The sequence below is a fragment of the Ciconia boyciana genome, chromosome 2 (assembly GCF_034638445.1).
Source record: "Ciconia boyciana chromosome 2, ASM3463844v1, whole genome shotgun sequence".
Lineage (NCBI taxonomy): Eukaryota > Metazoa > Chordata > Aves > Ciconiiformes > Ciconiidae > Ciconia > Ciconia boyciana.
The window spans coordinates 110,688,301-110,832,479 of NC_132935.1; the positions used below are offsets into that span (position 1 = coordinate 110,688,301).

The window sequence follows — 144,179 nt, forward strand, 5'->3', positions numbered from 1 at the left end:
GAATAAACTACCAAAAAGGGACAACAAAATGTTTTTCAACACTTAACTGAGGGAAAAAAGAAATCAGAAAATGAATAAGGCTGCAGCAATTACTTTAGTCTTTGCCCATTGTATGAAATGGTACAGAATATAGATATTTGAAGTGTTTGAGTGGTGTGGGCTTTTGAATGTGACATCTTTAACTGCAAAGCCAGTGGCTTTAACTACAAAGTCACTTCACATAGAGCTAAAATATTCAGTGAATGAAGGACCTGCCTTAAAAAGCTTTCTTTTAAAGAACCACCTCTTGTCATAACCTTCACATCACTGAATGCTTCCCTAATAAAGACTTTTTTTTCCTTTTAAGTAATGGCTTTGTGCTACAATATCTGTATGCCTCTCAGATATCCTTACTGTAAAATGGATTACCCCCAATTTATGTCTGCAAAACAGATGCAGGGAGATTGAGCATGTTGCTAGCTGCTCCATGGAAAGCCTGTACAGAATACACTACTGGAATCCAGGTTTCTTAAATCTTGATCCAAATTATTGGATCTGCTGCAGAAGCTTGTCCTTTTCTAGAGCTGCTCTGCATTGTCCTACTTTGTTCCTTTTCACTTTTTGGTAAGGGGGTGGGGAAGAGAATATAATATGGGTTAGAATAGCATTCCATCTGAAAGAAAGAGCATGTGATAAGGTACTCCCAAAAAGGGTCTGTGTGCCACAGAGAAGAGCGAGTGAGATAGGCTTTTAACTTTATAGCTTCTGAAGCTCTATGTGCTCTCATTCAAGCTCAACTTTTCGTTAACATTTTTTTTGATGGGAGCTTTGGCAAATAAAAATAAATACGGAATTCTATCATGGTCAGGCATTTGCAGGACTGTGCTCTGTATTGTTAGTGTGATCAAGTTATTTCATTAATACATGTGCACATCTCCTGAACTCTGGCTTCTATACTTGCATGATTTTATTATTAATTTATATTTCATTAAAATTGATGAGCAGCAGTGATTCCATAAATATAATTGGATTAGTTTCTATGCAAAGTTACAGGACAGCACATTGCAAAATACAGAATGTCCTAAGTCAAACTTCCTGTGCATGAGAATGGCCCTTTATGCTTGTCTACCTATTTGAAATTCTGCCACATTTAAATACGTATACACATACAATTAAATATTCCTTGCAATTTTATATATAAAAAATGTATTTGTACTGCCAGTGGGGGTCTGGCAGGTAGCTAGTTTTGCCCTGCTGTAAATAACTGAGACTATACACATAGCTGTACATAAATTGACTATGTGTAACATAGTATGACATATTGACAATATGTATGTTGCATATACATATACAAATCACAATATATTTATGATTATTTGTATAACTTGGAAAATTGTACTTGATTTTTACCAGATGACAGGCTGGAGTAGACTTGATTGATTTTTAGTTTCTGTAACTATTCCAAGAAGTGGTTAAAAAAACCCAACGCAACAAACAGTAGAAACCCTATTTTTCTAAATGGAGTGACTACCTGGCATTTAAAAATTATTCCATCATTTCGATGGAAGTTTCAACCAAATTAATACTCTTTGATTCACACAAATATTCTGATTAAAACTTAATCACAATTGAAAATTACAAGCGAACTAAAGTGACATTTTATAATAATAATGCGATCTTGGTGATACATTTTCCTACCTAGGCCTGATGACTTGAAAAATCTTTTTATTTACTGTTTAATAGTTCTGGCTCAAGATATGATGTAACTGCTGATTCACTGAACACCCAGTGTTTATGTAATCTATCATTTTGTCAGTGTTGCAACTAATCTCTCTCAGTTCGGGAACTAATGTTGGCCACAAAGTTTTCCAACTCTGGTGGAACTGGCTTAATGTATTAGCAAAGGAGCTGCCTAAGCAGGAAAGAATTCTCTGTCTTGTAGAGAACTAGGGAAGGAAGGAGGAAAAAGCAAAAAAATATTTAAAATAACAAAACCTTTGAACAGAATTCATATGAGGATAAACATTATAGAAATAACAGGACAGGTAGTAAGTATAGCAACTTGAAAAGAAGCTGTGTCAACTGCAGGAAGCAGATCTGCATCCCTCCCAGAAGACTTTGTCTTGGAATGAAAGAAGAACTGGCATGTTAGCTGATGGAGAGTTTTATTTTTACGTACAGTTTTATTTTTAATAGATCTGTGTACTTCTCGTAGTGTTAATTAAAATCAGTAACATTCTGGAATTCAGCATGAAATCTGGTTGTGCTTTTCTGAAAACTGTATGGCCAGTTTTTCTACTCTCTGTTACCGTCAGCCCAGAGGCAAGAAAGTTCATCCTTAAACCGCGGCTTGTAGGAATTTTGCTTTCTGAAAGTCCCTGCGGGACCCAGTGCCTGCACTCTGCTCCATTCCTGGATTCTAAAGAAATGTACTCCTGCTGCAGTGGCTTGGGAATGTCTAACAAGAATGTGTCAGAGAGAATGACATTTGATCAATCATATTTTCAAATGTTTATTTAGAAGAGCAAAAGAGAATTTAAAATGCTAGGTCACACTGATGAATCATCAGGTCAGGTCGTGTGTGAACTTACACAGTGGCCTGTGCCAAGAATAAAATACAGTATCCTTCAACCACAGCTACAGCCTATAAACACAGCTGTACTAACCTCTTGGGGAAATGCAGCTAATCTTAGGATAAGATAGTGAGATATCAAGGTCATGGTCAAGGGTCTTTTTTTCTTGTGAGGGAAGGGACTTCCAGAGGAGATCAAACTAATCAAGGGTTGGACTACTCTCAGGATTTGCTGCGAGGCCCTGTTCTGTGGCAGAGCACTGCTGTCTTATCAGTGTAAAACTGACTAGATTATTTTCTGGACTGAGAAAAATCATTCTTCATGCAGGGATGAGAGAAGGCTTCTGGGAGCTCTAGGGAATTCATTGTAATAGTGTAATTGTATCATGTAAAGTGAGTGTACTGAGTGCTGCAGAAATCCCCAACATAGATGCATGTTGGCATTCACATTATTTTATTTTTTTAATAAATGCTCGATAATAGCATTCTTGAGTTAAAAATGAAAAGAAATGCAGACAAAGAAGAACTGCCCAATCTCCCACTTTAAAATATAGAAGGAGTTAATTTGCACACAGGATTAAAATGAATCCAAAGTTACATTAATTTATTAAGGTAGTGTGATAATATGGTGGGTTGACCTTGGCTAGCTGCCAGGTGCCCACCAAGCCACTCTATCACTCCCCTTCCTCAACAGGAGATACAACAAAAGGCTCATGGGTCAAGATAAGGACAGGGAGATCACTCAGCAATTACTGTAATGGGCAAAACAGACTTGACTTGGGGAAATTAATTTAATTTGTTACCAATTAAACACAGTAGGGTAGTAAGAAATAAGAACAAACCTAAAAACACCTTCCCTCCATCCCTCCCTTCTTCCCAGGCTCAACTTCACTCCCAACTTCTCTACGTCCTCCCTCCAAGCGGTGCAGGGGGATGGGAAATGGGTGTTGCAGTCAGTTCATAACACTTTGTCTCTACCAATCCTTCCTCCTCACACTCTTCCCCTGCTTCAGTGTGGGGTCCCTCCCACGGGAGACAGTCCTTCACAAACTTCTCCAACATGCATCCTTCCTGTGGGCTGCAGTTCTTCACGAACTGCTCCAGCTTGGGCTCTTCATGGGGTCACAGCCTCCTTCAAGAAGCATCCACCTGCTCCAGCGTGGGGTCCTGCATGGGCTGCAGGGTGGATATCTGCTCCCCCATGGACCTCCATGGGCTGCAGGGGGGCAACCTGCGTCACCATGGTCTTCACCACAGGCTGCAGGGAAATCTCTGCTCTGGCGCCTGGAGCACCTCCTCCCCCTCCTTCTTCACTGACCTTGGTGTCTGAATAGTTGTCTCTCTCACATATTCTCACTCGTCTCTCCCAGCTGCTGCTGTTGTGCAGCATTTTTTACCCCTTCTTAAATATGCTATCACAGCATGCTACCACCAGGCTCAGCTTTGGCCTGCAGTGCGTCCGCCTTGGAGCCAGCTGGAACTGGCTCTCTCCGGTTCCATGGGGGCAGCTTCTGGCATCTTCTCACAGAATCCACCCCTGTAGCCCCCCCACTACCAAAACCTTGCCACGTAAACCTAATACAGATAACTCTAAAATGGGCTTTTGTGAATTTATACTACACTTTTACAAAAATTAGTTTGGAAGTTGTAAAAGACAAGCATCTTGAACAACAAACATCAGTTGAAGAACGAAATAAAGAAACTAACCTTTCTTCTCATCCCCACCCTGGCCCCTGGAGGGTGAGCTACCTGGCAGACTGTGAGCTGAAGGATGGAATGGAGGCCAGCGAGGATTAGGTTTGGCAGAACATGCTTGCCCTGAGGTATCCTTGATTTCTTTTTGTGACTCATTTGTCTCTACCAAAACTGGATGATGGCACATTTTCAACAGTATGCATTCAGGACAAGGAACTAAATTCATAAATTTAGTTAAATTAAATTGCTAAATTAAACCTCTAAATCCCTCTCTATTTGAGGACAGGAGGTCTTCAAAGTGTGACCAGAAATTGTGTTGTTAGGTTATTTGATAAAAAGCTCATCTCTGCACACTAAATGTAGCACAGAGCAACAATGGCAAGCAGGGGAATCTCCATCATTATGGAGAACTCAGAGGAACAGATCCGCTGCCCCAATGTCCCTCAGGACTGTCACAAAAGAGAACTGATGCCTATTGTCCAGGTCTGAAACCCACCAGATGAGTGTGGAAAGGCTCTCCACAACAACTTATGGACTGAAATGGGGGGCTACTGCCTATGGGGTATAGGACACATTATGGGATGCAGGGGAATAAATAGCCTAGCCTAGCCTAGCCTAGCCTAGCCTAGCCTAGAATAGAATAGAATAGAATAGAATAGAATAGAATAGAATAGAATAGAATAGTTGAGTTGGAAGGGACCTACAACAATGATCGAGTCCAACTGCCTAACCACTATAGGGCTGACCAAAAGTTCAAGCATGTTATTAAGGGCATTGTCCAAATGCCTCCTAAACACTGACAGGCATGGGGCATTGACCACCTCTCTAGGAAGCCTGTGCTAGTATTTGACCACCCTCTCAGTAAAGAAATGTTTCCTAATATCAAGTCTGAACCTCCCCTGACATTCAGGAAATCTTAAGAAGTCATAAGACTTCTTATGGCATGTTCAGGGGACCAACCAAAGGCAGAGAAAGGGAGGGATCATGGAGAGGAACAAGTGTGGGTAAACAGAGGGCTAAGAGGGCAAAAGGGGTCGCTCATGTGTAAAGAGGTTGATGGTCAGTATGCTTGTCTGGCCATGCCCTGCACCTGGTCATCACCTGCTGTCCTGTCTTCTTCTTAAATTCCATGTCTAACTATTTTCCTGGTTGAGGGGACTCTCTGTTCTGTGTGGATGTGATTGTGTGGAGGTCTAAGTGTCAGCAACTGGAGTCAGACCATGGATTATAAGGCCTGCCTGTCAGCAGTGTCATCAACTGGAAAGGCTGCAGTGAGTAAAAACAAGTGCCAACAACTGCAGTGCGGATCAGGGATTATATGTGTCTGTGGTGCGAGCAATTGGAACAAGCCAGAGTACAAATATCAAGCCAAACTAGGTGGAAAGGAGGTTAAGAGGCTTGGGAACAAGGTGTGTCTCTGGGAGTGAGGCAATTGGAGAAGCTGGCTTCCAAAGGGACCAGGAGGTCTATGCCAACTGATGGAGAGGCTGTAAGATCTGAAGGTCAACTGAGAGACTGTATATGTGTGTGTTTCTGTGCGGGAGGCAACTGAGGAGAACAAGGATCCAGGCTGGATGGACTGCATGTCTAAGCTATTGGGTAATGTGTGCCCAGTTACTGGAGGAATCCACAGTGTGCATGTTTATGTGTTGCTGTGTGCAAGAAAATCTGTACCAGCAGCTGGAGTGGGACTGTGGGGTCTGGGGACTAGTGTGCCCAGGTGTCAGCAACTGGGAAGACCTGGGATTCGCAGCCAGTTACTTGATGGACTGCGTGTCTAAGCCCAGCTCCTGAGAGATCCATAGTGTGTGTGTTTGTGAGTGAGGAGGTCTGTACCAGCAATTGGAGTTGGTTTTCAGGCCTGGGGGGCTCATACATCTAGGGCACAGCAGCAGGGGAGACTGGGGATCCAGGGATAGACTGAGTATCTAAGCTCAGCTACCAGAGGAATCCACATTATATATATGTATATATAATGGACCTTCATCCTGATCAGCCAAAGGGGAACAAGATGAGGCCATTGGTGCTGTCTGTGTTTGTGTGAGTGCTGAGTGTTTCTGTCTGTACTGATCTGTGCAGCTGTCCATGTGTGTATATGCATGTATGTGTTGCAGAAATGTGTTTGTAGGTATCTGCCTACTGGGAATACATGTTTAGTCTCACTACTGATTGGAGGTGGAGGCATGGAGCTGCAGCAGCCTTGCCTCTATCAGACCACAGGATCTGACAAACTCAAGTTTGGAACCATGCTCTGCCCTCCCTGAGACAGAAACAGGAACATCCACCAGGAAAAAAACATGATCAAGGGGATCCTGTATCCTCCCCTCACCAGGCAGAAGGCAGTAACTTAAAGGAAAGGAGTGAAGGGAGGCAAGTCTACACTCGGGGCAGCAGGCAAACCTCCTCCTTGCCTACCTCGCTTTCCCAGGTGTCTCTATACAACAGGTAAGATGCTCTGGATTTGGAAGGTCAGTCAACTGATGACATGGCTGATGGTCCACCTACACCAGAGGTGTTGCCAAGGTCAGAAAGGCCTACCCCCCTTATCATGGCCACCACCACGAGGAAGAAAAGATGGGTTATAGTTGTAGATGACTCCCTTCTGAGGGCAACAGAGGGGCCAGTATGCCAGACATACCCTCCTCTTAGGGAGGTCTGCTGCCTCCCTGGGGCCCAGGTTAAGGACATCATTAGGAAACTTCCTAGCCTGGTACAACCCTCGGACTATTACCCATTATTGCTATTCCATGTGGGTGGTGATGAAGCTGCAACATGTAGTCCAAGGGCAATCAAAAGAGACTTCAGGGTCTTGGGATGGTTGGTAAGGGAATCCAGAGCACAGGTATTTTTTTCCTCCATCCTTCTAGTTGCAGGCAGTGATATTGGAATAAATAGACAGACCTAGTCTATTAATACATGGCTTCGTGACTGGTGTCACTGGCAGAATTTGGGGTTTTTCATTAATGGGATAGTCTACATGGCACTAGGTCTGCTGGCGTCGGATGGGATTCACCTTTCTCAAAGGGGTAAGATGGTCTTTGCTCATGAGCTAGTGGGGCTGATAGAGCTTTAAACTAGACTTGAAGAAGGAAGGGGATAACATGAGGCTTGCCCGTGACAAGCCATGGGATGACATGCCAAGGTTTGAGGGACGGTGTGCTAGAGAGGGCCCTCAGCCTGTTGCTGTGAGACATGCTGGGTACACTGGCGCACACTCGAAGTCTTAAGGAGATGAGCCAGGGGTCCTTGAGGTAATAGGAGCCAACAGGGAAACACCAGTGAAATACCTCAAAGGAATTAAGGTGTGTTCCTCTAAAGAGGTGACACCGCTGACAGCCCAGCTGAAATGCCTCTACACCAATGCATGCAGCATGGGCAACCAAGAGGAGGAGCTGGAAGCCACCGTGCTGCTAGAAAGCTATGACCTAGTTGCTTTTACTGAAACTTGGTGGGATGAGTCCCATGACTGGAGAGCAGCTATTGATGGCTACAGGCTGTTCAGAAGGGACTGGCAAGGAAGGAGGGGCAGAGGGGTTGCCCTCTACGTCAAGAAATGGATAGAGTGTGAAGAGCTGTCTCTGAAGAATAGCCATGAGCAGGCTGAAAGCTTATGGGTAAGAATTGGAGACTGAGGCAACAAAGGGAACCTTGTGGTTGGTGTCTGCTACAGGCCGCCTGATCAAGGGGAGTAGCCTATTAACGAAGCCTTCTCACTCCAGCTACAGGAGTCATCATGCTCGCAGGCTCTCATCCTGCTGGGGGATTTCAACCACCCTGACATCTGCTGGAAAAGTAGCACAGCAAGCTGTAGGCAATCCAGGAAACTCCTGGAGTGCATTGAGGATAACTTCTTAAGCCAGGTAATAGACAGCCCTACCAGAGGGGATACGTTACTGGACCTGTTGGTCACCAACCCAAGTGAGCTAATCAGAGGCGTTAAGACTGGAGGCAGTCTGGGCTCCAGTGATCATGCACTGGTGGAGTTTGCAGTCCTGAGGGATATGGGACAGGCAAAGAGTAAAGTCAGGATCCTGAATTTTAGGAAAGCAAAATTCCAGCTGTTCAAGGAGTTAGTCAATAGGATCTCCCTGGGAAACTGCCCTCAGGGACAAGGCAGCAGAACAGAGCTGGCAGATCTTTAAGGACACTTTCCATAGAGCACAAGAGCTCTCGATCCCCAGGTGTAAGAAAGCAGGTAAGGAAGGCAAGAAACTGGCATGGATGAGTCAAGACCTGCTGGTCAAACTAAAGAGCTAGAAGGAAATGCACAGGCAGTGGAAGCAGGGACAGGTATCCTGGGAAGAGTATAGGGACACTGCCCAGTTGTGTAGGGAGGGGGTCAGGAAGGCCAAGGCACAGCTGGAACTGAACTTGGCAAGGGATGCAAAGAATAATAAGAAGGCCTTCTACAGGTATGTCAGCCAGAAAAGGAAGGTCAAAGAAAGTGTACCCCCCTGATGGGCAACACTGGCAAACTGGTAACAACGGATGAGGAGAAGGCTGAGGTACTCAACAACTTCTTTGCCTCAGTCTTCACTGGCAACCTCTCTTCCCACACCTCTCGAGTGCATGGACTGCAGGGCAGGGACTGGGTGAGCAAAGTCCCTCCCACTGTAAGAGAAGATCAGGTTCGTGACCACCTGAGGAACCTGAACATACATAAGTCTACGGGACCTGACGAGATGTATCCCAGAGTCCTGAGGGAACTGGCTGATGTGGTTGCCAAGCCACTCTCCATGATATTTGAAAAGTCATGGCAGTCAAGTGAAGTCCCTGGTGACTGGAAAAAGGGAAACATTGCACCCATTTTTAAAAAAGGTAGAAAGGAGAACCCTGGGAACTACTGACCTGTCAGCCTTATCTCTGCCTAGGAAGATGATGGAACAGATCCTCCTAGAAGCTATGCTAAGGCACATGGAGGACAGGGAGGTGATTTGAGACAGCCAACATGGCTCCACCAAGGGCAAGTCCTGCCTGACCAACCTAGTGGTCTTCTATGATGGAGTGACTACATCAGTGGACAAGGGAAGAGTTACTGATGTCACCTATCTGGACTTCTGTAAGGCCTTTGACATGGTCCCCACAACATCCTTCTCTCTAAATTGCAGAGATATGGATTTGATGGGTGGACTGTTTGGTGGATAAGGAATTGGTTGGATGGCTGCATCCAGAGAGTAGTAGTCAATAGCTCAATGTCTGGATGGAGATCAGTGACAAGTGGTGTCCCTCAGGGGTCTGTGTTGGAACCAGTACTGTTTAATATCTTCATCAATGACATAGACAGTGGGATCAAGTGCACCCTCAGCAAGTTTGAAGACAACACCAAGCTGAGTGGTGCAGTTGACACACCTGAGGGATGGGATGCCATTCAGAGGGACCTGGACAAGCTGGAGAAGTGGGCCCATGTGAACCTCATGAGGTTCAACAAGGCCAAGTGTAGGGTCCTGCACCTGGGTCAGGGCAACCACTGGTATCAATACAGGCTAGGGGATGAAGGGATTGGGAGCAGTCCTGCAGAGAAGGACTTGGGGATACTGGTGGACGAAAAGCTGGACATGAGCCAGCAATGTGTACTCACGGCCCAGAAAGCCAACTGTATCCTGGGCTGCATCAAAAGAAGCATGGCCAGCAGGTTGAGGGAGGTGATTCTGCCCCTCTACTCCACTCTGGTCAGACCCCACCTGGAGTACTGTGTCCAGCTCTGGAGTCCTCAGCACAGGAAAGACATGGACCTGTTGGAGCGGGTCCAGAGGAGTGCCACGAAAATGACCAGAGGGATGGAACATCTCTCCTATGAAGAAAGGCTGAGAGAGTTGGGGTTGTTCAGCCTGGAGAAGAGAAGGCTCTGAGGAGACCTTATTGTGGCCTTTCAATACTTAAAGAGGCCTTCTAAGAAAGATGGGGACAGACTTTTTAGTAGGACCTGTAGAGATAGGACAAGGGGTAATGGTTTTAAACTAAAAAGAGGTAGATTTAGACTAGATATAAGGAAGAAATTTTTCACTGTGAGGGTGGTGAAACACTGGAACAGGTTGCCCAGAGAGGTGGTAGATGCCCCATCCCTGGAAACATTCAAGGTCAGGTTGGATGGGGCTCTGAGCAACCTGATCTAGTTGAAGATGTCCCTGCTCATTGCAAGGGGGTTGGAATAGATGACCTTTAAATGCCCTTCCTACCCAAACCATTCTGTGATTCTATGAAGTTTACTTCTTCCTCTTTTTTTTTGTTTAAATGAAGCACAAATAAATTGTGAAATTTGTCTGAATTCTATCACAGAATCAAATTTGGGTAATTCTGATTCTGCATGTTTTCTAAGATTGATGGCATGGTTTGTGACAGAAAATTCTATTAAAGAGACAAAAAATTATATTCTAAACTGTGTGGGATGGGGGAAATAATTGAAAATAATTTAGGACCAGCCCCATATTAAACATTAGGAGAATAGCCTCCACTGGGCTATTTACCATACCTTGTTTCATGTTAATCTATATTGTATTCACTTTTGCCTTCAAGATTTGGCTCTGATTTAAAGCTGTACCTGTCTTTATCTGTTTCTCAGCTGTATGGTAGGGACTATTCTTGAGCCTCAAGCCAGCTCAAGCTTCATAAAGGGTAGGTTTCCTGTGTCCGCATGGTGAAGGAAAAAACTTGGAAAAAAATACAACATAATTGTGGCTCGTGCTCTCATGAGAGATCACAAGTGCATTTGCCATAGTCTACCTCAAAACCTTCATCAGTAGTGCAGCCAAACTCAACCCTAATATGAAGGGGCCTTAAAGCATTTGTGACATTCTGGGATGTTCCAATAACTGCCTTAAGATACTGAAATAAGAGTTTATAAACTAGTTTTATAATAGTTTATAAACTATGATTGTGCATCTTAAGGCAAGTATAGGTATATGACTATTTTTGAAAGTTAGCTGTGTATCTATCCTGCATTTGAAAAATTGAGACTCCACTGCACATTAACTGGATCCTTTTGCTTTTCTCCCTCACCTCGCAGGTAGATTGTTTAAACTTCATTTCAGCACAGCAGCTATCCAGTTATGGTCCACCAAGCTCTGCCAGGTCATTGGAGTCTGGTTATAAATTAACGAATGAAGATGCACAACAGTTCATTAGATTTCTGCTGACTCCTGAACTGTCTCTGTGCTCTAAGATTTTGGATGGGATTGCTGCAGATTAGGTTAGTGGTTGCACCTCTCTGCTGTGCCAACCCTAGGCCTGCTCCTAGGCAAGTGGCAAGCTGAGGGAACGCAAGGTTTTATGGAATGCTTACTGCACTGCACAGCCCCATCTTTTACATCATTTTTATTTACTTTATGTTAACAACCACAGCTTAAAGCACAGCCGAGCAGCAATCCGGACCCAAACCTGCCAGAGCCCGGCAGGAGACAGAGGACTGTGGCACCCCTTGGTCTCCGTTTCTCCCCCGGGAAGGGGGAATAGAATGCTCGAGATGGCAGAGGCTGCTGGACCTGGCCTCGACTCCCGCGGCCGCCGGGGCGGGGGGATCACTGGGTCGCCCCGCGTCGCCCCCAGCTACTGGCGAGGGGAGCGGTCAGGGAGCCACCGCCTCCCGGCCCCCTCTCCACCTGCCCCTGCCCCTGCCCCTGCCCCTGCCCCTGCCCCTGCCCCTGCCCCTGCCCACCTGCTGCCGAGCACCGGGCCACAAGCAGGGAGGAGCAGGCGGAGCCGCCGCCGGCCGTAACCAGCCATTTAAGGCAGCAAAGGCAGCAGCTGCCCTGCGCTAATTCATTACCTCAGGCTCCGCGGGGGGCGGGAGCGGCCGCCCGCCCGGCCTATGGGGGCGAGCGGCGGAGGGGCGGGCAGGCGGTGCCGGGCGCTCGCCAATGCCCGGGCCGCGAGGGCGGTGCCTGCCGGAGCCGCCGCGCTGGCTTGACACGGGCTCCCGATAGCGCCGGAGCCCGGGCGAGTGTCAGGTTGGGCTGGCGGGACCTGCCGCCCCCCGAGAGCCGGCGGTGAGTGGGCACCTCTTGCAGGACGGGCGAGACAAGCCCCTCTTTTTTGGGGGTGGGTGGTGCGTGTTTCTTGTCCTCTCCCCGCTCCTTAGCGCCTTGACTGATTGATTTCTATTCGGTTAGCGAAGGCGCAAGGGGAGGGGGCGGGCGCGTTGGCGGAGCAGCCCCGGGCTGGCGGCCCCCGGTGCCGCGGTGCGACCGGCGGCCCGCCCCCACCGCAGGGGCGCGCGGCGCCCTGCCCTGCCGCGCGCTGCCGTTATGCAACGCCCGCGGGGGGCTGCGGGCAGGGCGGCAGCAGCAGCAGCAGCTTTCCTCCGCAGGATTAACCCCTCGCTGTCCCCCCGTTCTTCTGCATCCCTCCTGCTCTCCCGCGAGGGCCCCGGGGAAGGGACCGGCGGGGAGAGGGGCTCGGTGCAGAGCAGGTCTCCTCTGCCTGCCCATCGGGAGGGGTCCCGGCAGCCGCATCTCCCGCCGCCATCAGGGAGGGGACGCGCGGCTGCAACCTGTGCGGGGCGAGGGGGGCTGCTTCCCGGGGGCTGTTTCCCGGCTTCTGGCGGCACTGCAGCAGGTCGATGGATGGGCGATGCTGGTGGCTGGCTGCGGGCGCTAGCACCTGGCTTTGCCTGCGGGCGTCTCCCGGAGGAGCTGGGAGAAAGGTCCAACTTGCGCACACACCAAATGTTCTGCTGTTAGCTGTTATCCGGAGACGACAACAAAGCCTCAGCCGCTGCAGCTGCGTCTTCGTGTTCTTGTGCAGAGCGAGCGCTCCCCTTTTATGGAGATTGATGGGTAAAGACGATTTGCCTTTTTTTTTTTTTAAATGCCCAAGTGTTAGCTGAAGGGGCTTTGTCTCTGAGAACCGCTCCTAAATAGCGTCCTCCATGAAAACCGGCATCAGGTGTGGGAGACTATTTAGGGACTGCGGTGTATAAAGCCAAGTACAGTATTCTAGGGTGAAAAACAGAACGAGACAAAATCCTGTGAATAAATCTGCGACCCAGGCTAGCTAGTTTGAAAACAAATACACCCTCCCCACCTCCCAAATCAGCAGCAGTTGCAAGTATTTCTTCAGTCCTGGGTAAAAGCTCTTGTACCTGGGTGAAACTCTTCCACGGGGAAGTTGGGTGTGTGCTACAAGGTGTGAACACACATGTGAGAAGTGTGTGTCTTAAATGTTGACAGCTTCGAATCTTGCAGTACATACTACTGACAAGCAATTTCCCTATTCATGTTTTGCAGGGTCTATATGAGCAGGTTTGGGGAGGGGGGGAAATTATTTCAGATTTTAGAGGATTGCATAACTGCTTATGTTTATTTGAAAAGAAAAGGAGGGGTGAAACCAACCCCCAGCCTGAAATGAAATACATGATATGAGACTGTTTTCACTGACTTTTACTGATCCTTCACACTGTTTTCTCAACTAGTATGATTAAATAGCATGCTTTAGAAGGTTGGCAAGTGTTAGCATGATAATGAAACATTAAGGTTTGGGGTTTTTTTCCTCTAGGGCTGGGAAAACTTGGGGGAAAAACAGAGATACCTATACGCTTGCATAGTCTCAGGCTTAAAATAGCATCACTGTTTATCGAATATATACAATTTATTTATTTTTAAAATGTTAATGGCCATTTTTTTAATCCTTTAGTGATGAGCCACTTCTTTTTCAAATTATGTTTTTTACAGGCCCTACCCCAACTCAACTCCACCCCTCCCAAAACCAAAATAAAGTGCTGTTTTGAATGCCTTTGTACGTCTCTGGGTCTCACTCATATGCCTTTAAATAGTCCATAATTTGTAACTGCTGAAGTGTATGTCCAGTATTAAATCATGGTACAGTGTAATGCTTAGATGGCATCCATGCAAGGATCAAATTGCAGATAAAGTTCACATAGGAATCTCCTGCAGTGCTTGCACTTGACCCTTGTAAATATAAGAAAAGGTCCTTATAAATGGAAATATACATCCAGCAAGTAGCTGTTTCTGTGCCCGGTTTAAACTGTGGATTGACTATGGTGAAAAATAATGTATTTTTATTTTATTTTTATAGTAGATATATTTATTGCAGTTACTTTCTGTAGGCAGCTGAATGATAGAAGTTATTTTTCTTTCTTGTACCTTGAGCTTAATTTGGGGGGGGGGGGGGGAGGGGAAGGCTCTTTTAAGGAGGGAGACAGGCTGTTATGTCAATTTATGTTAAGATTAGTGTATTCTGATTATAGGCAGAGGCAATTAATTGTATTTAATATATCTCGGAATTCTTTGAGAATAAACCATACACTGTTTAACCTTGATAACTTGCTGTCAGATGATAAGCTAAGATGCAAATTAAAAAAATATTTTAATTAAAAAGATATTTTTCTTGCTTTGCATACTTTGATTATATAAGTCTTCAGTGTGAGAATGTGACTGTATTTGCAAGCCTGTATCACTGTATGAAGAAAAACTTATAACAAGAACAGTCTTTCCTGTGATGTAGTCACTCGATGATGTCATGTCCTTTCTATTTGTACATGCATACTGCTTGCAGCCCTTGCATAAATGAAATGGAGTCTTTTCAGCAAGCAACAAACAGGTTTTTTTTTTCCCCCTCCCTCCAAAAACCATTTTTATGCTCTGCGTAACTGAAATTAAATGCAGCTATATGATTTTCACCCGTAGTTTTTCTCTGCCATACTGGCATGACTGCTATGGGTATAAGTGCTTTTAGGTGTCTCTGCCAGTTAGTTGAAAAGAAATATTTTGCTTGCTGTTTGTATTGCCATAGTGTCTGGGAGCTGTGATCAGGGACCTTAATGAATGTGTTAGGTGCAATATAACCATGGACAAAAACTTGGGCCTGGCCCCCAGAATATTATGATCCAAAATACAGAACAAGACACTGTAAGTGGTACAAAAAAGGGAATGCAGCTGTTGTTAAGAAGGATACATTGGTATATGTGTGTGCATTATCCAGCTATGTATTTTCTCTTTCTCATATGTTAGAGCAAAGGGAATTGTAGAACTTAATGTAAGACTTGCACAGTTCTCTGAAGGAAGTTCTGGTATCAAAGGGCACTCTTGGGACATGTGAATAATGGCTTAGTTTGGGGGGGATTTTAAAATGTATTTAACTTGACTAAATGCTGAAAGTTGAAATAAAATAAAAAAAATCTACATCGACCCAATATGAAACATTTTTATCTTCAGGCTACTTAATTTTTACCATTCTTTAAATTTAAGATCATTTTTAAAAATTTTGAAACAGAGTTTTCGTTTCAAAATCAAAACGTTATACAGGAAAAATCACATTGCTTTGCCTTTTCCCCAATGTTTTCTATAAGCTGTTTTAGCTCTTGCTTCCTCTTATCTCCCTCATGTGCCCAAACCCACAAAAAATATGTAGTAACAAAATACACCTTCAACAGAAAGAAATTTCTTAGTGAATGCATCACCTTGCCCATCCCAAATTGCCCATACATAGAAGTACTGCAAGAATTGCCCATTGTGATGTAGTCTGGTTATTGGAATACTTTGAAATAGTAGTGAAAGTAACTGTATGTTGAGAGGATGTTATTGGTAAAATACCCCAATATAAATATGGTCTTTAAGTACACAGGGCCTGTACATGTGGTACAGGACAGGTATGTATAGCTTGCTCAGGTTTCAGGACACTTTTTCTGACTGGCTGTTTATCTCAAGTGCTGATGGAGCAGAACAGACTGATTTTGTGCTGGTCCTTTTCCTCGGCTCACAGTGGTATGTCCATCAAAACAGATGGGAAATTTTTCTCTGTTGTTAGTTATGTGTAGTGGGTGGACAATTCAGTTTGCTCCTGCTAAGAGGGAGTCTTAACTGTGTCAGGACTCTAAGGTAGATGTGGAGAAGCCTAGGTTCTTACTCTTGTCAGTTGTCTTAAGGTTTCATTTTCTTTTTCTTTTCCTCCTCATCTTTCTCCTGCCTCATAGTGTCCTGAGTGTGTGATATGAACTTACCTTGTTGAGCTCTTGATACCAAGAGCTATAAACCAAGAGTATACAGACGAAAGCTTCAGTGCATTACGTGGCAGATGAAAAGACAAAAATGAATCTGCAGTATGACTGTCTTAAATAATCTTATGAAGTTAATTCTTGCCCAGCTTGGCTAATCTCAAGAATATGCTTGTGTGTCAGTGTTCAAAATTTGGAGCATTCGGCAAAATGAGAAGCTTAAAAAAAATTAAAACCAAGGATGTAACAGTTTTAGTTGAATCTTGGAGGGATGCAGTCCTAGTTCAAACAACTTCATAAATGCACAGTTGAAGAATGGTGTTCTATTGGATCAGTGCTAAGGAAATTCTTGCAGTGGAAATTCAAATGCTAAGAGGTCTTGCTCACAGAAGCGTTCGTCGTTGTTGATGAATCTGCTAATTTTTAAATTAAAACCAAATCTGCATCTGCCTGTCTCGTCCGATTTCACTATCGGAAGGACCAGTACCCAAACAGTTCATCTTACAGGAGCTTATAGATGTGAAAGAACTTATTGATTATTTAGCAAGGGAAGTATTCCCCTCCTATTTTGTACTCAGCTGTGTGGGTAGTTGAAAAAAATCTGTGCTTAAAGGTTAGTTTATTTTTTTTGATTCAGACAAAACTGAAGCAGCAGACTTTAAGAACATGCGGGATCTTCAGACAATCTAATCTGACTCATGTATTAGTTATTTTCAGTTAGTTATCTGAGACCAATAACATACATTTGAGAAAAGTCTGTCTTTCAGAGATGCTTGACTAAGTGTATCTTCTGTATTAAATGAAGTCTAATGTGCAGACGTCAGGATGTGAAGTATTTGCAGCTATTCTTGGAAGTTACCTTTAGTATTTCCAGTGGTTGATTGTCTCTCCCTAAGGAAGTCTTATTTCTAATTTGCATTGGCGTAGCCTGAATTCTCAGCTGTTGAGGTTTTTTATATCTTTGACAGTAAAGAGCCATGTAGTGTGTGATGTAGTTTCTCTACAAAGGTATTTGGATACCTGACTCAAGTGACTTCAATCAACTGACAAATTACATTGGTGGAATTCTTTAAGTCTCTCATGGTAAAACATCTTTTCTCATGATTTTGTAGCTCTTATACTATCTCCAGTTCTTTGATCAGAGGTGATGCTTTGTGATTATTAAATCTTACGGTGCTTTCAAGGCCTGTAAGTCTCCATTAGCTCAATTTTTCTTTGATCTAATTCTATCCCTGTCAATAACATCAACTTAGTTCTCTTGATATTTTTACCTATAGATGGTACACAAAGCCCCCTGTCTTACTGGTATTTGAAGTGATCTCCTTGCTGTACAGTCTCTGATCTCCTTTCATGGAGTGGATCTTCATTACTTTTGCAGAAATGTTTTGAAAGGGTTCTATGGAAGTTCAGATTATTAGTCTGCTCTGGATGGGGGTGGCGAAAGGGGACAGTGTATAGTGTATGAAGAAATGAGGCTAAGCAAACTCTACAATTGTAATGTTACAAGTCAGGGAACCTGTACTCAACTAATCCTAAAGTGATGATAGGCCCAGCATGTTTTTTGGAGCTGTAACTTAATTGTATGACCAACTACTGCGGAGAGTAGCTGTTGTCTTCCAGTCTGTTTGGATCTGTGATTCCCAAGTCTTTTTTGATACACCATGAAAAAATACCTCATCTAAACAGTTGAGGCGCCTCTTTTGTAGTGCTTTAATCAGTGTCGTATTAACTTTCTTCTGTGAAGGCGGTTCTAGACACTGTCTTGTATCCTTGCCTGTGTGTGGAATTGCAGAATACTTGTGTCCAGATTATTTCTTCATCTGCCAATGACAGCAGCCCAGCAGAGCTCAGGATGAATACTTAGTAAGTGGAAACCTCAAATGGGATAGTTGCATAATGGTAAAAAATGCATGATAAGAGTTCACCAGTACATAAATGTGTGGTGGATGCCTGTATTTATGCTTTTGCCTTCTTAGTTGAAACCTTGTGTAAGTGACATGGGGGTATTACAGTATATTGTAGAGCTAGTTAAGAGTTATTTACTTAGATAAAGAGCTTTTGTGTAGTTTTAAGTGTTGTCAGGTGAACATGTGTCTTAAAAAAGTTCTAATAGAACTATTGCTGATAAAGGTGTGTGTGTCTGCGTATAGGTGCTTCATTTATGCATATATAAAGAGGTGATATTTTATGAAGTGGCTCTTTGGAATGGAGGAATCTAATTACTAAGAACTAAACTTAGTTTTGTATATAAGTGATATTGTAGCACTAACTATGTAGGTGGATAGCAATAGTTTCTAGAAATAGAATAGTAACAGCCATTTGTCAGCAGTCAAAATAATCTCCGTCCTTGACAAGGTGTTCTCTAAGGTTGTTCCTTTAATGGCATATGTAACTTTGTCACAGTCTGAAATACTGTTTTGCTAAGGAGAAACACTGGACAACTTGAGTAACCACCTTTTTTGTTACTCTGTGTGTCCTGCTGAAGGTGTTAATGTAGCCATGTGATCTAGCCAGCCTTGCCCTTGTCCATAGTGCTAGATACACATATATTGTTAAGAGAACTCAAGATTCAGTCATGCAGTTCCTCATAAAGCCTGTGAAAGGATTTAATTTTCTTTAAGTAAAGATGGGCTTAAATGTAGATAGAGTTGTGTTAGCTTTGCTTGGTCTGCAGTGTTCTCTGCTCATTTTCCTTCTGTGTTATATGCCAGGGAAAATGCATGGCTCTCATTCACTTGAGCATCACAGGTGGATAAATATGCCCAGAGCAGAACTCAGAAGAGAAATGCCTTACTCTGGTTCCTACTGATAGCTGTGAAGGAAGCTTAAGGGAAGCTTTAACAGCATTGTCTAAAGCATTGCATTTTATTAGGAGGATATTGCATTTCTCCAGCTGTTTATCCTTTCCCTCAGCTTGAATGTTTATGCAAAAATGTGGGAAAAAGATTCCATCTGCTGTACTTTGTCTCTGCTGTTTTTATTTGGCATAAATAATTACAGACAAAAAATAAATGAGAATTCCCTTTAACTGCAATTCTGTAACATTTTTAAAACATGGGGAAGATAGATCAAGTGCTAAAATAAAACAGATGCAGTCAGACAAATTCAAATGCCTTGCACAGTTTGGTAATTTATCAATCCAATTCACTCATAAAAATAGCACTCATGCTTATTGAAAAGTTGCTTTCTTTTTTGCTTGGATTGGCTGGCAGATCTTAAGAAATTTTGGATGGCAACTATTTGTCGTGCAGTGGGTAAGTTTTACCAACAGTGCAGAAACAGATTCTGATAAAAATTACCTTAAGTGCTTGCATGCTTACCAACATTTGATGTGCAGGAAGGATTAGCAGGAGAATGGGAGGTAAAAGCAGGTAACAATTAACATAAAACTACTAGGTTGTGTGCCTGTGGGCACAATTCTTTGTAGTATGCCTATTTTCTAAAAGGCAATGACCTTTTGGGTTTAAGACCATGTAAGAAACAACTTTAGGAAGGCTGGTAGTTTGGCTAAGGCTGAGGAACTGAGAATGTAGGTGTGGAGAGGTTGAGACTGATGCATTTATAAGAGAGTGGTGCAGAAATAGGAAGCTTATTGTGAGGTTAAAACAGAAGTAAAAGTATTAATCTTAACAACATATGGTTCTTCAAATCTTTATGTAATACCAGACTTATCTCAACTTGCTGTCTGTGTTAATTGCATTGCAAGGGGTTCACCATCACTCTTCTTTCCCCCTACTCTATTTCTAGTTCTCAATAAAATTGGTAGATTCCTGGCTACTGTTGTCTTGAGAGTTCATTCAAATGTCTGGTGTGATCACATGCATGAGAGATGCTATCCGACTGAATGTAGAAGCCTGTTTTTCTTGGCCAACTAAATAGATGATGTATAGATGCTTTTGCAGATTAATCTGTTATATTTTCCCCCCTTTGGAAGGTGAGGATGCAAGGAAGATCAGTTGGATGAAATTTGCCCATGAGTTAGGGAATTTTTTGGTCTGAATATCCATTACAAAGAGCAAGAGCGTTGGAAAGCCTGCATACTCATACTTGGCTTAAGGACTATCAAAAATGGAATAGAGTGCTTGAAAGATTTTTTATTTTTTTTTTAAACCTGCTGGTGACATTTTGCAGATGATAGAACATTATCTTTGCTTATAAGTCTAGGGTTTGTGCTGTGGATTACCTACTTGCCCTTCTCGCTTAACAGATCATGGAGACAAAATGTACCACAGAATTGCTGGGTGGCAAGGAGGTTGCAGAAAGACTGGAGAATCTCTGTTTTGGATTATATCTTGGTGGATATTTAGGGTACAGATAGGGTACCCTTTCCACTCTACCTTGTGGCCAACCTCTATGGTGTGACTGGAAGCAAACCAGAACCTTGGACTTTGCGTAGAAACAACAGCAAAAGGAACTGCAGAACAGAAGGAAGTCGATGACAGAATTTGTAGATTTTTGCTGCTTAGTTGTCTGGAGCATATGGTAGAAGGGGTTAAGAACTTAGGGAGGGACCAGGGCTAAGACTGAGAACTTGAGCAGGTATTCCATTTTAGGGCTATTTTATCCAAGTTACTGTCTTTGGGCTCAAGATGAGGAATTTGCACTGCAGCCTCTGCACTGCAGCCTCTAGCTAAAGCTAGAGGGTGACCCTGATGCTCAGTGTAAACATAACTTTGGGGTCTTGTGGAGTTGTTTTGCAAGTTGCAATGGAGCTAGGTGTTGTACATGAGAAGTAAGGTTGTCCTATGCAAAGGCGAGCATTACAGGAAAGAGTAGATAGTAGTCATAGCATTATTGCATTGCAACTGTGCCTTGTGCTATTGAATCTCTTCTCCAAATTCATCAATCTCAGCAGTCTCCTGAACAGATGCTTGATGCTTGAATGCTTTCTGCCTTTAAAAAGTTTGAACTGAAAGTTTTCCTTACTTCACAGGACTTTTGACCTCGTTTTAGCCAATTCTTGGTTGGTAAATATTCTAAAGAACAAATGGTTTTAAAATAAGCTGCCTTTTCTATTAACTGGACTGTATCTGAGGCTGTAGTAAGTATCTACTGTAGTACACTCATTAATTTCTGTGGCAGTCAATGCTGCAAGAAGACTTCCATTAAAAACTGGTTTTGTAATACTTGCTGCAAATGAAAGCAATTCAAGTTATATTGGGACAGAATATTCCTAGCATGCTATAGGCAAGCTAGACAAAGCAGATGAGAAAGTACATGGTATAGCCCAAAAAGCTAGACATTCACACTTTTGATAGTTTCCTGTTGATTTTTTTGGAAAAGCAGTTTTTGGTGTGGAGATTGTAAACTGGGTTAATACATTTGCAGCTAGAGAGACTATATTTATGTTCCTCCATAGAGTCAGAGAACATTGGCTCTTCAGAGCACTCCATACAATCAGGTACCTGCCTTACGTGAGCTAATAATTAAAGCAGTGTAGAGCACAGGTCCCAGGGTCCTCATTATGTTCTGAACTCTGGCAGCAGAACAGACGTGATTCTTTATCCCTCTGCTTTGGTTTTGCTGTCTGTGACATGGCAGCGATGCTAACTTCTGTTACAAATACTAAGTTGTCTGCACTTCCTGAGCAGATTAGCCGTGCATTAGTTCTCACGGGCAGGTCAGGGAAGGTGCCGCAGTGAATTCTGACCGGGTGGGATACACGCATATTCTGCAGAGTTGCATAAGCTGCTGAAATTGTTGGCAAAAATACTCTGGGTTTTAGTAAGTCTTCAGGTCTTCCTTGTTGGTGCTAATAGATGGATTACTTCTAAGAGCAATTCCCCCAAATCTAAATCAAAGCCGTACCAGAATTCCTGCAATATGTTGACGTCTGGAAAGGATGTGGATAAGTGAAAGAGTGTAAACTAATATAAATCTTTCAGTAGAGCAGACAGTTGGTCAGTACTAAGGCTTTGGGCTTATTTATATGTACCTGGTATTCATGCAGCTATAGAGAATCAGCAACTGGAATTCAAGGAAACAATATCTGCTTGTCCACTCATTTTTTGAATAATCCAGATTAATACGTGACTTTATCTAGGGGAGTTCTCCCAGCTGTCTGTCTGCAGATGAGTATGTATTGTAGTCCATGGCTGAAAGGAAGTTTGGTGATATGAGAAGACTTTTTCTAATGGGTTAGGCATGTGCTGAGAACACAGATCTGCACTTTCAGTCTATTTAAGCATGAGTTAGCCATGATCTCAGTCAGTTTGATCCCTAGCTTAATCTCTGTCTGTATAATGTGCTATATTATTTACCTATTGTAGAGTAAGAGAAGGGACAAGAACTGTTTTTTCATGATACTAAACGAGTATTACATGACACAGACTATAGCAGTTTATAACACAACACCTAGTTGTCTAAATATTCTGTGGATTTCTGGAACTCCAGTTTTTTGGGAAGTTGTTCTTTCACAAAGCCTTCTGAACTCTAGCATCTGCTTATACCTCTTTCTTATGTGGCTGCTTTTGGTGATGTGGACCTGCTAGGTTGGAGCCAGCAGTATTTGGAGAGGATGGGATTGGTGGCTAGTCCTGCCTTCCTTCCTGCTGCTGACTCTGGAAATGTAGTATTATCTAACTGTGTGCATATTAGTGTGCATATTAGACTTTTTGAATGGTGATGAAAGGCATTTCTTTGGTTAGCTGTAACTGTTATAGTCGGCATCTACACAGCTCATGCTTTTGAACAATGGCTTAATTTTGTTTTACCGAATTTTGGAATTGGTATTTTAGAGTAGTCTCGTTCTTCTGTCACTTCCACCTATCACCCTGCTGTGGCCCCTCCCCAAATTACTGCTAATCTTTACTTCTAGCAGAAGCTAGCAAGCACCTTCTGATCCCTTTGCCCAGGGGAAAAAAAGAGTAAGGAAGACTCAAAACTGCATTTGATCTTGAATTTTTGGCAAACAGGTTATTCTGTATTTCTCTTTGAGACATCATTTCTTCAACATGGCATGATCTCCTTCCTTATCTCTAATCACTAAAAAAAGTTAAAGGAGCTGACCCCATTAAAAAACTGATTTCATATCCTGTGTTGTGCAATTCTTTACTTTCTGATATAGTATATTAATGAATATATTTATCTTCAGAGTGTGGTGTTTGTAGTGTTAAACAAAATTTTAAGTTGAGGCTAGGTCAGTATTTTCATAAACCAGGTAGCTTCTTTTTAGTAAATTTCATGCTATTACATGGGATTTTAACAAGTAAACTGTAATTATGGTTCAACAAGAAAAGGAGTATCCATGACAATTTTTGGCAACCACAGCACAGCCCTGGTTTTAAGTTATCCTTGACTTTCTGCTTTAAATGGTGAGGATTTCTTTGAAATGAGTCTGCTTTGCATACCGGATTTCACCATTCAAAACTGAAGCCTTTTCTATAGAGTGTATCCTCTTCCCCCCGGCCCAGAACTACTCAAAACACCCCAATACAAAGTTCATTGATGTCCGAGAGAACTAAGTCTCGAAGTGAACTGTCTTTCTCAAGGCCAGATATGATCCTTTAAGCATTTTTCCTATACCAAGTTTATAAACTTTAAATTTGTTAGCAACTGAAAGTAAGTAAAAAATATTTTCAATAGATATAGCTATCATATTGAAGACAGTATAAGACAGTAGTACGAACAAAAAATAATGTAGTAATTTTAAAAATCACAATTCGGAAAATCAGAACCCTTTTAAGTGTGAGTTTCAGCTCATGATTTAAAATCACTAGTTGCTTTTTAAAACACATCTCTGCTGTGCTGTGCAAAGTTGAGTTATGCTTTTGGGTGACATGGGATTAGGCAAAGTTGGCCAGCAAGGCACTGACACTGGCTAAAGAAAGATTTTGTTCAGGAGATACTAAAAAATGTAGGCATGTGGTTATTTTTTCTAATTTCGGATGAGACAGTGGCACAGATGTTTTCTTGCTTATAGCTTGTAAACTGTGCAATTGTTGTATTTTTCAAGTATATTCACACTTTGTATAGCTTCTTGACACAATTGCTAAGAGCAAGAGGGGGCTATCCCCAAAAATCTCTCGGAAGGTTTATTTGGCACAAGATAAAACTGCAAAATTATATGACCTGTATATACCTTACTATAGCAGATCTCCACCTTCTTTTGTCTTGTTACTTGCTTACGGAGGTGACTTTGGTTTTTAATATCCTATACAGACATTAAAATACACACTTCGCTTTTTGCTGATGTGTACTCTCTGCCTGCCTGCCTGCCTGCGTGCCTTTCTCTAGCCAGTTAGTGTTAGCTTGGAAAATTTCTGGTTCTAGCTTCCAGCTCTAGTGGATTTGAAGTGGTGCAAGCTTGGAAGGGACTTCTGCTTTTGGAAGTCAAGCTTCCTTGATGGAGGTAGACCATAGATCTTCATGATCTGATTTTTAATGTAATTCTCTTTTGCATAGATGGTGTCAGCAGTGTTTTTGTTTTCTTATGTTCTCTCACCACTGCTTTGGTAGCAAAAGAATGTGTGTAGCCTGATAAATCAGATAGTTTAGACTGATCTAGACACTATTTTCATAAAAATGTATGCATCTGTAATACTTGTAGTAGCTTACAATGTACTGTGGGTGCTTATTGTTTTGGAATTTCAGTGTTGGGAGACTTTCAGAAAAGTTTATTGAGGTAAATTTGCTGTTCTTTGGAGAGCAGGCAGGGCGCAAAGGAAATAGAAATGGGAATTGGTTACATTTTTAACTTTTTAATGAACTTTAAATTGTCAAACTCTTTTTTTTTCCCCCTCTGTGCTTTTCTTTTTATTTCCTAGGTGCACATATAACTCTCAGGCTACAGTTAGTAAATTCCTGTCATATTAATTTTAATTTAGCATTTTGGTTTGTTGGCCAAAACTTGTGCTGACAGTGTAAACAAAACAGAAGGATACCCAGGCTTAACAAGGTTTTTAAGCATTTACTTGAATGTTTTCAAAATAGACAGTAGTGCTTTGGCCACGCTGTGTTTGCTCAAGTGTAAAGGACAAAGGTCCTTTAGTATAGTTTTTATTAAAAGGTTGTTTCTAATCATGAAGCTTAACAATAACTGCTGCATAGCAGGTAGTTATGGTTAGTTCTGTTGCAGTGTGCAGGAAAGGGTATGTCTTGGTTGTTCAAGTAACAGAGGTTAAGCAATATCGGAAGATGTAGAATTTTAGAATTGTTTCCATTGCTGAGGAGTTTGTATTGAAGTACAGTATAGAAGCCAAAAGAACTTTCTATCTGATGCAGAAATAAAATGTTAACTAGAAATACATACCAATCTTTGCATATGTTAGTCATGTACCATGTACAGCTGTGACTTTAGAAGAATGGACAAGGTAAGTATAGTGGGCTTTCCAGCCCTTACCCAGTATTTGCCAAACTTCTGATACCTGAAGCACCTCCTTATGGTTTAAAATTTGTAGCAGCACCACAGACATGAATCTGCATGTAGCTGTTGGGACAGGCACACAGTGCGCCCTATCCCATTTCAGTGTCTCTTACTTCTGCCAAGCTAAGAGTGGATGAGCAGAAGGCAAAAGCTTCTATGGCATGCTTCTGGCATGTTAGGGGTTTTTTCTTTACAAAGACACCTGAAAATAACTTTTGTGTTCTGTTGCTCAGTTTAAGGTTTCTTTTTAAAGGCAAACCTATCCTACATGAACATAGGGTAATCTGAGAGTTGTTCTCTGCAGTAATGACATCCCTTCTCAGTGCTCCTACATGGAATACGTCATGGATGTATTCATTCCAAATGAATTCCACAGCTACAGTTCTTTGGGCATAAACTTGAGAAATGAACGGTTTTGCTAACAGGAGAGACTTGTCTAAGCATTTCTGAGGCTTCCTTACTTGTTAGCCCTTACATTATATAACATAAGGGTTATAACATTATCATTTTTGCTGCAATTTCAAAATATTTCATTTTTCAATTAAAAAATAATTAAAAGGCCACAGTCCAGAAAATAAAGGGCTGTTTATTTTTCCTTCAGAAATAAAAGTAGGTAGTAATGCCTACAGTGTAAAGGGTATACTTTTATTTAAATCAGTAGAGTGACTGTGGTGATTGCCATTTGAGGAAAAAAAAAAGACACAAATACTAAGTGTTGTCTTGTTGGCTGATGTAATGACAGTGAAATTAGGTTTGTGCCCTATTTTGGAATGTTCTTTCCCTGACACTTTTTTTCTAGATGGGCAGAGTTACATAGTTCTATGTGTAGACTGTTGTTTGATGGTGGAGGGCACTGAGTTCTTGCTAACTTATTCTTACGTTGTGACATAGACTGTAGCCTGTAGCTTAACAGAAAGTAAACTAGTGCAAATTCATGTAATGAGTTTACCCTCCTCTTCTTTGTAGCACGATGGCTGACAATAAAGCAAAGTCGACCAAACCTGTGAATAAGACTCCTCCAAAGTCTCCTTCAGATCCAGCAAAGGACCGAGCAGCAAAACGATTATCCTATGATTCAAACAGCTCTCATGAGGGAGCTATGGCAGGAGAAATAAGTGCTCTGGAAGAGGCCTTTAGAAAATTTGCTATCCATGGTGATACAAGAGCCACAGGAAAAGAAATGCATGGGAAGAACTGGTCAAAGCTATGTAAGGACTGTCATGTGATAGATGGGAAGAACGTGACAATCACAGATGTCGACATTGTCTTCAGTAAAATCAAGTAAGTTCATTTCTGTCATCATTTCCTTGTCTCCCCAACATGTTTTGTAGATATCATCTAAATTTATCTTCTGTTGCTTACAGATGCTGTGAGGCACTGTCTGTCTGTCACAATCGATCTCTTTCTTGTTCCTTTATGAAGCTGTGTTGCTTTGTCTGAAGATACAGCTTTCAGCTTCTGTCCTGCTATCTTAAACTGACTTCAGTGTCACAGGTGTTATGCTGTACAAAGAGGTATGATGTGATCAGGACAAACACAGGCTATTCCAAGAAACAGATGTGTTTTGATGGCAGTAAATGATGTGAATGTTTCCTGAAGGATACCTGAATGAAGTCAGGATGTAGTTTTACATCTTGCCAAAACTCAGCCTCAGAAGACTGAGGCTAAGGTGGGATATGTACTAAAAAGCATTATTCTAACAACAGTCATGATATCCAGCACAACACCTACTCAAGTTTAAAGTTTAGGGCCATGCCAAACTGGTGGTGAATTTGTGATGCAGACCCATGGCTGTGATTAATTGGTTAGGATTATCTCAGTGGTCCTAGTTTATTCTTGTGAACAGACTGGAGCTTTAGTGAAACTTTCCCCTCAAATTGAAAACCTAGGCAGGCTTGATCCAGAAGTTCATCAAATCCAAGGGATTGAACATTCAACTGTTCTGGCATATTCTGTATGAAGCCCCAAATAATTTTTTTTGTTCTCGCTTTATGTGTAGAATTGGATCATTTTCACCTTCCCCCTCTCCCTGGTATCTGATCTGATAGCCTTGCCTTTTCTGCTTTTTGTTACCATAGTAACTGTTTAAATTTTCTCACACCTCATTGTGTTGAGGGACATGCTTTAAGGAAAGTCTCTTAACTGTAGTTGTGGCTTGTAGGAACATTTATTTGGCTTGTGCGCTCAACTACTGTGGTGTAATGCTGGGGGAGGACATGCAAACTGAGTTACACTACAAGGGTACGTGGGAAAACTTGCTACAAGCACTCACCCTTTACAGTGCATCAAAGCATAGAAAGGCAGTGAAGAAAAGGCCCTTGATCTTGAAAGGTTGTCCAGTGTCACATGCACAGTTAGAATGACATTACTTATTTGATTTCTTTCTTTCTTTGTTTCTTTTCTCCTCAGGGATCTTATCTAGGCAATTGAAAAAGCTATATATGCACACTCCAACCCTCTTATTCTTGTATGAGTCCACTTTCTCTTTGAGTCCCTACTTGTATTTTTGGAAGTTGTGTTGCCACAGTAAGGTATACTATCAGTGAACTAGCTTATTTGAAATTGATGTTTAGGCTGTAGGGTTGTTTGTTTCTTTCTTGATCTGTGATAGATAATGCTGGCATTTATTTTCAAATTTTTTGCTTTTATTGACTTAAAAATTTCTCTGTATCTATCATCACAGGAAATAATAAATCGTAGCGCTACTTTCTCATGTCAGTATCTGGGCACGTTAGTGATAGGAGAACCCCATGATACATACAGTTGTGCAACATTAGCAGATATAAAGAAGTATCCGTTTTGGTGCCTACTGGCATAGAAGGAATCCAGTCCTGTTCTGCAGAAATGAATTGTGAGGTGGTGGGGACCTGAGGCTCAAGGGGAATATCAGCATATCCCCTCGTGGTTGTTTAGCGGTCTCAGCTCAGCTTGGGGGTTCTTGTCTCTGCCTCTGTGGGGAGGTGCCTGTTCAGCGGTTTCTCAGACCTTTTTCCCTGTGACTGCTGTGAAGTGTTGTCATTTCTCTTGGAAGAAGCATGCCATTTTTTCCTCTATCTAGTATTTAATAGTTTAGAAGATAACTGCATCAAATGCAAAAGCATTTTTATCTTAATTGTTTGTTAATTACTTGCTCATTACTCACCTGTACATGTACATATAACATGTATTTTATATATTCTTCTTTTTTAAAATTATTTTATTTTTAAATTAATACTGCTTAAATGGCAGATGGGGAAACTTACAATAGCTGAGATTTGCTATCTTTATTAGGAAGGTCTGTTTTTTCATGTGCGTGCTTTCAGTAGGTATACTTCCTACTTCCAGTAGGTATTTTCTTAAGTGTTGGGGTTTTTTTTCTTACATTTTTATTCTTGAGAGCATATGTGAGGATTCTTTTTAGTCTAGATCACATTTATTTCACATATAATATTTTAAGCTTTAACAAGGGAAGATTTAATGGCTGTAGTTACTCAAGTGTTAGTAATATGCTGTAACTTTAGGAGGCTTATGCATAGGCTGAGTATAGAGGGTTTCTTGAGCATGTTGAGACAACTGCTTTTCCTTGCTTTCTCTTTTGCTTCACATTTGACACTAAGCTAAGGGATAGTGATAGATTTGGTGATGCATCAAAGCAGGCATACTCACAAAATAAACTCTTACTCATTTCCATTTTACAAGCAGCTTTTTCCCAGCAGAGCACTAAGATTTTTTGACAACCCAAGTTTTTCCCCATCTGTGTTGAATGAAAAACATTAAGCACTATAAAAGAATCTCCAGCTCCCCAGAAAGTGCACAGTACTGCTTCTGTGCCTCAGTAAGGGTTATGCTTATGGGTATCAGAAGGCTCTGTACTTCACTGTTGCTTTTAGGTTCTTCAGCTAGACTGCATCTCACAAGATGGACTTTGGCCTGGGATTCTTATGGTCAGCCATAGTGGTTCAGTGAGATGGGGCTGGTGGATCTTGGCAGTTACAGTCTGGCCAGGGAACACACCCAAAGATAAGAAGAGGTATTTGTCATACTCGACTACAGTTGCCATCTAGCATTGTGGTAGAACTTCCAAACAGGTTTTCTGTTGGGTCTATTACTGGGAAGCCACTGTGTTTAGCAGGGTTTGTTTTCTAGCCAGCTGTACTTCTAGTTTATGACAATGGCACATGTTGTTCAAACACTAGAAAATAATCAATCTAGCAGAATTGTTCTTTGGATTTATGAATTACTATGTCTATGTATAAAGCCTATGTTTGTTATCTTGCTAACTTTCCCAGGCTTCATTTATTGTTCTGCTACAGATACTGGCAAAATAGGTAGGAACTATGCGTTACTGATAGTCAGGGTAGAGTAACAGGGAAATTAGTAACAGATATGTTTACCTAAGAGCTACTGAAAGATAGTGTTTTATTCTCTGATTGGTAACTTTCTCTGCTGCAGGAAAGATTTTATCAGTTCAATCCTGCGAAGTAATGAACATTTTTGTAGATTCAACACCCCCCTCCCCACCTCCACCAAACCAGGTGAACAAAACTTCTGAAAGTTTTAAATAGTCTGTGATACTTCTTCAAAGCTGGGTCTATGTGTCTGTCTTTCAGAGATTAGTTCATTTAAGGTCAAGTTTATGTTGTTATAAAGGTTGAGGAAATTCTGATGAACCTTTGTTACAAATAATAAAATAAGTGTAGCATGCTCTTTTCCTTCTGCATGAGGATGTCAGGTCAAACTGAAGTGTAATTTGTCTATTTATCTTGCATAAAAGGTCCACTGAAGGCCTTCAAGTAAGCACAACATTTGTATGTACTTTAGGATAAGAAGGAGGAATGGTCTAGTGCAAAGAATGCACAGTAGCAGACATGAAAAAAGAATTGCTAGAATTGCTAGAATTTTTTTGGTAAGAAAATATGTAAATTGGGTGATCTTCCCCCTTTCCCCCCCAGGTATTTTTGTTTAACAATAATTTGTAGGTTCTAAGGGTCTCACAAATCCTTCCAATTTGGTGGATTGTAATATAAGCTGTTGTGTGTTAAAAATTGATTTAATAGATGTCTCTTTCTGCCTTTTTTTCTCTTCTATTTTAAAAACTTTCTATTGTCAGCTCATAAAATACAAGAAATTAAATAGCAATGAATTTTGCAATGGAATTACTTGAAATGAAAAGCCAAAAGCCACTTGTGAGAGTAGCCACATGTATGAATATTTATAAGTTGCATGCCTAGAGATCAGAGGAAAACCACCTACATTTATGCCAAATATTTGAATTGCATTAATACAGTTGCGATAGACTGCCATTTCTATAATTTTTTTTAAAGTTATAAATACATACAATAAAGACCTCTCATACGATATTGTTATCTTTCTATGTGTGTTGCACCTGGAAAAGCAAGAGAAATTGTGAAGAGTGAAATTTTACAATATCTTATGGGATGAAATCTATTAAAAATGCAGCAAAACCAACAAAAGTGTACATAACTGTAAATGCAATTATTCCTTACTCTATTTTATAATTTCACACTCAAAACTTGAGATGTTGGACTCTCTTCTTCATGTGTTCATCGGACTGCATACAACAGTAACACTATGGTTGCAGGGTAAATTTTCATTTCAAAGCTAGCTCCTTGCTTAAAGTTACGTAAAAATCTCTTTTGCTAATTGGTATCAGGATAGCTTTTTCTCTTTAAATGGCAAAAGTAAAGCAACGCCTTCTCTGAAAAACCTGCTCATATCATTGTTAAAAAAGAAGCTTGAAAATACTTTGTAGGAAGTATTTTTTTTAACTTGTCCCTAAATTCACTGCCATACTTGAAGACAAGGATAAGTCACAATCATATTCTATGAGAAGGAGAGTTTTCATAAATTACTGTATGTGAAATTTTCATGACAGGACCAAAAGTAGTATTTCACCAATCTTGTAATGATAATAATTTCAATTTCCCTGTAGCTTAGCCTTCTGCTAAAATGTAGGGTTTTAGTATAAATATCTTAGTAATATTAGATCATTCGACGCATTCACTTTTCACATAGTATCTGAACCTTATACAGACATCTTTCTTTTATATTTTGCAAATTAAGAGTGATAATGCAATCTGGTCTACTTAATTTAGAGACATACAACTTGCAGACATGTAATAACATTTGAAAATGGATGGTTTTCCTGAGAATGGGAATTTCATGGGTGTCTTTTTAGTAGCTGAAACAATTGCCTGCCTTCTTGGAACTTTCCTCATTAACTGACTGTTTCTTTTATGTTACTCTTCCAGAGTTGCAAAAGTTTGTAGGCTGTGTGCCTTGTATTGTGCTTGCAGAGTGCAAATATGGGTTTAGTGAATCTTGTTGCCTTGGAGAAAGCAAGCTCATTGGTGACACAGGAGAAGGGCGCAGAAGTGTTCTGCATTTGGTATGAAAAGCAACATGTGGCTGCATTCTTCTTAATCCAGCAAGACAGTGAGACACAACAGTCTAAGAACTTCAGGGTTTTTGTATTAAGGAAAGTGGAATACCTAAGAAGAATAGATGTTACTGATCTCTGACCAGCATTCTGGCATGTTGCCTTAGGAATTTAAATTTCTTTGTTTATTGGGGTCAACAACTGCTCTGGAAAATTTGATATGTTAGCTATGCCATACATATACTCCACTTGTTGTATGTAGTTAATATGGTAATAGTAATAGCCCTGATATAAATACCTTTGCTCTTATTTTAGAAATGTTACCACTCAGCACTGCAAGAATATGGTTTAAGCACTGCCATAAAACTGCTAATTATATGACATTATTAGATAGAAAAATAAAAATATTTCTGTTTACACTGGCATGTTACTATGGTTGCAGGCAGGCCTGGGTGACGTCACGCCTTGGATCCATTGTGAGCATTTATTTAGGTAGTTGTCTCCATGGAAACATTTGTTTGTTTTGATGTTACTATGTGTTAAATTTTAAACAAATTTTTGTGGTTCTATACTGGATTGTTATTGAAGACTAGTTAATCTACAGAAGCTTTGTAAATATACCTTACTCCCCGCCCTCTAAAATATTTTTGGTAAAAGATCAAGTGAAAACATAATTGGCCTCTCAAATTCCATTAATAGTTTCTTATGTTGCTTTGACATGTTTTCTTGTTGCTGAGGAAGCCATGTGTTCTAAAGGCCAGAAAACTCTCCTCCATCTTTTTGAGAAAGGAAGGTTTTGTTCCCATGGAGAATCTTCACAACACACTTTATTGTGCCCTGACTTTTGAGCAGTCCCACCCATACTCTATCCTTAGTACATCTTGCACAGTCAGCTGTTTAGCCTAGTTCCCACAGTCTGGATCAGTCAGGTCTCTACAAGAGTGCTTCCACCTGAGACCAGCTGGGTCTTAATTCAGCAGTAGTTCACCATTGCTGCAAGACTGTGGAAGAATTAAAATGGATAATTTTTGCTCTAAGCAGCTGGCAAGATAACTCTTGGCAAGAATGAGTACATGCTTTCCCCGTTTGTCATCTATAATATAATTGTTGTCTTTTCTTTGTATTGAACAATTATGATACTTCTTGCTTTCTTAATATATTTGAAAGGAGTAGGACTTTGACACCTACACTCATTCAAAACAAATATCTCTCCATGAGGTTTCTCTGAAGTAATTTGTATTTAACAGATATTTTACTGAAGCCTCAATTTTTTTTTTAATATGTAAATAGGTATGAAGTGGTCTTTATACAGAAATGAAGCACATAATAGTTGTAAGTTGTGTTTTACTTCCCTACTGGAGAGATTCTTTTAATAGTGACATAGAATCTGATTTGTGTAATCCTACTTTATGGATGAAGTAGGCATAACAGTTAACTTGTGTACTTTAATATGTCTGCATTAGGAAACAAGTTTTAAGTGGATATAGAATGGTATGCAGAGCATAATCTGTGCTAGTAAATCTCTCCCTTCCAGGCAAATTGTGAAGTAGTACAGTTATAGATAGAAATGTAGGTAAGTTACAACAGAAATTGTTCTTTACCACATCATCCATACTTCATTTTAATTGAAATTAAGATCCAATTTGCTTTCTTGTCCAAGAAGCCAAATGTAATGTTGCCTTTTGCACTTTATCCTTGAAAGGCTTTTTATTTAAAAAAACAAACGAACTCTTCTCCCCCTTCTGCCAAGAGGCATAAATTCTAAAAGTAAAACAGTGATCACTTATGAGAAGAAAAATGGATTTAGATTCACTTGCTGTTATGCAGGCTTGTTTTGTGCATGTAAAATGGGTAAGTTCTTTACCCCTAATGATGTATGCTGATTATGATTTTAAAAACACCTTTTTGTGTGAGTAGACATCACATGAAAACCTATAGATACAGTGGTGAGTGATTAATTTCCCAGCTGATATGGAATGCTACATGATATCATACACACTATAGCAGCTTGCTTGTATTTCCTACGCTTTGTGGTGTATGCCACTTGTGGACTACAAGGACTTCTACAGGTTTAGAGTAGAAGTAGGGCTCTGGTATGAGATCTTATCTTGTGGGTTTTTAGAGGTTTTTTGCCCGCCCCCCCCCCCTTTTTTTTGTTTTTTTGCAAGTCAGACTAATTTCATCATATTGCACCATCATTTAAAATTAGCTGGTTTTCTAAATGAAAAACAGGTATGTGAAATCTGTGTTGGTTACAAAATTACCTCATTTTCCTGATTAAAAAGCAGCAAGTATTTTCTAGACTGTTAAACATCAATGTACACTTTGTCTCTTGTTTTCCATGGATTGAAGTAGAAGATGATTAAGATGAAGCAGCCTTGGCTGCAGCAACCAGGTGACTGTAAAGTTTAAGATCCTGAGAGCAGTGCACAAAATGAACAACAGAATTACAAACCTGGACTTCAGAAGGGCAGATTTTGGCCTGTTGAGTTTCCCACAGGAAACTGCCCCGGAGGGCAGAGGGGCCCAAAAGAGCTGGTTGATCTTCAAGACAGCTTCCTCAGGGCACAAGAACGGTCCGTTCCCATGTGCAGGAAGTCGAGCAAGCATGGCAACAGGCCAGCATGGGTGAACATGGAGCTTCTGACGGAGCTCAAACACAAAAAGGAAGTACACAGGAGGTGGAAGCCGGGAGAGGCTATGTGGGAGGAATATAACCCATGCATGAAGGAACGGAGTGAAGAAAGCCAAAGTTCAGCTGGAGTTGAGACTAGCAAGGGAGGTGAAGGACAACATGAGAGGTTTCTGTAAGTACACTGGTGGCAAAAGTGTTGGCCGACTGCTTGGTGTGGCAGGGGACCTAGTGACAAGGGACGTGGAAAAGGCAGAGATACCTAATGCCTTTTTTTGCGTCCCTTTTCAACTGGTACGGCTTGCTCTCAAGGTTCCCAGATCCCTGAGCCTGCTAGCAGAGTCTGTGGCCGTGAAGCAGTACCCACAGTAAAGGAAGACAGAGTTAAGAATGACTTGAGCCAATTAGACATACACGAGTCCATGGGACCAGGTAGGATGCATCCAAGGGTGCTGAAGGAGCTGGGCAATGTCATTGCAAAGCTGCTCCCTATCATCTTCAAACAGCCGTGGCAGCTGGGGAAGGTTCCCAGTGGCTGGAAGAAGGCAAACATCACACACATCCTCAAGAAGGGCAAGGAGGAGGATCCAGGTAGCTACAGGCCAGTCAGCATAACCTCAGTCCCTGTGGAGACTGTGAAGCAAATCGTCTTGGAAGCCCTTTCTCAACACACAAAGGACAAGAAGGTGATTTGAGCAGCCAGCGTGGATTTGCCAAGGGCAAGTCATGCCTGATTGACCTCATTGCTTTCTATGACGAAATGACTGGCACTGTGCGCAAAGGGGTGTCGTATACCTTGATTATGGCAAGGCCTTGTCCCCAGTCGCATCATCACCAAATTGGTGAGGTATGGGCTGGAGAGTGGGCCCGACAGTCTAGGAAGCAGCTCTAGAGGTCGTGGTGGACAACCAGTTGAACATCGTGAGTCAGCAGCAGTCCTTGCAGTGAGTGAGTCGTGGCGGCAAGGAAGGGTAGCCGCATCCTGGGCTGCATGAGTAAATGTGTAGCCAGCAGGTCTGGGGGAGTGATCCTTCCCTTCTGTTTTGCGCTAGTGAGACTGTATCTGGAGTGCTGTGCCCAGTCTGGGGCTCCCCTGTGCAAGAGAGAGAGTGATACACTGGAACAAGCCCAGTGCAGGGCCACCAAGGTGGTCAGGGGGCTGATTATGGTATACGATGACTGTGGCAGGAAAAAATATAAGTGTTTCTTTACGTTCCTGTGTAGACAATAGAAATTAACTTGCCGTTCTGAAGTTAGAGCAGAAATAGGAACAAAGAGTGTGTGCATGTGTGTATGTTGTTTGACTCCTAAAATAAGGACACAAGCTAGAAATCATCCATCTCGTAAAGAAGATTAATAATGTAAAATAATTACAACATAGATGTTGTAATTAAGCTATATTTAATCTGCCTATGTGTGTAAAGCTCCTAAAGGAATTAAGATGTGGTCTGCTTAGGATGTGATGCTGGTAAATGGAAGCATGCTGCCTTTTGATGCAGTTTTTCATCTTCCTTCAACTTTAAAAAAACAAACAAACAAACAAACAAACCAAAAGCCAAAACAAAACAATGGGTTGACTTGGGAGACCCCACTTCTTGTGTTCTTCCCATCATCTAGAAGCTTGAGAGGACTATTTTACAACTGAATCGGAACAAATGTCATTAAAGACTGGTTGTAACATTAAGTTGAAGAGGGATTCACCAACACCTCAGCTTAAAAAAAAAAAAAAGTGGGTCTGTACTATCTTCCCTATTTTGTTTCGTCTTCACCACCAATAGGAATGTAAAATTCTTCCTCAGAGAAGTGTTGGCCTGTTGTTTTAAATCCCTTTTGTGGAAGGCCGTGTTAATCAGGCTGCTAGATCCCATGATTTGTAGTTGCTTGGAGTCTTGAAATGCTTGGGAGCTGGAGTCTGGGGCTAATATTACAGAGGAGGAAAAGAAAGGGTCACTTGTAAATGCTAAGTGTGCAACACCTCATCTGCCCCTTAAGGCTGGGCACTACATAGTCTTATCTTGATGGAGTTAGATCTGGGCCAGGCAGGTTTAACTTATTAATTTGAAATTGTTCCTGGAAGTGATGTCACATACAAGGCACCTTTTGGTCTAGCTCTAGCTGGACTACTCGTTGGTGAGAAGTTTTAGGTGCTATATAAAGAGTTAGGACCTGCAGTGTTAAAACACCCAAGTGGTGTTACTGGAAACCACGCCTGTGAAAGTCCTCACCCTGATTAATTAAAATGGTGTTGCTTACTACTTTCTGGCTTTATTGAAGTGGAGTTGCTTATCGTTTTCTTTTGTGTGTGAGTGTGTGTATATCTGTGTGCGCGCTAAACCGAAGAAGCATGAACGAAATCCAAATTTTTCCTTGAAGCTTCATCTCTGTTCCTGACTTTCTGCAGGGTTTTTTAATGCATACGCATGTATTCCCATGAATTAAAAACAACAACAAAAAGATCATTTTGGTATGGAGTCCTGGTATAATCTCCCCAAAAGGGAAAAGTTTCCCTTTGAGAATTTTTTGTCCCATTTCATAGCCAGTTTTAGGTTCTCATTCTGTACAAAGGTTCTGGATGTTACCAGCAAATAAATAATTTTAAAAGCCTTGCTAAGTCTGCTAACGTTGGTGCTGATTCTGAAGGCTCCCAGAACATTTTAATTACATAAACAAATCTCTATGGCAACATTTTCTAGGAAGAAATGCTGCTAGATACTAAAGTTTTATGGTTGAAGGAGCAAATACAGAAAGTCATTCAGTTTCAGTGAGGAATTGAGGAAGGATGATTACAGTTGACAGAGTGTAGCTAGGAAGACCATGGCTAAAACGTATACCCTTCTGGTAAGGAGTAATATTAGCCCCTTGCTTACTGCCCATGACTAGCATTTTCAGCAGTGCGAGCACTCCCAGCATGCTGCTGTTTTTCTACGCAGAAGTACTGAGTGACTGGTTATTTTGAAGAGCAGCACGGTATCCTGAATAGCCAGCACCAAATTTTGCAGCATCAGAGTGTTAATATCGTTGATTTAATTTAGCACGCGAGTTGATAAAAGATGATTGTATTTTAAAAAAAAAAAAAAAGGTGGTGGTGGGAGTAATGCTCGCAGTCTGCCATTTTGTTGGTAATGTTTGCCTCCAATACTTCGTTTGTCCGCTGGTTACTAAAAAGACACAATACCTAAGGCAGGAAGGGAATGTTTCTGTACTATCTGGACATTCATAGTTCAGGCAAAAAAACCCCCAGAAAACCGTAGTGCAGTGTTTTGCATCAAGCCAGTAAGTTTCTGCTTAAGCTGTGGAACAGCTTTAAATGAAACCTGGATCTTTGTCAGTGATGGCAAGCAGTGGAAAATATCTTTGGGCAAGTTGTTTCAGTGGAGACAGGAGTTAATGGTAAAAGCCATTGCACTTCATGTCTGTTTTGAATGTATGCTATTCCTGAAGTCCAGTAGCTTTTCTTGCTGCGTTGACTTCCCAGTAATTGGTTCTGGAGATCCTTTTTGGGAATGGTGCCATGTTCTGTGCAAAGCCGCACGGCGCACAGCTAACAAGACAAGAGCTTGCCACGGACTGTGCTAGCTGCAGAAATGGAAGCAATGCAGCTGCAACCGTGTGGTGCTGCACTGATCTGATTGTCCAGCCTGTTGCATTGCACTGGGTGAATGTTCCAGCTTTCTTGGCATTAGCTTGGTGTTTTAAACTGCGTGCTTTGTAAAAAGGATGGTAATGAGTGCTGACAGAAAACGAAGAACACGAGCTTAGCAGCACAGAATTGTCTTCCTTCTTCTTTGCCTCAACTTTGTTCTGGAAGGAAGAGTCCTGAAAGTGTGGGGAATCTTTTAGTCTTACACTGTTACCCTATTTTCATGATTGTGGCACAAGCTTCATAGGATGCTTAGAAAAGCAAAAAGCTTTCTGGAGTGCTCCTTTGCAGACATAAAATTACAAGACTCAAAGAAGAGGATAAGCTACCATCATCTGGTGAGAAGGTGTTAGTGCTCTAGACCTGTTCATCTCTTTGTCTCTGCTGATACAGCAGAGCATTGTACCACTCTAGTGGCATTTGTGATCATGGGCACCAGCAGCTGCAGAACAGTGGTGATCTTTGGCACGAGGCTGTGACTCTCATGACACATGACAGCACTTGTTTCATTGCCCAGATGTCTTGGGTCTTTATTCTATGCCCTTCAGTTGCAAATACTGTTTAAAAAAAAGAAAGTAAGCTAATGAGAGGAGCAGTTGTTGTGCTGTCAATGGCTGTATTTTTTAATGCTATGTAAAAGATGCAACTAATAGCTTGTATATCATCATAAAAGTGTGTACAAGGATAAGTTGTTTTTCTTTCAGCTAACAACAGATATACAGTGATACTGTAACATGATAGCAGTTCATTACACCACAACTGAAAAATCAGTATGAGAAAACAAGATAGGTCTGTGCTTATTGTTTGGAATCTCACTCAGTTATACAAGATCTCCAGATATACTCATTATAATTCCCAGTGCAGTACCAATTAACCCTGGCTTTATCTGCTTCATGATATTTGAGGTGTTTGTTACTCAGTGTGGGGTAGTGTTTGTTAAATTTCTGAATGGAACTGACAGTGCTGAGAATGGAGAGTTTATCTTACCCAGAGCAATACAAGAGGCTACTGATGAGAGGATCATAAAGGAGAAGTAGGCAGCTCTTACTCATCATCATGTCCAGTCTGTGTTTCACAAAAAGGTGCTGGGTGTTCACTTCTGCAAGAATGAGGCTCTGTGGTATGGGATAGATGAAAAATGGTACTGTACTGTTTACCAACCTGTCCAATCACTTCCCCGTGTATAGCAGCTACTACTGCTGCACGCCAAGCTAGTTTGTGGCACTAGGGAAACATAGTGAATCCTATTTTGATACTCCTTATGCTCAGTCCTCCTGTGTCTCAGTTTGAAACAGGAAGTAAACTTTCTTCCAAAATTAAGCTATTTCCATTTCCTTCCTGTGATGGACGCCATATGGAAACAGATGCCTGAGGCACTTGTAATCCAAGTGGAGGTCGGTGTGCTCTTGTGGGTAAAATAGCACGTGTCATACTATTCGCATTTGGCATGGTGTCAATGGAACCTGTGAACAGGTTTGCAAGCAGTATGCATTGATTAGTGTTTACAGCTCTACAAGAGGGTGTCTAGAGAAAAGGTTTTAAGTGGGTTTTTTGGGGGGTGGGGGTTGGGTGTTTTGGTTTTGTGGGTTTGTTGGTTTTGGGTTTTTTTTAGCAAAAGAAATGAACAGGTGAGTTGGTATTCTTAAAAGAGTCTACAGATAGACAAAGGAAGAAAAAGGGAGTAATTTGGCATTTATAGTGTCTTGCATTTTTTATCTGAAGTGCTTTGTAAGTTGAGAGAGGTTTCAAATATAAGAAAACAATAGGAGAAGGTACTGAAAGATAGCTATGATGAAATAAAATGTATACCCCATATGGTAGCTGATAGCCACCCTATTAGGTGATATTCTTGTGTATATCCAAAAATAAAGAATTTTTATACTTTTCAAGCATTGTATTGGAAATTAGGTGTCAGATGCAAATGGTGGTGAACTGTCTGTGATTTGAGTTTAGGACTTTTTTTATGCTAATAATTAAAGAGAATGAGTGCTGTGAATGCAAATCTGAAAGTAATGACTATAATCCGATTAAATGTTTTTTTTCTCTTAGTAAGTCCTGGTACTGGTTTAAAATGAACAGTGAAGAGTATTCAGTTTAGTAATTCCTTGAGAGGACGAATACATTTGCAATGTCTTCCAGCAGCTCATCCTTTATTAAGATAGCACAAATAGCATGATTGGTTTTCTAAGCTTTTATAGTAAAAACAAATAGAAATTATTTCCTTACTTTTACAGAAAAGCTGGAACTGTGTTTTCGTCTTCCAGACAGGTTGCTTTTCTTTCATTACTTCACCTCAGGTGAGAGTAATGGGAGAGCTTTACATTATGCTGAAGTGGATGGCATAGCTGGGAAAGCTGTTGAACTAAAATGCACAGAACTAGCTTCATCTTTTTTTCAAGACAACAGACTGTGGCCTATTGGGTCTCCTCTAGCCAGATGAAGAAATGTATAGAAAGGATACTGTGCAGTCAGTTAAAGCTGTTTGGTTTTCTTCCTGCTGTACTAATAAGATGAACTCTGCTTGCTGATTTAACAGTCTGGTTTTGAGTTTGACCTGCAAATCCAGCTGACTGCAACTTGAATCAACATTGGCCATTTTTAACAGTTTGTCTGATTTTAATAATTCCTTTTCTGATTTAGTCCTGTGTTCTGTGACCAACAATACAGTATCTCATGCATGCTTGGGAGATTGTTCCTTTTATTCCCCTTTTAGATGCTACAACTGTCACCCAGCCATTGGTTCCTTAAGTTCTAGTTCTACGTCTTTAAGTACTAATCTGTGAAAGGCATAGCCCAGATGGACAGTGAAGGGACAGTCACCTGAGGTAAACAGTAAAGGTACATAAGACCTATCAGACTTAAGGGCTAGCATAGAGAATTGGATTTCTTTAATGTTAGGGACACTGACTTCATGTTATCTACCATGACATTTGTACTCTTTGGAAGTGTTTCAACTCCATTTGTCAAAGCCTTTAAATAAAGAAGATGACAAGATGTACTTTCTGGAGACAGTTATCCAAACAACTTATGCCAAGTGTTGATTAGTTTCCTATATGTGCTTGCTGCAAGTGTAATCTCTTAGTCTTGGAAGAAGTAATTTGCTGAACAGCACAGCTTCTCCAACATACATGGTGATTTTTAAAGGAGTTATAGTATTGACTAACCCCTCAACAGTGTTGTTGAGTTAATTGTCATATGCTGTTGTTTAAGAAAATGAAGCACATAAAGTGTGCCTGATTTGCACATACTCTGAAGAATTCTGGCCAGCATTTCTGCTTGTCATCTTCATTGAGCTTCATCTGAAAATCTGTGAGGCTTTCTGAAGCTTTGAAGAGTGAGAGGATCTGACTTCTGATGCCTCTGAAGGGGTGGACATCCTACCTCTGTAGCAGGGTAGAAAGGCACAAAGACATACTAGTTTTTGTAGCTGTGGTCTCACAGGGCTTTGACCTATGTAGGTGTAGGATAAGGTGTTTAGCAGTGCATAAAGCTTGCTTTGGTTATGTTCTACCCTATCATACTTTGTTTAGTAATTGAAGCAGAGCATTGGGCTGAACCGGTTGTTGTTGAGCTCCTCCTGGTTTTGCTGTCTTTACTGTGAGAAGTTAACTATAAATACATGCATCAAGTACTTAAGCTAGTTTTAAATTAACTACTTGTATAAACATACCTAATAGAGATGTTTTGTGATTAAAAATGACTATCATTTAACCCTGCAAAGGTGTTTGTCCATTGCTTGTTATGGCGCGTTTCCACAGTAGACCTGCACAGGCTGGTATATGCTGTGCCGCACATAGAGCTTAACAGTGTATACATAGATAGCATTGTCTTAATCTATTGTTTTTATGTCATCCTGTTTTCCTGCAAGAGTCAGTTTGCAGTTTTGCTTTATAGGCTATGAGGATATACTTGACTTGCTTATGAACGACATGCTTATGAACTACTACTATCTACCCTACAGCAGTGCTAGTGGAGTGTGAGAGACCAGATGTTGAATTAGCTCCCATGGAAATTCTTCAGTGGTCTTCATTCAGAAGATTTTATCTTGCAAATAAATGGGTATATAAGAATCTGGTAGGTAAGACAGTCTTCTGACATATGCACTGGAATAAGAGCACAGAATTCTAATTCTAATTGCACCATTAACTGGCCACAATTTAGGAAACTTACCCTCCTGTACCAAACATTGCAGGAATGGATATTACTACATTGAGTATCCTTCTTGCACCAAAATACCATATTATCAGCAAATGACAGTTTGAAACAATACTTTACTTTCTTGCTTCAGCCAAATCAGTGGCTTTGAAGAAAATGTCAGCTTCAGAATTGAGATAGTAATTCAGGAAAAAAAAGATGTGAAGCCTTGTTTTCTGAATGTAAGTAACTAAGAGCTGCTAGATATTGCTAATGTAAGAATGTAATAATTCCTGTTTGGAAATGAAACAAAGTGCCCTTTGTACAAAGCAACAGTCAAGAGAGCAGCACATATTTAGCAGTTCGTATTCAAAAGCTGGAGAGTTGTGACCTGACAGAGAACAAAAAAGAGATGCATCAAAAGGGGTTTTGTATTCCTCTTCAAGAAGGTTTCTGATTTGGTTTGGTATGGCTTGTTATGTTGTGAGGGTGGTGTGTGTGTTTTGGTTTTGGGGGTTTTTTTGTTTTGTTTTTTTGAAGGAAAACCCTCTAAGGTATTTAGAGCTTATTATATGCTCTGAACTATTCAGTGGTATCTGATCACAGCAACGTTGTTCAACTGGACTTGTCTGAGGACAGCTTCAATTTCATCCTGGCATGCAAGGGGGTCCTGTGCCCTGATAGATTTTGCAGCAGTTGTAAGAGATGGGCTAAATTTGGCAGAAATTTCCTCTAATAGTTCAGCAACTCTAGCTGCTTCCTTAGTTCAGTCACTGAAGTTATGTTAGACATCTCCAAAATTGTTGGAATCTTTCCCAGCACTGGCTTGATACCTTCCTTCAGTAGCTGTTGGTCTAAGTAAGTCACAGATTTCCAAAATAATGTACACTTGTTCTTTCATAGTCTCCTATCCGCTTTCACAATTCATTCCAATATCTTGGAGGCTTCCCAATTGTTCCTTGTCATTTTGGTTCGTGATGATGATGTCCACAAGATAGAAAACTATGTGGGTAAACCTCCATTTATTGTAAACTTTTGGATCTTTTAAATACAGCTAGTGCTTTGAATTGAGATGTGTGATGTAAATGAGATAATATCTGTATTGGTGTTAACTGTCATAATTGTCTTCATTTCTTTTGGATTGGTTTCAGAAGCACATGAGTCAGCACTGCGAAGACTGATAAACAAACCTTTAACTGAGGGGAGGAGATAGATTCCCATAGAGAATTTGGTCACTGTCCGTTTATAGCTTTCACAAAGTGCCAAAACATCATTGGCATGGACTGTTCTGCAGATTCTGTGGTACAACTGAGATTCCCATTAGTAAAATATGTTTTCCTCTTTGGACACAGAAAGAGGATCAATCTCACTCACCCCGAGGAGGACTGCCTCAAAATCAAAGTGGCTTATTTCTGAAGCTGGATGTAGCTTTATTGTAACTACTTGTTTGGCAGACTTTCTCTGTTAGAGTTATTTTAGGATTTTTAACTTTAGCTTTGGATTTTTATCAAGAAATGGATAGAACTCTGTGGTTTGCAAACCCTCTGTTTTTTTCTCTTCAATCTCTGCTTTGCCTACATCGAATTGTTTAGGTCTCAGAGCTCAAGGGTCTGCACTTATTGCTTGCAAGGTATATTGCACTTCCTGCAGATGTTCCATGTTATGATTAGTAGGGGAATCTTCATTCAGATTGATGGTTGCCTTGTCAATTACTACAACTTTGTGTTGGGATGGGAAGTGCATAGCGATGGCTCTTGAGGTATACAAAATAAGTAAGTAGGCAGATGTGTTAGCTATTTTTTCCTAGGCTGTGCAAAGGTACATATCTCCACAAGATATGGTAAGGAGAAATGATAGAGGCATAGCAGAGGAACTTATTAAAGAATAATCTCTGAATTGGCAATAGCACACATTTGGAATTGTCTTTAGACTTGTGGATCTGTAGAAGAAATAAGGTGCCACCTTTCTCATATGCAAGAGTTACATAGCTTTTGCTGCTGTATAATTTAGCCTGAAGACTTCCAATCTGCATTGACAGCTACCCCTAGCCCTAATTCTCTTTCTGTAGGAAAGAGAAATTTGCTACCGGAGAAATTAATAAGGAGGGAAGCAGTCCAGAACTGGTACTTGACTAGAAGGCATGGATAACAGAAAAGCAAGTATTTACCTCTCAATTTATGTATTTCACTATGGCACACATGAGCAATAATGTTTTGAGACCAGCTACAAGTGTTAGCATAATGTGAGCCTTTTCAGCTTCTACATGAAAAGTCTTGCACTTTTCAGTAGTTAGAAAATGCTCATTGCTCTGTATGTTCTCGTGGGTGTTATTTCAGTGCCTGTTCTGCAAAAGAACAGTAAGATTTTTCTGGAAATGACATTGATGCTTGGGTGAGCAGATAGAATTAGCTTCTGTAATAGATACATGCATCGTTGCTTTATGGTAATGTTGCAACAGAGCTTTTTCCGAGAATGTAGGATATGTATGAAGTCAGACCACTCAAAGCCAAATTAGCTTCTTTGGATCCATACAAAAAATTAAAGCACTGTGCTTAAATAAGGATCCTGTTGACATGACAATTGTCTTACATGTATTCTTTGGTCTGAATGGAAGCAGCCTTCGTTTATGGTTATTTATGGTTTTGGTTTGCTGGGTTTTTTGGTTTCTTGTCACCTGATTGCAGCATCAGCTCCCTGAAAAATGTTGGCCTGTTTGTTTTTCTTGAGCTGTTCTTCACTATGTTTCAGTTTCAGGTTAACTTGAAAGCATTTTATTATGTGCCATGAGAAGAATTCAATGTGTTTGGTGTTCCCCTGTTCATTCGCTGTGGTAAGGACATATCAAAGCTATTGCGAAAGGTAAACGGGGCAAAACTGTGCTCTTGATGTAGAACTTGTCTTCTGACATTCTCTTGAACGCCCCACCTTAGAGAATTAATTTTCAACATGATTTCTGAGCGGGTTACAATTTTGCATATGTGGTTTTCAAAAATATCGTGTTCACCAATTAAAACTCTGTGTTGCTTAAAAACTTTCATTTACATGCATGGTGTTCTAGGTGACTTGTATATAATCTGAGCCAGAAAGCATGATGTCTACCAAATAAGAACAAGAGAAAATTTAGAGATATTTCTGAAAACCTGGAGTACTTTCAGCTATTAGTTTGTTTTGTCACGTGAAGACGATTTAAGAAAAGCAAGACTGAATATTTAAAAAAAAAATTCTTACAATACTTGTTTAAGTTCAGCTTACTTCCTAATTTTTCATATCGGCAAGAATTAGCTTGGACTCATAGATTTTCTGTTTTGTTTCCTGTCTCCTGGTTCCCCTCCCCCCCAACATTTTTTTCTGAATGATAGGAAAATACTTTTTCCACAAATTTTTGTGTGCATTCAGTTTTTGAGTGAACTAACTAGCTTTGTACCTGGTTGAAGTAACTTGATGTTTCTGCAAGTTTGGAGCTGATTGAACAATGCTGTACCCAAAGCAAGAACATGATTTAAAGTGTTGAAATGTCAATTGTATACATCTCAAATCTGTGCAATTTTTTTTCTCTGTGTGTGCTTTTTTTACTTGTGGGCAAAGATTAGGGGGAATATTTTGCACATCAAACAGCTATGGGATTCCTGTTTTCCTTTTTGAAATAGTACAGTTCTCTTTAGGTGGATATATCTTCACATATTCTCCTACTCTCATTGTAAACTGTTTGAGAGACTGTTTTGGCCACAGTCTGCCTGTTTTTCTGTCTTGCTTTTTGTTTTGTAAAATGGGAATGACTGCTGGCAATGCAGACAATTGCATTAGTAAATTTAAGTCTCTAACTGCTGTTTCAGAAGACATGAAGAATAAGAGGGATATGAGGAGCAGGACATTGTTGTGAAAGTTGGAGTTTTAACACAGATTTAAATCCCACATACAAGGAACACAGATTGCTATTGGGAAGATTGGAGACTGCATATTTAGAACTTCCTGTCCAATTTTCCTTTTCATGTGGGAAGGCAATCTTCAGAAGGGGAGGCACGTGCAGTTTCTTCATTATTTCGGTTATACGTCTTGTTTTGCTTGAAAGAGAAATTGTGGTATTTCTACTGTGTGCATACCTGCAGTCTGGAGTCTCCTTTCTTGAAGGCTGTGATTTGGTCCTTGGCCGTTGGTTATGACCAGCAGATGTCTTGTGGGTTTCTCTGCATGTGACCTCTGGATATGGACTGCCATTGTAGTTAGTTTTTCTTTTTTCACTTGGTGTGTCATTCTTGATTTCACACCTTTCTATCTCCATCCATGGTCAATGATTCCCATAGACTCAGCTTGTGCTCTCAGTTAACACCAGCTGTCTATTTTTAATACTGCCACCTTCTCATATTGCCAGCAGAAAATGTTAGCAGATATGCATACATCTGTGTTTTCTCCCTGTCTTCAGGATCACTAAAACAACCCCTCCCACATACACACAAACTTTTTTACTTACATCAATATATCTGACCTCTCAGGAAAGTTCACTATCATTGAGCTGTCACTGGGTTCAGAAGTTCCTTTCAGGCTTATATGTGATTTGCCATGGAAAAAATTCAAACCCTGTGAAATCCTTTGAAAAAAAGGAATGTTGCTGTTGTAAAATCATCTGTCAGTTATATTTTCTTATTATGACAGTCTGATAAAAATCTGTTGGTTTTCAATTCTGTGTTATTAAACTCTAAAGGAAAGTCCCACCTTGGATTAGATTAGACTTACGCTCTGGCTTTCATAGAAGCATTTTTGGAAGCAACGAGCTGCTATCACAGTCCCCAAATACATCAAGCCATGTCACTTAATGTTTAAATTATGTTTCAGAAATAGCTATGCAAAGACATGTCTTATGTATAGTATTAGATGGTATTATACTCTTCTCTCAAAAAAACCCTAAACCAGTCTGTAAGTGGAAATATTTACTTGGAGGGTAGGGGGGAATGTCCTGGAGCTGCAGGGGAGCTGGGTACCTCAGCTATCAGCTAGTGCTTTCTAAATTTCTTGGCCACGAAATATGAGTAAACTTGCTGTGTCTTGGCAGTATGGTCATTAACAAACAGCTGCAGTGCCTGAATAATAGAGTAAATATGCTCTATGTGAATTAAAGGTTGCTTTTTCCATCCCTTTCCCTTCATTTTTCTTGTCTTTGGTCAGTGACTTTTTTTTTTCATACTGAACAGTGTAACTTCTGAATTAGGATGGCAATTTTGTCAGAGGCCTCACTGGAACAGAGTATTCCAGACATCTTTCCCTATAGAAACAAGCAATAAAATGTTCACGCTGCACTTGTAGTTTTACTTGAGCTTCATAGTGATTTAAAAACATGTCCCTGCAATACACACCCTTTGCCTTGCTACCATCTTGCATTGTTCTTTTCATGCCGCTCTGATGTGGATTGGCCCAACGTAGGTGAAATGGCCGTTTTGGTAGCTATAAAGATCCTGCCTGGGAATTAAAAAAACTTCATTAATATTAGACATTGTAAAGATATGGAGCTAGGCTTTTTGCTGAAACATCACAAGATCCCAGGAGGAAAACAAGAAAGAAATTCTAGGAAAGTTAGCAGCACATAAAAGTGGTTTGGTTTTTTTTAAATGTAGTTTTAAGGAAAAACTGAGAGGAGAAAAACTTTTGGATTATATGTTGCTAGAAAGAAGCTTGGATCCTCACTGTTGCTGCATAATAATGAGTTGGATTCAGTTATTATTCTGTTCCTTTTGCAATAGTTTACTTTCAAGGTCAAATTCAGTTCTTAATGAAAGCATAATTTAAGCTCTAATATCTTGAGACTTAATGAGTTAAGAACTTAATATGTCAGGTCCTATTTAATAATGCCACTGTTTTTTGACCTCTTGTAGTTGTGTTTGAATTTTGTCTGAATAGAGTAAGATGTTGTGTCATATAATCATACAATATCTAGTCCTTAGTGAGATACTGAGCTTTTCTGTTCTGAGTCTCCTTAATAAAAATAGCACTGTCTTATGTAACTGATTTTTACTGTGGAGATTTCATTTTTCTTTCCTCTATCAAATGCCACATTCTGTTCTTGGTTAACTGGTCCCATCAAAAGAGGTAACTTGTCTTCCCTGAATGTCAACACAGTCAAAACATAGATACTGCATGTGGGGAGAAAGCAGTAGGGAAGATTACTGGCTATCAAAAGCCTGAGGGGACTAGGTGCTAACACAAAAGTCCATTGGGTTACCTCTCTTTTCCTGTCTCTGATTGTCATGTATTTATACAAATTCAGGTTAATAATATAACAGAAGTCCTGAAAAATAGCTAATAATCTGAAAGCTGTCCTTGAGACTCTTTTTCTTTTCATACTTATGAACAATTTTGTATAGTTTCTATGCATTAACTGCTTGGGATCAAATGCATTCACTTTTGCTTAGAGGACGTTTGGCCATGCAGCATTGGCCTTGCCCGCGGTCATGGCTTGTGACAGTATTCTAGCTTCCTTTCAACAGTGTTTGTGTTGGACATTGTTTCATTGTATGTAGGCTGGTCTCCTTTTTAACCAAATATTTTCACACTGCTGGGGAGAGTGAATCAAAATAAACCTAGCTGCTGTGGGGTTTTTTTGGGACATGAATGAGATGTGTCAGCTCATATGGGATTGCTGGTGAGCTCTAGAAGGATGCCTTATCTGTGTTTCCTACTTTTCTTTCCCTGGGTTATCAAGCACCTGTGTTCATGTGCACCTCTTTAACTGGCAGAGAAATTACAGGTGATGTTCGTTCTTCGCCCTGTCCTCTCAGCTGTAATGCCTTTGCCATAAGCCTCTGCACTTCAACAGCAGAAAGAGCTTTTGAAACTGCAGTGACTGTGTCAGCTTCTTCAGCCCTCTGAAAGATAAAATGCTAAGTATTATTATAAGAAAATAGCTTCTTATCACTAGCTTGTGTAGTAAGCACAGCCTGCAGAAGACAGATGAAATGATTAGCTATTGAGAACTGTCAGTAAATCTTCAGCTATCCTTAACTGCTTTCATTTATTGGTATGAGGCTGACTTAATGAACACTATGACATCATCTTCTTGGATTTTCATATTTTGGATGGGCCTAGCAGTGTCCCTGGCAGCTGTGAACTGTGTTAGGTTGTTACACTGTGGTTAACAATTTCTGCTTCCTTCCCCTATGATCTCTGTGTGTGTGCCCAGCCTAGTCCATATCCTTAAGCTGACAAGAACCATAGAGAATGGCAAATAAATTGAGCCCTCTGGAGAAGAAACCAGTGTATCTGCAGAAGCCTGATTCTGAGGCACTGTCTTCCTGCTTCAGCGCTAGTTTGTCCCCTGCCATTTGGGTCTAAGACCTGTCTGCAGCCTCTCTTTTTTTTGCTGTCCATTTCTTACATCTTTCTGTACTTTGGCGAACTTCCCTGCGGCTGTCACTCACCCCTCCCATGTCCTTTAATGTCTAACTTCCACCTGAGTTGCGCTGACAAATAGTGCCAGTCCTTCATGCACCTGAAGGGTAGATTTCTGTGTTACTGAATGACATGCTCTGTAAGATGCATGTCATTTATTGGATTATTTCACAGAAGTAGGCAGCATTCTAAGGATAAAAGCAATATTCTTGTGATAAAATTACTATCTTTTATCCATTGTGTGTGTACAGTTATTACATTCTTTGTGTACAGTCCAGGGGATTGACAGCCAGAACATCTCTCTTCTTTGTATGATACCAGTTAAAAAGGAAAAGTGGAAGTCCTCCCAGACTACTTGGTAGTGCACGTTTCTATCTCTTTTCAAACTCGAGTACATGCCTGTCATAAGAAATGAATTTGCAAACTGCTTCGGTGTAAATTGGGGCATGTGCTTTCTTCAGGCTTCACAGAGTTTTCCAAATACTTCCTTTGCAGCTTTTTATCAGTAGCTAACCATTACATGGATCTTTATTCCTAAATATCCAGGTATAACATTATTTTTGTTCTCTTAAACTGAAAAAAAAACCAACCCCAAACAAACCCCAAACGAGTCGATTCTGCTACTCTTTTAAGCTAATTTCTTCTCTTCCTCTAAGCCCTATATAACCATCAGACCTACTTTCTGCTTGAACTTTTTCTTTTCCTCATCTCCCTTAAATCCCAGTAATCTCTTTAACCCCTTTAAATCATTCTGGGAGTTGCTTTCCTTTGGAGGCTTTTACCTACTACATGTTTTTGCCAAGTCATTTTCTTTCTCTAGTTCCCCTCTTCATTCCCTTCCCAGTACTATTTTATCTGATAGGCTCATAGCTTTTGGGTCTGCCTTTTTTTTTTTTTTAACATCAGATTTTATTTTAATGGAAATGAATTTTGACTGTGAGTGAAGCACATAGGAAGAAAGTGCTACAAAAATAAAGCCAAGAGGAGAAAAAGGTTAACTTCAAATATAGGAGAAGAGAGTTTTCATGAGAGAAGCCTAAAATATTTATGTTAAAATAAAGTCTGATAAAGATATCAACTGCTGGTTTAGTGAGCTGCTGAAGTCCTCTTCCTTCAGATTTTCAAAGCATGGTGGTTCACAAGCTGTCACAGTTTCAGATACTTAGAATGAACTAGGTGCAGTCTGCTTTACCCTTGCTCAGTAATGAGACAAAAAGCACCTGGAGGAAAACTGGCACTTCCAGGTTCAGTTCCTGAGTGAATGATGTGTGTTCTTCTGCCCTTGCTGCCCACTCCCTGAGTCCAGAGAGGTTTCTGCAAGTCGTGACTATTGCTGTGATACAGAGAGAGCATTTTGCACTGCATTTTGCATTGTACCTCTCTTCTTGCTTTGCTCTCCTGGAAACTGATGATGGCATTGCCTTGTGATTGTGGGGTATATGAAGCCATACAGTCCAACTCCTTATGTCTGACTTGGCCAAGATGCTAGAAGTTATGTTTATAGAGTAATTGTGAAGGTCATCTGGATATCCTTTGTTAGTCCTAATCAAGGGAATCCACTTCTGGTAAATAGCCATGCACTCAAAGGTGCCTGCATTCCAGAAGTGACCACTACCATAGCTGAAGATGTCTGTTGTATCTTCTTCCTAGGATCATTTTTCTGAGGATATTTTCTGGAAAGATATCTTCTGGAAGGACATCTTCTTTCCTAACAATTCACCAATTTACTTCTGCTTGCATCAACATCCAGATGTCTAATTTCAGTATCCCAGTTCTACCAATTAATGGGGCAGAAGTCTCTGATGCAAGGTGATACGTCAAGTTTTGCTTTTTTGAATTGGTTCTTTTATAACCACCTTTCTTTAGAGCTATTAGATAGTGCAGCACAAAGAATCTGATCAAACTGTATTACAGTGTCTTTCCTTCCCTGCCTTTCAGCTATATTTGTCAAATTTTTACACAAGTCTCTGCTTTGGGTTAGTCACACTTTGTTCTGTTTTATCCAAGAAACTGCATTCTCTTTTTGTTTGTAAGTTTTTTGCATTGTATAGCTAAATTTTGTAATTTCATTCTTGACTGATACATAGCAAGAAACAGATCTTCACAGGATATGTTAAATACTCCATTAGATTGCAAGGTTCTAGCAGCCTGGTTAGCCTACCTAGGGTTCTAGCTTTAGTTTGGGAGTTTTTTTGGCTGTGAATTGTGGGGCTGATGGCCAGTAAAAATGCTGGGCTGTGTAGCCCAAAGAGAGCAGAAAGTGAAAATTGTAAACTACAAAAGGAAAAAAATAAACTACCAGTCCCGTAGCATAATCTGGCTCCGGGTTAAACAGATTAGCCTTGGATTTTGTGCTGGTAACATTATAGCAGAGATTCTTGGAAAAAAGAATACATCTGTTAGATGAGTGATATATTTTGCAGAGACCTGTACAAACCTTTTTTGCTTCAAGGAATTTGTCTGTAGTACATTTTTACTGTCAACGTGTACAGTACAAGTACCACTAACCATTACTATTAATGTACATTATGTTTATATGCTACATCAAGAAGGCTTGGTGTGTTATCACAAGTAACAAGAAAAGAATAAATGTCAGTTCTACTTAACGAACAGGAGTGAATGCTTTGGGAAATACCACAGTAATAATCATAAAGTTGCTGCTGTAAAGTGGTAAATTAGAAAAATATATTTGCATGAAAATCAGGGGCTTTCAGCTGTAGTGAGTTTTTAGTATGGCAGATTGCTCTTGGGGAAAAAAGTAAAAAATTCTGGACAAGTTGAGCAAGTTCTATCTATTATTTCTCTTAACTTAAAAAAAAAAAAATGAAACATGTTTTAGAGGAAACGCTTCATATTTCCCTTTGTTTGTTGGTTAAGATAAAGTAGAAGCAGCTAAAGTTTGAAGTCTGGTCTAAATGCCATTAGGAAATATGCCTTTGTTAGGGTTTAGGGTAAAAGTCTGACTTATGGTCTGTTCTTAATGTTATCATGACACCTTTATATGATTAATTTGAATAATTTAAATTATTAATTTGATAATTCAGGACTGTTTCTTAGTATTTGGTAAACAGTTACATACATGGATGTGGGAGCAGTAGTGGCAAATCAGAAATTGCCTGATTAAATTTATTGTGCCAGTAAGTCAGAACTGTGACAAATAAGCCACTCGGGCACTCTATTGCCAGCACAATCTTTCATTCTGTCTTCTGAAGGAATGAGACTGCCTTGGGAAGGGAATAAATATAGGGAGTACCCAAAATCCTGTTTGTTCTGATTTACAAGAGAGAATGCTGTTGAGTTCTGCTTGACTGCTTGGTCGACTGAGAGACCCAAGTCCATGGTGAATTAAGACTAAATAAACCTTACAAACAAAACTCCTTGTACAAGAGCTTATGCAAAAACATTTGTTGGGCTCCCACCTCTACTTATGCTGTCAGAGCCTTGTCAGACTTTCTATACTCCTTAGACCTTTGTGGGTAGATGACAACTTCCATGGCAAAACAGTCCTGATTAGTGTATCCTGCTGTAATCCTCTGGCATGCTAGCAAGAATAGAAGCTTCTCTGAGTATTTTTACATCTTCTTTCCCCTCTTCATTCTAAGAAAATTGAAAGGAAAAGTGACCTTTTGGGATGGGAGTATGGGATTACTTTTGGTAGTTCAGAGATGATGACAGAAAACTACTAAGTTGGAGACTTTGCTGTATTAACACTGAACTGTAATAGTGCTATGGAGATAAAGATTTCTAATATTGGTCAAGGATTTTCTGTATTGGGTATGTGGAGTGTATTTGTATAGCTTTTCTTCTCTTTTCAGCTAAAATTATAGACAACTGTTAATCCAAATAGGATTCAAGTCCAGACAACATAGAAGTATTAATTTGCAACAGTACGCTTTGGGCCAATGTAGATTGTTCTTTTACACTTTACGTTCACTATGCTGATGTCCAGGCTCAGAACTGATGCTTTTACGTATTTGAACTTGGGCTCCCAAGAGCAGACTGAGGAATGCAAGCTTTAGTTCAGAATCTCCCCATTTGTAGTCGTTACATGTGGAGAGATCCATCAAGGAAGGGGAAGTGAGGGGATGCTTCCTAAAATTCTTCTGATTATGTTTAGTCTGTTCCCAAAGGTAGGCATAGATACAAGCAACTTTCATGAGTGTACCATGAATACACTGTTTCCTCCACCGAAGGATGATGCATTAGAGGAATTCTGTCTGTTGTAAGAAGCAGAGCTTAAAATAGAATGGCATGTAAGAATGTATCCTTCCTAAACATAAAGGTTTCTTGTGTCATAATAAAGTACAGGGCTTTAAAAGAGGGACATTAATAATATAAATTTTTATATTTTGTTCTTTTCATTGAGGTGACCAACCTTATGACGTCTGTTTTTGTAAAAGCCTTCCCCCCCCTCCCCCATTGTTACTATTTTCCATTTTGTCTCATTTTCTGGTGAGATAGTTTTAATTTGCATTTCCAGTGTCTGATTGAGTTGTGTTTCTGTAGCTGTTCACACATTCCTTCTATTCTATTCAACCTTTTTTTCTTTTTTTTTTTCCCTTCCCCTGACACCCCCCCCCCCCCCCCCTTCCTTTTTTAATGTGCAGTATTTTACCTTCTTTCTAGGTCTCTCTTAACTCTCTGGAGTGCTAAACCTAAGAGAAGAGTGTTAACAGCTGAGAGATCGCCCTTGGCGTACTTAATTGTAGACAAGTTATTTGAACTTGTAACACTTGGAAAATGAAAGTTAATGTATTTGTTTTGTTATTCCCATGGAAACGAGATATTTATAATGAGCTTCTAAAAACAAGTTACAAATATACACAAAGAAGCTGATTCTTTGTAGCAATTGCTTAATAGAAAGAAACTGATTTGGGGTTTTTTAGTTGGCTTTTTTTAGTTTAACTTCATGACCTCTGAAAAGCTAGTGTCAGGAAGGGGCTTCCTGAGTGTGAACAGGGCATTAAAAAAGGTGGAAATAAACTGAGGGTATGACTGCCTTATGTGTCATGCAGTGTTCATAGTATTATAATTTTTCATAGAATCACAGAATAGTTTGGGTTGGAAGGGACCTTTAAAGGTCATCTATTCCAACCCCCCTGCAATGAGCAGGGACATCTTCACCTAGATCAGGTTGCTCAAAGCCCCATCCAACCTGACCTTGAATGTTTCCAGGGATGGGGCATCTACCACCTCTCTGGGCAACCTGTTCCAGTGTTTCACCACCCTCATCATAAAAAAAAATTTCTTCCTTATATCTAGTCTAAATCTACATTCTTTTAGTTTAAAACCATTACCCCTTGTCCTATTGCTACAGGCCCTACTAAAAAGTCTGTCCCCATCTTTCTTAGAAGGCCTCTTTAAGTATTGAAAGGCCACAATAAGGTCTCCCTGGAGCCTTCTCTTCTCCAGGCTGAACAACCCCAACTCTCTCAGCCTTTCCTCATAGGAGAGGTGTTCCATCCCTCTGATGATCATTTTTGTGGCCCTCCTCTGGACCTGCTCCAACAGGCCCATGTCTTTCCTGTGCTGAGGACTCCAGAGCTCGATGCAGTACTCCAGGTGGGGTCTCACCAGAGCAGAGGGGCAGAATTACTTCCCTCAACCTGCTGACCATGCTTCTTTTGATGCAGCCCAGGATACAGTTGGCTTTCTGGGCTGTGAGCACACATTGCCAGCTCATGTCCACTTTTTCATCCATTAGTACCCCCAAGTCCTTCTCTGCAGGGCATTTTTGTGGACCTGGAGGGGCCTTAGCCTGTGGCTTAAGAGTGTGTAAATCAAGAGCTATGTAGATTCATTGAGAGACTTTGCCTCTGTCATTTCTACCTACTCAGTCTGTTTTCTCCTCTGCATTCAACCCATGACTGTACAGATAGAAGAGGGGATAGGAGCATGCTGTCCTGCTGAGTAACAGTGATGACAGCAGCTGCTCAGAGCTCTTTGAGGCCTGCCTCTAGAGACAGGAGGGGTTGTAGCATTGCTACTTGATAATTTAGATGCTATGGCACATGGCATACATGTACTGCACATGGCATACCAAAAGTGCCAGAACATGTTGTGAGTTAATCAAGAGTTATGTTCTTAGGGTTTTCCACAAGACTTGGTGTACCTTGCAACTGTAGAATTTTTTAATTAATTATGATGTTTTTCAAATGGGTTTGATAATATTGTAATAGATGGGAGTGGGAGAGAGAATGTTTCTGGAGTGTAGAAAAAGATAACAAATTTCAAAATTAAAGCAGCTTGCTTTAGGAAACTTTTACGTGGGATATAGTTCCAAAAATTCGTTTACTCCCAATCCCATTTTTAGTGTCACTTCAATTAATGTTTTTTGCTGGTAAAGAATATCTGCCACAATGCACATTTCTTTTTCTTTTGGGTCCAGCAGCAATACTACATTGCTCATATATGTATCCAATTTGTGGTTACACCTTAAGCTGGAGGGAAAAAACCTCATTTCCTTTCCCCATGTTAGTGTGACAGGGAAAAGACCAAATGTGAGAGATAGGAATGGCTATGTCTTAGACCAGAAGGAGATGTTTGTTCCTCTTGGCACCCTTATGTATGTATTTTTCCTTTTAATACAAAACAAAAAGTTGTGCTCTTCTATTTGATAAGTACAGAACCAAAAATTCTACATGTGTTAATAAAAATAAAAGGAGTCAACATGAACTTCAACAATTTTTGCTGAAAGTGGTCATTCTCTTTCCCATTGTGATGATCCTGACTTGATGATCCAAGCTAAACTGTAGCAGTCCTGATTGGAGACTGCCAGGTAACCTATGTGCTACAGAAAACTGCATTTGAAAGGTCTGTATGTTAGACTTGGCTGTGAGTCTGTAGTGAGCAAGGGCCTTAGTGTGGTGTTATGCTGAAGCTTTGCAGTGATTGCCAGTGCCGTCTTTCTAAATGAGGGGGAAAAAAAAAAAAAATGAAGTCCTGACCTTTTGAGCTAGTTAAAAGTTCTTGGACATGTTTCATCAGAAGAGGGATGTTAATCCTATTAATGAGAATCCTGGATAAATTCCAAGTAGTTAATTGCAGTTTATTCCATGTGTCTTTCTAATTAATGAAATACTGGATTATATTCTTCATTTCCACTGTCATGATGTTCTTTTACTAGCTAATTCCATGAGATACTCCAGCATACGCTTCACCTAAAGCAGATAAATAGTTGCAAACTGCAAAGTTTGGTCAAAAAAACAGGTGAAGTTTATTTCTGGCTAAAATAGGGAGTGTGAGGGATGTAAGGATTTGCTACATGTTGGGCTGTGTTGGAAATAGAGGATACTAGGAATGAACAGTATGTAAAGGGTTGCGTTAATGTTGAGTTTTGTTGTGAATAACCAATTTCTCCTTGTTTTAAAAGCCTGGGATAACATTTCATTTTGTGTTTAATTGAAGTAGGAGTCACTTCCTAACTGTTGGTGTCTAAAACTGAGAAATCTCACTTCCCCCTTTGCTACCCAGTGGAGGCACCCTCCAACTGAGGGGCATTTGACCTCTGAAGGTATCTGAGAGAAGACCAAAGTCAATGATAGATAGATGAATTGCTCTTCACAGTGGCTTTTTGTGATGCTTGAATTAAAATTAGATTTTATAGGTTTTTTAGCCTGAGACTTCTGTTGCCAGTGCACACTTTCTCTATCCTTGCATCTATCATTTATTCCTGTATAAACAGCTGTCACTGTTGAAAGGACTGGTCTGGGTTGTGTGGTGTTTTGGGTTTTTTGTTTTTTTTGGTTTGGTTTTTTTTCTGATTTGCTTGAAATGCTCTCTAAATTGGTATAAAAAGAAATGTTTAAGTGGCAAACAAAACTTGTGTAGTAGCATGTTTCCCAGCAACATGGACTCTCAAATATTTCTTTGACTTTGAGGGTTTCATAATGTTGTAAGCAACTGGAAACATCTTCTGCTATTAAAGATGGTACTATTTAAGGTTACATCAGCATAAGTATAAGAACATCTTTTTGAAAATTTATCTATTTGATCTGTTAAATTTTAGCTTAAAATGTATGGCTTAATTTTGGTGTGTAAATTCTTGTTCTAAAGATCAGGGAATCTGTAATTTAATAATACAGGAAAAGGTGTGTTTTGTGTGTGATATAATTAATAGAAAAGAAAAATTTTATTTTTTTTAATGGTGAATAATCTCACTAATGCTGTGGCCTCATACCTGAATTTTAAAATGAGGAACACTAAAGATAGTTTCATATTAGGGAAAAGAAAGGAACACAGTGTGTACTCCACTACATTATCTCCTGCCTAAACTGAATATTTTAAAATGCTAGAAAACAGACTTGTATTAATCCCCTTTTGGTTAAATGCATCTCTGTAGTGAATGTTGAGTTTCTTTGTAAGAGTTTTATCAATTGAACCCTTTGGCCTGATGGGTGTGAAAGACCTGCAGGAGTGACTGTATAAACAGATGTTTATAAAGTGTGAATTTGCCACTCTACTTGTCAGATTTTGCACTGTATACTGCTATAACAAAATCTTCTCCACTAAAAGTAAACCTAAGCAAGTAATTTACTGGTGTGGAAATATGGGCTTCCTATTAGTGTAAACAACAGCAAGTCTTCAGCTCTGAATTTCTGGGGGGTTTTATGAGTTTATCAAACGGCTATATTGTGTTTTCCATGAACCTGTGAATGTTTTATGAAGGTGGTGGTCTAAGAAGGGAAACAGGTATTGAATTTAAATGCATTACTTTAAAATTTGTCAGTCTTTCATAAAGGAGGAATTTCAAGTTTTTAAATGCTTTTCAATAGTTTGCTTTACACAACAGCATTATTCTTCATTTACTTGTGAATACATGAATAGTGACCTATGAATAATACGTGATAACTAGTTATTCAAAGAGAAATAAAAATATTAAATAACAAAACTCACCTAAGATGCTTCAGTTCTTGTCTTTTAAGCATGCAGGCTTTACTAGTGATCAACCAAATTATTTGATTTGTTGAGCTGCAAGCATTCTGACAGCAGGCCAGGTCCCTTTATTTCCTCTTTATTTCTGAACGTTCATCAAGGGAATTTTCTAAAGCGCTATCCTACTGATGTACTTAAAAAAGAAAATTATGTTCCTGGGATATATTTTATTTGACACCATAAATGGGCTGCATGGGTCTTCCTGTTCTGTTGCAGTTTTCTGTTGTTCACTGTGGTAAACTGAAACCATTCTGTTATTCTTGGAATGCTTGTTGTGCTCTCTTGTAATTTCTTTCCATTTCTGTGTGTTTCAACAGGGGAAAGTCTTCCAGAACTATCACTTTTGAGCAGTTTAAGGAAGCTCTTCAAGAACTCTCCAAGAAGCGATTTAAAGACAAGAGTGATGAAGAAGCAGTTCAAGAAATATATAAACTAATTGAAGGAAAAGCCCCGATTATATCTGGAGTAACGGTATGTTACTGATCTAATGGATGCATTGTTCTAGCTGTCCTTTGTTCTACTGCAGTGTTCTTATATTCACCTGCTTCCCTTTACAATCCACAAATCCAAGCATTGTGCCTCTGTGGGCCTGAAGGCAACAACCGTGCTGAGCTGAGTGGGAGCAAAGATTATGCAACAGCTGAGTATTGCACTATTGTGTATTCTTGTGTGGCACTGTCATTGCTTCTGCTAGGAATTGTAGTACCACCTACCAGCACAGTCAGGAAAATTCAAGGAGAGCTCTTGTGTGTGGTTAGAACATAGAAACGTTCATGAAGAGTGGTGTATCCAAATCAAAAAGAGTAGAAGGGAATAAAATTTAGAACCTCGTTAAACTGTTCTAAGATATTGTGTGAAATACCAAAAAGACTAAAGCAAAGACATCTTAAAAAACATTTAATACACCATGTGAATCCCAGAACACTGGAAAGCTAGGAATAATTATCATGTGGTCTGGTCTCTGTTTTTTGTTTGTTCCAAGTCTGTCAGAACTATAATGTTCTTTCTCTTTCTTTTTCTTTCTTTTTTTAAATATTGGCATTAAGCTTTATATATGAAAAGGAAGTTATAAAGCCTTGTGTACATAAGTTTGGTTGTCCTTTTAAATGCTCAGGTTAGGCAAGCTTTTACCCTGTAGTTTAGGAGATACTGGAGTGTTTACCATCAGCTTGAATAGTCCTGTCAATTTAGTTCATCTGCTTAGAATTTGTGATCCTGCTGAATTTTGGCTGTAGAGTTGTGATTGAAAATCTAATTGTAAATAATCCTTCCAGAAATTGGTTCTGCACAAATGAACAGTGGAAATGTCAAATGGAGAGATCTCTTTTGAGTTGTACCATTTGTCAGATTTTTACAAGATTTTATTTTTACTCTTGTACTCTCATTTGAAACAAGTGGTAGTGTTGATACAGACTTAAAATAATGAAACTTTCTTTTTGTCCTTAACTCATTTTAGTGAGTTTGAATAACTTGCGCATCTATCCGGGGATTCTCCCTTTGAATTGTGCACATTCTTGTAGGCCTCACTCCTGATTCCATTTTCAGCATTTCAGCAGTCAGATATTGAAATGATCAATGGCTGCTAATAAGGGGACAGCCTCTTTCTGCATGGGTGACAGGGTGATGAGAGAGCTTTGCAGATGCAGGGTAGTATGTAGGTGCTGCAGAGGTATATGAACGTGCCAGCAGCAGGGGCAGAGGAATGGATTGCGAATAATATGAGCCAGCAGTGTGGGGCTTGCCTGTACTCCTATTGTACGTGCAGTCCTGGGGAGAATTGGAGAAGTGAAGAAATAATGGGAGAGTGAGGGGATCACAATATTCTCTCCTGCTTGCTGCCAAAGTAAGGAGCAGGAGGCAGAGCTTAAAGGGAGGGAGATTGCAGGCTGGGGAAAAACCCCAAATTTTGTATTTGTTTTTTCATGCTAATTTAGTTCCCAGGTGGTAAAAATCACCCAAACACTTGGATATTAAAGGCATTAAAATAAGTAAATACATGGCCACTCTCCCCCCCAGCAACCTGTGAATGCAGATATGAAAACTATATACAAGCATCCTAATGCTTTGTTTACTTTGGGAAGTCAATGTCCTAGAAATTTTAAGCTGGACTGCTTTCTATATGATTAGAGTTATATGAAGCTTTTCTTAAACTGTTCTAGGATAACTCAGTCATGCAATGTAGTGAGTGCCCTGATCTGTATAGCTCTGCTGTAGGTCATGTAGATTTGGTTCAGGTTTCAGCCAGAAAACTTTAATGTGACTACTGACACATTAATCTAAACATATTAGGGAGGGAGTTAAATGCATGATTAAGTGAAGCTTGTGGATAAGTATACTTCAGCAGCATTTGGAGATTTTTGTGTCTTAACTTCTTATGTTTTGTGCTCTCTGTTTGGGGGGGGCAGGCCAGGGCAATATGTCTGTACTGAATGACAGCCTGGGGAAACCACTGCTTCAACAGGATGGTTGGAAAGTTTACTTTCACATGAGACAATGAAGATTTTAGTGTATGTTATGATAGAATTTTTTTTCTTCTTCTTCTGTTTATTTTTTCTTCTCCTTCAGAATGTTGTAGAATTAGGAAAATCCCTGCTTGTAGTTTATGTGGTTGAGAAGGCTCAGCAGCCAGACATTGAAACTGAGTGAAATTTTGGGCTGCTTTCTAATCTGCAACAGAAGGTGTATGGTTGGCTTGGTCACACAGGAAGAAAAACAACAGGCAAGTGATAGGGGTTAATTAAGCCATAGCTTTATTAGCTCATTTGGTAGTGATCTGGCAATAAAATATACAGTACAGGTCATATATCTTTGACAGTTTACAATCAGACATGTAAATGATGTCTAGGGCCTTTTGGTTGCCCTCACTCCTACACAAAGGCTACAAGAGCGAGACTGAGGTTCGTTCTCTTCCTGTACAAAAAGCTGTGTGCTGTAACTATGTTGAATGCATTTCTATGCTTCCTGTGGAACAGATATGTGCTTTGGTCATTGCTGGCTCTTAAAATGAAACCATTTGAATCTCAGTGTATATTCAACAGGGTCCCTGAAATAGAAATGTAGAATAACTTCAATTAGAAGGGACCTGTGATGATTTCATTCAACCTTCTGCTCACAGGAGGGCTAACTTCAAAGCTAGATTAGGTTGCTCAGGGCCCAGTCCAGTCAAATTTGCTGTGAGGGTGGTGTGGGTGGCAGAACAGTACAGCAGTGACAGCACTTTAAAAGCTAGGTAATGGGTGCTCAGGGTGATGGTGATGTGGGCAGGATTGTATTCTCACAAAAAGGGACCTGTTGGGGAAAGAGCAAGGAAGCCAGAGTGCAGCCCACAGAGCGCAGCAGATGAGATGTAGCAGTTGTTGCAGCAGGAATGCAAAGAGGCTCAGAAATTCCACTCAAGACTATGTGGGTCTGCTTGAAGACTGTACAATGGTGGTCTCAACATGCTACAGGACATACTGTCCAGCACATGGACATCCATTAAGATGCATTAGTAGTCCACAGGACTACCATTAACACATCAGAGTCCTTGGCTCCAGAGGGAGGAGCCCTCTGTACAGGTCCTGTGCTGCAGAGTGCTCCTGCCTCTCCCTGGAGTTCAGGGCAGTGGTGGCCTCTCTTGTGGGAGATGGGCTGTGGTCAAGGCCCTGAGGTTCCAGATTAAGGGGGAAGATGACATTTTTGTGGAAAAATTTATTTGTGGAAATAAATTTGTGGAAAACCCAAATTTATTTATTTCCACATTTATTTGTGGAAAACCCAAGCTACACAAGGTGAGGAAGGAGTGACAGCTGGAGACCAAGTGGACGGAGACTATCAAGATAGAGAAGGCTGGAAGTGTGTGACTTCTGGCAACAAGAAGAAGTCGCAGATCTGTTCCACCTACAGATCTCCACTTTCAGAATAGGTATAGTACTCTGGGCACTGGTGAGGATCGACAAGACCCATCAGAGTCAGCTGAGCCTGAACTGAGTGTCCACACAAAAGGTGAAAAAATGAGTGATAGTGTCACCCAACGCTACCTGACACTATGGGGATAGGCAGGTTCTTTTTAAGGATCCTTGGTAGAGTGAGAACTGGCCACAGGTTTGTAGTTATAATTAGAGCTTTATTATTATAAAAATATTTTAGTAATCAGCGTAGCTTATTGTTACACAGAATTTCTAGCAATTAGGATAGCTTTCCTATTACCTAATATTGCAGTTACCTATACATTTCAGTCACCTGGACCCTCTGCAGATCAGGCCAAATTCTTAATAATCAGTGTGCAATAGAATAACCATAATCTGGACTCTGACTTTTAAAAGTACGAGTCACTCAATCCTCAGAACAACAACAACGATGGAGGGGGTGTCACGATACTCTAGCCCACAGTGAGGGTGCTCCTTCTTTCCTCTTTTATCATGGTGTGAGCGTCCCCTGTATCACACCAGGAAGCACAAAAGCCTTAGCAGTCTGTCTGCTGTTGGATCAGCTTGAAAAACCTTTTGGATAAGCTGATGTATTTATACCTCTCAGTTTGGGGGTTTGGTCTATACAATTTCCATAAGTTAGTGGATTCTGAACAGGTTGCCAGACAATCAGTATGCAAGAATTTTGGCTGCAGGAGACAGCAAGCTGCAGGTGATAATGGCTGCATAATGATCTTTATCTCTTCCTGTCCATTGTGTCCTGCCTACGTGTTGCCCTTGCTTTGACCTGCTCCTGGCGCTGCTCACAGCATACATCAGGCCTTATCATGAGCTGTGTGTTAGCTAAAATCTGAGCGAGAGTCAAGTGAGCAGTCACAGGAGGCACCCCTGACCACCAAGGGATCATGGCTTTTGTCATCCAGAATATCTCATGTGCTGTTATGCTTCCCTGTTCCATAACGGGTGTCACCATACCCTTGCAACAGTGCTGTACTAGGTGTCAGAAGCAATGGGTACCAGTCACAGACAGTTACTGGAGATTCCTCTTGTGAACAATCGAGGCATTCTGACTCCACCTGATGTCTCAAGAGTTTTGTTGTTTGGTAGGTGCCAGGGTCTGGGATTGTTGCAGATGCACTGCCAAGATTTGTCCAGCCTTCTACCATGGACCTCTTCCTCCTCTTCCTTGAGGGTACCAACAGTACTGCTCCAGAGGTAACCAGGAGCATATCAGGACAGACTACAGAAGTCTGGGGGTGAGATGGAAGGGCATGGAGCTCTGGTCTTGCCTTTCCAATCCTTACAGGGAGAAGGGAAGCTTGGGTAGGAGTGGACTATGCCTGGCTGTATGGCTTGTGTTGCAGACAGGGCTTTGGCTTCTGTAACCAGAGGAATGAGGGCTACTAAGCAGGGATGGAATAAATCTAACAAAGTGGAGCAAGAGTGTCTTTGTAAACTAGGCTTGTTAATCTACTGAGGAGAGTGTTAAACTGGGCGTGGAAGGTTACCATAACCTGAAGAGGAAGGGTCATAAGGGGCAGAGCAGATGTGTCTAGGTGACAAGCTTGACAAGAGAGGCTCTCACCCTTCTGTAAATGCAGCAGGACTGGGGACCCATCTCAAATGCCTGTACACAAAAGCACATAGCATGGGGAACAAGCAGGACAAATTAGTTGCAGAGCTATGACCTCACTGGGATTATGCAGGTGTGGTGGGACAGCTCTCCTGACTAAAGTGCTGCAATGGATGGATAGAGGCTTTTCAGGAAATACAGTGGGGAAAATGAGGAAGAGGGATTGTGGTCTATGTAAAGGCTTAGCTTGACTGCATCTAAGCTTTGCCTTGGGGCAGGTGATGAGCAAGTAGAGAACTTGCAGGTAAGGAGCAGAGTACAGACCAGCATAGATGATGTAGTAGGAATCTACTACAGGCCTCCTGATGAAGAAGAGGAGATAAAACCTTTAAGCATCTGGAAAAAACCTTGTAATCCCAGCCCTTGGTACTCAAGCTAAAATGACTGGAAGTAAGCGATCCATAAGACTTCTAAAATGAATTAAAAAAAATTCTTAAGGTGGATGATCAATGATTTGAGGAGATACTCTGGACCTATTATTCACAATCAAAAGGAAGAACTGGTTAAAGATCTAAGAGCTGTGAGACAGCCTTGGCTGCAGCAATCAGGTGACTGTAAAGTTTAAGATCCTGAGAGCAGTGCACAAAATGAACAACAGAATTACAAACCTGGACTTCAGAAGGGCAGATCTTGGCCTGTTGAGTTTCCTACAGGAAACTGCCCCGGAGGGCAGAGGGGCCCAAAAGAGCTGGTTGATCTTCAAGACAGCTTCCTCAGGGCACAAGAACGGTCCGTTCCCATGTGCAGGAAGTCGAGCAAGCATGGCAACAGGCCAGCATGGGTGAACATGGAGCTTCTGACGGAGCTCAAACACAAAAAGGAAGTACGCAGGAGGTGGAAGCCGGGAGAGGCTATGTGGGAGGAATATAACCCATGCATGAAGGAACGGAGTGAAGAAAGCCAAAGTTCAGCTGGAGTTGAGACTAGCAAGGGAGGTGAAGGACAACATGAGAGGTTTCTGTAAGTACACTGGTGGCAAAAGTGTTGGCCGACTGCTTGGTGTGGCAGGGGACCTAGTGACAAGGGACGTGGAAAAGGCAGAGATACCTAATGCCTTTTTTTGCGTCCCTTTTCAACTGGTACGGCTTGCTCTCAAGGTTCCCAGATCCCTGAGCCTGCTAGCAGAGTCTGTGGCCGTGAAGCAGTACCCACAGTAAAGGAAGACAGAGTTAAGAATGACTTGAGCCAATTAGACATACACGAGTCCATGGGACCAGGTAGGATGCATCCAAGGGTGCTGAAGGAGCTGGGCAATGTCATTGCAAAGCTGCTCCCTATCATCTTCAAACAGCCGTGGCAGCTGGGGAAGGTTCCCAGTGGCTGGAAGAAGGCAAACATCACACACATCCTCAAGAAGGGCAAGGAGGAGGATCCAGGTAGCTACAGGCCAGTCAGCATAACCTCAGTCCCTGTGGAGACTGTGAAGCAAATCGTCTTGGAAGCCCTTTCTCAACACACAAAGGACAAGAAGGTGATTTGAGCAGCCAGCGTGGATTTGCCAAGGGCAAGTCATGCCTGATTGACCTCATTGCTTTCTATGACGAAATGACTGGCACTGTGCGCAAAGGGGTGTAGTATACCTTGATTATGGCAAGGCCTTGTCCCCAGTCGCATCATCACCAAATTGGTGAGGTATGGGCTGGAGAGTGGGCCCGACAGTCTAGGAAGCAGCTCTGGAGGTCGTGGTGGACAACCAGTTGAACATCGTGAGTCAGCAGCAGTCCTTGCAGTGAGTGAGTCGTGGCGGCAAGGAAGGGTAGCCGCATCCTGGGCTGCATGAGTAAATGTGTAGCCAGCAGGTCTGGGGGAGTGATCCTTCCCTTCTGTTTTGCGCTAGTGAGACTGTATCTGGAGTGCTGTGCCCAGTCTGGGGCTCCCCTGTGCAAGAGAGAGAGTGATACACTGGAACAAGCCCAGTGCAGGGCCACCAAGGTGGTCAGGGGGCTGATTATGGTATACGATGACTGTGGCAGGAAAAAATATAAGTGTTTCTTTACGTTCCTGTGTAGACGATAGAAATTAACTTGCCGTTCTGAAGTTAGAGCAGAAATAGGAACAAAGAGTGTGTGCATGTGTGTATGTTGTTTGACTCCTAAAATAAGGACACAAGCTAGAAATCATCCATCTCGTAAAGAAGATTAATAATGTAAAATAATTACAACATAGATGTTGTAATTAAGCTATATTTAATCTGCCTATGTGTGTAAAGCTCCTAAAAGAATTAAGATGTGGTCTGCTTAGGATGTGATGCTGGTAAATGGAAGCATGCTGCCTTTTGATGCAGTTTTTCATCTTCCTTCAACTTTAAAACCAAACAAACAAACAAACCAAAAGCCAAAACAAAACAATGGGTTGACTTGGGAGACCCCACTTCTTGTGTTCTTCCCATCATCTAGAAGCTTGAGAGGACTATTTTACAACTGAATCGGAACAAATGTCATTAAAGACTGGTTGTAACATTAAGTTGAAGAAGGATTCACCAACACCTCAGCTTAAAAAAAAAAAAAAGTGGGTCTGTACTATCTTCCCTATTTTGTTTCGTCTTCACCACCAATAGGAATGTAAAATTCTTCCTCAGAGAAGTGTTGGCCTGTTGTTTTAAATCCCTTTTGTGGAAGGCCGTGTTAATCAGGCTGCTAGATCCCATGATTTGTAGTTGCTTGGAGTCTTGAAATGCTTGGGAGCTGGAGTCTGGGGCTAATATTACAGAGGAGGAAAAGAAAGGGTCACTTGTAAATGCTAAGTGTGCAACACCTCATCTGCCCCTTAAGGCTGGGCACTACATAGTCTTATCTTGATGGAGTTAGATCTGGGTCAGGCAGGTTTAACTTATTAATTTGAAATTGTTCCTGGAAGTGATGTCACATACAAGGCACCTTTTGGTCTAGCTCTAGCTGGACTACTCGTTGGTGAGAAGTTTTAGGTGCTATATATAGAGTTAGGACCTGCAGTGTTAAAACACCCAAGTGGCGTTACTGGAAACCACGCCTGTGAAAGTCCTCACCCTGATTAATTAAAATGGTGTTGCTTACTACTTTCTGGCTTTATTGAAGTGGAGTTGCTTATCGTTTTCTTTTGTGTGTGAGTGTGTGTATATCTGTGTGCGCGCTAAACCGAAGAAGCATGAACGAAATCCAAATTTTTCCTTGAAGCTTCATCTCTGTTCCTGACTTTCTGCAGGGTTTTTTAATGCATACGCATGTATTCCCATGAATTAAAAACAACAACAAAAAGATCATTTTGGTATGGAGTCCTGGTATAATCTCCCCAAAAGGGAAAAGTTTCCCTTTGAGAATTTTTTGTCCCATTTCATAGCCAGTTTTAGGTTCTCATTCTGTACAAAGGTTCTGGATGTTACCAGCAAATAAATAATTTTAAAAGCCTTGCTAAGTCTGCTAACGTTGGTGCTGATTCTGAAGGCTCCCAGAACATTTTAATTACATAAACAAATCTCTATGGCAACATTTTCTAGGAAGAAATGCTGCTAGATACTAAAGTTTTATGGTTGAAGGAGCAAATACAGAAAGTCATTCAGTTTCAGTGAGGAATTGAGGAAGGATGATTACAGTTGACAGAGTGTAGCTAGGAAGACCATGGCTAAAACGTATACCCTTCTGGTAAGGAGTAATATTAGCCCCTTGCTTACTGCCCATGACTAGCATTTTCAGCAGTGCGAGCACTCCCAGCATGCTGCTGTTTTTCTACGCAGAAGTACTGAGTGACTGGTTATTTTGAAGAGCAGCACGGTATCCTGAATAGCCAGCACCAAATTTTGCAGCATCAGAGTGTTAATATCGTTGATTTAATTTAGCACGCGAGTTGATAAAAGATGATTGTATTTTAAAAAAAAAAAAAAAAGGTGGTGGTGGGAGTAATGCTCGCAGTCTGCCATTTTGTTGGTAATGTTTGCCTCCAATACTTCGTTTGTCCGCTGGTTACTAAAAAGACACAATACCTAAGGCAGGAAGGGAATGTTTCTGTACTATCTGGACATTCATAGTTCAGGCAAAAAAACCCCCAGAAAACCGTAGTGCAGTGTTTTGCATCAAGCCAGTAAGTTTCTGCTTAAGCTGTGGAACAGCTTTAAATGAAACCTGGATCTTTGTCAGTGATGGCAAGCAGTGGAAAATATCTTTGGGCAAGTTGTTTCAGTGGAGACAGGAGTTAATGGTAAAAGCCATTGCACTTCATGTCTGTTTTGAATGTATGCTATTCCTGAAGTCCAGTAGCTTTTCTTGCTGCGTTGACTTCCCAGTAATTGGTTCTGGAGATCCTTTTTGGGAATGGTGCCATGTTCTGTGCAAAGCCGCACGGCGCACAGCTAACAAGACAAGAGCTTGCCATGGACTGTGCTAGCTGCAGAAATGGAAGCAATGCAGCTGCAACCGTGTGGTGCTGCACTGATCTGATTGTCCAGCCTGTTGCATTGCACCGGGTGAATGTTCCAGCTTTCTTGGCATTAGCTTGGTGTTTTAAACTGCGTGCTTTGTAAAAAGGATGGTAATGAGTGCTGACAGAAAACGAAGAACACGAGCTTAGCAGCACAGAATTGTCTTCCTTCTTCTTTGCCTCAACTTTGTTCTGGAAGGAAGAGTCCTGAAAGTGTGGGGAATCTTTTAGTCTTACACTGTTACCCTATTTTCATGATTGTGGCACAAGCTTCACAGGATGCTTCCAAGCCTTTGACACAAAAGTTGAGATAGGTGTCCTGTTGTGAGTCCATAAAATTCATGCCGACTTAACTGCATTGATGTATTTTTCTCTGCCGCAAACAGGCCAAGCCAGTGCAACAGGATGGCTTTCAGTGGATGTATTTTTCTTGAGCAAACTGCTATATTCTTCTGCAGTAATGTTGACTGAATGTATGTTCTTGATTTCTGTGCTCTCATTTCCTTTTTACTGTAATTCCTTTCAGTTTCATAAGGATTGATAGTACATTTCTGAATCTTATTGTAATTCTCAAAACTGATGAAATTGAATGTTCTACTTGCTCTGTAAACTGCTCTTACATTGAGCTGTTATCTTGAGGTAGAAGGCAAAATCTGCCCGAGTTTGCAGAGGTGTCTTTCATAAGACAGGAGGAAGGACGCATGTGGCACTGTTGTTAAGGGTTTCAGGCTTTAAAAAGACTCTATAGCTTTCACTTCCTGTCTTTGGTATGAGGGCTGTTTCAGACAGACAGAAGTTGGAACATGAGTAATTTAGATGAGATGTTGGATTTTTTGTTTTGGGTTGTTTGGGTTTTTTTTACCCTGGGTGTGGTCAAGTTGCCCAGAGAGGCTGTGGAACCTCCATCTTTGGAGGTGTTCAGGACTTGCCTGGAGAAGTTTCTGAGAATCAGCATTACATAGAAGTTTCTGAGAATCAGCTCAACTCAAGCTGTTGCTGTAGGGGCTGGATGAGCAGGCAGTGTGGTGGATTGAAAACTGGCTGAATGGCTGAGTCCCAAGGGTGGTGATCAGTGACACAAAGTCTAGTTGGAGGCCAGTAACTAGTGATGTACCTCAGAGCAGGCATACTTGCTCCAGTCCTGTTTAACATCTTCATTAGTGATCTGCACAATGGGGCAGAGTGTTCCCTCAGCAAGTTTTCTGATGACACAAAGCTGGGAGGAGTGGCTGATAGGTCATACAGATGCTGCCATCCAGAGGGACCTGGAGGGGCTGGAGAATGAGCTGATGGGAACCTCGTGAAGTTCAGTGAAGGAAAGTGCAAAGTCTTGCACCTGGCAAGGAACAACCCCATGCATCAGTATATGCTGGGGGCCATGCAGCTGGAAAGCAGCTTGGCAGAAAAGGACCTGGGGATCCTGGTGGACACCAAGTTGAACATGAGCCAGCAATGTGCCCTTGCTGCATGGAAGGCTACTGGTATCCTGGGCCATGTTAGGCAAAGTATTGCCAAGCGGACCAAGGGAGGTGCTCCTTCCCCTCTGCTCAGCACTGGTGAGGTCACATCTGGAGTGCTGTGTTCAGCTCTGGGCTCCCCAGTAGAAGATTGATATGGAGCTGCTGGAGAGAGTCCAGTGAAGAGCCATGAAGATGATTAAGGGACTGGAGCATCTCTCCTATCAGAAAAGGCTGAGAGAGCTGGTGCTGTTTAGCCTGGAGAAGGGAAGGCTCAAGTGGGAATCTCATCCATGTATATAAATACCTGAAGGTATTTATACCTGAAGGTATTTATATAATATATATTTATTTAAATATATATATTTATTTAATATATATTTATTATTATTTATATAATAATATTATATTATATAAGATATATTTTTATATATTATAATATATATTTATATATAATTTTTATATAAATTATTTATATATTTATTTATATATTATATATAATAATATAGGTATTTAGGTATTTATATAATATAGGTATTTATATAATATATATAATATAGGTATTTATAATATAGGTATTTTTATATATATAAAATACCTATAGGTATTTTTATATATATATAAATACCTATATATAAATAATATAGGTATTTATATAATATATATTTATATAAATACCTGAAGGTATTTATATAAGGTGCAAAGAGGATGGAGCCAGGCTCTTTTCAGTAGGGCCCAGTGATAGGACAAAAGGCAATGGGCACAAACTGAAATATGTGAGGTTCCGTCTGGACATCTGGAAACACTTTTTCACTGTGAGGGTGACCAAGCAATGTCACAGGTTGCCCAGAAGGGTTGTGGAGTCTCCATCCCTGGAGATACTCAAACGCCATCTGGACATGATCCTGGGCAACTGGCTCTAGGTGAGAGGGTGGGGGTTTGGAGCAGATGACCTCCAGAAGACTCTTCCAACCTCAACACTTCTATGATTTTGTGATATTATATAGTACCACTAGCTGCTTCTGATTGAGGAGTCCAAGACAGATGTGAAGTCCTTGCGTGTTCTACTCTGCATTTACAAAGGCTTTTTTGAAAGAAAGCACCTTAGCAGGATGCTTAGATTGCACCTGGCCCTTCTGTGTAATGTTCACATGACCTTAAAGAGGAAGTAGTATTTTCTTTTTAATGGATACACATTCATAATGAGAAACATAAAAGGAGAAATGGGGTGTTCTGCATAGCCTTATGGTGGCATCTTATTATCTCTGATCTTTTATATGGATGGAGCAGTTCACGGACTAAGCATATTGTACAAGGAATTTAAATTGCTTGAATTTTGTACTGTTAGAAACAAAGCGAGCCTCCTATTTCATAGAAATTGCACCATCAGGAAACCAACAGGGATAGCCATCTTTCAGTTGTAATATTCTGTCACCTGTGGGAAGGGGTGCATCAGTGACTTCATGTGCAACTTAGGAAATGGCTGCAGTTCTTACTCAGTTAAAAACAATTTGGAAAAAAAATGTTTGCCTTGCAGCTACTGCCTTTATGTTCATTTCACATATTGTGACTCCTGTGATGCAGAATGCCTTCTGATCCATCCTGGGCTGAAAGAACGCAGGATGTGGGATCACTGTTGTTAGGCTTTGGATTTGTGATGTTTGTTGTGCTGGGGCTTTAGGTTTTGTTTAACTGTTTTTCAGGACAAAAAGATTTAAAAAAAAATACAATCTGTGGTGTTAATTTACCTTTACTTAGAATGTTGATGTTTCTTTCTCCCTGCACATACACATATCAACTTTCAGTTAATAGATATGAAAGGCAAAGATCTGAACCCTTGTTCCAAGTTGTCTGCTAACTAAGTGTGATTTATTTTTTTTTTTTTTTAGATATGTCAAAGGGGGTGCTGAACCATAGAGCTTCCTCCCCCCCCCCCCCCCCATTTGCTGTATTGCTGTTGCACTGGGAACACACTTGGCTCTAGCAGATGAAAAATGAGTTATAAAAGAACATTTTCATGTTGGTCCTAGCACAAGTCTTCACTGGAGAATGTAACAGTGTTATGAAAGAGACAGCAGGAGGAAGTAGTGGATGTGAAATCTGTAGACAGATGACTGGTAAATTCCAAGTGGAGAAGTATCAAGGGAAATTAGTGGGGAAAAACAAGCAAACAAACAAAACCCAAAAACCCTACTCAGTGCAAGATCCTACAGAAGGTGAAGGTAAAATTTATTTACAGAGTCTCTAGTAAGCTGATTCTCATTCACATGTATCTATTTTACAATAGATTTCATTCACTCACACTCTGACAGTCAAGCACAAAGATGTGTGTGTCAAATTGGTCACATTTTGGCACACAAATTGCATCCCCTCTGTATGTGGGACACAGAGGACAAGGGATGCTCACTACTGAGACAACACTATGTCTCCTGGATTCTTCATGATTGACAATGACAAACAAGGTTTTGCATTGATGTTTCATAACCTTTAAGAGTCAATAGCTGTTACAGACTGGTCCTTTGCTTCAGGATCTCAGTTCAGCCTCTGTAAATTGTAGGCCAAGCTGTTGCCTATCCTCCGTTTTCTGTGTTAGTTTGAAATGTGTCACTGTTTTCCCAGTAGACTAACAGGAAAAGGAAAGGCTCATATGGCATGCTGCAACCTTGTTGCTACCATCTTGTTGTTAGGATGCACCTTTTTTTTTTTTTTTAAGTCATCTGTGTTGTGGTCTTATCAGAGTGCAGGCTGTCTTGATATAAACAACACATTCCTCAAGTTTACCACTGGGAATGATGCCCCGGGAGTAGTTACTTGGGAATGTCCTTTGTTATTGACACAGGCCATTCTATTAATCCTTGTTTTACTGTTTCTTCTTGTGTGTTAATATACGTGCATTTCCTTTCATATTGCGCTCATACAAGTCTTAGTATGTCTGTTACAATTATGTTACTGTACCAAAATTCTTATTATTTTTATTGTAATTTGGGTATTGAGGCAAATTTCATCCTGATCATGCCACCCCTTTGAAACAGAGGAGCAGAAGCTGTAGTCCTCCTTTTTCCAAATAGTGATTAAACTTACCATTACAAATTCTCAGAATAGCAGTCTGTCCTGAGAATGAATTTGGTAAAGGGAAAGGCAGTCAACTAGAGTTTCTGAGACTTCTCTCTGCGTGTGAGAATGCAGAGTATATGGACATTTAGAGAAAACTGATTTTCTGTAAAATAGTGGTGATGAAATACAAGGAAAGTAAATACGTGTTAAGTTTAATTAACTTTATACTGAATATTGCCCCTGTCTTGCATTTGGAGTATTTCCATGTTTACAGTACAAACAGCTTTTCTCACTGGTAGCATCCTGTGGCTTTTAGCAATAGTGTTACATAAGTAAACACAGAGCAAAGTTTAGTCCTTTGATTATATGATAAGCTTTCTTACATCATCTATAGCAGCTTCTTCTGGTGTTAGGGACAATAAAAGATACTTTGGCAAGTATCATGCCCTAGCTTTTTCCTTGCTGGCTTACATGGGGAGAGTCACAGATGGGATCTTCATTTTCTTAGTAAGTTTGTTAAGAACACAAGTGTGCTAATAGTTAAGAAAATGCCTTTAGTAAGAAGCTTCATATGTTCTTTTGGAGGGAGAATGATCTAGTAATAACTTAAATAAGTGTAAGAAACTTCCCCACATGTATTCTGTCCTACAGTCAGCCTTTATTAGTATGCTCCTGCAGTTGTTATGACCTGTGGGAGTTTTAAAATGAAATGGGGAGCCTGTGTATTTATAAGAGTTAGGTGAGACACATGTACTGCCCACTACTATAAATGCTTTGTAGTTCAAAATGGTGGTTAGTGGAAGACTTTGTTCCGTCAAGCAGTCTGACAGTTTGTCTTCAAGTAGTGGCTGGGTTCTTGCTTGTGAACACTGCATGACAGGAAACACTACACCATATAAAAGCTTATTCCTACTGGTTTGTGCCAGAATTTTTCTTCAAGGTACAAGCCCCCATATTTCCCTTCACTTACTTGTGAATCACTGTTTTGTTTGGTAAGACTTAAAATAGCACAGAATTCCTAGTGCCTGTGCCCCAGGTGAAGCTAACAGGTTATGCGCTCTTACAGAAGTGTGTGTCTTTGTTTTCCCCAAATTGTCAGAGTAATTTCCAGTGGCCAGACAATCCTTTGGTTCTGTTGTATGACTGTGTGTACAACCTGTTCAATTTATGAGTAACCCTGAGGAACAGAAAGAATAAATTCTCAGCTGGGCACCAGGCTGGGAGTTTTCACTTTGCTGCTTTTGATGTCTCAGCTTATACATTTTTATTGCATTTTCATTTTATCTAGCTGGGCTGCTAACACAATTACTGATCACAGGGTGTATTTTTTTTAATTAGCTCTACTGTGAATACAGGTTTCTTGGTTATAAGGTGCTAAGCAGGCCGATGTGGACAAGAAAACTCTATTAAGAAGCAATACTTCTTCCTAAGTATTGTCTTCATTTCTGTTTTTCAATATAGAAAAATAACCACTTCTGCAAATAGTACTCTGAGTCTGCAAGGCAAAAGTCCCTAAAGGTCATTCAGCAATGCTATTTTGAGAAATGAATGCTCCAGTGGTCATCTTCTTTCAGATAGTGACAGAACTCACACCTCCACACCACCTTTCCCCTCAGGGCCTTATGTGAAAGTAACGCTGCAGAAGTAACAGTGTTGTATTGTATGTGTGTCGTGGTTTAGCCCCAGCCAGCAACTAAGCACCACGCAGCCGCTCGCTCACTCCCCCCTGGTGGGATGGGGGAGAGAATCGGAAGAGCAAAAGTAAGAAAACTCGAGGGTTGAGATAAAGACAGTTTAATAGGGAAAGCAAAAGCCGCGCACGCAAGCAAAGCAAAGCAAGGAACTCCTTCACTACTTCCCATGGGCAGGCAGGTGTTCAGCCATCTCCAGGACAGCAGGGCTCCATCACGCGTAATGGTTACTTGGGAAGACAAACGCCATCACTCCAAATGTCCCCCCTTCCTTCTTCTTCCCCAGCTTTATATACTGAGCATGACGTCATGTGGTATGGAATAGCCCTTTGGTCAGTTTGGGTCAACTATCCTGGCTGTGTCCCCTCCCAGCTTCTTGTGCACCTGGCAGAGCACGGGAAGCTGAAAAGTCCTTGACTGGTGCAGCAACAACTAAAACATCTCTGTATTATCAACACTGTTTTCAGCACAAATCCAAAACATAGCCCCATACCAGCTACTATAAAGAAAATTAACTCTATCTCAGCTGAAACCAGGACAATGTGTCACGTGTTGGGTATGTTTGGAGGGAGAAAAGCGGAAGTTTACAACCTGAGATTCTCATTAAGTAGTTATGTATGTGGACAAATTCCCTCAAAACAGCTTTTTTGTAAATGGTGTGGAGGATGTGTGGCTTCCATGGTGTACAAGTTATAGCATTCATTCCCGGTCTAGCTGAATCCAAGTATCCTGTTCCTCTTGGTACAGATTCAAGCATCTTTTCCAAGTCTCTGATTTTTTTAATGTTCAGCATTAAAAGATATTTGACATATGTTGTCCTATGGAAGAACTATGTGTTACTTCAAAGACCTGTTTGTTAGGTCTCATTAATGAGCATTTACTTGGGCTGAGGATGGGTAGAGGGGGAATGAGGTTTTTGATGAAAGGTAAGTTTCCCAGAGCATTTACGTCACTGCAATGAAGCCCATGCCACTTTTGTCTCTAAAATGCACCCTAACAGGGTGGCACACATAAAGATACCCAAATTTTAACATCTTTGTTCATCTTAGCTCCATTTCCACTACTACACAAAAATGTTGTGTGTTTCCCCTTCTCCTTTAGTGCCCTTTCTCTTCTGATTTTAAAATGTAAACTTAAGGATCAAAGAGACTGCTCCCAGTCCAAGCACACAGGTTAGCATGCTCCTATATTGTTCTGGGAAATATCTTTCTCTTTCTGTTTGCGTAGTCAAATTTTCTTTGTCTCAATGACAGCAAAACTTTGATTTTAAAGATTTTAAACTAAGATTTTTAAGCACTTCCACTCAGTGGAAGCAATGTAGAGGAAAGTCTTTGCTCAATGCGATTTCGTAGACTGCTAATTTGCCAACATTGAAAATAACTTTCAATCCTTCTAGTTCATTACTTCTCTCATGAATCCCAGAGTTTAGAATAAATTTGTCTCTTGAAGCAATGAATTCTAGCTGTATTGGTTTGCTTTTTCTGTATTGGTGGAGCCAGGCTTTTATGCCTGGATGTTGACGTAATGGATTTTGAACATGGCTGTTCCCTATGACTTCTTCATATCTTTGGTGCTTAGAACTTGATTATTAATCAGAAGTATCTCATATTGAAAGTCTCTTCCAAAAGTTTTTGACATAACTTGCACTATTTTGTTCTTGGCCATATGATTATTGTCATTGTATGTAATGGCAAGAAGCAAATATTTTTTTGTATCCTTTTGCTGGAAGCAAGTAGATATTTACATAGCTTCCGTCATTAGCAAAGATTTAAATGTCGATAGCATGTATAAATATCTGTATTAAGAATACTTGATTTCTGATGTGGTTTTTTGTTTCTTTTCTTTCTTCTAATAGAAAGCCATTTCATCTCCAACTGTATCACGCCTTACAGATACATCAAAATTCACGGGTTCTCACAAAGAGAGGTTTGATCCCAGTGGGAAAGGAAAAGGCAAAGCTGGCCGAGAAGATCTGGTGGATGCTTCAGGATATGTATCTGGCTATAAGCATGCAGGCACATACGATCATAAAGTACAAGGAAGCAAGTAAGGCTGAGGGTTTACAACACAGAGGGAGAAAGAGAGGGGGAAAGAGAATATATTTGTAAGAATGATGTAGATGAATCCCACATGTTTTGGTTATTGTGAATGCTAAGACTATGTTGTCAAGAAGTTGTTTTCAGGAACTGGAACTGATTTCAACATCTGCTGAGCTACTTGCAGCACAACGCCACTTCATTACATTCCTCGTGTATATTGGCAAAACTAAATATATTGGTACAAAAAATACATCATTTTGTTGAGCTTTAGACAAAAAAAATAAAGTCAAGAGCAGTTATACCACACTTTTGTCAATTCAAGCAAAAGATCTCAAACATTCCTAAATATCCAGTTGCCCTGAGGATGTTGAAGAGAACCTCTTGAAAAGAGGGTCTTTCATAGCAGTCTTTCTGAATAATATCCCATTATTTATGCAGTTTGATTTGACTACTGTTTTGGGGCTTTTTAAAAATGTCTTATATGGGATCTAGCACTTTCCTTAAAACATTCAACAATATACTATTGGGGAGTAAGTGGTTGTAATATACAAGGTGCTAGCCTGTAAATGTCATACACCACTCATGAAAAACTGAAAAAAATCTATTTCTAGGACAATATAGGTTCTAAAGTATTTTATGCCAACAGAAAGAGGTAGAAAATACCAGCCCTTACTTTCCTCCTGTCTATACTTTGTGCTTGTTACTGTGTGTACTGTAGCATGGTTCTGACTGGCTGGATTTGGATGGAGCTATTGTACTAACCTGAGAGGTGAGGAGCAAGACATTACTAAGAAAGTCTATTAAAGCTTTTTGCAGTCTGTTTTCAAGTTTGCACTGCCTCACATTTGAAATGAAGGGGGCATTAAGCTCTAAAATATTGATTATGACTAAACACTGCCAGTCAGGTTGCTATTAAGTGAATGTTGTTATGCACATACATTGGCACATATTCCCTTTAAGCTATAACACATGTAAGGAAAGCTTACTGCCCCTTGGAAAAAGGACATTTACAATTAATATCCATGTAATTATGTGCAATTTGCCCACAAAAATATACTATTATAACTGGGCTACATTTTATGTTAGATTTGTTTGAAGCCAAGGGATTTGATTCTCTGTTCACTTTTGCTGCCTAATTTGGGAGTAATAGTATTGATGGGAATGGCTTTCCACTGCTATAAAACAAGAACCAGTTCCGCAGGCTTAAGGTACAGGCAGCTGAGTGTGACCTGCCTGGGGCCCAGAATGCCAAAACAGCTTAATAGGAATAAAAATAACTAATTTCTTATGTTGGTTAAAAAGGAGAGAAAAGGCTGGCCCAATTTTCCGCAAGAGCTGAACAAATACCCTAATGTATTACTCTGCTTCTCTAAAATCATAAAAGATAAGATTTTCAGTATTCAAAACCAGCTGATAGCAGTTCTGCTTTGCTTTCTTTCAAAAAAAGCTCATGCACTGATTTTCATGTTCTACTCTGAATAAAGGTTAATAAATTTATTGCTCTCCCCCCACACATATCAGCATCCCCCTCAGAGTACATAAAATTTAGCGAGCAGTGTGTGCTGTCATGTGCCATGCAGGTCAACAGTCTGTATTTGGCCAATGCCTGGAAACAGAGCACTGGTTTTCAGCCCTTAAACTGTTCATGTTTTGTTTTTCTGACATTGAATGGTAGTCTTTCTTGTAACTTTGCCTCTAATTACTCTCTGAGCCCATACATCAGCCTGAAACCAGAACAACAATAGCAAACAAAGGCAAAGACTTCTTGTGGACTTGGAGACAACAATAGCAAACAAAGGCAAAGACTCCTTGTGGACTTGGAGATTTTTTTTGTTTGTTTATAATTTATTTTGAGTTTTGTTTTGAAGAGGGAGGGAAGTTTGCCAAAACTCAGCACATCTTCTTGTAAAGATTTAAATGGCTTTTCCTATGGTTGGCTCTGGTTACCTGGGAAGATTTTTGATGTATTTAAGGATGCTCAGGATGAGAAGCATCCAGCTTTGTGAAGCCTTCCCAAGAGTTATCCATTGTTCTTGAAGAAAAATTTCCACGGAATGAAGGATTATCCACTCCTATGTTGCACTGGTGACCTGTCACACTCTGAGGCAGAAAATAGCATACTGTGATACCAACAACGGCTAAATTATTCCAGCATGGTAGTGAACTGTCTAAATGTAGAGAACCTTCTTCTACGTCACTGGTGCCTGTGCACCTGAAGAAGGCTCCAGGATAGTCCTGGATTTTATGAATAAAAAGGCTAAGCCTCTAACCCTTGATAAATGCTTCAGCTAAGTTACAGGCAAAACCAGTGTCCCTGTTCTTCCCATTGACTTTAAGACTTGACTCATAACTCACTGGTAACTGAAAAGATCTGGACCCAGCCAGAATGAAGGGTGAAGTCCAGTCTACTGTAGAGCCCTTTCAGCACACTGTTGATCTGGCTGTGTGTTGCTAGCTAGCTGCCTTGTCTGGCACATCAAGTGATACTTAACCTGAGGTGCACAAATGACAGGCTTTCTCAAGTACCCAGATACTGAGTGTCAGTAATGCCAGACTTGCTACACAGGAGGAGTGATTGGTTAGGAAGGTTTTAAGGTATAATTAGGTTTTAAGTTGCTAGTTCACAATATGAGAGAGATCAGCACACTCGTGAGATAGAAGGCATGCAAAGGAATTGAGAATGCGGACAGATCCAAGCTGCCACTGACTAGAGATTGAGCTACTCTGTTTGCTTAGAAGAGGCTGATGGAACTAGCTGGGGTTCTGCCAGAGTTTACTTTGCATTACTTGTACATTATAAAATCCCTGCCATAAACCAAAGCACTTTGTATGGACCTGATGCAAAGTTCTTTGAAATACTTTCAATGGCATAGTAAGCTTTGTATCAGAACCTGAGAAGATGCTTCAGATAGCACTCTTTTATTTTGAGGAACACACTTCTTTGTTTCTTCTTCATTTCTACAGTTGGATAGTTTTAAAACTCAAACAGATGCATGAAAAGAAGTCATTCTGATATGACAGTGACAAAGGGAAGTTGTGGCTGTGAAGATAGTACTTTGGAAAGATTTTTTCCTTTTACTACACTTGCTGTGGAAGATAAGGGCTATGAATAAAAGCACCATATGCAGCTGTGTATTAGGGGTTCAGCCACCTACTTAAGCTTTTACTTTTCCACTAATATCTGTAGGAAATTAAAAGCCTAAATACTAGCTTGAATGTTAGCAATAATTTCCAGGCCTGCTTGGGAATGGGGCAAAGTACATTTTCTTGTTCATCTGCCATTCCCTCAACTCTCAGGACAGCAAGTACAGCTGGTACCTCAGAGATGAGGGGAAGGGATAGCTCAGGAGGTGCAGGAGGTGACCCTTTTTCAACCCTTGAAGTGTTGTAGAGCATATGCTCTTCCTGTGCACCATACTCCAGACTAAATGTCATGTCTGAAGTAAGGACATAGGTACCTAAATTAAGGTTTACACTCATCTCCTTTTTTTGGGTTTCTCAACTCATTCCATCTAACTTTCCTGTCTGATTTTCAGCATCTTATACTATGCAGCACTCTTCTATGTGACATCTTCTATAAAACCCTGTTGTTTCTAATTATCTTTGATTTCATTACTGCTGAACATGCTACCAAAAATAATGTGATCAGAAAGTTCAGGTAGCTTTTAGCAATAACTGCCATAAAGAACAAACTCAAATTACACTGTTTGTTTAAAATTAAACCCTTAAATACTATGGCAGTACACAATCTTACCTGTGTCTCCACTGAGGCTTAACCTGACCATCAAAGCCTTTGCAAGACTGAGGACAAGAAATAAAAATCCTCACTGAGGCAAAAGAATAGTCCTTACAAATAATTTTCTAAATATAACCTCATTTTTAAATAAAATATGCAGAAGTCAAATGGGTTTTCTTATTAGTACTTGCTTACTAATTCCCTCTAGTTACTCCATGTGCTTTAGTTACTTGTTGAGAGTTTTGCAACAATCTTATCAATATGGAAATATCAGAAACAAAAATTATTTCCTGCTTTTTGTGGCTATCAAAGCTATCATAATAGTGTTACTGAGAAGCAGACATTAAAAAACATACATTGTTTCAACAGTCCTACGTGAACAGTTGTCATTAATTGTAATCAAATATTTGGAATCACAAAGGAAATGTTGAACATTGGACAGTGGCCAGGATCTAGCCACTTTTTTTTTTTAAACCTACAATATTTCTTCTCTTTTTGACTTTAGGGAAGGGAAAGGGAGATTTCAAAACTACTCGCATGTCACAACTTGTGTTTTTCATCAGCATAGAGATTGTCCTTCAAAGATATTTTGGATTGAAGTATGATATTTTCCATGTATTTTACTGACCTTATCTAAATTAAAAATTCCTCTGATGACTTTTTGGCATTATAGAAAGCTTTGTTCATGAATTACCATTTCAGTCACCCATATTTTCCCTCTATTGACTCAATTAATAGTTTTTTTATGGTAGCTGGAATTAGGCAGAACTAAAAGGCAAATAACTGCTATGGGTTTGGCTTGCAAGTGATAGGTATCCCAGCCATCTGTAACCACCTGTAGACAAAATCCTTGTGTATCTTTCTCCAAAAGAAAAACTTTAAAGTTGTAATTGATAGCTTTTTTCCTTAAGGCTCATCATGGTTATAAAATAAATTTTAATTCTTTGTGCCTCTGCATGTATGATATTCAGAACATAACCCTGCCTTTCAGTGATGCATGTATTCTGGGGGCATGTGCCTGTCATCCATGAATGAGAATTCTCTGTTTGCACTGGCCAAGAAACAAACCTTTTACCTTCATGATAGAGCAAATGTAATGTGTTGCACTAGTATGTGTCCTCTTAACGGACTGTTAGCCTTGCGTGTGCCAAAATAACTACACTTTTGTGTAAATTGTTTGTAGTGTGAATATTATCTTCTTGGCTCGTCTATTAGTTGGTAATAAGTAATACAGAAGACTTGTACAGGTTTGTGTGTGTGTACATATACTCTTTGGATCTAGCTAAGTAATTAAACCATATATATATGTCGATCCAAACCTTAAATCTTATGAGGGCCGAACTCTAGTCCTGCAGCCAATGCTGTTCAGCTTGGCCAGTTGGTGACACTGCCATTCTCCCTCCATAGGTGGGTAAAGATCTAAGGAGGCTTTTATGTTTTTACATGTCTACCTTGTTCCTATTTCTGGGGGAAATCACTCTTCAGTGATCCTAACATAGACTTGGTGTGAGAAGAAGAGTTTCTCTGTAGTGAGGAAGTAGGAGAGAGTCAGGGTGAAAGCAAGATTTCCTCTGGGTGCCCTCAAAAGACCATTTAAAATTATGCCCTGCATGGGCCCTATATTTTCCTTTGCCCCAACTTTGTGAAGCAAGTTGACACTCACTATGTATACACACAGTTGTTCATCATCAGTTAGTAAGTACAAAGTCATGCTATATTGAGGTGGGAACAGGAAACAGGACTGTCATACAATGCCTATGGACTTGAGTCTTGCATAGATCTTTATAAAATTAAGTACGTGAAGCATAATGACAGATCTCAAATTTGTGTGAAATTCTCACAGTCTGGAGTGCCTCAACTTGATACATGCGTACCTCCTGTATTTGGAGTGTTTGCCCATAAAATAGCATTTAGACATTCAGTTACTCATTTTGTGCACCCAAGTGCCCATTTGGCTTGCCTAATATCAGCTGGAAATGATGGACTGGGATGTTCTTTTTAAGTCTTCAGAATCCTAAAATTAGTGAGAGACCTTTAGTTGCATTCATGCTTACTCATTAAACTCAAAAACAATGCTTTGAAACATGTCCCAGCTAAGAATGGTGCTTCGGGAAGCTAAAGAATATTGCAGATAGAACCTTCACATCTTAATTGTCTAAGTAATTTGTTTTTGCAGGGAGAAATAACTGTAATATATTTGGTATCTTTTAATGTTTTTCAGTATATTACCTTGACTATATTGCTTCAAAATCCATATGGAGAAGGTGGATTTCAAACCCAGTTTAAGATATAACTCTTTACTTTGTTGTCAGAAAATGTTTGAATTGGCTTGTTTCATTCAAACTAATTGATCATCCACTCTAGGTAGACTTTGGCAAGAGCAAGCCTGATAATAAATAAAAGGGAAGAAACCCCAGCCTATTTGCTGGGTATTCTTGGCAGACATTTGCAATACTGGTAGTCTGAAATGATTTTTTAAAAATAAATTCTCTTTCATAATCATGCACACACACATGTGCATGCACACATGCACTACTTTGGGGCATATATATACACGAGTGGCAAGACTACAGAAGAGGCTTTTTGTTTTGGTTTGTTTTTTTTTTAATACCTTACATTTGGAAATTGACATTGAAATGCCCAACGGACTAACCTGATTGGGAAAAATGTTAAGCACCTCCCGTATTCCACTACAGGTAAACAGCCAATGAATTAATTTTCAAATATAGTTATACAGCATCTCTTTGTGTGAGTTACTGTAAAGCTTATGGCACTGTACGAAGTGAGTTTTGTTGTAAGCATTTGTAAAGGTCTTAAAGGTAACGCTCATGATAATTTACCCTTACCTTCAGTTATCTTTATGCAAGATTTTTCTATTACTTCGCACATTTATCAGAACAGATCACAAACGTGAATAAAGTAACATTCAAATTAATTAAAAATGTAGCCCTAAAATACACTCATACTTCATCCATCTTTACATTTTGATCAGGAGCTATATTATGGATGACCAACAAAATAAGAAAAAAGATGGCAATCTGTATCCCCACAATGGTGAATTATTTTAAGCTCCAGTTTACATCAGATGAGTTTCTGTATGCTTGCATTTGCTCAAATGCTATTTTTAAACAAAGTAATTAAATAATGTGAAATAATGCAGCCTGGGCTCTGTTAAATAGAGTTATATTAATGCAACTGAAATGCTGTATGTCTGTAATATTCATGCTAAATATACACTAGCTCTTTACAAAGGCTTTGTGTAAGGTCAGTTAACCTACAAACTCTGATGTCCTGTATAAAGTCCTGTCGGCAAACTACTTTTGTTAGCACTGTAGTGTATGAAAGGCCAAGCTCATAGACAAAACCAAGTTATAGGATGCAACAAAAGTGTGTTTGTGTTTTATCTTTGTGCTGGGTTCAGAATATATCAGCTTTGGCAAACTATTGCAGCAGGGAAAATGTTTTGTATAATGCTTGTAATACAAAGTAATTTGTCTTTACATTCTGTAAAGCAGAGAAATGGTAAATGTTAGATAAGTATATTGAAGTTTATTCTTAGCAAAGTTTTATGTTTCACAGATTTAAATATTGCAGGAGAAATATATATTTATACAGAAGTATAATTTTTGAATGTTGAGGTTGGTTTTCTTCAGTCATGAACCATTTATTTATCCACATCATGCTTTATTCCTTTGCTAGCTTGTTTATCTGTCCATGCTGTTACAGCATCCATTCCTAATTTGGTTTAGATGTTTTGATTCTTTATTTGCACAAATCTGGATGTGCATGCTCTCAGGACCTGATGATAAAGTGTAGAGGCAAACCTGTTTTGTCTTTGATTACCTAGAGCACTAATAAAAATTTAATTGTTAAATAGTTGTGATATGGAGATAGGTCTTGACATAGTCTTCCTTGGAGCACTGTACAGCATGATAAAAATCTTCAGTGAATCTTACTATTTCTTGTTCTTATTTTCATTTGTCTTTCATCTTGGTCCAGAAAACCAGGAAGCTGCTGTGTGCTAATAATTACCTGCAATATTTATAATTGCAGGCATTGCAAACATTAACATTCAGCTGTACTAGCCTACTGTGTTCACTGTGAAATTTTCAACACAGTAAAAATTTTACATGATCACTTAACCTTACAAGTTTACTTTTTTTCTCACTAATTTAACGCGGAACCTTTTTTTTTTCATTATTACAAATGAACAGCTTGAGCATAGCATTTCTTAATCTTAATTGTAATAGATAACGTAAAGCAAAGATTTTTAACCACTTGATGAAGGGGGCCTGGCACCATCCAGTGCAAAGCACACTGGGCAAAATCTTATCCCCACTGCAGTCAGTGCCAAAATTCTAACTGGTGTTAGCAAAAATGGAACCACCATTACCAAGGGGTTAATATGCTTAGTAATCGTGACAAGAGGTTATGGGGGAGCACAACAGCAATTCTCTATTTCCATATCTTTGTTTCTGTTAATTTAAAACTACTACTATTAAATCTTTAAAATAAGTAAAAGAAACTTGAAGGGGGATCATATACTACTAGTTTGTACTAGGTTTTTTCAGGAAAAGGAAACAAATATATATATATATATGCAATATATTTTTACACTGTTTATTAATGCTAGAAAGTATTAAATGTATCACTTTATCAGTGTGAATGTTAAAGTAATGATAATGTTATGGATGTTTTAAACCTTTTAAAGTTGTCTTGTTAAATTCTAAACCCACATTAACAATGGAAAAGCTACTTTGTGTACAACATTATTGTTGATGTTTTAGGGAAAAAGTTCAAGTACAGCAGTTGTTTGATTAGCACTGTAAAAGCTTGGCTTGAAAAGTTGTAGTGAAATTCATATTGTAAACACCATTTTTTAAAGCATAGCTTCTCATAAAGTACGTTACTGCTGTTGACTGACTGTATAAAATTGTATCTTTAGTTGGTAAAGTGATCAATAAATGTGTTACTACATCAGTTCCTGGATTTGTTGAAGTAAATGGTATTTGCCAAAAAACTTCATTACCAACAGTTATTTTACAGTTTAGATGTTAAGCAAATTGCTAATGAATGTATAAATTACATCAAAATACTCTCTGAACAACCAGCTCTCTGCTTCTGAGCAGAATATATTTCTTCTTTACCATTTATTTTCCTAGTTTTAATAATGAGTAAAGCTGACCATTAACATTTTGAGAACCCTAGTATGATCCTTGAATAGCCATTATGATAGTGATCCACCAAATGAGATCTGTCAGGGATTAAACAATTTCTTCTTAACTAGCTACTTAATATAGATTGGTCCTCAGTCTCATAAGCCTGAGTAACTTCTCTCACCTTCTTTGAGTGGTGTTGAAAATGTTTTACTTGCAAGGAAAGTCATTGCTACATGGAACATTGTTTTAAGGACGTTACATTCAAAAGCAAATATGGACCTTTTATTCATAAATAACAATATTCTTCAGCTTCCCAGTAGCAATAATACCATGATTTTTCAAGAAACAGAAGACTGAAGTTATTTAATTAAACTCAGAACATCATAATAACATAATGAATAATGTGACAATAACCCAGGCACAGTGCTGCTCTAGAAATGTAGAGGTACTAGATTAGCAACTACAAGGAAACATAACTAAACAGCTTAAAGCGACACTGTCTCTTCTCCAGTTGTTCTCAGACTGGAAGTGGTGGTCTCTGTGCTCACACACTAGACAACCTTCTTTAGAAATGCCTTTTAAGTGAAATCTAATACAGCGGTTTCCTGAGATAGCTTTTCTTCCTGCATAGAGACCATATACTGTTTGTAGTATGACTGCCAGATAAAGCTCCATTTATCTCTGAGCATGTATGGTTACTGAAACTAAAAAACCTAATGAAGCAGAACCTTTAGGGATTACTAAAGGAAAAATCAAGATTTTTTTTTCCATTCAAAAAGCCCTTAAGGAAGGGGAGATAGTACCCTTCTGCCCTATGAGAATATAAGACACTAAGATCTGTATTTTCAAAAGAGTTGAGGATTTTTTATTATTTTCCTATGGAGCCTTTAGAAATGCCCACTCAACCCTACATGCCACTTATGCATCATGACTTCAAAATAAAAAAATAAAAAAACATCTGCCAGGATGTGTTCTCTTTACTCCAGGAATACAATTATTTGGACTAGCTTTTCTCTATGTGCAGCTACTGTTGCAATAACTACACACAGATTGTACATGTAGAGATAGTCCTAATGAGGTGGGACTGACAGAGTGCCACCTAACCCTCGCTGGCTTTCTGTTCCAAGCTTTCAGAACTGACCACTCACATCAGCATCAGTTAGGTCTCCTGCTCTCATGTCCATATGCCAAATGCAGGTTAATCTCTCCCGGTTCAACTGGGTGTTCTACCACAGCCAGGACTGCATGGAGAAAGGCGGGGGGAAAAATAGGCAAAAAAAAAGAGCTACCTCTGCCAAATCTGAGTCTTCAGGGGACTCATAAAACCTGGTCTTCTAGTTAGCCTTTTTTCATTTCCTCAGCTTCCTATTTAACTCACTGCACTGCTACACTAATAATGTAAACTAACCCAGGCTCATTGAAATTTACTGCTCTGGTTCACATTCCAACCAGAAGTTCATTCCAGGTCTACATCGCTTTATTTCCAAAACTCTGAACTCAAGAGATTACACAACCATCCATGGGTCACTTAAGGGCTCAAGGGCTGCAGGGGTTTTCAGGAATAAATGCAGGAATATAAGGAGTGGCAGGGATAGTAGGAAAGAATAGTCAACTGGGGCTGCTGGAATGAATCATACAGATCTTGCTTCCAGCTAGCACAAGAGTGTCTTCTGTCTTCAAGTCAGGTAAGCTAGTCAACTGGAGCATCAGTTTTACACCCTCACTGAAATAACAAAAAACTGTTACCATCTGTTATATCATTACTGTAGCAACAAGACAATTTTTTCTGTAACAATCCCTGATACTAGATGATACTATAGAAAATAAAATATAGGTTTTAATCCCATTTTTACTTGAGTTCTGTGAACACTGTAATACCAAGAGAATTTTGCCTGCGGAACAGAAATTGACTAGCATGGAATGTTTTCTCCAAGTCAGCCAGCTGAATAGCTTTTGTACCTGGGATCATCTAATTAAGTGCTTTTATAGTAGTGGATAAGACTACACTCTTCATCCAAGGCAGTTTTGTTTGTAGCCAAGAAAGAATTCCAGTTGAGGAACTGAGGGTTTGACTGAGGGTCATGCAGAAAAATAAGAATTTGCTATTACTGCAATTATGAAATGACAACAACAACAACAACAAAAAGGCAGGGGCTGGGAATTCTACACACAGTGTGATGGAACATGAATAAACTCCGGATATCTAGACTGACATTTATTTTTAAACAAAAGACCATTTGATGCCAATATATATTTGACCAGTGAATCCCTTATTAAGAAAATGCCATGTATTCAACCTGAAAGCTAATTCAGCAAAGTAGTGCCATTAGTAGAGCTTGTGGGTCTTTTGAACTCATCCATTCAAAAATACATACGGTATATTATGCTGATGTATTTGTTTGGGATCATTTGAAAGCAGCTTAGTGGTTGTAGTATTTCTACAGGTCCACACAGAGCTGTTAGTGAAATTTCATGCATTACCCTTATCTTTTATTGTTCTGATTTTTTTAAACAAAAGATTAAAAAACCCCATCTACTTGACATTTAAATACAATCTCTCAATTTAAAAATGAACAATTAAACTTCAGATACTACAGCTGTTTTTAAACAAGCAGGATTTAGAAAATAATTCAGCATCAAATCTGTTTGAACTGCTACTTTTACTGTTGCATCAATAATTTAGCTAGGCTTCTTAAGTTCGCTGGCTCAAGATGGATTCATGCCCTTAACCATCCCTCTACTCCTGAAGACAAATTGGATCATTTTTTTTTCTGCTGATAATAGGGTTGGGCAGGTAGGGGAAATGAAGCAACTTCAGTAAAGGCATTCTTTATTATCTGAAGTAAACTCTGCACTATGCCTTTTAATTGTCTATTTTACTCATCCTGTTAATCTTGTTTCCTTCTGTCTCTGCTTTATTTTACTCAGACTAAGAAAGCTGAGGGAGGAAAAAAAAAAAGAGAAGAGCACTTGAAAATTAGTGTTCTGGTCAACATTTTACAAATACTTCAATTTTACTCACATTTTTTCTTGCCCATTTTTTGTCTATTGTGAAATGGCCTCAACTTGGATTTGAAACATACATAACATTAATATAGAATATTCACTTCAGTCGCCACTGAAATGGATTACCTATTGGACAGCACTTGAATACTGAAAACAACCAAGTGCAGGCAGGATTGTTCTGGTAGCTGTAATTGACAGTTATTTAAGTTAGTATTTGAAGATAGAGCTGTTAGCTGCAGTGACAGTAAACTGGCAGGATGCCAGTTTATCGTAAACTGAGAAAGAAAATTGTCCTCTTTTTCATTCACCATTTAGAATGGCTAAAGCAGCAGGGTCAGTGCTGCCAGGAAAAAGAAGGGCAGTTTCTAAGGTTTCAAAGTAAGTAGTGATCATGTTTCATACTGTCTATGGCTGTAGCCATTGTCCAGCAACTCTATCATTTGTCCTGTGATTAAAAAGCTCGTCCCCACAAACATGAAGGAGCACAGAGGCACGATGGCAGCTGGGGGAACCCAAATAACTCAGAGAGAAGGGGGCCCTGTCACAGCTCTTTCTGGGGCTGTCACAGAAGAGCCATCAGCCCCACTGTCCAGGTGTGAAACACATTGAGATGAGTCAATGGCTCTCCAGAGCACCTTACAGATCAAGGCAGGTTACTACCTATGCAGGCATGAGCAATTAGGGATTGTACAACATTATGGGAGGATATATATGGAAGGAACCAAAGGCAGGGATGTACGTGGTCTGGGGAGGAATAAGCACAGGAAAAGAGAGGGATAAGGGGCTGGTTGCTGGTCTGAACAGTTTTTCGGCAATGCCCTGGACCTCATAAGTGCTAGCTGGCCTGTCTTATTGAATCTCATTTCTAACTATTTTCTTGGATGAGGGGATTCTCTGTTCTGTGTACATATGTGCATATGGAGGTCTAATTGCCAGCAACTGAAGTCAGACCATGGGTCACAATAGGCAATGGTACCTGAGATGCCAGTGACTAAGAGTGAGTGAGACTCTATGTGCCAGCAACTAGAGTGGGGACTATAGGTAATAGGAATCCATGTGCCTGTGGTGCCAGCAACAGGATCAAGTGAGGGAATGTATACCACCATGGGACTGCTAGCAAATATCAAGCTGAACCTAGCCAGCAAGTAGGTGAAGGGGCTTTAGCATCAGTTACCAAAGCAGCCATAAGACAGAGCCAGATATGTGTATGTCTCTGAGACAACTGGAAGAGCATACTGGAGGGACCAGGCAGTCCAGGCCAACTACCTGGGAGACGACAAGGTCTGAAGGTGTGTGTCACTATGCAGGAGGCAACTGGAGATGATAGAATCCAGGGGTCAGTTACTGAGCTGGCTGTACATCTAAGCCCAGTTACTCAAGGGATCCACAGTGTGTGCTGGTATGCACAAGGGTGGGGGAGGAACTGTACCAGCAGGTGAAGTATAGCTGTGGTCTTCACAGGCTTGCATGTCCAGGTGCCAGCAGCAGGGGAAAAGATGGATCCAGGTGCTAGCTGTTGGATAGACTGTCTGGAGGGAACCACACTGAATGTATGCATGTTTCCTACTAACAGCCCTTCACCCTGATCAGCCAGAGACAGGCTGTCGGTACTGGTTTTGGTTTTGTTGGTGGTGCTGGTTTTGTTTTTGTAAGTGCTGAGTGTTTCTGGCTGTCTTGATCAACACTACCCTCATGAAACAAGTTTGCCTTCTTTTCAATGTTACTAACATCCGTTGTTGCCCATATTGTTGTGAAAAAGTTGATTCATTGTGTTTCTTAACTGATAACAGCTCCAGTTAAATTGCTCAGCTTGAGTCTTGTGGCATGTACATGTCTGCTGATTCTTGGTAGAAATTAAAGTTCTGTAAATTAAAAAAATTCAGTCAATCAATTTTGTTCATTTCCCCAGCTAAAGTAAATGATTTGTTTTAAGGTTTCCTTTCAGTAGTATTTTGCTGGTTTTAGTCTATTTTAGTACTACTCATTTGAACTTTTACTTCATTAAAGGAACATTTCTTATAAAGTACTTAGTGGCAAAAATTCTTGTAGTCATACATTGATATCTATCCAATTAGAGTAGGTTCCACATGTTGAAGTCACTGGACCAGATGCAGTATAAAATATAAAAAATATAAATATAAAAATTATAAATATATATTATATTTAAATTTAAATATTATATCTTCAACTATAATTATATGTATAATATAACTATATATATAAAAAATAGTAAAAACTGGTATAAAATGTTTCCCATTATTTGAAATTCTGGCTCTGCTCCAAGGCACTGTCACCAGCATGAATTGATATTCTGTGTTAATTCTGAGATTCTGTTTCAGCTAATTGCCATGAGACAGACATCCTGAAGGATGTAATCTTCTTTTACTAAAGTATATCTTGTCTGCCTTAAAGGAGCACCACAGCATTTTGTCCCATGTACAATCTATGCTCTTTATTCTCATTATCTCATCAACCTCATAAACAGCACTTGACGGTGGCTTTCATGCTGAGCTGTGTCTCATTCTGTTCTTCTCAGTTTCTTGTCTATCTTCTCTTGGACCATAGCTTGATCTCATTTAAACATTACTGAGATAATTTTAGAACAAGTGGTGTTTCTAATTCTTTTTAGAAGTAATATGAGATTATTGTCTTTTAAAATTTCATTTTAGCCCAACTTTTTACTTCTCTGCAGATCCACTAGAAGGCAGACCATATAACAACTCTTATTTTAATTACTGAATAAGTAGCTATTTTTCCCAGATATTTTACACAAACTAGAAAGCCATAAATTATAAATGAACAGAAAAGCAGACAAGCTCCTAAAACAAACAGGCCCAAGCTCATCTCTTTCAAAACACAGCTATGTTAACATGATCCCAAACAACAGAGTTCACCTTAAGCCTGCCTAGCAAATGAGATGCAGCCAACAGTACATCCACTTCTCCCTGCCCTCCTTGTGTCCCTCTTCCCACTAAACTGGCTTAAACTATCACCACTTTTATAAATTGCTAGTTCATCAGACAAATTTCCTGGTTCATGAAAAAGAACTTGAGTCTTAATCATAGACGCAAAGGTATATTGTCAGTTTGCTTGGATACATGTACACCTTGCTACACCTAAAAGGTGGCAACTTACTACAGCAAAACCAAAAAAAAACCCCCAAAAACCAGCATTTAACAGATTATTTTGGTCAAACGCTCAGTGAAAAATTCTGTACTAGAAGAAAATGTTTATGTTACATATGTATTTTATTAGCAACATAATGTGAAAGCTTATTTGCACTCACAAATAAAAAAAAACCACCCAAGCAAATGGAACCAAAATGAAACAAAAACAACACCTCGCACCACCCCACCACCACCACCCAAAACCCCACATGGTGGTGTTACCACCATAACTTTCTAGCTGGGAAAACTTCAATCCCAAAAGGATATTTATTAGGATATTAACTTTTCATCTGGTCTGGACAAAACCAGCAGCATACATGTAGTTCCCAATCCAATCTATAGGTAATTTGTTGCCTTCAACATTGTAGATTACTACAACATTATTCAGGAACACAAGAACCAAAAAGTAAGCCAAAGCTAAATTGACTAGTAGCACAAAGAACGATGTTATCTCGCATTACCTGATCCATTTATGGTCTGTAGGCCTGGAGAACTAATAGATTAGATTTAGTCCTCAAAAGAGTCCTCCTTTATTATACTTATGATCTAGATCTGGTCCTAGAAGATAAATACTTCCTCTGGTATTTCTACGTTTACATTTGGAATGTTAAGAGCTTCTGTTTTCATGTGACAGCTTGAACTCTTTTGTGCTGCTAAAGTAGGTCATATGCTTTTGCTCCTTTTTCTTCTTTAACCACCACTTGTCTGCCTTCTAGGAAGGCAGCCTAAAAACTTGCCTTTGATGGCCACTGTGTCTGCAATTGCATTTGCCATCAGTTTCATGCACACTCAGATCTTTTTATTAAAAATACAGTAGTTTCACAAATGTCCTTTGGCATTGGCTTGAGTATTACAGAGCTTAATATATTTCAGATTTAATTCGCTGACACCATTGCATCCAAATCTCATTAAATGAAGCTCTACATATAGTTAATCTAGTTATCATGATTGCATCAACCTGAAGGGTATACAAAGAATTTTTAGTTCCTGTAGAAAATCTAGACCTCTTTCTCCCTCCTTAATGGAGGCATGAAGGGGAACGGCACATGTTAGAAGAGAAGCATTTGGTTTCAGACACGCATCTGAAAAGTAATCTTTTCCTCATTACAGTATTTGGAACAAGAGTTTCATCTTGGAAGTCATAATCCAGAGCCTTCAGGATAGGCTAATAAAGGAGTAAATGTACAACAGTTTTTGACATTTTGAAGAGTTCTTCCTTCTACTATTGCATGAAGGAAATTGTTCTGTCTTTTCAGAAAGGTCAGCCATTGTCATCCTGAATGTCTATGTTTCCTCCTTCACTTTCCTTTTGTTCTTAGTTCATGGGGCAATCAGAAGTAGGGAGTCTTTAAGGGCCTTTTCACTCTTTTACAACTAGAAGGAAAATGCAAAGTAAAATTCACAGGCAGGCCTGGATCCTTATTTAGGACCAGGTTTTACAGAGAATTTTAAACTGATTTTATTGTTATTTACCTTAGAAATTGGGATGAGATCTAAAGGGTGTTTTTCCACTACTTGCATAATGAATTGCACAAAGAAGTTCAGGGAGCTATCCCAGTTATTGCCAAGAATCTTTGTAATGCAGGTGGTATCCCCTCTGTTGGATTTCATGGGCAGCAGCAGAATTACTGGTTTTTTAGAGAAGTATTAAGTACTGGACATACTAAACTGTGCAGCCTCTTTTCTGGCACAGCAGAGATTGTTAGGCCATATGGATTAGTGACACAACTGCCTGCAGAATCTTTTGCTATTTGTCTTGCTCCTCCCTACAAAGGGAGTATTGAAGAAACAGCAAAGGAGCTTGAACTTTGGACATAAATTAGCCTCAGATCTGCAGAGTACTTATGAGAACGTGACACCCTTCTAAATGCTACATGAGCATCACAGATATCAGTAGGTACCTATCAAAGCCTGTAGCCATCTTACACCACCCTTGCCATTAAAAGTTGAACAAATTGTTGTTACTCCTGCAGGAGATGCTGACTACGAGCCTTTACAGTGAAATAAGCCTGGAATTCCTTCTGGTTTCACAAGTGGCTAGAGAAGAGTATGAGCAGGGGGTAACAGCCTTTAAAAGGAGAGATAGAAAGTGATGTCGGTGATGTCAGATAGTAAGTAGTATCTTGCAGTACTGTATACTACACAGATGCAGAAGAACTGTATGGCTAAAACCACAGTTTTGAGAGGCAGATTCCTGTAGCATTTTGAGAAGCTAAGTTACTGACAGAAACTGAGAGGCAAGAATTGGCCTGGCTTAAAGTAGATTCTGTGTAATTACCATCAATGAGAGAGAAGGTTAGATGCATTCTCTGGAGCTTTGGTAAAGCCTCATCCAAAGCTATTACAACATAAAGCTGTGATCTTTAATGACTTCGATGGGCCATTCATTCAATTATCACATTTTTGCTCCTGGTGAGACTACAGCAGATGTCAAAAGCTAAATGCTATATTCCTATTGTGCTTTACTCCTGGATTGGTAAATATATATATACTTACAGAAAATTGAGATTAGTTTGAATGGAATAAATAAGGGGTAGGAGGACAACAACCAAAACAAAAATAGGCAAAGTAGTGAAAACTTCAGAGAAAAGGGGAGCAGAAAAAGCTAGTCACAGCGAAGTTAGAGAAGGCACACAAGAAGCAGCCTGAGGACTATGCATTTGATAGAGAGACCATCTGTACGTGCCTGAAGTTAACCTTTTGATGGAATAAAGTGAGATGTGTCAATAAGAACTTACGAACTTGTCACAAAGTGTCTGTTAGTGGTTTGAATCATCATAAAGTTGCTGAAAGGCTAGAAAGCCTTAAGAGACTTAAGAGCTTGTCTATAACATACAAAACACACTGGTTTTTCTGAAAAGACAGAACTCCTGCAACACAAGACTTGGCTAATTTGCAACTACTGCTGAATGCATCAGTGAAAAAAGAAATGTGTAAACAAGTACAGAGTTAAGGGGTTTGTTTTTTTTTAAATCACAAGGACAGATGTGCTGGCACCTGGGAGAATGGTATTCACTTTATCAAATGAGCTGCTCAGTCCTGTGAGAGCTGTTACAAAATGTCAGTGGAAGCTTTCCATACACACACTACCAGGTTATCACTGCCTTTTATGTAGGTAATCAGAGCACTTAAAGGATTTTACTTTGATTAAACCAGCTTTCTTTTCAAATCTGAAAAACCGACTTTATACTTGTTTTTTGGAGTACATCCATACTCCTTCACAACTTCAACAAGCCAGTCAGCAGCATCAGACACCTCCTGTCCACATGTTGCTTGGCAGCCCACCTGCTTGGCCTGGCCTGGCCTCCGTCCCTGCTGCAGGACCCAGTCTCCACCCCCAGTGGCAGCCCCAATATCCTCATCTGCTACTTCTAAACAAAAATATGGGGGAGGGCAGCAGGTGGAGGAGAGGTTTATGCACATGCACAGGTTTCCTCTACTGCAGGATGTATTTCTACTGAGCAGTACAATACTGTCCCCTTTAACCACTGCTTTCAAAATAAATGCCTATGTCTGGACCATTCACACCTCAATGAGGACATAAATTTTGTGTTATTGACAGGCATACACAGCACCTGATTAGCTATACTGTTGCAGCACACAGCCCAATTTCAGTTGTCCTGTTGACCGTCACCAGATGGATAAAAAAGGAGAATGTATTTCCAGCAGAAATATAAAGCATAGCAAGAATTTGCACTTGTTTGTTTGTTTTGTAAAACACTTGATCTACAATCTCCTTGCCAGAAGTCTTTGTTAGGAAACCCCTCCAAGCATCACTTCACATGAGTTAAGAAGTACGTACCTTCCATGGAAAAATCCCATTTCTTTAGGTTTGATTTATCGCAGAACTACAGGAACTACACTTGGCCTTAAAATACTGACTACTTTACACAGCTTTAAATCTAGAAACAATGCTACATTAAACAAGGTTGTTGTCTCCTCTGATTGTTATGGCTTCTTATATTCCAGCCTTCTGGCCTAAGGCAGAGGCCATGAAGCAGAACAGGAAGTTTCTGCCCCCCTGTCCCCTCTTCTTATCCGACCTACCCAAGCAGAGGACAGTTTCACCATGGGCAAACCGACAGCAGAACACCTGCAGAGACAGGTGCTGAGTAAGATCCCAACTAGCCAAGAAAAGCCCTGCAATGAACTCATTGACCCAAGTTGTGGCAGGGTTGTAAGAAAGTTATGGAGGAAGCAAACTTTCTGTTTCAAAGCTGAAACTCTGAAAAATCTGACTGATGAATCAGTTGTTGGAGATCCTTATTTTTAAAACCTCTGAAACGGTGCCAAGTGCATCTCTGGGTCTCCAGCCACAGTCCCAAAATGCAGTCTGCTGCCCCCTTCTAACAGCTGGCATGCCTAAATGCCTGCCCCAGCGTCCAGTGCCAGCAGACTATTCTTCCCCAGAATCCCACCCATGCTTCCTTGTATGTTATCACCTATTTAATGAATAAAGCAGAGAAAAATGTTGGTAACAACACTGATAGCACATCTTTCTGAATGCTGATTGTGCATTCTTGTACTTTTTAAAGTCAACAGGTTCCCCTTTGCTAAAAATCTGTCCTCTTCCTCCCCAAAGCCGCTTTGCCCCACTCTCTTACCTCAATATTTCCGAATTCTCATATGAAATCCCTGCCTGTCTCTAATCATTCTGCCACCTACCTACTTACTGAGAGACAGAATAAATTGGTTTTCGCAACATTAGGCACATTTTTAGCCAGAGCAAACAAGTATGCCTTTTGTCCCCTAGTCATCCTAACACTGCAGGGGTCTTGTCAGCAAGGTGAATACATACTGAGAGAGGCAGAGCAACACACAGCTTCATAGTACTGAATAGAGCTGGAAGAGAAAGCAAGTCACCGCCGTGTCACAATACTGGACAAACTTAAATTTTTCAAACAGTCAAACATCACTGCTTAGAAGAAAAAATATGCTTCTTATTTTTCTGTTTCATTTATGCTTTGTACTTAAAGTGTACCTGTGACTGCCATGTTTTTAGAGGCTCCTCAAGTTTATCACAGTGTTGAAGCCATTCCTTTAAGCTAATATTTTCATTTGTTACCTGTTGATGATTTTACAGTTCTAAAAAAAAAATAGATAATCTCCTACAATATTCAAACATCCATTTTCTGGATTAATCCTAAAGGAATTCTTGGAATTTCATGCCAAAAGATTCCATAACATTTTTCTTGATCATAACCAAGTAATTCGTAATTTTCCACCAACTATGTAACTGTACAGCTACAGAGTATTTTAGTTAAATTCCAATACAGTGAAACATATTCTTATCTTCAGTCTTCTGGCAGTATTCATTGTCAATCAAATGCACTTTCTATTTTAAAGCTGTTTACTGATTGCAGCTATGTTGTTAGAATGGACAGCTGCCATTTACTGAAAATCTTGTCATTAATGAAGCGATGCATCTGAAAACTATTTTGCTTAGTTCGTAAAATGCTTCAAGGCCCTATGGACTGAAATCTATATAATTTCTTTTAATCAGTTTCATAAACTGTCTTCTGATTTGGAGGCACAGGCTTGACTAGAACGATACACACACCATATATCACATACACAAAGAGTACTATATCACATCACATTTGCATCTAGATGTGAGGATGCTAACTTATTGCACACCTTTGTTTTCCAAAAAAGTCAAAGTCTTGTCTAAGGGGGAGGCTAGATTATATGACATTACAGTTTATATTTCTTCAACAACTTCTCCAAAAGTTCAGTCTTTTCAAAGGTAAAAAGTAGTTAGATTTTTGAAAAATACTTGCTATTCCACTACTGTTTTTTCCAAACATTTAAAACCATTAACCACACTCCAAAAACCTGAGTCTTCCTGAAGGAAAAAGTGTCATCAGAATTTCCATTCAGACAGTTTATTAGTCGGACTCCACTGAAGTCTTCCACCATGTGAAAACAATTGTAACACTATTTCATAGGAAAAAACAAATTGATGTATCCTATTCTTTAATTCGAAAGCCAACTAGAGTAAAAGTATCCAAAGTACAACACTTACTAGTTTTGTTGGAAAATACTGATACAAGACAGCAAATTCACATTTTTTTCTATATCCAAAATTAAGAGATTAAAAAATGAGTGTGATTCTCATCACTGATGTTTAGAATGACATTAGGAGCAGTGTACACAACTGCTTAAGACATCTTTCAAGTCACAAGTTTATATTTGAGTTAGCAAACAGTGTTTAGTTAAATATTAAGTGGTATTTCCAAGTCCTTTACTTTATAACAACATTTGTTCAATTTTTTAAAATTTTTGTATCCACGACAAAAGGATAAACCAGATTTTTCTGAGAACAACACAAGAATGAAAGCAGATTGATTGGATACTAAACAGACTCCTTGAGTTTACACAAGAGTTCCCCTCGTACACATTTATTAGCAAGTTCGTCTCTTGTTTCCAGCATATGATGAGGTGTATTAGACATTAACATTATAGAATAATGCCTCAACAATTGGTATGCTTTTTCTATGATCCTAGCTTGACTCCAGAATATAGACAGGGATGAAACTATCATGGCAAGATGTACTGTTTTGGCAGAGATTCCAGGCTTTCCCCATTCTGATGACCCAATGACACTTATGAGAAAAACAGGTAAGTGGATACATGCAGTCAGGTAAACTAAACTTATTGCCTGTTTTACCAGTTACCTAGATCACCAGGCTAAAAAAGCACAGTATGATACACAGCTTAGTTTTTAACACAATTTATTCCTAAATTTACAGTCAGCAGACTTGTGTTTTATCATTCTATTACCCTCATTGGTCCTAAGCAAATCTAAATTACTTCTGTACAAAACTTCACTAAATAAGCAAGCATCAGCTAAAAGCTATCTTATTCAAATATGCTTACTTGGGCGAGAGGTCACAGTCAACAGTTAAATACTATCACCTTTTGACTGCTGTCTACACTTAAAATGGGAATGAAAGTATCACAATCTAGCCACCATATATGAATTACACCTACCATAAAATGTTGTTTGAGATTTGCTTCAGATAATACTACTGAAGAAGCATCTTTAAAACTCACCTTTAAGCTGTAAATATCTGGGGTTTCTTCCATATTTAAAAGACCAGTGTTCTCTTACAGAAATTGATCCAGCTGCTATTTCAAAGCAGTCTGAGGATATTTAAAAACAAATTAAGGAAAAAAATTAAAGTTAGTGCATGTTTTCAACCGAGTTCAGCATCACCACTGAATCACAGAACTACACCATGTAACTAAACATGATCATTTTCTTCTTCATCTGCAGTTGTGTGAGTGATTTTATATCACACATACACACACACACACACTCTTAAAGATCACTGCTTCCTTGTTTGATGTTTTGCAGTAGTGATGTAAACCCAGTGAGCTTCAGCAGCCATTATAGGGAATTGCATGTATTTTCATTAATTAAATATTAAGTGGTATTTCCAACTACTTTCACTTTATAAAAACATTTGTTCAAATTTGTATTTAATTTATAATATTTAAATATTACAGTTTTAATTAAGAATATAGAAATAATAAATATAAATAATAAATCATATATTAATTATATATTATTAACTGCAAATATGTATATTAAATATAAACAATTAATTATAACATAATAAAAATTGTTTTTATATTTACCCAGCAGAGAAGAGCTTCTTGTCAGCATATCCATATTTTCACTTATGGAATTGACTACTACCAGTCTACCTAGTTCAGAAGTCCAGAAGACTTACTTTTACAGCTCACAAATTAAGGAACAAGAGAAGACAGAGACTTGGTTTTTAATGCAGAATATGACACTATTGCTCCTGATATTTTAATCTCTCAATCAGCTCAGAGTGTTTCGATGTTAGCACTGTTAAAATAGCCAACAGAAAAAACACTTCCTATCTCTACTCCAAAATATCATGTGTAAACTCTAACTGAAGCCCTTGACTGAACAGAGAACACAAACTGTTTAACCTCAACAAAGTCAATTTCATCTTGGGTTATCATAAAGATATTTTCTCCTGCCTTTATTTTTACCCTTGCCTTATCAGCGAGAGCGTCCATTTTCATAAAGCATTAACTACAATTAGCTTGCAATACGACTAGCAGGGCTATTTCTTTGTTTAAAAAAAACACTATACACATTTAACTGAATGCATGTCTGTTCATAGCCTTTGTAATTTACATGGCTGAAACAAATGTACCTAAACAGCATCATGATAAATGATGACTACAGAATCAAGACAGGTGCAAGAGATTGCTGTTTTGATTGCTGTTTTGAAATGACCACAAAGATAGGAAGGGGAAAGAAAGATGTTTTTTATGCTTGATCACCAACCAGAAGTCAGCAAAATAAGAATTCCAAGTTCACACCTTATGATAATTTACTTAAAGCAAAACAATACTTGTTATTCTTGATGCCTACCTGATGTCAGAAGGGAATGAGCAGAGCAGAGGAAATTGTTCAATTGTTCTTCAGCAGAAGGTAAAATTCAGTATTGCCAAAGTTGAATAATTAGATTATAGAAAGATTTAGAAAAACAGAAGTCTTATCATGTCTTAGCGAGAAATGCAGAGTAGAAACAGGATGGTAAGCAAGCAGAATCCACATGTTTGAAGGAGACATGAGAAGCTTTTATATCATTAGCAAAAATTAGGACGTAAGGCGCAGTAATCAGAATGAGAAGCCAGTGAGCGTGAGGTTACTCAGATGACTGAAGGGCAAAATGAATGACTTCAGAGAAACCGCAGTTCCAGGAACCACCTTTTTCCTTTCTGATCCTCAGAAAAAAAAGAAAGGGCAAATTCTTCTAATGCTCAGTGCAAAGAAGGCTGAAAAAAGGTTCTGAGGAGGCTGATGAATATAGAGTTGTCAGCCCAGCAACCTTGAGTCATCATCTCCTCTTTTGAAACCTGAGGACAAACTGGTCTCTGAAAACCCTGAAAAAGAACATTCTTCACAGAACCCATGTTCACAGCTAGCTCTAGATTCTGCCAGAGAGACAATGATGGCAAAAGTATATGGTGTACAAAGATTGAACCTCATGAGTGATGTGAAAAGTGCTAACAGTCCTGAAGCTTTATAAATGCATCCAACTGAATGCAACTACACCCTACAGCAAATTTTATAAGCTAAATCTTCCAGTTAGTACTGCTCAATTCTGACATCAGGTCATTAATTTTCAGGCTATGCTGTTGCTTTTGCTCTGACAAGTGGATTTGTAAAGGTTTTTCCCCCCTCTGAGACCAGGTAATTAATTTCTTGATGAGCTTTTCAGAATCTTTCTATTGATCTGCTTTTGGATTTTTTTCACATTACAGAAAACGGGTCCTGCCTTACCTGTAAATTAAAAAAAAAAAAAAAAAATCAAGGTTGGCTAGTTAAACACACATTTTCTACATTTCCTGATAATGCAAAACTTTGCCTCAGCTGCAGTGTGTCGGTGACTTCCATGAACTTCAGTGACATTAGTTGCATGACTCAGGATTGTAGTAGAATTTAGTAATATAAACCTACCTGGATAAAAAGGCAACTATTTCTTGTAGATTTAGTAACTGTAGCTTAATTTGAAACATCATCATTTGAAAGAAAGTACTAAAGCTGCCAGTTTTAACAATAACACTGCCTCCTGTGTGAAACATTTTTTCAGATCTCCAAACTTATTTCTTAATCCACAGCCCAGAGACAACTGATTATCCACACATCAAAGATTTGTGAATGCAGCACATGATCTGAATGACTAATAGACTAACCAAAATGAGTTAAATGCTTTGGTTCAGACACAGCTTTGCTGCAAGCCCGATGTAAGGGACACTACAATGTTAAGCTGTTTCATTAGCTTTTCAGAAGAGACCTGTTGACTAGCATGAATAATCTGAACCAGGCTTATCATCTCCAACTCTACATAACTTCTCTTCCGAGTTGTCCTAGCTGTGTTAGCTGGCACACAGCAGAGGAACAAAAAAAGGGGTACAGGAGCTAAGGCAGCCAAGAGCCTTTGCCCTACGCTACCGGCGGGGCACTGCCACACCTATGACCAGTGAAGCAGTCTTACTTGCTACACCTCACATTACAAATAGCCCTACTCAGCAGTGTAAGCAGAAGCCTCACACCCCCTCACACTTCTGACAATGGCTTTCCTGGGCTACAGTTAGGCTTTAAGCTAAAAATTAGAACTAGCCCGCTTAACGAAACTGTATCATTTTGCCTGCTCCAAAATCATCAAGGCAACACAGCAGATTCACTTTCTGAGTTCACTTCCTGTGGATTTAATTAAGGTTGTGGGTTAGTTATTATTTTTTAAAAACTTTATGTAAATTTTATTATGCAAATATGTAAATATTCTTTACATAACTACTTCTGTACTTATATTGGAATGCTGATTTTCATACCACAGAAAAAAGTTTATATACCAGCAGCTATTAAAAAATTAAATTGCACTGTATTAGCTCACAGACTTGCAGAATACACAACATCCACTAGGACAGGAAGACTTGAAGTCCATTTCAATGAAAATCCCTCAAAATATCAACAGAGTACACTATTTATATGTAAAATTCTTAAAAAGAAATTTCTCACCACAGTAAAATTATTTACTACCATGGCAGTATTTATCCACTATGTCCAGAAGAGGCTTCATAGGTGTTGCTTCATATACATGTTTATTGACTGCCAGAGCTTTTGCCTTATGATTTTCCTGAAAGTAACTGGAGGAAAAAAAAAGAAAACTTTCAATTCAAGGTGGTGTTTTTTTAAACTGGAATAATCTCTTATTTGCGAAGTGTGATATGGAACAAAAATGGATACAATCAGGTAGTTTTGCCAAAAATCCTTTACACGGTATATGCATTAAAAAGCCCTAAAACAGGTATTCAACAGTTTGTTCCGTAGTTCTAACTTTTTTCTGAAAAAATGTTTATTTTCTTCAAGATGAGAATGCCTATGTTTGGCTATGGTATTAAGTAGAGTTCTAGCTTGTTTGGGAAAACCCCAAGCGCCACTTTCTTGGCCATTCTTAAGTCAAAGGATTTTACTATGGAAAAGTCTGGATGCATTTACTTTTACTAAAGCTCTTGAAAAATTTCCTTTACAAACTTCCATTCTTCAGTTTTTAAATAGTTTTTACAAAACTGTAGTATCTTGGACTAAAACAGAGCCTTAAGTAGAAGCTTTTTGCATAGCTTCTCTATTACTTCTCTAGCTCTTCCACTTTATAAAGTTTAACTTTTCCTGTAATGAAGTACCTACTAACATTACTACAAACCTGCCCAACCCAAAGATGAAACAAAGAATTAACACAGTTCCATCTCTGATTTCATTAAAAGACAAACTGGGATCACAAATAATGCTAATGCACATATGTGTAAAACAAATTGCTACTGTACTGTCCCATAGAAGCCAAAGATCCTTCTGGCAAAAGTTATTCCAATGAACAGGACAAGATGGTGGCTCTTTCCATATAGGACTGGCATACCATCACCACAGTCTTCTGACTGCTTACCAAATGAATGAAAATATTACAGAGTCCTAAGCCTGGCATTGCAGAGAACAGGGTTCTCAGAAGTTCTTATTTTTGCAAGCCAAAATGGTACTGAGTGACAGAACTGTATTAATTTCTGAAAAGCAATCTAAGAAAATATAATTGTCATTAAAGGTCCATTTTAACATTTGAGATATATAATGCACAATAATCAGCTCTCTTTTCTAGTGCTTACCTGCCTGCCAGTTTTGTTCTTTGTTCTTCATGTACAGTTTCCAGAGAGGTGACAAATAATTTTTGTTTAGGGATTGATACTCCAGCATTAGGTTGTTAATTATTTTTCTGCAAAACTATGAAGTTTTTGTTTCTCAGGAGGTCAGTTTGTTTCATTGTGCAATTTTCTATTGCTGGGCAATTCAGATGCTGAGAGTGTGTTAGAACTCTCCTGAGCTTGTATGTGCTCCTCTGAAGAAGTGGATAATTCATATATTTCTAGTGAGTCTGAAAAAGAAAAAAAATACACAGTCATGTCAACAGAATACCCTCATTTTAAAATTACTTTCAAGAATAAAATCTTTATTGATTTTTTTACTATGAAAATCCACTTAGTTTTTGAAACTAGGTCTGGAGATGATAAAAACAATTCCAGACTCGTTCTCAGGTATCTTTTTTTTTTTTATTTTGAGTATTCTTTCAGTAAAATTGCTTGCTTTAGAGTACTTTATATATTCCTCACAACTGCAAACAGTGCCATCAGCGTGTATACAAGTTACTAAATGTGAAAGGATCTTTGCTTAAGGAAAAATAATGCATATATGAACTACTGGAATAATTTGTAATACACATTGCCTGTAGTAAATAGAACTGAGACACAAATTTCAATTTACAGAACTGAAAAGCCAATAACTAAACCTGATTGTATGCATGATGCTTAGCAAGGGGGAGACAGAATATCAAGACTTAGCTTCAACTGTGTAAAACACCTTCACTGCCAAGTCTTAGTGAGTTCTTTTCACATGGTTTCATGCAAACAGTATTTAAGACTTTTGGAAGTACCGTCCTTCCTGATTGTCTAAATTGGTGAAGGCTAAATTAAACTAGATTGCCACTAATGGTTATTGATGCCATATGTTAAAGTAAGAAAGCTTTATGATGTTGCTAAACACAACTGGAAGTTAAACAGAAAGGTATGAATTAGGACATATTTTGTTACTAGACAAAGTAACTGGGGTGTGAGTTATCTTTTTGGAAACAAGCAAATATTGCATTTCATGGGCCTGTGAAAGGCTGAATCTTTGAGGGGTATTAAAAGAATCCACTAGGTGGTGCACAAGGCATAGAGGAGACAGGCAACGGTCTGGCGACGTAACTCCCACTTAGAAATTGTTTTCAATTAAAAAAAAAGTCATCACAAATAATTAAAAGAAATCCCCAAATCTAAGGTTAAAATTACTGATGACAAACCTCAGTGAAAAGTCCAGGGTACAAGCAAATTTCACCTCACTTTGGCAATGCAAGTTCACTTCTATGCACATTCACTGACTACATCTGGAGGAAAAAAGAATCTTTCTGCTAAATAGACAAAGATTTTTCTCCTAGAGCCGACACTATATGTTGTTGCTAGAGAAGAGAAGGGAGAGTGTGAACTACCAAATATCTAATGTGTGACACTGGGCTGAAAACCAAAGGTCACATCCATTTCTCCTATCACACAGGAGGGAGGAAGGAAGCACAGGGGCTTGTGCATCAGTTCTGTGTCGTTTCTAATGCGAGATGTGTGTCCATTATCTCTCTGAGGATTGTGCGGTAGAAGAGATTTAGCAATCTTAACAGAACTGTGAATCAATATTCAGCAGCCTGTGTGACACCTTATACCTGTAGATTTATTATACATTTTTATTTATGCAGCCAACACCCAGTATTACCTCAAGATCCTCTTTTGTGCAGCCCATGTGCATCTCTTCCTCCACAACACTACCTCCAGTTATTAGCCAAACTACCTAGTGTTTACCTAAGCCATTACCTCCCTGCACTCCTGAAGTACTCTCATGCACACTACCTGCTAAGCAAGAGGCACTTTTTGGCCAGTCTGCAATGCAACTTAGAGCCAGCCAGAACAGGTATACAAAATTACTAAAGACTGCAGTCTTTAGTAAAGACTTTTTTTCAGTAAAGACACCAATTAGAAAGCTCAAACATTCCTTCTACTTGAAGACTGAATTTGATTTCCATTTCATTACAGAGATTAGATATTTCTCAGAGATACTGATGGTCACAGAATAATAAACAAAGTAGAAACCAACCATAAACAGCCATAGACATATACTTCTTACACAGAAGATACGGTAATAATTTGCACCATGGTAATCAACACCTTGAACAAAGCAAGCAAAAGAATTAAAGTGCTAAAATTGATACCTGGATGGGTTGTAAAGTTAGCCTGGACAGTAATTTTATCATAAGCTTCAGCTTAATCTTGACATTTTAGATTTGGGTCTTTTTCAGACAAATCCTTAGTCTTACTTTCTGAAAATGTAACTTTGCTACTTCTTTTTCAAGTCCTTGTTTACTGTTGAGATGTTTAGCTGGTGAAACATTAGACAAATATTTGTACTATAGCAAAGAAAAAAAAGAAATTTAGGTTTGCTATCAAATAACTACAGATAATTTAATATATGGATATACACTAGAATATGCAAGAGAAAAGAATGCTAATGGATCACTTAGACAATCCTCATTTTTCAAGCATGACACAATAAATAGTGGTATTTTTTGAATAGAACTGAAATATAGCTTTTCAAAGTTGAGCCACTGACCAGGTACTCCACACTTATTGATTGATTTGGATTATAAGAAAACTAGGTGATAACAGATTGATAATTTTCTAATTTTGTGCTACACTGTATTTTTGCTTTTTTCTATAGATTGCCAACACAGTATGCTGCATTATTTTCTTATAGCATGTAGTGTTAGCACTACTGCTGTTAAAATTGCTTTAAGTTGATTCAGAGCATAAGTCCACTGAACTAATGGTTGCCTGCAAAATGCTAATATAATCTTCAGCAATTTCCACTACACTGAAATTTCATACTCTAGGCATAGGGATTTAATGCAAAATTCCAAACAAGTTCCAAATATAGGTGATTAAATATAATGCAAATGTCTCATGCCGTCTGTTTTTTTTGTAAAGCACCAAGAGATAATTCTTATAAGGTATTTCATATATCATTCTACTTGCTTGAAGTTAAACACGTGCATTCTTTAAGGAATCAAGACCCTAGTATTTATACTTGCATAGGAAGTGTTATGAGAGTTAATTTTTTCCTAGCATTAGCTGAGCTTCCTATTACAAAGGTATCCAGGTATATCTAACAAATTGTATTCAGAAACATGCTTGTTAAAATGGTTTCTAATGATTCTTCTCTCATTTTTCCCCTTTTCTTTTTCCAAAGGAAAATTATAAAATTCTGAAGATGCCAGCATTTTTGCAGTATTCTGTCTTAGACACTGTAACTATCAAGACATGTGTTTAGTAGGCTAGGCTGTATACCCTTTTGCTGATGAAGTGATACAAAATGCTAGGAAATAAATTCTCTAAGAAAATTTTTTCAAGATCACAGATATTTTCAATGTCATCTTTGATATTTATCATGGACTAATAAGAACCTTTAAGTGCTCTTGTGACCTCTTCTCTCAAACTTTTGCTTTGAAATGTAACTCCAAAAGCCAAATGTACTCCAAAGTCAGTATATGAACTTACTCTGTCTCTGCCCAAAAAATCATAGACAGCAGCAGAATCTTCATGGAAGTCTGTCACCTCTTGCATGAAACCTCAGCCTCCCTCCTTACAGAGATATGATGACTCCAAGTATCAGGAAAAAATCGTAAGGATTGCTAAAAATTCAGGACCCAGTCATCTTGAACTTACAGTTAGCTGGTAAAGCAGATATAGAAGAAGGCCATGCTATGCCAACTGTGAAGCACTTCCTGCACTAGTCTGCTTTTCCATGCAATGCTGTTTCATTTATTAGCAATGGAAATGTCAGTCCTACTACCTAAAATGTTAAAAAAAGAGCTGGTGGTAGAAGCACTTTGATCCCAAATACTATGAAGCTGCTGACCTTCAAGCAATACAAAAAAACCCCCTATACGTGTTTGACAAGTAAAAGGAAGGTTCAACTGGAAAGAGGTATTTGAAAGAAGTATCTGTTTTGGTTTTTAGTTTTGGCAAAGCAGATAGTGTCAGGCTGCTCAGTTGAATTGTACCTTAAGTTACAAGAAACTTGCAAAAGCCATGAGAGAGATGTCATCAATTCAGCAGAGCCCAGCTTTGTAAATTGTAGCTACCATTAGCAGTGGGAAGAAATTTTATGACTACAGATCAAAAATAAAAACAAAGCATGAAGGAAAGAGATAAGAAAGGTGTAGACAAGGCCAAACTAATAACGCGAGGCAAGATTATTCCAACAATAGCACAGTTGTAACCTGAAATGCTCTCAGTTTTGAGCAAATACCAGGCTGACGAGAGAACAAAGGTGAATATCCCAGAAAGAAGTTCCAACATTTAAGATCATTTCGTCTATAACCAAAAGAAAGGTATTTCTATAAGCCTATACCTATATAGGTGCAGGGTTTTTTCATGAAATCGCTGGTACCAAAACAGCTATGGGTACGAAACAGCTAATGGCAATACAAGCTTACTTATTTATTACCATGTTGCTTCCATACTTGAGACATGGGTCCTATCTCAGACTGCTTGTTCTTTAATATTTATGCCACCAATTTTGCAGATACCAAGGAAACAACATTTGAAAATTTAAAAACATAAAAATAAATTGACTACAAGTACCAAACATGCATGTCTTTCTTAAAATTATGTCTCCAACAACTGTATAATCAGCAGCTGCCTTAATCACTTGAAAGTAAAATTACACAAATCCCAAACTTAGCTCACATGTTAACCCAGATGCAGAACTTTAAGATCTGCATGAATCTGAGTCTCACAAAAGCCAGAGAAATGATACTATCTTCCCCTTATCCACAACTTTATTTACCAAGCTTTTGGGTTTTTTCCTGAAGATTTCACAAAACATATCGATCTAAGCTGATCTAATTGTATTTCACCTTCCCGAGTGCAAAGTGCGGGTTACACAGGGTAGAATTAACAGGAAAGACTGCTGATCTCCATCAGATCAGTAAGACTTTTGCTAGCAAGCTGATGACCGCATTACTAGAGCTCGTTCCCCTTTTCCCTGCAAGTGTCTCTCGCTAGAATGCAGCAGCCAGAACACTGCTCTCTTAAAGCACAGAAGAATCCTGCCATAACCAAAGCGGGGGGCAAGGCAGTTGCAGCAGCAATGAGAAAGCAATGGTGTCCTCGGAACCTGAAATACCAGCAAATTCCTGTACTTCCTACTACTTCTACTGGGTCTAAATCCAACTTGTATCAAAACAAAAATTCAAAGGGAAATCAGCAACAGCAGTTTCCTGTCTGATATGTAAGACTAGGCCTAAGTTTGCATCATGGCTATCCTTCAGATTCTAATAAAAACTTAGAGGAGAATATTAAAATATCTATATCAGTACTTTTGCTGCAGAGCCTTTCTGGTTTTGGTTACTTCACAGGATTTTTCCAAGCTTCTAGCAAAGGGCATGTCACAGGACAGTGTAAGCTTTGTTCACTGGATTGCAGTAGGATATTCTTGCAGTTATGGCAGGTACAATTTAGTTTTAATTAGAGGTCTGTCAGAAATTTCTTTGAGTGTTCTTGGTCTATTCACCTCCTCTGTGTTCCAACTTCCATTTTATAAAATGGGGAGGTCAATAATTGTTCTCTCCTACTTATTGTCTATGTCATTTTTCACCGCAGTTCTGCACGTGACTCCACTAATCCACATTACAACTTCAGAATAGGGTTTAAATGAAAGGCAATAATGTATTAGAAAAATTTCCAACACCATTTTGACAGGAAAATCAAATTTAAAATACTAAGTTGTATGTAACTAGCTTGTATCTTAATCAGAATCATAAAATAACTTGGGCTGTAAGGGACCTCTGCATGTCCTCCATTGTCCAACCTTGTGCTCAAATGAGCTCTAACTTCAACGTCAAAGATGTACAGTGTTCTGTTCAGTCATATTTTGGAAGTCCTCCCTGGGTGTTTGACCAGCAGAAAAAATATTTCCCTTCCATCCAGCTGGGATTGTCTTTGTTGCCATGGAAATGCTAGCTGCCTCTTGTCCTTTTACTGTGTATACTTGTGAAAAGTCTGGTTTCATCTTCTCTATATGCCCCCATTAAGTAGTGGAAGACAACAATTAGATTCTCCTCCTGCTCCCCTTCCCCCAACTCTTCTCCAAGGTAAATAAAACCAGATGTCTCATCCTATTCCTTGTATGTTAAATGTTCCAGCCCCGTACCATCTTAGAGGTCCTCCTCTGGACTCTCTCCAGTTTTATGACGTCTCTTTTACTGGCAAACCCCAAAGTGGAATACAGTGTTCCAGATGGTGCCTCATAAGTGTTGAGTAGAGGGGAATAATTGCTTCTCTCAATCTGCTCTTATTAATGAAGTCCAACATGGATTGCACTCATGTTCAGCTCATTATCCAGCAAGAGCCCAAATTTTCTGCAGAGCTGGTACCTAACCAGTCAGATCCTGTACCTGTTGCAGAGGGTTATTCTACCCAAGGTATAGGACTTTGCATTTGTCTTTGCTGAACTTAATGATGTCAGCCAACTCCTCAAGCTTGGTAAGGTCCCTTTCCAGCAGCAAACCAAGTGCAGTTTGTTCTTTGCTACACATTTGTAAATACCAAATTCCTTGTTATCTAGAAATCATCTTGTTGCTTTGGGATGAGACTAGGAAAAGTAATGTAAGTTTACCCAGAATACATTTATTCAGAATAACTTGTTCCATTAACTCACCTTTTTGAAGATATCTATAGAATCACATGAGCCAGTGAAAAAGCAGCTATAACTGAAGGTGAAAGCCCTAAACATAAATCTATGGATCTGCTTTAGCCACCTAAGTTTGAACATGCTGAGGAATTTAAGTAAATGTGCACTAAATGACAGTGGTCTTAAACATTTTTTTCTTGGTCCACAATTTTCTGACTGCTTGTCCAGAAAAACAAGATCTTAAGAGGAGCAAGAACAGACATCTTAGGGTCTCTATGGATTCTCCACGTGAGCAAGTTCTACATACAACACATGCTGAAGAGTAATTTCAGCTGAATAGAAACTAGACAACAGATCTTATTGTTGGAAGGCTTACATCGCTAAACTTTCTATACGCTCCCCATAGCTTTAAAGAATGGAGGCTGATGAAAGTATTTCAGACAGTCACAGGACTGGTAGAAAGGAAACACAAAGTCTTTATTTTATTTACAAGTAATTCACTGTGAGAGATCTTTAAAAATGTAAGACTAAAAACCTGATGACTTAACCATCTTCACAATTAAAATCAGATGGCTAAAATAAGTCTACTAATTTAGACCTATTAATGGCAGGATAGTCCACCTGAGAACAGCTCTGAAAGCTGCAACTACGTGCTAGGTAAGAAGGAGACAATGAAGCACTGCTAAACTGAAAAACACTGGGCAAGTTAACAATTGCATTATGCCTGTGTTTATGTGACCATACGTATAAAAAAAGATAAAGTTATAAAAATAGATTTTACAGAAATATGTAAAGAAAAAATACTAAAATTACTATAACTGTAATTGCTATAACCTAGTTCTCTATCTTGATATAACAAAACAATAGTACCAAAGCTGACATTCAAAATGTAACATAAAATTGTTTTTATTGCCAGAGGGGTGCTTAAAGGCACAATATATAGTTACATAAATACAAAGCAGAACACAATGGAAATTTAAATGCAACTGAACTACACTCAAAATAGGTATTTCAAAACAGCAAAACCATTCTGAATACATCAGAAACCCTTTCTCCCCTATGTTAACCACTGGTATTCCATTCCCAAAATGCTTACAAACCCATTCCAGGTTTAGAAACAAGCTAGCAGCAACATAGCATGCTGGTGTTGAAAATTAATATTTTAATGAGTTCACAAATTATAAACAAATGTCAAGAGACTACCTCGAGACATGTGATGCCAACAGAAAAGGTGTCACCAAAAGTAAATTAATGGACAAGAAACTGACAAGACTTATTAGACATATCTGAGGTCATATATATGCTGCTGAGTGTACTACAAGACAGCTATTTTTAAATCAGATGTGATGTACCAGAAACACTCTAGCCACTGAAGCATGAAGCTGTATGTAAACCAGTTCACCACACTGAGCAGCAGTACTATAGTTGGGTGTAATTATCTTTCCAAAATGCTTGAGAAAAATTCAATTGGTGAGTGAAGTTTTGTAGATTTTCTAAGTGTTTCCAGACTTCACTATGAATTTTTCTGAACTCACATAACCATACTATTCACTTTTGAATGAAGCTCTAACTTCCGTGACAGCATTTCAATATCACTGTTTCAGTTAATGTATTTGTACCTTTTAATTTCATTTATTTCATTCTGTTGCTGAGGAAGACTTAATTTAAATGCGTGATCTGTAGTAAAATGCAACAAAGATGCATTTCATTCACTATCACTGACAGGACAAATGATCGAATATAAAGTTTCCAAAAAGAAATTGATTACCCTAGGATTTTCATAAGTATTTAAGTCAGGAAGTTAGAGCAACACCACTAAATCTTTATCATTATTGAAATAAAAGAAAGTGTATCAATCTAATGTGATGTGTCAATACTGAGGTAGGTAAGAAATGTTAATGGAAAAAATAAGTGCACTCAAGATAGCATTGTAGGACATGAAATCCATACTAACACAGCAACTGTACACAAAATCTTGACAAATCTTGTAAATCAAACCATTCTACAGAGGAAAGGAGATTTTTTTTTTTAACTCAGATGTCAGGAAAAGGTTACTTCTTGACTGTTATTTTTAAAAAATCCATTATATTACATCAGTTGCTGAAATTAATCTCCCATTAATAGCACATGTTAGAGCTATAAAGGAAGCAATAGGAACAAACTTGCTGACTTTATGTTAATGATACTTTTAGATTGCCTAGGAATACAAAGGGAGGGTAACAAATATAGAACTTTGGCAACAGTTAGGCATGTAGGAAATTTAGGCTGGCATTGTACAATGAGAATTTTTGGCAACAGAATCAGTGGCCAAAAGTGAGGGCTAAGCATTGGGACTTCATATGGAAATTGGAAAGCTTCTGAATACTTCATTTGAGCATGACTATTCTTTAACTTAGTCTTACACCTGAAACAATGTGATTTTATTCATACAAAGGTAAACATGCAAATTATTATTCATCAAAAGGTAAACTCTTGAAATTTGGTAGGAGGGAAAAATTGAACAAATAGCCTTGGCATGCAAAATATAGTACAGAAATAACTCTAAGAAAGTCACAGAAAACATAGGAAGGCCTCACAGTTAACATCCACTTAAAAATATACACCTTGCTATAGTGTTTAGTTAGTTAGTAGTACTAGTTCTACTAGTAACTACTAATAGAAGTAGCTATCTTCACTTTCTGTGGCCTTTGATATCAATGACAAAGCAATAAACTACAATATGGATGGCAGATCAAAGTTCACAAAGCAATAATAAGCAATTTGTTATGTAGATCCACAGAAAAGAAAAAACAGCACAGCTTCCCAGAGGAAACAGAATCTAGTTTTCTTCCCTTGTGTTACTGTGAGCACGAGATAAGCCTATTATGAAGACATTTCAAAGGAACAAATGCAAACAAAAAGGAAATAAGCTATCTTATCAAAACATTTGTGTACACAGTTAACCTGTAAATGAGGTGTGTGCATACCTGTGAATTTAATCAAGTCATATCCTCACAGGACAGTAACGTAAAAGCTTAAGTGCAGAATACAGTATTGTTTTGTATTCCCTGAGTTTTACCTTGATCCCTACTTCAAAACAACTTTATTCTGAACTAATTTTGTATTTCCAAAATACAGTCCAAACTGATAGAATTAATGGAGTCTGATGTTTTACAGAAACTGGTGTTGTCTCCCCAAAACATGAACAGGATTTATGCCAAAGCTGAACACACTTATAATCTAACCCTGAAAGTCCCCATTCTTGCAACTTCAAGGTCATCTATTGATGAATTTTTTTGAACAATCTCATTTTATTCAAAAGTGGTGGCAAGTACTTGAAATAATTAGATTAAGGGATTTTGTTGCTTGCTTTCTTCAGCTTCATTATTTATTTTTCTGCTACAGTAAACTAACAAGCCACAACACTGACTAACATACTCCTTAATACACATCATGCTGGTGATTTTACTGGAAAGGCTTCCCTATAAAGATGTGGCCTTGAAGTCATTTCCTGTCATAAATGGAACAGCAACTGAGGACATGGGGCTTGTCTAGTTTGGAGAGAAGGAGGCCGAGGGGCGACCTCCCTGGTCTCTACAGCTTCCTGAGGAGGGGACGTGGAGAGGGAGGTGCTGATCTCTCCACCCTGGGATCCAGTGCCAGGACACGTGGGAGTGGGTCAAAGCTGCGTCCGTCAGGGGGAGTCAGACTTGACATGAGGAAGCATTTCTTTACTGAGAGGGTGGTCAAACACTGGAATAGGCTTCCTAGAGAGGTGGTCGATGCCCCATGCCTGTCGGTGTTAAAGAGGCATTTGGACAATGCCCCTAACAACATGCTTTGACTTTTGGTCAGCCCCGAAGTTGTCAGGCAGTTGGACTAGACGATTGTAGTAGGTCCCTCAACTATTCTGTTCTATTCATGCCTATTGAACTATGGCTCTGACAGTCATACTCTGCCTGTTATGGTGCCTAAGGCAAGCATGGGCACATACTACAGCAACTATGGCCACTAAAGTTACACTAGGACTATTTAATTTACTAGTACAGATGCAAGCTGTATAAATTCAAGACACAGTCTCAAGGCCACATGACAGTATGTAGCACAGCAGTGAATTAAACATCCATTCCCCACATCCTAAACAGGATGGATGGACAGTGCCTATCCAAAAGAAATGCATTCTACAGCATTTTAAAAAACAAAAAAGGAGATCAGAAATGTTACTGACAGTTCACTTAGACTTTACTAGGAATCTGTCATGGGTGGGTGGTGAAAGTATTTTACCCCAAACATCAAAAAAAAGAAGACAGAAGAGCCCCAAACATACAGATCAAAAAAAACTGTAGTCTGCTATTTAAGTAGAGGATAAAAAATTAACAATGTTGTGATTGCATTACAAAGGTTACATCATGACACATATAAAAAGTGTAAAACACATGGACAGAGTCTCTACACAAGATTTTTAAGCAAACTCCCAACCCTAAGGCCACTTTCCTTAAAATTGCCTGTCCTATAAAAACAAGGAAATGCATTTATGCAGTAAACATGTATTGTTTACTTACTTACATAATTGTCTAAGGCTTGGAAGCATGAGCACTATGAAAAGGCAATAATCAGATTTTTTTACATGCCAATTCAAATGCAGGTCCAAACTTTGGAGTGCAGTAAGCTATGAAGTCTAAACACTTCTGATAGATATGAAATGTGGTTGTAGTAGAGACTGAGTTTTGCTAAAGAACATAGATGCTGAATACCATCTTAATATATAGAAAACAGAGTTAACATTTGTACATAACTTCAATAAACCAGGAAGCTAGAAACCGAAAGTTTTTGCTGCATGGCATGAGCCAGTAGCATCTTCTAGGTAAAATGAATGCTAATATTGTCCATGTTCTGATGGACACACTGAGTTAAACCTCCTCCTACAAAACCTATAAACAAAATCTGAAGTTATATAACACCTACTAGGCTGTTTCAAAAGACAGGACCAACATGCTCAATCTCCCTTCCATACAAGGTTTAGGTCTTCACGTAAAATGGCTTGGGGGTGGGGGAAGGGTGTTATTTCTTTAGGGGAGAGGAGAAAGTGTGAGAAGAGAAACAGGCATGACTGGATATCTGTTGTCCATATAAAGGTATTTGGTGAACAAAGCTTGCCTTTACATACTTTCCAAACCAAGAATATTTTACTTTAGATGACCATAAAATTAAAAGAGAAGGAAGACTGAATTATAAACTCAGTCCTCTTTTAATATTGTCATTAATCAACCTGAGACTGTAGCATCATGAGATGACCTGATCTAACAGCTCACAGACCCGGAAATGGAGGGAGCTGACAGGACTTTCCCCCCTATTTTTCACTCTCCATGCTTCCAATCAGAAGTTGTCAATGCACATATTTTTACCATGCACAAACTTTTGTGTTCTCTGGATTCCTCTGTGAGCTCATGCAACATGTCAAGTCCAGAAAACAAGTCTACCAGGAAAAAGAAGACTGTCTTCTCTGCTAGGTTAATGAACTGAACTGACTCACAGAATTGTCTGATGAGTGCTAGAAGAATGTGCAAGACTATGTGGCCAGGCGCCATGGATGAGGGAGAGAGGACCTGAGGTATGCGAAGGGAACAGAGAAGGAAGATACAGGAACAAAATTTCTCCCTTGCTGCGGAAGCAAGCCATTCATTTCACTCTGTTTTCCTTGGAAATAACCTGATTGTTACAAACTAGGAAAAAATAGCTATTTTATTTTTGTATTACCATTGCAAAAAGCTATAAAAAGTGGAATGAAAATTAGCAAACTTCCTTTTAATTACAGAAAGACATCTCAGGGTACAGGCTGACAACCAGCTTTTGAAGCAGCATGTGAAACCTAAGTGCTTGCTATTTCTCCTTTGCCACTTCCAGTCACTTGTTCAAGTTCGCGCACCACTCTCTACATTGTACCTCTTCATTATGTCAGGTGTTACATCACTACAGTAAACCAAACTGGAAAGCTGATCCAGTTGAAAGACAACCACCTGGGGTATTTTTTTAGTGTTCTAATTATCTTTTTTTTTTTAGATTTATTTCAGCATTCAGCCATACAAAGGTCTGTTTTAGTGCTTGTGGTAAGCCACAAGAAGCCACAAATACATTTATTTCAGCAACGCTACTGCTCCACATCAATTCACAGACTTAACTGCTATCTCACCTGAGTCAGAAAAACTTCCCAAGTAATAATTGCTGAATATACTGATGCCATTTTTCAATAAAAATACTGAAGTAACTCAGATGACTCCGAAACACAAGCAACTACTTAAGATCCCCATGATAAGCACCTGGGATCCCCATGATGCTGCTGAGATTTCTGTGATTTGCTATGTCTGAGTTTTTGTGAAATCATAGTCGCTGGTAAAGAGAAGTTCCTCCAAGTGTTGTCAATTCAACATGCAGAGGCAATATGTTTTCTGCATACTCACCCACTAGTGCAATATAATCTTTGTGAAAGACAAACTTTGAAGTTTGAAATACTTATCCAAGCTTTACATCTACTTCACTCAAACTACTGCCAAAGGTTTGCTTGCTATGGCTGCTCATTTTGAAATAGACTAAATCCATACATGTTTTCTAAAGCGTACTTTGAATAGCTACAGGAAAATAAGCTTTAGCTGCTGATGATCAAGTGCAGAAGTAAAGTTACCACCTCAGCATGAAACCTACCATTTCTTGCCCATCTCTTAGGACATGTCTCGGGAGTCAGCACCTTAGTTACAACTTCGATGATATGTTGGAACTGGAATTAGGCACTGAGACTCCCTCAATTCACAAATGCTGATTTTCAATTTTATTGGAAATTACCTGCATATTATGCAAATTAAATCACTATCAACTTGTGTACAGGGAGAACACACCTCAGCTATACAGACTTGTGTATCATCTTCCTTAGGAAAGAAGCTATGGAACAACAAAAACTCAGTTTCAAAATATATGACGATTTTGACCACAAACAACCTTTTAGATTTGTCTCATGAGCCTGCAATAATCAACAAAATATTTTTTTTTTTTTTTTTTAATTTAAAGGTAATCTATGAAAGAGAAAATGGGTTGTGCATTCTCTAATAGCATTGGGCCTATCTCTGCTGAACTCTATGACATTATTTCTGGTACTTAAGGTACTTAATACAGTGCAGAGGCATCCAAGGCAAGATAGCCAGGAAACAAGAAACAAAGTATGAATTTCTAAGTTGGGAACTCCTACTCTCTCTCTCTCTGTGTATCCACCACTCCCTATACCCCTCCCATGATTTAACTCACCATGTAATATCTTCTTTTGTGAAGTTTTATAACCCTTAGTTTCCATATCTAGGAATGCCCTTGGGGTAAGAAAGTACCTTGGGGTCTTTGAGCATTACATCCTTTTTAAAAACTTCAGGTTTTCAGGCATTGGATTACAAAAACCACTTTGCATTTCATGTTACTCAAAGTTGAAGAAACAATTAAATAGAACATATTTAAACACTGAACTATGTCAATGGCACATCTAAATTAAGTTAGTTCTTATCAGGACTAGTACTGAATACAAGCCAAATTTCTGCTGTCCTTCAGATCCAAGTTAAGAATGTCAGTAATTTCAAACAGCTTTAGGAAAAACAAATTGTCATGAACGAGAAAACTACATTTGTCAGACAATACACTGTCAAATACCAGCCACAGATTTTTGTCCAAGAAGGGGAAAAACCCTCTCTTCTCAATCACATAGGTATGAAAAGCTTAAAAAACTCAGAAACCTGTCCAGGTCTACTTAACAATTCTTCTGGACCTGTCTAGATGATTTCTATTTAGGTTCTCACATTAGATGTGAGCTAATAAAGCTAATAAACTGCATTTTAGCTTGAGTTTACCATTACATAGTTATGCAATAGTTAGGTTAACATAGTATTGGTTAACAACTTCTTTATCTAAAAGCACTAGGCAAGAGGAACAGACATTCCTTTGTCTTTTTTTCTTTAATCTCTCAGCATCCACAATCTACGAACAGAGGAAAAGGGTTACAAATGTCAGCTCAGCCAAAACAGAAAGGATAACAGCTGCTGGGGCTTCATTATTACCTGGGAACAGATGAAAAAGGGATGGGAAACAATGGAAATTCTTATGCAGGAATTCCAGGCCTTTTGGCTTACTTAAGGGAGAAAGATAAGACAGCCTGAGGGGTTTTTTTCCACAGCCTAAGGTTAAGAAACTTTAAGTCCTGCTCCTCCCATATCCACCTTCCTTCCAACTATGTCCTCCTGTTGCTTTATTCTGCATTGACTCTGGCAGTGATTTAATCAACTTTCATGGAATAATGGACAACAAAACCAGAATTATGCAATAGCTTTTTGCTGGGTTAGCAAGTTGAATTGCTATACTGAATGAGCTGATGAATGCCAGAGATGGTGTGAAGTAGGAAGATACAGCACTGGAAGTGATGAAAAGAGAAGAAGAGCAGTGAGGAAAGATGAAAATGAAGACAAGACACCCACATACACCAACTATCTATTAATGAATCTTAAACATATTAAGAAAACACATATTTAAGAGGCTGTCTCTCTCTTGCAGTACCTCTACATAATATACATACATCTGAACAAGGAGTTACACATTCTGATTTTGTAGAGATTTACATCCCTTCAGCACACAAATAAACTACTACCTAAAGTGCAACACAAGACACTCAACCAATCAGCAAACTATAACTACTCTAGTGTATAGTGTACACAGCAGTTAAAAATCAGACAGCGTGTTCTTGTGGTGTGGTTGTATTTTTTCTGGTGACTCTGGACAGTATCTGCATTTTCTTCTGCTTGAGAGTAGCATTTACGAGCTGCATTTACAGGCAAAACACAGAACACTGCTTATGACTAAGTATTTGGAGAGAACAGTGCTACCTATGGTGCAAAAAACCCAAACCTGAGTTAAGCGCTCTTCTGACATAAACCACTGTGAAGTCATTTTATTAATGTACGAATTGTTGATCAGGGGAAAAGTGACACCGGTTAAACTTTTACTATATTCCAGTAATGCTTGTCTCTCAAATTCGCAGTGAGCAAGCATAGAGGAAGTGCTAAGATAGTATAAAGTTATCTTTAACTTTCTCCCCTGTGAATGAGGATACAGGAAGTGCAAACTAGCTTCAGAAGATGCCGAACCAGGGGTTAAAGTCAGTGGTAGCGTAACAGACCATGCCCACCGATTCACAGGCAAGCAGCAGTGACCGGTCAAAGCGTCACCACCGCCTCAAAGACTAAAGGCGTGGGAGACGCCAGTGCACTCGGCCCTTGCAGAGAGCATCCTCCTCCTGAACAGCGGACAGAACCGTCAGCAAGGGCAGGAGAACCGCCACCACCGCCTCCACCGGCCGTTCCCTCTCCGCCACCCCCTCCTGCGGGGCAGCCAGGGAGTTATATCAAGGTGCCCATATGGCAAGCAGACCCTCCTCCTCTTCTTCTTCTTCCTCCTCCTCCTCTTCTTCCTCCTCCACTTCTTCTTCTTCTTCCTCCTCTTATTCTTCTTCCTCCTCCTCTTATTCTTCTTCCTCTTCTTCCTCCTCCTCTTCTTCTTCTTTCTCCTCTGCTTCTCTTTCCTCCTCCTCTTCTTCTTCTTCCTCCTCTTCTTCTTTTCTTCCTCTTCTTCTTTGTCCTCCTCTTCTTATTCTTCTTCTTCCTCCTCCTCTTCTTCTCTTTCCTCCTCCTCCTCTTCTTCTTCTTCCTCCTCCTCTTCTTCTCTTTCCTCCTCCTCTTTTTCTTCTTCCTCCTCTTCTTCTCTTTCCTCCTCCTCTTCTTCTTCCTCCTCCTCTTCTTCTTCTTCCTCCTCCTCCTCTTCTTCTTCCTCCTCCTCTTCTTCTTCCTCCTCCTCTTCTTCTCTTTCCTCCTCCTCTTCTTCTTCTTCCTCCTCTTCTTCTCTTTCCTCCTCCTCTTCTTCTTCTCCCTCGTCTTCTTCTCTTTCCTCTCCTCTTCTTCTTCCTCTTCTTCCTCCTCCTCTTCTTCTTCTTCCTCCTCCTCCTCCTCTTCTTCTTCTCCCTCCTCTTCTTCTCTTTCCTCCTCCTCTTCTTCTTCTTCCTCCTCCTCTTATTCTTCTTCTTCCTCCTCCTCTTCTTCTCTTTCCTCCTCCTCCTCTTCTTCTTCTTCTTCCTCCTCCTCTTCTTCTCTTTCCTCCTCCTCTTTTTCTTCTTCCTCCTCTTCTTCTCTTTCCTCCTCCTCTTCTTCTTCCTCCTCCTCTTCTTCTTCTTCCTCCTCCTCCTCTTCTTCTTCCTCCTCCTCTTCTTCTTCCTCCTCCTCCTCTTCTCTTTCCTCCTCCTCTTCTTCTTCCTCCTCCTCTTCTTCTCTTTCCTCCTCCTCTTCTTCTTCTTCCTCCTCTTCTTCTCTTTCCTCCTCCTCTTCTTCTTCTCCCTCGTCTTCTTCTCTTTCCTCTCCTCTTCTTCTTCCTCTTCTTCCTCCTCCTCTTCTTCTTCTTCCTCCTCTTCTTCTCTTTCCTCCTCCTCTTCTTCTTCCTCCTCCTCCTCTTCTTCTTCTTCCTCCTCCTCCTCCTCTTCTTCTTCTCCCTCCTCTTCTTCTCTTTCCTCCTCCTCTTCTTCTTCTTCCTCCTCCTCTTCTTATTCTTCTTCTTCCTCCTCCTCTTCTTCTCTTTCCTCCTGCTCCTCTTCTTCTTGTTCTTCCTCCTCTTCTTCTCTTTCCTCCTCCTCCTCTTCTTCCTCCTCCTCCTCCTCCTCCTCTTCTTCTTCCTCTTCGTTCTCCTCCTCTTCGTCTTCCTCTTCTCCCTCCTCCCTCTCCCGCCCCCCCTCCGCCTGGCACACGGACGGGAGCCGGGCTGCCGCCTAGCCCTCCGCGCATCCGCTTTCCCGCAGCCAATCGGAACCTGCCGGAGGCGTGACCACGGCGGAGGGGCGCGGGAGCCGGGAGTGGGCGGGGCTTGCCCCCGCCCCGCCGCCGAGTGCGCAGCGCGGGGCTGTGGCCGCCTTCTTGGTGCGTGGGCTCTGCCGGCGGCGGCGGCCGCGGCGGTCGCCCGTTGTCGTCGCAGCTGTAGGGCTGGTCCCTTCCAAACCAAAGTATTCTGTGATTCTATGAAAATGCATTTAATACCTATGAAGTATTGCCATCTGCCAGCCAGTGCACAATTTGTGCAGTTGTCTTCCTTTCATAGCGTGTAGGCACAGGCACAAAGCATTAAGCAATGCTTTGTAAACTATTAGCTTGAAATATTTGATTTATTGGTGATGAAGAAGTAATTACATTTGAAAAAGTGCATAGAAGATAAAATACATTTTAATTTGCTGGATTTCCTTAGTTTTTTTAACTGAAGTAGGAAGATTTAAAGCTGTAATATGTTTATGGGCTGTGAATGCAGCTGATCAATTTTTACCAAGTTTCAGTTTAAAACAGCAAGCTTATGCTCAGATTTAATAAAGCAGTCCTTAAAGTCCTCTAAATTATAACCATGTTGCTATACTAAAGAAAAGGAATGCATCACCATCTTCAGCCATTAAAGTGTCTTGCCTTTTTACCTGCCTGTACTACCTGCCTTTTAAAAAACTGATATAAGACAAACTCTCTTGAGCGTTGATTGTCTAGCTGGTTTTATTTCTGTTTGTCTTTCCAAAATATTTGCATTATATTGACTATGGATCTAATACATTTCCTTTTGGTATCAATAGGGACTCTTTCTGTTGGTTTAATGGGAGTTGGATTAATGACTAAACCATTATTTGTGATAAAGAACAGATAAAAAGCCTGATTCTGAATAGTGGTGAATTTCATAGAATAAACAGAAAAAAAGAAACTCTTAAACAGGATCTGATCTTCTCACATTAAGGTCTGCAAAAGTAAGCTCATTATGAATCTATACCATCAGAGCTAGGTAAGATGAACACAACTTCATATTGGCACTAGCTTAAGAACTGATAAGTGTAAAATCTGTGCAGGTACTATGAAGGGGGACAGGTGGTCGGGACGTATATAATTATGTTCATCTGCAGATGTTTTATTACTATGGTATTCCTGAAATATAGGTTATATAGCGTATCTTTGGCTGTTTATGGAATAAGGGATATTAGCAAGAAGGAAGAAAAGAGAATCAAAGGGCAAAGTAGTTGCAACATTCATATCCATCATTGTGTTTAACATCTGACTTCTGTGCTTTTTTCTCTTAATTCCTATCCATTAAATAGCACCTTTATTTAGATTATACCCTTGTCACTTGAAATACTTGTGCTCTGAATCCAAAAACACAGAACCATAGAATATCCTGAGTTGGAAGGAACCCATGAGTTGGAAGGGATCATCGAGTCCAACTCCTGACTCCACACAGAGCAACCTAAAAGTTAAACCATATGTCAAAGAGCGTTGTCCAAACACTTCTTGAACACTGACAGACTTGGGGCCGTGTCCACTTCCCTGGGGAACTTGTTCCAGTGCTTAACCAGTCTCTCAGTGATGAACTTTTTTCTAATACCCAATCTGAACTTCCCCTGACACAGCTTTATGCCATTTCCTCGCATCCTATCTCAGTTTCCCAGTCTTCTTTCTGCTTATTAGGAGATATTTTTTAAAGATTTTTTCTTAATTTCATTGTTCGTGGTAAACATAATTGTTCCTTATGTTATCAGGAGTTTTGTAGCTCAAGCATCTTACCTTTTTATTTGATCTACTTTAGACTGTTAATCTGCCATTCTCTATGTTACCTGTTCAGGGCCTAATTTTGTTGCCATTATAATATATGGCTGATCATTCATGTGAGCTATTTTTCAATTCTTGATCAGTTTTTGGAAATGGAATAATATTTTATTGCTAACCTATATCATCAGTCGGTTAAAGTCATATCAGTTACTTTGAAATTAACATTCAATGTCTTCATTTACATTTTTTAGGGTACAAGAAAAAAGCTCAAAAGTCAAATTTGAAAAGCAGCAGGGCCAAATAAATGGAACCTCCTTTAAAATAACTTCAAAAATTGGAGTCAGATTTTTTCCTGTTATCACCTTCAAAGTAATCAATCTGACACTTTTTGCTAGTAGGTCCAGGAATAATTTATTCTTTTTTCTTATGAAATACCTGGCTTCAATAGGATGACTCATGGAATAAATTTCAACTTATTGCAGTAATGGTAAAATTTGGACCTTAAAAAGTCTAATGTCCAAATAAGCCATAAGCATGCAATGCCTAAGAAATTGAACAGCACCAAGAAGAGTATAAGATTCCAAGAACACTCCCCAGACAACAGAATTAATGACAAAAATAGCATGGAACAGTTTACATAGATTTCTTCTTACTCAGTCTAGTTTTTACCTGTCAAGGCAGGTGTATCAGTCTCATAATGAGTGCAATGGGTAAGTTGCCAAGGACTAGCAGTTGTTTTTAGCTTGTCTGTAGCATGGAATATACCAATTTCCTAGGATTATTCAGGACTGTAATGTAATGTATATCTTAAGTAAATTGGAAATACATTGTCTCAATCTTGCCTGCTCCGTTCCTGTGGAACATCATAGTTCTTGCTTTGGTATTTTATCTATAGGGCTTATATTTGTTCTAGAGTATTGAGTAGTATTCTGTGTTTTCTTGTATATGGAGTAGATGTTCTGTGGACTCTTCTGGACTGGGCACTGCTTTCATGGATACCTATGACCATGGAGAGCTAGGCTGGAGGAGCCAGGTTGTTTCTTTTGTTGTGTCTGTATTGCTAAGTTCAGCCAGAGGCTCTTTTCTACTCCTAGTGGCGTAAAACGTTCATACCCACGGTACCTCTGACCACATGTGATGCCCTGGTAGCTCTAAGACAAAATAGTAATTTTTTTGTCTGTTTTTTAGTTCAAAGTATATGATAGGCTGCAACACTCTTTGTATTATTTCAGAGTGGTGCTTTCACAAATTGGAACAAAGAGTATGTGTTTTATGATTAGGTTGTGTCATGAAGGCCTGTTGATGGGTATATAGTGGAGAACTGAGCAAAACCTAACAGTTTTCTCTAGAGGGGCTGTTGGGAGTGGTCCCTGGTATATGCTATCCCTTGAACTGTGTTCTGGCCTTATGTAGGAGAGTGCAAGTTGGTATAGTTGAAAACTGTACCAGGAAGCGTGGTAGACTTTAGCTCTCTCCTTGGCCCTGCAGTTTAAAACAGACGATTAATGTGATAAACTGTCATCCTTTGTTTTTTAATATTGTAATTAATTTCATAAACTCTGCACAAGCACCATAGCTGTCTGTATCCTGGGCTGCATCAAAAGAAGCATGGCCAGCAGGTCGAGGGAGGTGATTCTCCCCCTTTACTCTGCTCTCATGAGAGCCCACCTGGAGTTCTGCATCCAGCAGAACAAGACAGACATAGACCTGTTAGAGTGGGTCCAGAGAAGGGCCATGAAAATGATCAGAGGGATGGAACATCTCTCCTATGAAGAAAGGCTGAGAGAGTTGCAGTTGTTCAGCCTGGAGAAGAAAAGGCTCTGGGGAGACCTTATTGCAGCCTTTCAATATATAAAGGGGGCTTATAAGAAAGACAGAGAGAGACTTTTTACCAAGGCCTGTAGTGACAGGACAAGGGGCAACGGTTTTAAACTGAAAGAGGGTGGATTTAGATTGGACATAAGGAAGAAATTTTTTACAATGAGGATGGTGAGACACTGGAACAAGTTGCCCAGAGAAGCTGTGGATGCCCCGTCATTGGAAGTGTTCAAGGTCATGTTGGATGTTGTTTTGAGCAATCAGATCCAGTGAAAGATGTCGCTGCCTGTGGCAGAGGGTGTTGGACTGAATGATCTTTGAAGGTTGCATTCAATCCAAATCATTCTATGATTCTGTGAATCTGTGATTCTATGATTCTACGCTGTATAAAACTTTTAGTTGTTATCAGTGATAGTTAAGTGACAGGTGTTTAGCAGAGGACAGACTATTTTGGCATTCAAATGGCTGCAGGAAGGTACGCTGTATAAGTAATTACACCAAGGAGTTTGCCAAGAAGTACATTCTAACAAGTCCATCATTCATTTACTACATACTAATAAATAACCGCTAATGAAGTGATCTTTAGTTGGCCAAGGAAAGCTTTCAGAGATTGGCCTACAGTTTTAGACCACTATCTATCCTAAATAAGCCAGGCTGGGGGCTTTTGATGCAGGTTTGTCAAAGTTTTTTCCAGCTTTTAGTCTAATGCTAATCACAAATCAAATTCCGTAAGTATTAATTTAAAGTGGGTGAAATGGAGAGAGTGTATTTACTATGTATATTGTCCATTCACCTTAAATGCAGGTGTATTTTGTTCCCATTTTATTCTAACCATATGAATTTTGTCAGGAGTGGGAGGAAAAGGTTCTATAAATGGCTATAAATGAATATGCCAAGCATATTGGGTGTGGAAGTCAGCACCAAATATTTTCCTCTACAGATCTTCTCCTGATTGTCAGCAATACTTGATAATGTAATATAGCCCATCTGAACTATTTTTAAGGAGTGGAAAGGTTAATCAGATAATTCTTTTTCATGCTTAATGGTTTCATGGTTCATCATAGTAATGGATATGAAGACCGAGAAATCTTCAGATCATTAATCTTTTAAAAATTTATGTTGTTTAGACATAGCTAGAAAAGTAAACTATGTCTACTGTTACAGAAATTTGAAATACAAGTTTGATAAAATAAAAGTTATTATCACAAAATTAAAATAATCTAATTAGTTTCCAGAGTGCATTTGAGTTGACATGAACCATGGGAAAATGAAATGTTACTTTCTCCAAATCTTTTTGACGTCCAAATCCTTTACATTCCTGTTAAAAACAAACAAAACCCCACTCCATATAAAACTGCTAACAAGTCCGTGCAACAAAACACAATCAAAAGAGGATTTTAAGGAGATGTTAAAAGTTGCTGATAGAAAAACCAAGATTCACAAGAAGAGAAGGTGTTTTTATGCAGAGTTCTTTTTTTCCTGGCTAGAGTGACTCAGAAAAATAAATCTCCCATGTTTGGGTGCAAATTACATTCTGCTCATACACTGAAGGGTTAATATGTTTCATCCATGTTCCGTTCAGTGTTTTTTTGCAGTAACCATAGTTGTACAAATAATGCGGATTTTTTAAGAAAGGGAGTAAATTAGTGCTTTGTTACTTTGTGAAGGAAGCACAGGAAAAAGTATTTTGATGTTCTGCCAATTTTCAAAAGTTTCTCTTTAAATATAGTTTTAAGATAGTCATGTCAGGGACTGTTTATATTACCTTTAGTAGCATTTCTCCAACAAATGCATACAAGCCCAGGAGAAGTTGTGTTAAAACAGACATTGTAGTGCATTTCAGTGCATTGGGATGTTTTTTTCATAATAGAAACGTGATTTTGCAGCCGTACACAGTTCTGAACAATGTGCTAAATGCTAGATTTTCAGAGCAGTATAGACTGCTTCTCTCAGAAATTTTAATTGCAGGCAACATATTATCTACTTTAAACAAATTAAGGCGAAAAGGAACAGATTCATTGTATTGTCAATGTAGAGACTTCAGCACAGTACTTGGTACCAGAATTTTTACCATCTGAACATCTGATTCTAATGTCAGTTACCTTAGCTACTAAACAACTGACTGTTGTGCTCACCTGTCCCCCTGCTCAGGACAGCTACAGTTTCTGAAGTGCTGATTTCCTCTCTATCTACTTAATTTTTTGCTCGGCTATCAGTAATGATGCATAGCCATTAGAATTTAATCTCTGTCTGCTGTTGTGTCTTTGGATCCTACTTGCAGCTGGATACATGCATTTTCATGGCCACTGCTGCAAGTTCATGTGGGGCAACAATCATCCTAGTTCTGCTCCTCTGCCCAATAAACTAATGCCATACTAAGGTCTCCAGCATCTTTTACGCTCTGAGCCTAAGAATGGCTGTCCTGCTTGAGGCTGAGTCCATCTAGCCATGTATCTTGTCCCCAAATAGGTTGCAGCTGCCTCCTTACAAAGATGGTCTTGCAGTAGATTTTCTGCATTCTTCTTTTGAGGAGTAGAAGAGGAAATGTAAGAAGCAGCATTTGATCCAGAGATGAAAAATTATTTCCTGAGTGTGAAATGTCCACACTTGCTTTATGTATGTGTCTATAGAATGTACTGTCTCTGTACCCTTACCCATCTTTTTGACAGTAAATTTTGCCTTAGAAAAAAAGCAGTGGTCATAAATGGCTGCCTATGGAAGAGTAAGAACCAGGCAATCATATGATAACACTTCTCTGAAGTATTCACAGAAACACAAAATTATTATTTTTTGTGCAAAGAATCACATCTTCTATTGGCTTTGAACCTGGATACTACTTGTTTCATTTGATGGAACCCAAGATTTATGTATTGGAAGAGAAAGTTAACAGTTAGTTCATATTCTTCTGAATAATTAATTTTCTTAAGTAGCATATCCAGTCTAAATTATTTCTTTTACAGACTGAAGAGTACTAGGTAGAGCACCTAGCCATTTCTTGAACAGGAGGTGTTCTATAATTTTTATCATCCTAGTTGCTTTTCTTTGAAACTTTTGTATTTAAATTGTATTATTTTTGAGATGAGAGAGGCAGGACTGCACATAAATTTCAAAGTATGGGTGAACCATAAGCTTGTAAAGGGGTGTAATGCCCTTAGGGACAAGGCAGCAGAACAGAGCTGGCAGATCTTTAAGGATGCTTTCCATAGAGCACAAGAGCTCTCGATCCCCAGGTGTAAGAAAGCAGGAAAGGAAGGCAAGAAACTGGCATGGATGAGTCAAGACCTGCTGGTCAAACTAAAGAGCTAGAAGGAAATGCACAGGCAGTGGAAGCAGGGACAGGTATCCTGGGAAGAGTATAGGGACACTGCCCAGTTGTGTAGGGAGGGGGTCAGGAAGGCCAAGGCGCAGCTGGAACTGAACTTGGCAAGGGATGCAAAGAATAATAAGAAGGCCCTCTACAGGTATGTCAGCCAGAAAAGGAAGGTCAAAGAAAGTGTACCCCCCGTGATGGGCAAGACTGGCAAACTGGTAACAACGGATGAGGAGAAGGCTGAGGTACTCAACAACTTCTTTGCCTCAGTCTTCACTGGCAACCTCTCTTCCCACACCTCTCGAGTGCATGGACTGCAAGGCAGGGACTGGGGGAGCAAAGTCCCTCCCACTGTAAGAGAAGATCAGGTTCGTGACCACCTGAGGAACCTGAACATACATAAGTCTACGGGACCTGACGAGATGTATCCCAGAGTCCTGAGGGAACTGGCTGATGTGGTTGCCAAGCCACTCTCCATGATATTTGAAAAGTCATGGCAGTCAAGTGAAGTCCCTGGTGACTGGAAAAAGGGAAACATTGCACCCATTTTTAAAAAAGGTAGAAAGGAGAACCCTGGGAACTACTGACCTGTCAGCCTTATCTCTGCCTAGGAAGATGATGGAACAGATCCACCTAGAAGCTATGCTAAGGCACATGGAGGACAGGGAGGTGATTTGAGACAGCCAGCATGGCTCCACCAAGGGCAAGTCCTGCCTGACCAACCTAGTGGCCTTCTATGATGGAGTGACTACATCAGTGGACAAGGGAAGAGCTACTGATGTCACCTGTCTGGACTTCTGTAAGGCCTTTGACATGGTCCCCACAACATCCTTCTCTCTAAATTGCAGAGATATGGATTTGATGGGTGGACTGTTTGGTGGATGAGGAATTGGTTGGATGGCTGCATCCAGAGGGTAGTGGTCAATAACTCAATGTCCAGATGGAAATGGGTGACAAGTGGTGTCCCTCAGGGGTCTGTATTGGAACCAGTACTGTTTAATATCCTCATCAATGACATAGACAGTGGGATCAAGTGCACTCTCAGCAAGTTTGTAGATGACACCAAGCTGAGTGGTGCAGTTGACACACCTGAGGGACTGGATGCCATTCAGAGGGACCTGGACAAGCTGGAGAAGTGGGCCCATGTGAACCTCATGAGGTTCAACAAGGCCAAGTGTAGGGTCCTGCACCTGGGTCAGGGCAACCACTGGTATCAATACAGGCTAGGGGATGAAGGGATTGGGAGCAGTCCTGCAGAGAAGGACTTGGGGGTACTGATGGATGAAAAGCTGGACATGAGCCAGCAATGTGTACTCATGGCCCAGAAAGCCAACTGTATCCTGGGCTGCATCAAAAGAAGCATGGCCAGCAGGTTGAGGGAGGTGATTCTGCCCCTCTACTCCACTCTGGTCAGACCCTACCTGGAGTACTGTGTCCAGCTCTGGAGTCCTCAGCACAGGAAAGATATGGACCTGTTGGAGCGGGTCCAGAGGAGGGCCACGAAAATGACCAGAGGGATGGAACATCTCTCCTATGAAGAAAGGCTGAGAGAGTTGGGGTTATTCAGCCTGGGGAAGAGAATGCTCTGGGGAGACCTTATTGCAGCCTTTTGGTACTTAAGGGGTGCTTATAAGAAAGATGGGGACAAACTTTTTAGCAGGGTCTGTAGCGACAGGACAAGGGGTAATGGTTTTAAACTAAAAAGGGATAGATTTAGACTAGATATAAGGAAGAAATTTTTCACTGTGAGGGTGGTGAAACAGCGGAACAGGTTGCCCAGAGAGGTGGTAGATGCCCCATCCCTGGAAACATTCAAGGTCAGGTTGGATGGGGCTCTGAGCAACTTGATCTAGGTGAAGATGTCCCTGCTCATTGCAGGGGGGTTGGACTAGATGACCTTTAAAGGTCTCTTCCAACCCAAACTATTCTATGGTGGTCTTGATTTTGTTCTCTGTTCTTTTCCTGAGAATTCCTACCATTTGATTTGCTTTTTTGACTGCATATTGAGCTCGTAGTTCTGAGAAAATATATAGCATATCCTCAAGACCTCAGTTCTGCATAGTGATAATAAACTAGTGATGACAGTTAAGGTTTATTTTTCTCCACATGCATGACTTTATACTTACCTGTACTGAATTTTATCTGCCATTTTATTGCCCAGTCACTCAGTATCCTAAGGTCCTTCTGTAGTTCTTCACAGTTTACCCTCTTACTTAAAAACTCTGATTGCTTTGCAATATCAAGCAGACCTCACCGTATTGCTCACCACCTCCTCTTCCATTAATATATATGGGATAGGATAAGTCTCATCACAGAATTCTGCAGGACTTTACTGATGAACTTCCTCCACTGGGAGAACTGATGGTTTCAGTCTTATATGCTGTTTCCTAATATTTAACTTGTTATTTTTCCATGCAAAGACTTTTCCTCTTATCCCATGATTGCTTAGCTCCCTTAAAAGTTGTTGGGAAGGGCCTTTGTTAGAAACCTTACCTACGTGTTTTTCACCCCTTCGGAGACCTGCAAGAGATTTGTAAAGCCAGGTGTACCTTTACAGAGGCTGTGTTGACTCTTCCCAAGCAGATCATATTTATCTAAATATCCATCCTATCCATTAGGTGTCAGCACAGAATTCAGTGGCATTGCTGAATTCGATGGGATCTGGTTTGGATTCATCTGAACATTAAAAAAATTGTCGAAAGGATATGTTAATTTTCTTATAATGAGGTTTACACCATTTTATGCCAGCTTATCTCTATGGATTTCAGTGGTACTATTCTGACTTCTAGGACCTTGTGTATCAAACACGTGTGTAGCAGTAGCTAAGTTAACTGCTTGCCAGATGCATATTCAGAGTGATGTTTTGTCTATGCTGGTAAGAAGCAAACCTCTTAAGGTTCACCAGTATGCAATGTAGTTCTAGTGCCAGTACAGTTGTTACTTTTGAGGTATGTATAGCTCTTGACATTCATCTACAGCTCTCATGCAAGTGTATGCAAGGAAATTTCCAAAGGCATCACTGGAAATTGGGACCTAATGGATAATGATTTTTCTGATGATTGATGCCTTACCTGCTGTTTTTGCCTTTGAAAAATATGTCCCCAAGAATTTCTGTGGAAGGCCTATAGGAAAACAATTTCTGAATGGAATGATAGTAAAGCTAGAAGATAATACTGTGTTCAAGATAAATGACTACATTTTTCTTTAACAGTCTAATTTAGGGGAAAAAATGAAGAAGATACTAAACCAGGATTTATTGGCCAGATGAAAAAGGAAGAATTGGAAGATATGAGATAAAGTTTAAAAAGGTCTATAAAATGTTTTAAAAAAATCTGTGGCTTGAAGATATTGGCATTAAATAGCAACAAATATGTTACCTGAGTTTGAAGGTCATTAAAATATTTTTTTGATCAGTCAGTTCATGTTCCAGGAAAGAATTATCAGTATGGGTTGGAAAAATAAAGACAGGAGGAGTAAGGACACCTAAAAATATTTGACACTACATAATCATAAAATTATCACACGAAGTGTAGCAGCTTTAAGGATTGTGTAAGCGAATGGAATTCATTTTTGTCTCTGTTCCTGAGGTTCTCTATACCAGACTAGGAGCCCAGTTCTTGCTCTGTGTGAGAGTGTTTCTTTGAAGTCATGGAAGGCATCTCTTGAGATCATCTGTCCAATCCCCCCCGGCTCAAAGCAGTGTCAGCTGAAGCTGGTTGCTTAATACATTGTGTAGCCCTTTTCTGAATATCTCCAAGGATGGACACTCCACAGCCTCTCTATGTAACCTGTTCCAGTGTTTGACCACCCTCACCATAAACATTTTTTTTTCTTACGTTTAAACGGTATTTCTTGTATTTCAGGTTGTGCCCATTGCCTCTTGTCCATCCACTGGATACCAATGAGAAGAGTCTGGCTCCATCTTTATGTGAGTGCACCCTCACCAAGTTTGCAGATGACACAAAGCTGAGTGGTGCAGTTGATAGACAAGAGGGAAGGGATACCATCCTGAGGGCTTGAGCAGTGGGCCCATGTGAACCTCATGAAGTTCAACAAGGCCAAGTGCAAGGTCCTGCACCTGGGTGTGGGCAATCCCCAATACCAATACAGACTGGGGGATGAAGGGATTGAAAGCAGCCCTGAGGAGAAGGACTTGGGGATACTGGTAGATGAAAAATTGGACATGAGTTGGCAATGTGTGCTCACAGCCCAGAAGGACAATCATATCCTGGGCTGCATAAAAAGAACTGTGGCCAGCAGGTCTAGGGAAGTAATTCTGCCCCCCTGCCTCTGCTCTCATGAGACCCCACCTGGAGTATTGCATCAAGCTCTGGAGTCCTCAGTACAAGAAAGACCTGTTGGAGTGGGTCCAGAGAAGGGCCATGAAAATGATCAGAGGGGTGGAACATCTCTCCTATGAAGAAAGGATGAAAGGGGTTGTTCAGCCTGGAGAAGAAAAGGCTCTGGGGAGACCTTATTGCAGCCTTTCAATATATAAATGGGGGCTTACAAGAAAGACAGAGAGAGACTTTTTACCAAGGCCTGTAGTGACAGGACAAGGGGCAACGGTTTTAAACTGAAAGAAGGTGGATTTAGATTGGACATAAGGAAGAAATTTTTTACAATGAGGGTGGTGAGACACTGGAACAAGTTGCCCAGAGAAGTTGTGGATGCCTGGTCTTTTGGACAGGGGTTGTCAATGCCCTGTCATTTTATCAGGTTGGACAGGGCTTTGAGCAATCAGATCTAGTGAAAGAGTCCCTGCCCATGACAGAGGGAAGTTGGACTGGATTATCTTTGAAGGTTCATTTCAACTCAAATCATTCTATGGTTCTATGATTCTGTACGCCACTCAGATATATATAAATATTTTATAAGATCTCCCTTGAGCGTCCTCTTCTAAACTAAACCTCAGCTCTCTTGGTCTTTCCTCATTTAAGTAGCAATATATTTCCTTGACTAAACCGATCTAAGCTTTCATTTCAATAAAAGGCATTATTTTGCAGATCAATGATACAATGTCAAAAATAATTTAGAGACCTGAGAAGTCGTTTCAGAATTCTAAAATATTCTTTCAGTTGCAAAGCAAGTGTATAGCCTACTGTGTTGTGTTTTGTGTCTAGAGAGAAAAAAATCTGGACTATTGGGGACTAATTCTCATTTCAGATCTGTATTCTCCATTGTAGAAGAATTAGTCAAAAATAAAAGTGAGGTTTTTTTCCCTTTTTTTCTCTCTTCTCTTCAGTTTGGAGATGACAGAAAATTTGAAGTTGCTGCAGGTTTGAAGTTCTGGTTGAGCCCTGTGTAATAGTGGTCAGGAGTGAGTAATGTTAGGACTACTCTATCAGGTTTGGGTCACTGAAAAGCCTCACATATAAGGGTTAGTTTCCAGTGATTGTGTACATTAGTTACTCAGCTGTTTTCTTCCATCAGTTAACCAGACACTATATAGCTTTTAAAAAAATCAATTTGCTTCTTAAAATAAGACTATCCTGAAAGTGTGATCTTGCCAAGGCCATTTCTACACATTTTGCAGGTGGCATTTACCAGCCATGAATCAGAGTGTACACTAAGGTCTGGAGAAGAACACTGAAAGGTGTAAAACCATTCAAGTCTTCACTGTCATATTATGGTAAGCACTTGTACTGATCTGGGGACAGGATTTTCTAAAGAGTCTAAGGAAGGTAAGGGCTGGAATTCTTTTTAATTTCTATGAGTTTCATGTGCCTAATTCCTCTAAAATCTCTTAAAAATCTGAGTTTCATGACTGAAATCATACAATAAATTAGGTACCACTGATTTCCATTAAATTCTGACTTCAGTTCTAGTATTTATATATACATATACTTTATATGTATATATGTGTATATATATAAATATAAAGCTATAAAGTACTTATCTTTTCTCATTCTTCTTTTCTCTCTTGAGTTCTTTGCCCACCAAAATAATACTTTGCTTTGATAACCACTAATAAAAGTCTATATGCTTTAGTGAATATGATTAATATGAAGTCAGAATTCATTAAAGGAATAAATATATTACCAAGAGTGAAGAGTAAATAACTAGAAAGCGGTGAGATAACTGGAGTATTTTAACACATTTTTTTCTAAATATTTCTACTAGATAAAAGCCCAAAGTAGTTGGTCATCCAAATCAGCAGCATACCAGTTTTGACTCCCTTTTTCAAGTGATTTGACAGAAACTGTAGGCTGATTAAGGCTATTCATAACAAACTAAAGCAGGTCATAAGATATTTTGTGCCATATTGTTTTAAGATAGGATAGGAAGGAAAAATATTTCTTACTGAAATTATGAAATAGCTTGTTAGAAACAAGTGCCACCCTAGAACCAGTTACCATAAAAATGCTTGGATTTTGTGCTCCATGTGGCAAGGATTATCTGTTGCAAAGTTAGGAGTCTGGGCTTGATGACCACAATTTTTCTTTTCCAGAACTGTGAAATTTAAAAAGTAAAGTCACATCTATTCTTTCATTTCTTAATTCTCAGTAATAAGGCTTTACATGTATCCTGCAATGTGCAGCAATCAGGGAAGCATGTGTGAACGCTTAAGCCCTGGGAGAGTCTAAAATACATATGCACTAAGAGAGAAATATATATTTTATTTAAGACTTTTTAAAAAACTAATACAACACATGAATCAAGTGTAATACTGTTGCTTTTGGATGCAATACATTTTTAGTCTCTAGTTCAATGATATTATGAGAAATTTTTAGCTGAAACTGAGGTTTCCATCAGGCATATGATACATTTCTCAACCCAGAGAAAAGATAATCTTCAGGTTTTTGCATCATTTAGGTATGGTAGGAACAGTTGCCCCCATGATAACACTGTCTACATTCAGAGAAGGTACAGTGCTGTAATCTGTAATTCATGTCTATTTAGATTAATGCATTTTAGCCCAGTGCTGGGGGAAAATAAAGTAGTTTATACTTTACAGTGAGACAGAGTGCTCCAGAGTTCACTATTCAGACTAGACTGAGAAAGAGCATGACAACTGTCCAAGACTAAGGAGGCTGTTGTATTTAAGTCAGTGTGATATGGCCCTTCATATATGTTTAAGCAACATATATCCATTGCAGTCCAAATTGTTGTATGAGTTACTACAATCATTACTAGAACAAGAGATTCCCAGACCATACTTGATGTTGCACCCACAAATCCTGTTCTGTGAAGAACTTCTACACCACTGGACAATCCAGCAGTGATCATATCATGGTGATTTTAGCTTCTAGGGCTGCTCTTATTACTATAACAGAGCAAAATGGCTATAATGCAGGTGAGAGTTTGGGACTCAAAAAAACCATGACTACTTTTCTTTCATTTTCAAAACGTCACAGAAAGGAAGAAGCTGCTTAATGCCTGTATCAGCATGACAAAGAATCAATTTAGAATTTCAGACCTCATTGTTCACAATCCACTAAAGCACCTCTCATTGATGTTTCCTTCTCCAGGATCTGTTCCATTTTCTCTAAAAGGAACTCCCTGCAATAGTGGGCGGCTGCAAGATACTCTGTGAAGGTGAAGCTGTGAAAGGTGAAGCTGTGAAATACTGGTAGGGGACTCTGAATACTGACAACTATGAATCTTGTCAAGAGACATTGTGGTCTGACTTGTTTTTCTTTCGGAACAGATTCCTTGTGCATGCTAAAATTTTGCTGTGAGTGTTCTTACGCAACTTCTGCAAGGAACAGGCAGCATTCTATATCCCCTCTATTATGTGGAATACTTAGTGGAAAAAATAGTGTGCTCTTCAGTGCGCAGGTTACAACCAGTTGTATAGAATTATTTTAATGCGTATCAGATTGTTTCATATGGAGACAAAATCCTCCATATCTATTAATATGTTTTCAGTGAAGCATGTTTTCAGTGAAGCGGTACATTACTGTACATGCTGAGTTACAGTATATGATTATTCTCCTCACAAAATACACAGAAGAGATCATTGGAGAGAGAAATTTAGAAAAGCCAGTCCTTCATGTCACATGTAAAGAAAGAAGCCTTTACTCTGACCTTTTTGCTGAGAGAATTGAAGATTATGTTCACTGAATTAATTATTAAAATAAAAAATAAAATTCAGCTTATTTTTTAGAGCATCTTCTCTAGTACACTTTCAAAATCAAAGTTGAATTGTAATATTTTGATACAGTCTGGGAAAGTCAGTATAGAAACTGACTTTTAAATACCTCAATTTGATTTTTTAATGTATAATTTATTCTTTATAGAAAGTGCTGATAAGCAAAGTAGTTAAGCATATGTGTGGTATACTGCTGTGTATATATGTATATACAAGAAACAGAATATGTTTTAAAACTTGTTCATGTAATATTGCATAACTGAACTGTCTAAGCTATTAGATTATTAACTTTTGTATAGCAATTAACTTTTCCTTGAAGTTGCCTGTTAATATTTATCACATAATAGTCCTGCCCTAAAATGATTACTTGTGAAAGAATGTGCTAATTTTCAACCTTGTTTGAAAACATACAAAACTACACTCCACCTTTTTCATACTTACTAAACAAAAGGGGGAAAAGTAGTAACTGATCTGCTTTTTACTGTAATGTCACTTGAATTGGCACTCATAACAAGTATAAATAAACTAGCATTAAATCTGTAATCTGAACACTAAGAGGCATGCTGTGTTCAGTGTCTTTTGTTTTGCAAGTGAATTTACATGAAATAATTTCATACCATTGTATTTTACCTTATAGTGTTTCTGGTGTTTATTAGGATAATTAATAAAGATCAGGCAGGATTGGACCTTTGTGAGGAAATCTCCAAATATCCTTAAATGTTATAGCAAAGAGTGATGTTTACTCAGCAGATGGTGCTCTTTTCTTTCACTTGGTATTCAGTCAGTGCCATGGCAGGACACCTAGTTGTTTTTTTCTCAAACAAAACCAAGGTCCTGGTTAAATCTGATCAGAAAATGGAAAGTGTGTTCCGAAAAAGAAAAAAAATATCAGATTCTTATGTGTAAGGTTGACAACTGAAAACTTTCCACTCATCACCAAAAAGAAACCAATTGATGAGTGTCACACAGCTAGTAAATTAAGTACTTGATTTCCTTGGGATACTGTACACTTGAGATACTGCAACATTTCGGTGTATAAATTTACATTCTGAGTGTATTTTTCCAATTTCTGATGATAGTCTCATTGACTTACAGAGCATAATGTTAAGAACAGTGTGTCTGTAGTGGTTTCTAATTGCCCTACAGGTCCTTTAACTGATACATTTGGATTCAACTTTTGAAGTAAAATAGTATTCAACTTAGAAGTGGCACATGTCTGTGCAGTACAGACTTCAAACAAAATTTGAAAATAACTGGAATTAAAAAAAATAAGCCAATTTATACAGGTGTTTAGATTGTAGAAACTGATGTTGAACCATGTAAGGAATTTTATAGTGCAAGAGATAGGTACTAACATATTTAGATAGGTACTAATATATTTAAGATATCTCATTGATTTTTTTTGACCATTGGATGTTGGGCTCCTTGGGTCACCATCTTGAACTTCAGTACCAAAATTCTACTCAAGCCCTAGAGTAGGTGTCAAAAATTACCTCTGTGGAGCTTGCTCTCAGTGATCACCCAAGGTCCAGATGTACTCTTGACAGGTGAGCAACTCAATGTTACTTTTGGAAGGAGAACCACCAACCTTATTCGCAGTTTTCTCTGTCCAGATACTTTCTGGACGTATTATTCTTTGTATACAGATGTCCATTAAGTGTAACATACAGCCTTTAATCTTTTCTCACAGTAATTGCCTACATTTTTTAATTAAAAAAAACCCAATTGAACTGTAAGTAAAAGATGACATTTTTCTTCTAGACTGACTTTTTCAAAGGGTTTATGTGAAAACAGATAGTGAATCTCAAGTTTTACAGTTGGCGGAGCTGATCAGATGCATTCTTGCTCCTGAAGGTAGCATGCCTTTTTTCTCTTGCCCTGCTTTACTCTGTCTTCCCTTGTTCCAGGTCACATGCTACTGTCCCTTTCTTTGTGCAGGTCTGGTGCTTGTCAGACTCTCTTATGAGCTGTTTTAACTCACTAGCAAGGCAGAAAACTGACATCTTTCTTGCTAAGCCGGGTTTCTGTTACTTTACTCAGTTAAAGACACTCATGGAAAGGTTCAAAGTCCACCACAGAAGACATGGGACATGCTGGAGACAGGAAGATGAGGGGGTTATAGGCAGAAAGGAGCAGAAACTCACTTTTTGAGAGCAGTGCACATCCCTTTACCTTTTCTTATACTGAGGCATCTCAAAATTGGATCTTCAAATCTAAACTCTCTTGATAATTCATCTTGTAAAACAGATATCTAAGACAAGTTGTAGCAATAACCTTTGTAATTATTTTCTCTCCATGGTTTACAAGAGGGTCTTGCAGGTGAATAGAGTATTCACATTACCTCTAGAATTAAGAGACATTAATCTTATTTTCCTGGTTTTCAACAAGTCTTAGGGTAGGATTTGAGATAACATTTTATTTCACAGTGTATTTTAGGGGAGGCTAAGAGCACACACATACTCAGTTACCACAGTTTAGCTGGTGAGTGGTCACTGGCTATGATGCGGTACCTCAGCAGCTTGAGGTCACTAGTCCATACCCTCAGCCTCTGCTGATGCTATAGTCTGCATTGGCAAGAATAAGAATTTCTGAGGTTGGCTGCTGTAAATTTCTTGTTCGTTATTGTTGCCCCTGGGAACAAGTTTCAATGGGAATAGTATATGACACAAAACAGAAGCGTATTATGTTAAAAGACATCTGTGACAGGTGCTGTTGTTATAAAGAGCTGTCACAGGTCAAGTGGAAGAGTAAAGATGATAGGCAGCACACCAGCAGTCAGCACAGCTGTGTGGTGTAGAGTATGGGCATGAAATTAATTACAGTTACTTGGTATCTGAGAAGCAAGCTTTAACAACAATTCTGAAAGGGAGCTGAACAAAATTTGTTTCGTTTATACTTCCTTACCTGTAATCTATCTGTATCTAAGCAACAGCCCCTGATAATATTCTTGTAACAGTTTTTATATGTGATAAAATACTGAGCGTTTATTTCCAGAAAGGATATTATATTCCAGATCCCTTGTTGGCAGTATAACGTAATTTCTGTATTTTGATAATTTCTCCAATAGATGGCGGTAGCTGCTATTGGCTGATAAATGAACACCATTCATAGTACACTACATAAACATAAAGCAGTAAACCCCAAATATATTCATATACAGGTACTTAACACATAACTGAGATGTAATTATGTATACGTGTGTCACCTGTTTTCCATATTTGAACATGAAATCCTTTCTGAATATTTTCCTTTTGAGTCTGTTGGTTTGCTGAGAATTACATGATAGTATAAAACTAATAAAACTATTCTAGTGCTACTAAAGGTTAAGGACAAATATATCTCAGAGCATGCTTAGTTCTGAGGTTGTTAGAGTTTGTCTACATTTGAAATCTGTTGTGGCTTACCTTGAGTTGGTTCATCTTACAATGTCTTATGTCCAGATTAGAATGCTTTATTGTAAATTATCTGGCATTAAATTGTGCTTTTATGATTGGCATTTTACTTAAATAGTATTACAAGTTTACTTGCACCAGAACCAGTATGGATGATTCTACATTGTGAAACATGTCATGTTGCAAGACTGTGAAAACCTGCCACTGTTTTTCTACCATGTTTTGCTTCTTCTAGGCATTCTGTTCATCCGTGTTGCCTCTTCCGTCCTGGAGTCATGGTAGAGAGACAGTTATTGTGCTGTTTAAACATTGATCTGAAGACTTTTACATGATCGTGCCTAATTCATAAGGAGTTCACAAACCAGAGCTCTTGGTGCTTCATCTGCCATATATGATGTTGGCTGGGGTGATATACTGAGAAGCTTGGAATGGAGACTTTTTTCACCAGAATGATCTGCATTACTTTAACTGATCTACAGTTATATAAACAACCACCATTATGCAGATGAAGGAATACATGGGATGAAGGTTTTACTAAATATCTCATAAGTAGATTTGGGATGAGAATTACCATGGTCTGCTATTTCTATGAAAAGTTTGATGTTATCTTGCTAATGAGGCTATGGCAGTCTCAGTAACGCAAATATGAGAATGTCAGACACATTGGATCTCATAAACCCTTATATGGTTTGGAGAACCTATGGAGAACCACAGGAGAACCACAGGAGAACCTATGGAGAACTAGAAGACCCTGAAAAACACTGAAGAATCAACCCAAACCACAAGCAGAGGACAAAACCCATGCATGGGGCCAAATCTAGAACATAGAAATCGATACAGTGGAATATAACTTCAGTGTAGGTGGGTAGGGAGGTTTAAATAACAGCACTAACACATTTTTCCAGCCTTTCTTTGTTTCATGGATTAAATGCCTTTCCTACCACCTTGCCTGCACCCTGACTGCTATTCAGCTGTCCTGCACACCACCTGTTACCACTTCCCTATTTCTGTAAGTACATACAAACATAAACAGTGTCCAACTCTGTGTCCCCGATCATGGCGCTTCATCTCTTCACTTCTGCCTAGAGGTGACTCTTAATTCCCTGAAAAGGGTGATATTCAGGTGACTATTTTAAAGAAAGACATACAGAGAAGGGAGACTTAGTAAGTGATATCTTGGAGAGAATGAAAGAGCACACATAACTCTCAGCTTTTCACTAATACACTGTCATTATGTGGCTTTACAGTATTCACAGGAACACCTAGCTTGTCAGTGGTCATTCATTTCTCCAGGTTGGCAGGGCAACCAGTTTTTATTGTGATGCTTCATATCACACGTGGGGAGTAGCAATGCACATGAGGAAGCTAACTTTCCCTCCTTTTTGCTTTATAGCTCTAATGCCATGAAAAAGAAAGGATGGGGAGAGGGAAAGGGTAGTGAATGATGTTGCAAAGGCAAACAACTTTCTTGAAATACATAGCAAGGTAGTCTTTTGAATGTACATAGTGTTATGAAAGCCTAGGCTAAGATTTTTATAAGAATAGTATTTATTTTTTGGTATTGCTATGTATTAAATAAAAAAGACTTATTCTTTTCACTTAGGTCATGGATCCCTCTTTTATATCATCATAACATATTCAAAGACTACAAAATAACATGGAAACTTCAACCTTGTTACAAGAACTGTATTACAAACTATGCATGAATGTGCAGAAAAAAATAACACCAAATGTGATAACACTTATCAAATCTGATTAAACTGTGATACCAGTACACTGAGCCAAGAAGACATGTAGCATTCCTAAGACATGTCCTCTATGAAAAAAATGTATACTGATGAAAAGCTGAAATTAGTATCAGTGTATGAGTACAATACAACCCTCATTTTTTGAATTTGTGTCATTCCACTGAGTCCTCCTTTCAGACTTACCAAGCTTGCTTTTCTCCTACTCCCTTGTGCAAGATTCTCTCTTACTTGCTCTCCTGAGCTTCTGCAAAACATATCAAGCAGCAATCAAAAGGAACATATTTTTTTCCTCTGGAATCTCTGTCTTTCTTTCAGTCTTTTAGATGTGCCACTGTATTATGTCTTGGTCTTTTCTGTATATCTCATTACTGTAGGTGAACCTTCCATACGCAGACCAAACACTGACATACCATGGAGAAACATTTTTCTCTGTTTAAGAACCTTGGGGTATAAAGTAAAAAACCCCAAACATTTGTACGATCAGTAGCCTTCTTTGATTTAGAGAATGCCAGCTATGTAAAACCATTTGTAACAATCAATATAGATAAAAGATACAGCTTGGGTTGTCATACTATTCTTGGATAGTGTCATGTGTCTCTATTATGACAGCTCTAACATTTGAGCTACTTATACGCCAAATTAATTAGTAATCAACAGGGTGGTAAAATAACCACTGTCACACACTTTTCTGTTCTGAGGTCATTCTCATGTATGGGAGGTAATATCTGCAGCTACGGGACAGACTAAGCAGAGAGTTCTAAGAAAGTGGATTTGAGATCCTACAGTTCTGCTGGCATGTCATGCCTGTCTTTTGGCCTACTCGTGAGTAGTATTTGACTGAGCCCAAAGCCACTGCCTTCCTTTGCAGGTCATCCTGATTCACAAGTTATGTGTTTGTGTATTCACAAATTCACAAATACACAGATCAGTTTGTGTATTCACAAACTTCCACTTTGTATATGTTGGCAACCACTACCTGTGTTCATCACAATTTACTCCAGACTGCCTGACTTTACTTTGAAAAAGAAATAGGGTTATGAAACCAAGATGGTAATAAGACCAATAGAAGAGAAACTTTGCTAATGACAGAGGAGCTTCAAGGTTGAATGAAGTTGCAACATAAGCATGGTTGGTCAGGCCCACTCGGCAGTGGGAGTGCACACAACAAGCTTTGTACAACTGTACCAAGTCAGACATCAAAAAATGAGTGGAATCTAGTGCCAGTGGTCACAGACATATCACACAGTGCCCTGCTCCATCCACTGCTGATAAGCATGACAGAGGCAAGGTGGGTTACTGGTGAGCAACATCCTGTAAGAGGTCATTTCCACGTGGATACTGCAATTGTAAAGAAAAAGTCCATTTTTGGACAAGCGTCATGGTTTAGCTTCAGTCGGCAACTAAGCACTATTCAGCCACTCGCTCACCCTCCCCCCTCCCCGGTGGGATGGGGGAGAGAATCTGAAGAGCACAAGTAAGAAAACTTGTGGGCTGAGATAAGAACAGTTTAATAATTGAAATGTAATAATAACAATAACAACAATAATAATAGTAATGAAAAGGAAAATAACAAGAGAGGGAAAGAGAGGGAGAAACAAAGCCCAGGCAAAAACAAAAATAAAAAGACCCAAGTCATGCAACTGCTCGCCACCTGCCGACCGATGCCCAGCCAGTCCCCGAGCAGCGATTGCTGCCCCCCAGTCAACTCCCCCCAGTTTATATACTGAGCATGACATCATATGGTATGGAATAGCCCTTTGGCCAGTTTGGATCAACTATCTTGGTTGTGTCCCCTCCCAGTTTCTTTTGCACCTGGCAGAGCATGGGAAGCTGGAAAGTCCTTGACCAGTGTAAACATTACTTAGCAGCAACTAAAACATCAGTGTGTTATTAACATTATTCTCATACTAAATCCAAAACGCAGCACTATATTAGCTACTAGGAAGAAAATTAACTCTATCCCAGCCAAAACCAGGACAACAAGTCAGATAGCTTTGACTCCTGGACAGTGATCAGCTTCCCCACTCTCATACAGTTATCTTCCATATCCCTAGCAAACATGGATCACTCCTACTGTTTCAGGCACAGTGCTGAAGATTTGCTTCTCTGAGCTGGAAAGAAAAAGGAGGTAGAAAGGTTGTGCCGGCCTCACCTCAGACTGGGTACCTTCTCAAAACAGGCCTGTGGAATGCAAAAGTGCTCCTAGGTGAGACATGGCAAGCTGCCCAAGATGCCAAAATGATTTGCTGTGACCCTGCTCCACTACAACTCAATCAGTGCTAGGTGCAGTGCAACTTGCCAATCTGGACAAATATTGCACTGTCAATGACGTATTTCCAGTGAACACTCTATCTTTCAAGTTGTTGTGGGACTGAAAATATGACATACCTTTGGCTTCTAGACTAGTTTGTTGACACCAATTCTATACAATTGGGTATGTCTGACCTTCCTGACTGATATTGTCAAGTTTCTGGAACACAAAGAGAACATAAACTTTGGTAGGCACTGAGAAGTTATCCACTGCCACAACAGATTGACCTTTCCCAGTCTGTATAAGTGTCTATTGCATGTGCATGCACATCTTTATTTCCTGGCAGGAATATTTGGAATACATGCAAACTTTGTTGGAGTGCACTGCTTGTCCTGGAGATGATAGTATTTCTCTAGGTGTATAAATCCATGCATTTTGTCTAAATGACTTAGCTGCTGAGATAACCAAGTAGGTTAGTACTCCCAAGTAGGAGTAGTTGGCTCCTAGGAGCCAGCTAGCTCCTGTTCCTAGTTACAGCCTCTAAAATCTGTTTACACAGCTGTTTGTATGAACACTCCCTAGTCTTTTCTCTTCAAAATGAGCTGACTGAGCAGCATCTTCTCATTCATACTTTTCATGCTGATCCCATCTGAGCTTGTTTTACTATGAACTTTACACTCAGTGTGGAGGAT

At 39.5% G+C, this 144,179-nt stretch overlaps 1 protein-coding gene across 1 annotated transcript; it reads left to right on the forward strand.

Moving 5' to 3' along the window:
• Window positions 1-12,138: 12,138 nt before the first annotated feature.
• Window positions 12,139-98,513, forward strand: TPPP (tubulin polymerization promoting protein). Its single transcript, XM_072853529.1, has 5 exons — window positions 12,139-12,228; window positions 26,524-26,838; window positions 58,971-59,124; window positions 76,641-76,831; window positions 98,400-98,513. The coding sequence occupies exons 2-5, from the start codon at window positions 26,528-26,530 to the stop codon at window positions 98,425-98,427; spliced, it is 684 nt and encodes a 227-aa protein (XP_072709630.1). The 5' UTR covers window positions 12,139-12,228; window positions 26,524-26,527; the 3' UTR covers window positions 98,428-98,513.
• The last annotated feature ends 45,666 nt before the right edge of the window (window positions 98,514-144,179 follow it).

Coding starts and splice junctions, on each gene's coding strand:
- TPPP (XM_072853529.1), top strand. CDS start 26,528: ATGGCTGACAATAAAGCAAAGTCGACCAAACCTGTGAATAAGACTCCT. Junction 26,839..58,970: donor ATTGTCTTCAGTAAAATCAA/GTAAGTTCATTT, acceptor GTGTTTCAACAG/GGGAAAGTCTTCCAGAACTA. Junction 59,125..76,640: donor CGATTATATCTGGAGTAACG/GTATGTTACTGA, acceptor TTCTTCTAATAG/AAAGCCATTTCATCTCCAAC.